Source organism: Engystomops pustulosus, chromosome 6, assembly GCF_040894005.1.
Source record: "Engystomops pustulosus chromosome 6, aEngPut4.maternal, whole genome shotgun sequence".
NCBI classification, from domain to species: domain Eukaryota; kingdom Metazoa; phylum Chordata; class Amphibia; order Anura; family Leptodactylidae; genus Engystomops; species Engystomops pustulosus.
In genome coordinates, this window is record NC_092416.1 from 176,137,827 (window position 1) to 176,282,005 (window position 144,179).

The 144,179-nt window shown below is 44.3% G+C and overlaps 1 long non-coding RNA gene across 2 annotated transcripts; it reads left to right on the forward strand.

The window, feature by feature from the left end:
- Positions 1–8,809: 8,809 nt before the first annotated feature.
- On the forward strand, positions 8,810–71,433 carry LOC140066186 (uncharacterized). 2 transcript variants are annotated; one of them, XR_011848149.1, is made up of 4 exons: positions 8,810–9,059; positions 67,224–67,308; positions 67,407–67,762; positions 69,717–71,433. It is a non-coding gene; the product is annotated as an uncharacterized lncRNA (long non-coding RNA). The 2 variants fall into 2 exon arrangements; XR_011848148.1 differs by lacking the exon at positions 8,810–9,059 and adding an exon at positions 21,759–21,966.
- Positions 71,434–144,179: the final 72,746 nt, after the last annotated feature.

Genomic DNA, 144,179 nt, shown 5'->3' on the forward strand with positions numbered 1-144,179 from the left:
GCTTTTCCCTGACCCAGAACTCAATCCCTCTCCTAGAACTCCATCTGCCCTGACCTTGACTTTTACCTGACCTAAAACTCCATTCCTCACCTAGAACTCCATCCCTCTCCTAGAACTCTGTTTGCCCTGACCATTGCCTTTCCCTGACCCAGAACTCAATCCCTCTCCTAGAAATCCATCTGCCCTGACCTAGAACTCAATCGCTCTCCTAGAACTCCAACTTCCCCCGATCTTGACTTTTCTCTGACCTAGAACTCCATTCCACCCCTCAATCTGCCATGACCATTGCTTTTCCCTGACCCAGATCTTCATCCATCTCCTAGAACTCCATCTTTCCTGGCCTAGAACTCCATCCCTCTCCTAGATCTCCATTTGCCCTGAACTTGGCTTTTCCCTAACCTAGAACTCCATCCCCCTCATAAAACTCCATCTTCCCTAACCTTGGCTGTTCCCTGACGTAGAACTCTACCCTGACCTTCCTGACCATTCTCTGCCTATTCCTCTAGTGCTTAACCCTGGTGTCTTGAGACCCACCTCAGTCATTGAAATTGGATCAGGAAGCTGTTCTATCATGTTGCCAACACTATGTCCACAGAACAGAAAATCTTTTTTGGGAAGAAGCTTCCACAGACGGAGCCTCAGTGCCCCATAGAATCTCCTCTCATCTTTTGTACGGAGATGACCTACACCCCCAATGGCATCATGGTGGCTGACGAGTGGCACCAGATGGACTGTTGTGTTGGGTTTTCCCATATGCAATATCCTTGAAATTCCAAGAAATTTATGAAGACTCCTTCTTCCTAATCACAATCGGGGGATTCGCATCTTCTGTTTACAACAAACTTTGTTTCATAAGTCAAGACGTCTCCAAGTGGCTGCAAGTCGGTGGCATTGGGTTCTGTGTAGCGGCAATTTTCGTAGGATTCTTTCGTGTAATTCTCCAGCTCCTGGGTTGTTTTAAAATGGAAATTTGCTCAAATCTATCCATGTGGTTAATTTTACTAGGGCTAAAAGCAATCCCAGGCCGCCCGCCCTCCTCTGTGTTTAGTCTCTCGGAGCGGGGAAGTCTGGAGGTGCCCGGCGCTGGGGATGTGGGGGTGAGGAAAATGGGACACTTGAGGTTTGTCTAAACAGCTAGGACCTTCCTAAATCACGGCAGACGAGCCCGACATGGAGAATTATTGTGTTTAGTGAAACCAAAGAGGATCAGCAAGACATGAAGGCCAAGGAGCACAGAACAACATGCGTTAACTCCTTAGCTGCTTACAGGAGCCACCTTGTAGGTGCTTTAGGTGCAAAATGTTTAGACAAAGGGGAAATAATGTTTATTCCTGAGTAAACCGCCCGAAGCGACACTCAAGAGGTTACAAAAATATTCCTTGTAAAAATAAATACAATACAAACCCTATGGCCAGGGCTGTCAGGTGACCCGGGTCTCATTACGGGGGTAATAGTGATATGATACTTCATTTTGGGATAACTTGCATTACCACCTTACATGACAGGATGCCAACTAGAACCATGCATCCCTGTACTGTGACATCACTGTGTGTATTATTCCTGTACTGTGACATCACTGTGTGTATTATCCCTGTACTGTGATATCACTGTGTGTATTATCCCTGTACTGTGACATCACTGTGTATTATCCCTGTACTGTGACATCACTGCGTGTATTATCCCTGTACTGTGACATCACTGTGTGTATTATCCCTAAACTGTGACATCACTGTGTGTATTATCCCTGTACTGTGACATCACTGTGTGTATTATTTCTGTACTGTGACATCACTGTGTGTATTATCTCTTTACTGTGACATCACTGTGTGTATTATCTCTGTACTGTGACATCACTGTGCGTATTATCTCTGTACTGTGACATCACTGTGCGTATTATCCCTGCACTGTGACATCACTGTGTGTATTATCCCTGTACTGTGGCATCACTGTGTGTATTATTTCTGTACTGTGACATCACTGTGTGTATTATCTCTGTACTGTGACATCACTGTGTGTATTATCTCTGTACTGTGACATCACTGTGTGTATTATCCCTGTACTGTGACATCACTGTGTGTATTATTCCTGTACTGTGACATCACTGTGTGTATTATCCCTGTACTGTGATATCACTGTGTGTATTATCCCTGTACTGTGACATCACTGTGTATTATCCCTGTACTGTGACATCACTGCGTGTATTATCCCTGTACTGTGACATCACTGTGTGTATTATCCCTAAACTGTGACATCACTGTGTGTATTATCCCTGTACTGTGACATCACTGTGTGTATTATTTCTGTACTGTGACATCACTGTGTGTATTATCTCTGTACTGTGACATCACTGTGTGTATTATCTCTGTACTGTGACATCACTGTGCGTATTATCTCTGTACTGTGACATCACTGTGCGTATTATCCCTGCACTGTGACATCACTGTGTGTATTATCCCTGTACTGTGGCATCACTGTGTGTATTATTTCTGTACTGTGACATCACTGTGTGTATTATCTCTGTACTGTGACATCACTGTGTGTATTATCTCTGTACTGTGACATCACTGTGCGTATTATCCCTGTACTGTGACATCACTGTGTGTATTATCCCTGTACTGTGACATCGCTGTGTGTGTTATCCCTGTACTGTGACATCGCTGTGTGTATTATCCCTGTACTGTGACATCGCTGTGTGTATTATCCCTGTACTGTGACATCACTGTGTGTATTATCTCTGTACTGTGACATCACTGTGTGTATTATCCCTGTACTGTGACATCACTGTGTGTATTATCTCTGTACTGGGACATCACTGTGTGTATTATCCCTGTACTGTGACATCACTGTGTGTATTATCCCTGTACTGTGACATCACTGTGTGTGTTATCCCTGTACTGTGACATCACTGTGTGTATTATCCCTGTACTGTGACATCACTGTGTGCATTATCCCTGTACTGTGACATCACTGTGTTTATTATCCCTGTACTGTGACATCACTGTGTGTATTATCCCTGTACTGTGACATCACTGTGTGTATTATCCCTGTACTGTGACATCACTGTGTGTATTATCTCTGTACTGTGACATCACTGTGTGTATTACCCCTGTACTGTGACATCACTGTGTGTATTATCTCTGTACTGTGACATCACTGTGTGTATTATCCCTGTACTGTGACATCACTGTGTGTATTCTCCCTGTACTGTGACATCACTGTGTGTATTATCCCTGTACTGTGACATCACTGTGTGTATTATCTCTGTACTGTGACATCACTGTGTGTATTATCCCTGTACTGTGACATCACTGTGTGTATTATCTCTGTACTGTGACATCACTGTGTGTATTATCCCTGTACTGTGACATCACTGTGTGTATTATCCCTGTACTGTGACATCACTGTGTGTATTATCCCTGTACTGTGACATCACTGTGTGTATTATCTCTGTACTGTGACATCACTGTGTGTATTATCCCTGTACTGTGACATCACTGTGTGTATTATCTCTGTACTGTGACATCACTGTGTGTATTATCCCTGTACTGTGACATCACTGTGTGTATTCTCCCTGTACTGTGACATCACTGTGTGTATTATCCCTGTACTGTGACATCACTGTGTGTATTATCTCTGTACTGTGACATCACTGTGTGTATTATCCCTGTACTGTGACATCACTGTGTGTATTATCCCTGTACTGTGACATCACTGTGTGTATTATCCCTGTACTGTGACATCACTGTGTATATTATCCCTGTACTGTGACATCACTGTGTGTATTATCCCTGTACTGTGACATCACTGTGTGTATTTTCCCTGTACTGTGACATCACTGTGTGTATTATCCCTGTACTGTGACATCACTGTGTGTATTATCTCTGTACTGTGACATCACTGTGTGTATTATCCCTGTACTGTGACATCACTGTGTGTATTATCCCTGTACTGTGACATCACTGTGTGTATTATCCCTGTACTGTGACATCACTGTGTGTATTATCTCTATACTGTGACATCACTGTGTGTATTATCCCTGTACTGTGACATCACTGTGTGTATTATCCCTGTACTGTGACATCACTGTGTGTATTTTCCCTGTACTGTGACATCACTGTGTGTATTATCCCTGTACTGTGACATCACTGTGTGTATTATCTCTGTACTGTGACATCACTGTGTGTATTATCCCTGTACTGTGACATCACTGTGTGTATTATCCCTGTACTGTGACATCACTGTGTGTATTATCCCTGTACTGTGACATCACTGTGTGTATTATCTCTATACTGTGACATCACTGTGTGTATTATCCCTGTACTGTGACATCACTGTGTGTATTATCCCTGTACTGTGACATCACTGTGTGTATTATCCCTGTACTGTGACATCACTGTATGTATTATCCCTGTACTGTGACATCACTGTGTGTATTATCCCTGTACTGTGACATCACTGTGTGTATTATCCCTGTACTGTGACATCACTGTGTGTATTATCTCTGTACTGTGACATTACTCTGTGTATTATCCCTGTACTGTGACATCACTGTGTGTATTATCCCTGTACTGTGACATCACTGTGTGTATTATCCCTCTTCTGCTCTGAACCTGCCCTGTAGGTGATCACAAAGAATTGGATCCCCATGGGAAGTTTTGGAATATCCCTTATAGTTACTTGTTTTGCTCCTTACAGGACTGAGTTGCATCTCTTTCTTTACAGACATTTTGTGGTATGACCCAGAATTTCGAGTTGATAACACATGAAGATCACTGACGTCACCGAGTCATTAAATACCTGACACCGGACTGGAATGACGAGGACTTGCAGATATTTATTGGATACATTCCTGACATTACAGGACTGGATACGTTATAGTATGGAGCCATTTAGGACACTTTGATACATTCTAAGCTTTTACTCCTCATTACTCGCTGGGATACATGTGCAGCGCGGTAGCAGCACTGCAGGGGTTAATAGCCTTGAGTCCTTGCGGGGCACAGGATGTCTGCTCCGCGTCTCCAAAGACCCAAAAACCAAAAGTGATTATGGAATCTAATCCTCAATGTCACTTCTCCTCCCGTGTAGCGTCCGTCCTATGAAACCAGGATCTGATTCCAGCAGAACATTGCGCCTGGTGTTTCCCATCAGCCGTGTTTACCTTGCGCGGCCGCAACTGCATCCAACGTATGCGTTACATTTCAAGACCACGTCAAGCCAATTAGCCGGGACTTGGCTGGACCACAATGATCGGGGAAGACGGCTCGGAGGGATCGGCTTTCACAAGGGTTCTGCACAATTGACAATAAGGCCCAAGGCTGCGCTTTTCCCAAACACAAGATTGCGGAAAAGTGCGAGCGTTTGGGACCCATCGTGGCGTCTCGTCTTACGGAGGAGAAATTAGGTGGTGCTAAAGTCCCTCTTCATACTGAGACATGACAAATAAGATGTGGCTAACTTGGCAACTGCCTAGGGCCACCAATTACCAGAGACATAGCAGAAAAGGAATTCATGGGGGTTTTATCAAAAAGTCGAGGGGGTGACCTAAGATATGTCCGGGGTGGGGGGGGGGGCATCCTAATGCACTGCCATGATGAAGGGATGGGTAGTCTTGGGGGGCAGGTAAGTAGTTACAAGTAAGAGAGTAGCCACCAGATTGATGTGCTGATATGATGGTAGTGAGCAGAAGTGCATGGACATGTTAGTGTTGGTGTGGACCCCCCTCATCTCTGTGACCCCCCACAATTGCATGGGTTGCACCGTAGGCACCAGAACCTTTTGACCCATCAAGCTAACGGATCACCCATCTTTGTTTGACATCTTACTTGTAGTCTAGTTGAAAGGGTCACCAAAAAGAAGCCATTGAGACGCCCTCACCCCTATGTTTTCATAATGTATGACTTGGTCTAACCTAGTTCTTGGGGTTTGGACCACAGATTCCGAAGGGGTGAACCTGAACTTTCTGCTCTGCGGGGCGAGCTATAGAACGGCGCCCATCTAGTAGTAATATATCAAGTTCTGCTTGCAGTGTCTTGCACCCATGGTTAGGTGTGAATTGTCACATTCTGCCCCTGATGCTGCCACCCTGATGCAAGAGGCTCAACTCCTCTAATAGCTGGTGCCCCACTGGGCATATGATGGGATAAAGATACTTCTATGACCACAACACATTCCTGGGACTCTTCTCCGATCCCCTCCACCTCCCCTATTAGACCTTTCCATCACTATTGTCACATCAGCCACTAAGGTGGAAGGTCCTGGCAGGGCTCTACAGAGATACAACTTATTGTTATCGCTATAAAAGTGATTGGATACAAGTACATGATCTCATATGGATTTTCTTCCCAATGCTATGTCCGGCAACCACCTATTGGTGTCCCTTGTCCCCTGTGATGGAACTATATGGCGGAACAATCCTAAAATTGAGATTCAGTGTATAATACTTTGGACACGTTCCCACACGGAGCAAGGATATATCCGCTGCAATAGGTAAACACCAGGACTCCGGGTTTCACACGGGTCGGAGGAATGTGAACTTGGAACCAGGATGGACTTGTGAGATCCTCTCTGTGTGGGTGAGAAGGGCACCGCACTGTTTTTAACCCTTTTTTGGAGACACCTCACCCTTCATTCGAATGTAATGAGATAAGTGTTTTTTGGATAAAGACTATTAATGAGTTAATGGGACGGCCTCAATTCTGCTCCGTTCCCCAGTGCACATATGGACTTTGTGTTTTCAACACATCAGGTCTGGATCCATTGGATCTAAATAAAGAACAATAATAAATGCCCCCCCCTCCGCATGTCATTATGTCACATGACGCTGATATCATTGTTTGCAGTAGGGTCTGGGGGCTGGCCTGGTACAGGGGCAAGGTCATGGGTGCAAAGTTGGCATCAGTATTGGCCTTGTATTGTCCACAGAGATCTGTGTAATCATACATTAGTGTATATTGTTATATATGGATTGCAGTAGCTTCACTCTTGCACTGGGGCTGTGTCCTCACACTGCTGTGCTCTGTGCAGCAAATGTTATGTATTAACCCTGGAGATCTGCAGTAATCAGACGTTTATGTATGTTCTTAGTAGAAGCAGGGCTGTGAGAAAATGGATATATATTTCTGGAATTTACCTTCTACACTTACATTGTGTCCTCACACTGCTGTGCTTTGTGCAGCAAATGCTAGATACTGACCCTGGAGATCTGTGTAATCATTGGGCTCATTTACTAAGGGTCCGTCGGACGCATTTTCATCGGGTTTCCAGACGATTTCCGCTTTGCGCCGAATTGCCCCGGGATTGCACGCGACAGAAATTGGGGGGCGGGCCGTCGGACAAACCGACGGATTCGGACAAACCGCAGAATTTAAAAAAGGAATTGTGTCGCAAGATCAGCACTCACATGCATCGGGAAGAAAAAGGTGAACTCCAGCGGACCTCAGCGCAGAAGCGACGGATGCAGGAACTCAGACGCACGATCTTAGTGAATCACGCCGGACCCGAATCCTCGTCGGACAACGCACCGCGGGATCGCGACAGGACCGGGTAAGTACATCTGCCCCTATGTGTATGTTGATAGTAGAAGCAGGGCTGTGAAATATGGATTTATATTCCAGAATTTTAGCTTCTACAATGCACTGGCGATGAGCCCTCACACTGCTGTGCTCTCTGCAGCAAGTGTTAGGCATTGACCCTGGAGATCTGTGTTATCATAACTATGTCTTCCTGGCGCATGTAAGTGCATTGTCTTGCGACACAATTTTAAAGTTAAATCCTGCGCTCAGTCTGAATCCGTTGGATCGTCTAATGGCCCTCCCCCCGATTTCTGTCGCATGAAAGCGCTATTGCGACAAAATCTGATCGTGTGCGACACAGTCCCCTTCTAAATACCCATCCCAGCACCCAATCCCCCCAAAATTTTGGAATATCCGAGGAAAGTGCGGGAACCTTAGTAAATAAGCCCCAATGTGTCTGCTGTTAGTAGCAGCAGGACTGTGGATTGTAGGTTCTACAATTCCTGCAGGGTTGTGCCCTCACAGTGCTGTGCTCTCTGCAGCCATTATTTGGTATTGTCCCTGGAAATCTGTGTAATCATAACAAAGTGCGTGTTTTTAGTAGCAGCAGGACTGTGAAATATGGATTTATATTCCAGGATTGTAGCTTCTACAATTCACTGGTGGTGAACCCTCACACTGCTGTGCTCTGTGCAGCCAATGTTAGGTTTTGATAGTGTAATCATATCTTTCCCTCTGCTCTGAGTGAAATCTGTGGAGGACTTCTAATAGGATACAATACAGTCACTCAGAGCAGAGGGGAGGTGCTGTACAGCTCATAGAGTTAAGAGCACAGCAGTGTGAGAACACACCCTCAGTGCGCTCCGAGAAACTACAATCCATATTTCACAGTCCTGCTGCTACTATTAACATGCTAGAAGGTACCTAATACCTAGAACTGACTGTAGTTCACTGCACAAAGCCCAGAGCACAGCAGTGTGAGGACACTTCTCTAGTATTATCCATGAATCCAGGGACACGGCTGACACATCCATTAAATTATGATACTTTCATGTGATCTACTACGGACAGAACATCTCTGCAGCAGAACAGAACCCGCTGCAGATTGTAACGCACATTGTTATGTTATTTTACATTGTGCCAAATGACAAACTCCACTCTGCTACATGTATTCATTTTATTTTTGTGGTCCAGAAAGCATCGATTTCCTCTCCTCTGGAAAGTAAAGGATTAACCGGACCGCCTGCTGGCCCACTCCTCCAGCGCCGGCCTCCGATTGCCAATCCAGGCTCCCGATCGGACAAACGCCAAACAAACACCTCATAACAAGGTCCTTGGAAAAGGGGCACGAAAACACTTGATAAGGAGTGTGGGAAAAATCCGGCGGCATTGATTATCAGAAAGTCTGCGGTTCTGGACGGGCCAGCGGCATGAGCTCACTCCTCTGAGAATGTCACCAACACTGTTTGAGCAGCGCGGGTTAAAGACCTTGTGAAATATGAGAGGAATTCCATAGGGTCTCCCATCCACTGAGATAAGTGACGGGTAGGTGGCAGGGGCTGGGGGCTGGGAGGACACTCCGCACACCTGTGCTGCACTTTCACTCACATACAGTGTTTGTATGGGGTCAATATCCCCTCATTACATGGGAAGGACAGGACCGCGAGAACCCAACAAAGGTCCAATCCTGGTCTATTACATTGTATTATTACATTGTAACATTGTAATCTTTAATAATAATAAGTCCTTTATTTATATAGCGCACACAGAGTACGCAGCGCTGCACGGAGCTTGTCAAATCAGTCCCTGTCCTTAATAGGGCTCACAATCTAAACAACCTACCAGTATGTTTTTGGAGTGTGGGAGGAAACTGGAGTCCCCAGAGGAAACCCACGCAAACACAGAGAGAACATAAAAACGCTTTGCAGATGTTGAACTGGATGGGATTCGAACCCAGGACCCCAGCGCTGCAAAGTGCTACTCACTTGCCGATTGTATTGTTACATTGTATTATTACATTGCAACATTGTATTATTACATTGTAATCTTTACATTGTATTGTAACATTGTATTGTTACATTGTATTGTTATATTGTAATATTGTAACATTGTATTATTACATTGTAATCTTTACATTGTATTGTTACATTGTATTATTACATTGTAATATTGTAACATTGTATTATTACACTGTATTATTACATTGTAACATTGTATTATTCTTTAATAATAGGAAGATCCATAGGTGATCCCCCATGTACATCATCTTTACAGTTTGGCAAAGACTACAATGGGAAATCTCTATCTAGTGCCCTGCCAGGACCTTCCACCTCATGATATCACCTTACTGTGTTTCTCTGCCTATGTACAGTTGGATACCCCACTAAACTCCCAGCCCCTCAGCAAGGGATGAAATGTCCTTTCTAGAATTCTCTCTTTTGGGTGAAATCTCTTCCGTTTACCTATATTAAACAAAATGAGATTGTTTTCTTTAATATGACACCAGCCCTATGTTCCTAGGTGCTATAGAACTGAAGATAGGGGGTCTAAAATGACACTCCCACCACAGGTTCTAAACTTGACTCATCGCAGGAAAATATGACTCTTCTCACCTGATTTTCACATCAGATGAGTCAAGTTTAGTAGTTGTAATGGGGGTGTCCCTTCAGAAGTCCCAATCTTCTGTTCTATAGCACCTAGAAACATGCTACTGGTGTCATATTAAAGATATTCCAGATCACACCAAGCTTATGGCTTAGTGAGCTACAGAACCAGAAATAAAAGCAGCTAAAAACATAAACTAATCTAGCAGCCCCCTCAGGTAGGAGATGCAATGTCCCTTCTAAAATGTCCTTTTTTATGTGAAATCTCATCCCATTTACCTTTAAAAAATTGCCACCAAAATAATGTGAAAATTAGCAGCGAAGAGTCATATTTTCCTGCGATGAGTCAAGTTTTGAACCTGTGGTGGGAGTGTTATTTTAGACCCCCTATCTTCAGTTCTATAGCACCTAGGAACATAGGGCTGGTGTCATATTAAAGAAAACAATCTCATCTTTCTCATTACTCTTGTGCTTCTTGGAACTGTCAAACTGGAGATACAGACAGTTAAATAAAGAAGCATAAACTGGATCTTTATCTGCATCTCACATTTCCAACTATGTGTTTAGCTGCTTGTATATCCAGTTCTGTAGCCTACACAACGAAGAGCCTTGTGTGGCCTGAAAGATGAAATTCTTATCTTTAATAATGTTGTTTCTTGGTGCTAAAGAACTGAAGATATGGTTTCCTGGAATTAAATTCCCCATTTCAGCATCTAAACTTGACTCATCTCAGGTAAAATATGACTCTTCTCTGCTCATTGTCACATGACTTTGAAGGAGATTTTTTTATAGGTAAATGGGTGACATGTCACGTAAAAGAGGGAATTCTAGAAAGGACATATTATACCTGACTTGAGGGGCTAGTAGCTTAATGGGGAAAAATCTGGTGACAGGTTCCCTTTATGTAATATATCATAATCCTATCAACCTTTCAGCAGAATACAGACTGCGGTTTGTGGTAGTCTGTATTCTGTAGTAGGCTGTGTTGGTACATAGAGAAGGTAACGCATCCACTATAGTCATGGGTAAGTATATAGTACAGACTAGTGACGTAACTAGGAGAGGCAGGGCCCCATAATTAGCTGCTGCATGGGGCCCCCCTTCCCACTGTATACTCACATATGCAAGTTACAATCACACATTTATCCACTAAGAGCATATACACACACATACAGTGCCATATACAAACATGGTCAGGTCAGATGACGGGGCCCTCTGACACTGCGGGCCCCATAGCAGCTGCTACCACTATAAGCCCTTGATACTATATGGGAGCAGGACTGACTCTGAAACGTGTATATAACGCAGACCCTTGTCTCTCTCTTTCTCATTAAAACTTTATGACACGTCTAATCTGAGAATTATTTACCATCCCTTTAATACAAACATCCTGCCTCCTGCCCGGGGAAAACACGTTATATGGCGGTAATAGACCTTATAATCGCGTCCAGATGGTGTTTTCTCTCTCAACCACAACAAAACATCGATACAGGATATTGGTCATTTCTCCTCCGCTGATATTAATATAAATCAGATCCAATAGTAAAACGAGGGGTAAGAATTGCGCTATTCAAACAGAACTCACTACTGCCCTCTGTGGTGAGCGCTGGTATTACATAAAGGCAGTCAGCAGAGCAGCAAATTGCAAAAAAAAGTTGCATTAAATGCACTGCATGTGTCCCCACACTGCTGTGCTCTGTGCTCTTGCAACCAGTGTTAGGGATTGTCCCTAGAAAGATGTGTCATCATATCTTTATCTATGTTGTTAGTAGCAGCTGGACTGTGAAATAGGGATTTATATTCCAGAATTGCAACTTCTTTAAATATACTAGGGGCATGTCCTCACACTGCTGTGCTCTGTGCTCTCTGCAGACAATATTAAGGATTATTCCTGGAAAAGAAAAATGTGTAATCAGACCTTTGTATATGTTGTTAATAGCAGCAGGACTGTGAAATTTGGATGTATATTCCAGGATTATAGCTCCTCCAAGTGTCCTCACACTGCTGTGCTCTGTGCTCTTGCAACCAGTGTTAGGGATTGTCCCTAGAAAGATGTGTAATCATATCTTTATGTATGTTGTTAGTAGCAGCTGGACTTTGAAATAGGGATTTATATTCCAGAATTGCAACTTCTTTAAATATACTAGGGGCATGTCCTCACACTGCTGTGCTCTGTGCTCTCTGCAGACAATATTAAGGATTGTTCCTGGAAAAGAAAAATGTGTAATCAGACCTTTGTATATGTTGTTAATAGCAGCAGGACTGTGAAATTTGGATTTATATTCCAGGATTATAGCTCCTCCAAGTGTCCTCACACTGCTGTGCTCTGTGCTCTTGCAACCAGTGTTAGGGATTGTCCCTAGAAAGATGTGTAATCATATCTTTATGTATGTTGTTAGTAGCAGCTGGACTTTGAAATAGGGATTTATATTCCAGAATTGCTACTTCTTTAAATACACTAGGGGCATGTCCTCACACTGCTGTGGTCTGTGCTCTCTGCAGCCATTATTAGGCATTGTCCGTGAAGAGACGTTTAATCATACCTTCATGTATGCTGTTAGTAGCAGCAGTACTGTGGAATAGGGATTTATATTCCAGAATTGCAGCTTCTTTAAATACACTGGGATAATGTCCTCACACTGCTGTGCTTTGGTCTTTCTGCAGCCAGTGTTAGGTATTGTCCTTGGAGACATGTGTAATCATTGCTTTGTGTTTATGTTAGTATCAGGACAGTGAAATATGGATTTATATTAAAGGATTGTGCTTTGGGGACAAGTCCTCACACTGCTGTGCTCTATGCTCTCTGCAGCCAATATTAGGAATTGTCCCTGGAAAAATGTCTAATCTTTATGTATGTTGTTAATAGCAGCAGGACTGTGAAATTTGGATTTATATTCCAGGATTATAGCTCCTCCAAGTGTCCTCACACTGCTGTGATCTGTGCTCTCTGCATTGAGCGAATTCACAGCTCACTCCCTTCTGTAACCAGTCTACTCTCATATCGAAGTAGAAACTTGATGAAGTATTAACTCAGAGCAGTGGGGAGGATCTGTGGAGCAGTGGAATGCAGAGCGTTCAGAGCACAGCAGTGTGAGGAGTAACTCCTAGCTGAGTTATTGCAGTTTTAGGAGAATTAAGGTGCCCCCATTCATACTCAAGTTTGTATTTTTGATCCTATTTAAAGGCAAAGTGCATCAGATATACATTTTCCTTTATTGACCTCTTGTTGCGGCCATTTTCGGCCATACCTGATAATATCCCTCTAAGGTGGCTTTTACCCCCCCCCCCCTATTTCCCCCGGATATGAAGGGTTAATGTGAGCCTGATCCTTCTCCCTGTTTCCCAGACATCCCAGTAGTAGTCCAGTTTTTATGATGCTTTGTGTTTGCCTTTCCAGGGAATGATACACGAGTGTTTGCTCAGTGTAATTGTCTTTCGCTACGTTGTTTCTAGTAAACCATCAGCCATTGTAGCAGGAAGCGCTGCTAATAATGAACGGCGAGGACTCATTAAAGGGGATGACAACATGTATCCAAAATAAAGGGAATTTCCAGCCTCTTACTCACCTGCTGCACCTCAAGGGCTCCGTTCCTGCACCATTGCCCCCGTCCCCTTAAATTCCACAAGTGCTGAAGCTTCACTGACCAATTACATGTGCCGGTAGTTTTAACCAGACAGTGTCAGGTACTGTCCTTGGACACATGTATAATTATATCCCTGTTTATGTTGTTAGTAGCAGCAGGACTGTGATATATGGATTAATATCCCAGGATTGTAGCTTCTACAATTCCCGCAGGGTTGTGCCCTCACACTGCTATGCCGCAAATGTTAGGTATTGACCCTGGAGATCTGTGTAATCATAACAAAGTGTATGTTTTAGTAGCAGCAGTACTGTGAAATATGGATTTCTATTCCAGGATTGTAGCTTCTACAATGCACTGATGGTGTGCCCTCACACTGCTGTTCTCTGTGCAGCAAATGTTAGGTATTGACCCTGGAGATCTGTGTAATCATAACAAAGTGTATGTTTTTAGTAGCAGCAGTACTGTGAAGTATAGATTTATATTCCAGGATTGTAGCTTCTACAATGCACTGATGGGGAGCCCTCACACTGCTGTGGTCTGTGCAGCCAATATTAGGTACTGACCCTGGAGACATGTGTAATCATACCTTTGTGCTTCTCCTACTGCTGTGTTCTGTGCTCTCAGCATTATGCACAGCCCCTTTCCTGCGCTCCAAGTGACAATGTAATGCCAGTGGCCATGGAAAAGCTCCATTTCCAGAATATGAATCCATATTTTACAGTCCTGCTGCTACTAACAACATACACAAATGCATGATTACATATCTCACCATGGACAATACCTAACACTGGCTGCAGAGAGCACGGAGCACAGCAGTGTAATAACACCCTCCCCCCAGTGCAGTTGAAGGAGCTACTATCCTAGGATATGAATCACTATTTCACAGTCCTGCTGCTACTATTAACAACAAACATAAAGATATGGATTGTCCCTGGAGAGATGTGTAATCATAACACTGTAAAACCAGGAGATGGAGTGAGTGTTTAGAATAGGTAATTCACGCTTGGAAATATTTTTGATAAGGATGTCTTTTTATTTGATTTTTTGCATTTTTGGAGGTGAACTACCTCTTTCATCAAATCTTAAGAATCTGAGTATGGGAGCACAGAGTACAGCAGTGTGAGGACATGCCCCCAATATAATTGTGAAATATAGATTCATATTTCACAGTCCTGCTGCTACTAACAACATACACAAAGGTATGATCGCAGATCTCTCCAGCGACAATACCTAATACTGGCTGCAGAGAGCACAGAACACAGCAGTGTAAGAACATGTCCCCAGTGCAATTAGAGCAGCTTCAATCCTGAAATATAAATTCATATATCACAGTCCTGCTGCTACTAACAGCATACACAGCGTTATGATTACACATCTCTCCAGGGACAATAACTGACACAGTCTACATGGTAATACCTACTGACTGTTTCCTCTAAGACTATTTCAAACAGCAACTTTCCACTATACTTTAGGGGTCATTAATCTTATCTCTGTTTGTTTTTCTCTCTCTTTTTTCCGTCTGCTACTTTGGTCATTTATCAATCTCTCTTTTTCCTTGTGTTAAATGTCTTTTTCAGATCTCTTTTTGTGGCATTTGTCTCAAAAATGTTGCACAAAATTCTCAAGTCACTGCTGTATATTTTCTAAGTTTTTCCTTGTTTGTATTATCAAAAGTTCTACAATTTTCCAATATACTTTCTGTATCAATTCCTTGCGGTTTTCTAGATCTCTGCTTGCTGTCCTGCTATAGAAAGCTTCTATGTTTACCTCCAGTGGATAGAAATCTGACCCTGGTCACACAGGTGCACGGCTCGTTATATCACACAGGTGCACGGCTCGTTATATCACACAGGTGCACGGCTCGTTATATCACACAGGTGCACGGCTCGTTATAACCCATAGCTCTGATTACTCTCTGTGATACTAACGAGCCATAGAATGACAGCAAGCAGAGATCTAGAAAGCCGTGAGCAATTGATATAGAAAGTATATTAGAAAATTTGTACAGGCAGTCCCCTACTAAAGAACACCCGACTTACAGACGACCCCTAGTTACAAACGGACCTCTGGATTTTGCTAATTTACTGTACTTTAGCCTTAGACACCTTTGATAACTGTTACAGCTGTTTATTGTAGCCTGTAGTTAAGATTTATTGTTAATTCTGGTTCTTATGACAACCCAACATTTTTAAAATCCAATTGTCACAGGGCGCGTTCACACGTTGCGTTTTGGTTGCGTTTTCATTGCGTTTGAAACGCATATACAACAGCTGATGAGAGGTAATTTGCCTAATTACATTACCGTTTACGTTCGTAAACGCAATGTTAACGCATGCCTTAACAAAACGAATGTGTTAACGCTTTGTTAACGTGTGCGTTAACATCGCGTTTACGATGCGTTTTGTAAACGGAAATGTTAACAGTGATGTAATTAGGCAAATCACCCCTCCTCAGCTGTTGTGTATGCGTTTCAAACGCAATGAAAACGCAGGTCAAAACGCAACGTGTGAACGCGCCCACAGAGACCCAAAATTTTTTTGCCTGGAGCTACAAATATAAAGTATACAGTTCCGACTTACATACAAATTCAACTTAAGAACAAACCTGCAGAACCTATCTTGTATGTAATCCTGTATAACTATTCATTATCAAAACATTAAAATTATTTTGCTGATATGGGACAACCCCTTTAAGTATGGTTACGTTCGGCGTTTGGCGCCAAAAAAGGTTAAATGACATTGAGCACATCTGGAATAGAAGATAAATGTGTCTCGCTGATGATAAACAAATGGGGGACTTCAGTGCTTTGGGGTTTTCAAAAAGTCCCCAAAAAAGGGCAAAAAAAAAAATTGCAGCAAGAAAAAAAAGGAAGAAAAATAAAGGTAAATGACCCCTTTTGTGTTTCATTTGTCTCCATTGTAAAGATCTCTGATTGCTGTCAGTGAGTGGAAGCTTTAAGGAGCTGCACGTAGTCTATATGTTGCTGGATACATAAGTTAATACCTTACTCATTGATTTTCTCTAAGCTGCTTCATCTGATTCGGGGAGATAACTAAACTCTTACTCATTTACTGTAGAGACTGGAATTCCGGATCATTAGCGCTGGGTCCAGCAGGTGATGTGTTCTGCTCTCAGAGCTGCGCCACAATGGAAAGTCTGGTTCTGCTACTATAATGTACTGATCCCTCTATATGGGGAAGGGGCAACTTATGGGCCCGTAAGGCTTCTATGATTAAACAGCTCTCCAGGGACAATACCTAACACTTGCTGCTCAGAGCTCAGAGAACAGCAGTGTGAGAACTATTTCCTAATCCTGGGATATACTGTAAATCCATATTTCATAGTTCTGCTGCTGCTGCTAGCAACATACATAGTGGTATGATTACACAGCTTTCTATAGATTATATCTAACACTTGCTCTAGAGAGCTCAGAGCACAGCAGTGTGAGAACACTTTCCCAGAACACTTCAATCCTGTAATATACAGTAAATCCATACATCACAGACCTGCTGCTACTAACACCACACACAATGGTATGATGACACATCTCTCCAGGGGCATCACAAAACACTGGCTGCAGAGAGCACAGAGCACAGCAGTGTGAGGACACTTTCCCAGAACACTTCAATCCTGTAATATACAGTAAATCCATATATCACAGACCTGCTGCTACTAACACCATGCACAATGGTATGATGACACATCTCTCCAGGGGCATTACATAACACTGGCTGCAGGGAGCTCAGAGCACAGCAGTGCGAGAACACTTTCCCAGAACACTTCAACCCTGTAATATACAGTAAATCCATGTATCTCAGTCCTGCTGCTACTAACACCACACACAATGGTATGATCACACATCTCTCCAGGGGCATTATATAACACTGGCTACAGAGAGCTCAGAGCACAGCAGTGTGAGAACACTTTCCCAGAACACTTGTAATACACAGTAAATCCATATATCACAGTCCCGCTGCTACTAACGACATACATAAAGGTATGATCCCACATCTCTCCAGGGGCATTACATAACAATAGCTGCAGAGAGCTCAGAGCACAGCAGTGTGAGAACGCTTTCCCAGAACACTTCTATCCTGTAATTTACAGTAAATCCATGTATAACAGTCCTGCTGCTACTAACAACATACACAAAGGTATGATCCCACATCTCTCCAGGGGACATACATAGAATTGGCTTCAGCCTACATGGTCACATCTGCTGACTGTCTCCCTATAATAGAAAGTTGACTTTTCTATTCTATTTTCTATTATGGAACTGTTGACAGTTACCTTTTTATAGTTTGTTACAATGTATCAGTGCAGGTAGAATGTACTGACCCGCAGTGCTGGATACAACTGTAACAATTCTCTACTGTACAGGTTTGGAGATCTTTTGGTTCCATTCAGTGACAGCAAACTAGAAGCACAGACTGTACTGTATGAGATATTCATCTGTTAGTGTCTGTGTACTGTGGATGACCCCCCTCACCCCTGGGCTCGGGGGGCTTCTATATTGGTCCAGGATACTGCTCTATTCCAAGTCTCGTCAAATATGAGTCATCCAACAGAACATGAGAAATGTAGCGAGCGCTCGCTAGCAGGGACGCGAGGGGTTAAGGCCGCCGGGAGCAGATTTGATTTATGTGTCTGATTGGGTGTTTGCCTTCGGCAGGCATCAGATTTGGGTCGGGCCCCTGTTGACACTTTCTATTTGTCTTTAGGTAAACTTTAAACAGGAGGCTTCACCTCTGGCTCCCTGGGAAGGCCATGGTGCCCGCAAAATGTGCCGCTTCCCACCTACGTCAGGAGGGTAGTGAGTACCTGCCAAGTGACCCGGGGTCAGCATGTGACTCTGGCCTCTTACATCTGGGGCAGGGACCAGCTGGAGGGGCTCAGGATTAACCCCTAATGAGCCGGCGCGCTACCTATGTGCTACGGTGCTATTCCATATAGATATCTATGACCTATCCATAGGACCAATCTCATGATCCAAAATCATTGGATAGTGCCAGAACCACCGGTGGCTGCTATGGGGCCCGCACAGTGGGGGTCCAGTCTGGCCACTGGACGCAGATAGAATTGAGGTCGATGATGAAGGGGATTTCACGACACTCCAGAAAGTTCAATATCATTTGGGGGCTTCAGAAAGGGAAACATAAGTGGGGGGGGGGCTACAGAAGCAAGAGTGTAAGTTGAGGGGCTACCTACAAAAATTTGTACCTATAGAAAGGGGGGCATAATAAGTGGAAATTAGAGGTATTACAATTGGTGGGAGTGTAATGCATGTCAGAGCTAAAGGAAAGGGGGTACTTTACTATGTGAAGGGTCTTGAGAATATTTTGTGTGCGAACTACGGGGCTGGGGTAAGGGCACTTAAAGGACATCTACTGCCAGGATGAAGGATTGTAAACCAAGTACACTGACATACTGCAGTGTGTCCCCTCTGGCAGGATCTGCTCTTCTTTAAGCTTCCTATGCTCTTGTCTTTAAGAAACAAAAGGCTTCAAATTATGCAAATGAGTCCGAGTGGCTCCAGGCTCCATTAACACCTATGGAGCCCAGAGCTCCTCATAATTTGCATAATTTTAGGCCTTTTTTTTTATAAAGATAAAAGCATAGGAAGCTTAAAAAAGAGCAGATCCTGCCAGAGGGGGCACACACCAGTATGTCTGTGTACTTGGTTTACAATCCTTCATCCTGGTGGTAGATGTCCTTTAATTCATGTTAATGGAGGGGCAACTCTATGTCATGGTGGCAGGTATATTAGGACACTGCAACACACTGTTGTGGGAGGAGGGGGCAGTCTGCTATAGGATTCAATTCTGCTTACATCCCTATAGATGGGTCATCATTACCTAAATGGTGGAAACCCCCTTTAATGTTACTGTTTGGATGGATTCACCTGCATTTACACCAAAGAAAGCCCAATAGGGCCTCTATTACATCCCCCTACAAGGTTCGTCCCAACTTTCCTAGATGACCCTCAAGAGAAATTTCACTTTCAACTTTTCTGTTCTGCATGAAGACAGTTTGTTACAATGTATCAGTGCAGGTAGAATGTATCAATCTGAGGTCCTGGATACAACTGTAACAAAGTCTCTGCTGTTCAGGGTTTTGAGGAAATTCATTGAAAGTCCTTTAGGAAGTGAAACACAGAAAATATGAGAAGTTTGTGTTTCCCATGGTTACTGTCTGTGTATTGTGGATGACCCCCCTCACACCTGGGGTTGGGGGCTCCTGTATTGGTCTAACATAATCCGGGCTCCAGGACACTTGTCTATTCTATGTATCCACAGAAACCTCAGCCAGTAATTGTTTTGTTACACACTGCAGAGAGCGACCGCCTATATGACCTCCATCACTGGGCCTAGAGGGGTCACCCAACTTTCCTACACAACTGAAAGCTAAATATTCCTTATAAAGTGATGCCCCCTTCTGCCTTACAGCAAAGAAAAATCAAGAACTGGGAGTCATATCACTTGTTTTATGGAGTCATTTAGTAACATTTAGTTGCCAAACCCATTTTCCATACCGCTACTCATGAAAATGGGGAGACCTTGTACCCCTGGGGATTACCAGGCACTATACACTGCTACTTCTCATCAGTCTCATAGAAATGAATGGCGCCTACATCACTGCCTATTAGCTTGGGGTACAAGGTACCTCATTTTCATAATCCAGGGGGTGCCCAACTCTGGGACCTCCACCGACCTGCAAGTTATCACCTATCCTGTGGTTATCTAGTACCTTGGATGCAGGGTGCATATTTTTTATCCATGGCCTCCTTCCTTCTAAATTTAATGTTTATGCTAATGAGTTAGAAGGGCTCTGGGGGTGTTCCCAGAGCCCCTCCATACTGTAGCTTCACAGACTGTTAAACTGTGCATGAGCACTTTCTCCTCCTACTGTTTTAGATTACATCAGGCAGAGGGAGGGAGAAGAGCTGAGAGAGCAGAGGGGGAGGGAAGACAGTGTAATAGCCTGAGAAGCTGCACCACAGAGGGGCTCTGGTAACACCCACGGAGCCCATCTGCCTCATTAGCATAATTGTAAAAGTTGATTTTAGAAGGAAGGAGGCCGTGGATAACAACTATAAGTAGATGACCACAGTCCTAATACCTGGATCTATAAGTAATGTCCCTGGTTTATCATGATGGATTTTGATGGTATGGGGCATCATGGGCTAAACGATTGGATAATCTGCAATCCCACATTTCAAATACAACTTCTTCTATCTTTGCAACTTTGATAACTAAAAAAAAAAACTACAAAACATTAAAAGTTTCATCCTGACTTCCAGAAAGCGGATCCCATCAGGGTCCATTAATCCCATCTATTGTGTGACCTCGGCAAGGGTTAAGTCCGTGCGCACCTGCAGCCGATGAAACCAGATAAAGCGACGACTTCAATATAAGAGCGAAACCGACAGATTAGTCAAAAAGAGACAGAAGGGGGGGAAGAAAAAAAAAGTTTAATTTACAAGTCAAGCGGCCTGGACATCTGTCATCAGACATCTAATACCTGAGTCCTGACATAAAGAGTGACCCTTTAATTATTCCCCTTGTTTTTCCGTCTCTTCCCACTTGTTATCAGCCTCTTTGAAGACGAGAGGGGAATATGAAGGGACGGCTCTATGTGTAGCCCCATTGTTCCCGGGAGCATTGATGACCTCTTACTAAATACTTAGTGTCTTCTTCTCTTAAAGGGAATGAATACAATAAGGGCCCCGGGAATTTTAGGTTTCATAGCCAAACCGAGCGCGCCATCCAGAACGGAGAAAAATAAAGCAGGTCTTGTAGGCACTTGACTGGAGACACTTGGAGAAGAGCGGAGTTATTCTTTCTAGGTTGTGAGATGAGATCAATGGCCTCCAGAGAGGTGAGAAGGCAGAGAACAATTGTCATGTTGTTTAGCTGCGTCTTATGAATGGAGCTTAAGAAAAGCTCTTCCTTGGCCACTTGTTAATAGTACACATCTCCTCCATATAATGTTGTCTTATGAAATAGCGGCACTTAAGACAAGGCACAATGCACTATATAAGATAGGTCCCTGGCTTCTTCTTCTTCTCACTCTCAGCTGCCACATCCAGGACAACAACCTCAATGGAAGACGCAATCCTTCTCCTTCGATTTGGAAGCTAAACATTGACTTTCTCAGTAGATATTTTTGGAAATTTCCATAGGAACCATCCCTTGTTTTGATGTATGGATGGTGTTTTGTTCTTCTTTGGACTCTCCTCCCTATGGTCAATGGTTGATCTATCAGGTAAGCCTCAACAGGGTAGGGTCAGCGTGGACCATTGTGAGGTCAATGTCTCCAGCTTCTACACCAGGGCCCTAAGCAATGTCATATCTAAGGGGGGTCATGAAGAATAATCTGGGAATTTTGGTCTTGGAGTCAGTGTGTGGCCCTCTGGATCTCTGGAGCTTGACAAATTTTGACAAATTGGTTACATTTGCCCCCGATTCTTAGTGAGGGCTGGACCTACCCAACTCTATGGTCACATGTGGATTTGGTAAGACTGCGCTCTACTCCAAGTCCATTGATACAGATTTGCACGGGTTCAATGTGACTTTTTGTAAAGTTTTTGCTCCTCCCTGGTGTATAATCCTTCATCATATCCGTCCTCGGTGTAGAAGTCTGCACTGTGCTCCGCAGCAGCCACGCTGTGTATCCATGCAGCAGGACACGTTCAGCAGATACAATGTTATACAAGATTTTTATTTTGGAAGACGTGATATTGCTGCCGCAGGGCCCTCAGTAGCTTGGAGCAGTGAAAGTTCGATGGCACAATGATAAAGCCCTCAGTTATCTGGTGATGTGACCTTTATGTTCAGGGGTGGACCTAGAATCTGCATAACCGGTGCAACTGTAGATAATATTATCCTAAACGCCATGGGAGCCTAATGTCTGACAGACCAGGGGCTCATTACTCCTCTGCCCCTGCAATATTACCACTACTAGTAATAGCCTACTAATGGCAGACGTGATTGGTTATATTATGGGTGCTCTCTATGGTGGGCAATGTTATGGGTGCAAAATCCAGTGGGTAATATGATGGGTGCTCTCAATAGTGGGTAATGTGATGTGTGCTCTCTCTGGTGGGTAATGTGATGTGTGCTCTCTCTGGTGGGTAATGTGATGTGTGCTCTCTCTGGTGGATAATGTTATGGGCGCTCTCTCTGGTGGATAATGTTATGGGTGCTCTCTCTGGTGGATAATGTTATGGGCGCTCTCTCTGGTGGATAATGTTATGGGCGCTCTCTCTGGTGGGTAATGTGATGTGTGCTCTCTCTGGTGGGTAATGTGATGTGTGCTCTCTCTGGTGGATAATGTTATGGGCGCTCTCTCTGGTGGATAATGTTATGGGCGCTCTCTCTGGTGGATAATGTTATGGGCGCTCTCTCTGGTGGATAATATTATGGGCGCTCTCTCTGGTGGATAATATTATGGGCGCTCTCTCTGGTGGGTAATGTGATGTGTGCTCTCTCTGGTGGGTAATGTGATGTGTGCTCTCTCTGGTGGATAATGTTATGGGCGCTCTCTCTGGTGGATAATGTTATGGGCGCTCTCTCTGGTGGATAATGTTATGGGCGCTCTCTCTGGTGGATAATATTATGGGTGCTCTCTCTGGTGGGTAATGTGATGTGTGCTCTCTCTGGTGGGTAATGTGATGTGTGCTCTCTCTGGTGGATAATGTTATGGGCGCTCTCTCTGGTGGATAATGTTATGGGCGCTCTCTCTGGTGGATAATATTATGGGTGCTCTCTCTGGTGGATAATGTGATGTGTGCTCTCTCTGGTGGGTAATGTGATGTGTGCTCTCTCTGGTGGGTAATGTGATGTGTGCTCTCTCTGGTGGGTAATGTGATGTGTGCTCTCTCTGGTGGGTAATGTGATGTGTGCTCTCTCTGGTGGATAATGTTATGGGCGCTCTCTCTGGTGGATAATGTTATGGGTGCTCTCTCTGGTGGATAATGTTATGGGTGCTCTCTCAGATTAGTAATGTTATGGGTCCGCTTAATGGTTAGTAATGTGATGGGTGCACTTCCTGGTGGGTAATGTTATGGGTGCTCTCTCAGATTGGTAATGTTTTGGGTCCGCTCAATGGTTAGTAATGTGATGGGTGCACTTCCTGGTGGGTAATGTTATGGGTGCTCTCTAATTGGTAAAGTTATTATTGCTCTCTCTCTGATTGGTAATGTTATGGGTACTCCCTCAGATTATTATTGTTATGTTATTTTTGTGCTCTCCGGTAGGTAATGTCATGGGTGCTCTTTCTGGCAGGTAGTTTTATGGTTGTGCTCTCTGATTAGTAATCTTATGGGTGCTCTCAATGGTTTGTAATGTCATGGGTGCACTTCCTGGTGGGTAATGTTATGGGTGCTCTCTAATTGGTAATGTTATTGTTGCTCGCTCTCTGATTGGTAATGTTATGGGTGCTCTTTCTGGCAGGTAGTTTTATGGTTGTGCTCTCTGATTAGTAATCTTATGGGTGCTCTCAATGGTTTGTAATGTCATGGGTGCACTTCCTGGTGGGTAATGTTATGGGTGCTCTCTAATTGGCAATGTTATTGTTGCTCGCTCTCTGATTGGTAATGTTATGGGTGCTCTCTCTGGTGGATAATGTTATGGGCGCTCTCTCTGGTGGATAATATTATGGGCGCTCTCTCTGGTGGATAATGTGATGTGTGCTCTCTCTGGTGGGTAATGTGATGTGTGCTCTCTCTGGTGGGTAATGTGATGTGTGCTCTCTCTGGTGGATAATGTTATGGGTGCTCTCTCTGGTGGATAATGTTATGGGTGCTCTCTCTGGTGGATAATGTTATGGGTGCTCTCTCAGATTAGTAATGTTATGGGTCCGCTTAATGGTTAGTAATGTTATGGGTGCTCTCTAATTGGTAAAGTTATTATTGCTCTCTCTCTGATTGGTAATGTTATGGGTACTCCCTCAGATTATTATTGTTATGTTATTTTTGTGCTCTCCGGTAGGTAATGTCATGGGTGCTCTTTCTGGCAGGTAGTTTTATGGTTGTGCTCTCTGATTAGTAATCTTATGGGTGCTCTCAATGGTTTGTAATGTCATGGGTGCACTTCCTGGTGGGTAATGTTATGTGTGCTCTCTCTCTGATTGGTAATGTTATGTGTGCTCTCTCAGATTATTAATGTTATGTTATTTTCGCGCTCTCCAGTGGGTTATGTTATGGGTGCTCTCTCTGATTGCTAATGTTATGGGTGCGCTTCCTGGTGGGTAATGTTATGGGTGCTCTCTCTGATTAGTAATGTTATTGTTGCTCTCTCTCTCTGGTGCATAATGTTATGAGTGCTCTCTCGGATTATTAATGTTATGTTATTTTTGCGCCCTCCAGTGGGTTATGCTATGGGTGCTCTCTCTGATGGGTAATGTTATGGGTGCTCTTTCTGGTAGGTAAAGTTATGTGTGCTCTCCGGTGCGTTATGTCATGGGTGCTCTTTCTGGCAGGTAGTTTTATGGTTGTGCTCTCTTTGGTCAGTGATATTATGGGTTCTTTCTCTGGTTGGTACTGTTATGGGTACACCTTCTGGTGGGTAATGTCATGGGTGCTCTCTCTGGTGGGTTATCTCTCTGATAGGTAATGTTCTGGGTGCTCTCTCCAGTTGGTAGTATTATGGGTGTCTTCTCTGATTTGTAATGTTATGAGTGATCTCTCCCATAGGTAATATTCTGGGTGATCTCTCAGGTGGGTAACGTAGGGTTTGGCTCTGGTTGGTAATATTAAAGTGTCACTACCAGTCTGTATGGGGGGGTCACTTAAAGGGAACCTGTCACCAGGGACCTAATTTTCACCAAAGACAGGTTGCAGGAGCCCATTAGAGCTGCATTGCACATAAATATTTCTGCTTTCTCTAAGCTTTTGCATTACAATATAATTGTGTGTTATAACTTACTTTGCCTCCTGACAGAATCCTCTGTGTAGTACTAGGGGTTGGGCTTTGGTTTGGATGCATTTAAAAAAAAATGTGACTTGTCTGTGCTGTAGACTCCTCAGCTCTCGGCCCCCACCTTTTTGCTCCTGTACAGCTCCTCCACTTATATTATCACCAGTTACAATGTTGCTTGTTTGGATTTTCTCAGGATAAGATTTTGCATCGAGCTTTTGTTCACCATAATATATATGTATATACTGTACATACGTGTATATATACATAATGTCAGTGTTGAGGACCAGGAGTCAGATCTGGACTGTGTTCTCCCAGTTTCGGCCCTGACACTGTACCCCTTCTGCCCTCGGCCTTAGTGGGACCCCATATTAATAAGACTGGCAAGTGCAGATATATGGGAAGTGATCCAGGGCAAAGTGATGTTCCTGTAGCGGAGCTGGAATAACATTGAGGCAGGAGACATGGCGCTGCCAGCTATGACACATCGTGATTCAGATTCCCTTCCGGGTTTGACTGGCAGGTGACCGTTAACCGCTTAATGTCTGCAGGGGAAAGTAAGGCAAAAAAAAAGTCCTGAGATCCGCTGCTGGACATCCTGCGGTACATGATTCATGATGAAGTTTAGGATTAATCTGACTCTTATTTTTAGGTTGTTTTTCTGTGCTGGCGATGACTTGGCCAGAGATTAGAGGGAAGTATTCCGCTTATGGCCAAGGTGTTTGTTAAGGGTTTACAGCCTCATTGCTACTGGCAAATTATTTATCTTTTATATTGCAGTTATGGATATGGAAGATTATTCCAAAATCCTTCCGTCCCAGAGCACACACATCCAGTGCACCTACCTAAATATATCCCCATTGCCTCAATCTGGAGAACATACCGAGCCGTGTGATCAAACATTTCTGTATTTTACTATTTGTAGCTTCTGGATTTGCATCCTCACACTGCTGTGCTCTTAGCTCTTTGTAGTAAACTGTTACACAGCCTCTCTCTTCTCCTGGGAGTATACACTGTTACACAGCCTCTCTCATCTGCTGGGAGTATACACTGTTACACAGCCTCTCTCATCTGCTGGGAGTATACACTGTTACACAGCCTCTCTCATCTGCTGGGAGTATACACTGTTACACAGCCTCTCTCATCTCCTGTGAGTATACACTGTTACACAGCCTCTCTCATCTCCTGGGAGTATACACTGTTACACAGCCTCTCTCATCTGCTGGGAGTATACACTGTTACACAGCCTCTCTCATCTGCTGGGAGTATACACTGTTACACAGCCTCTCTCATCTGCTGGGAGTATACACTGTTACACAGCCTGTCTCATCTCCTGGGAGTATACACTGTTACACAGCCTCTCTCATCTGCTGGGAGTATACACTATTACACAGCCTCTCTCATCTGCTGGGAGTATACACTGTTACACAGCCTCTCTCGTCTGCTGGGAGTATACACTGTTACACAGCCTCTCTCATCTGCTGGGAGTATACACTGTTACACAGCCTCTCTCATCTCCTGGGAGTATACACTGTTACACAGCCTCTCTCATCTGCTGGGAGTATACACTGTTACACGGCCTCTCTCATCTGCTGGGAGTATACACTGTTACACAGCCTCTCTCATCTGCTGGGAGTATACACTGTTACACAGCCTCTCTCATCTGCTGGGAGTATACACTGTTACACAGCCTTTCCCATCTCCTGGGAGTATACACTGTTACACAGCCTCTCTCATCTCCTGGGAGTATACACTGTTACACAGCCTCTCTCATCTCCTGAGAGTATACACTGTTACACAGCCTCTCTCATCTCCTGGGAGTATACACTGTTACACAGCCTCTCTCATCTGCTGGGAGTATACACTGTTACACAGCCTCTCTCATCTCCTGGGAGTATACACTGTTACACAGCCTCTCTCATCTCCTGGGAGTATACACTGTTACACAGCCTCTCTCATCTCCTGGGAGTATACACTGTTACATAGCCTCTCTCATCTCCTGGGAGTATACACTGTTACACAGCCTCTCTCATCTGCTGGGAGTATACACTGTTACACAGCCTCTCTCATCTCCTGGGAGTATACACTGTTACACAGCCTCTCTCATCTCCTGGGAGTATACACTGTTACACAGCCTCTCTCATCTCCTGGGAGTATACACTGTTACATAGCCTCTCTCATCTGCTGGGAGTATACACTGTTACACAGCCTCTCTCATCTCCTGGGAGTATACACTGTTACACAGCCTCTCTCATCTCCTGGGAGTATACACTATTACACAGCCTCTCTCATCTCCTGGGAGTATACACTGTTACATAGCCTCTCTCATCTGCTGGGAGTATACACTGTTACACAGCCTCTCTCATCTCCTGGGAGTATACACTGTTACACAGCCTCTCTCATCTCCTGGGAGTATACACTATTACACAGCCTCTCTCATCTCCTGGGAGTATACACTGTTATACAGCCTCGCTCATCTCTTGTGAGTATACACTGTTACACAGCCTCTCTCATCTCCTGGGAGTATACACTGTTACACAGCCTCTCTCATCTCCTGGGAGTATACACTGTTACACAGCCTCTCTCATCTCCTGGGAGTATACACTATTACACAGCCTCTCTCATCTCCTGGGAGTATACACTGTTATACAGCCTCGCTCATCTCTTGTGAGTATACACTGTTACACAGCCTCTCTCATCTCCTAGGAGTATACACTGTTACACAGCCTCTCTCATCTCCTGGGAGTATACACTGTTACACAGCCTCTCTCATCTCCTGGGTGTATACACTGTTACACAGCCTCTCGTATCTCCTGGGAGTATACACTGTTATACAGCCTCGCTCATCTCTTGTGAGTATACACTGTTACACAGCCTCTCTCATCTCCTAGGAGTATACACTGTTACACAGCCTCTCTCATCTCCTGGGAGTATACACTGTTACACAGCCTCTCTCATCTCCTGAGAGTATACACTGTTACACAGCCTCTCTCATCTCCTGGGTGTATACACTGTTACACAGCCTCTCTCATCTCCTGGGTGTATACACTGTTACACAGCCTCTCTCATCTCCTGTGAGTATACACTGTTACACAGCCTCTCTCATATGCTGGGAGTATACACTGTTACACAGCCTCTCTCATCTGCTGGGAGTATACACTGTTACACAGCCTCTCTCATCTGCTGTGAGTATACACTGTTACACAGCCTCTCTCATCTGCTGGGAGTATACACTGTTACACAGCCTCTCTCATCTCCTGGGAGTATACACTGTTACACAGCCTCTCTCATCTGCTGGGAGTATACACTGTTACACAGCCTCTCTCATCTGCTGGGAGTATACACTGTTACACAGCCTCTCTCATCACCTGGGAGTATACACTGTTACACAGCCTCTCTCATCTCCTGGGAGTATACACTGTTACACAGCCTCTCTCATCTCCTGTGAGTATACACTGTTACACAGCCTCTCTCATCTGCTGGGAGTATACACTGTTACACAGCCTCTCTCATCTGCTGGGAGTATACACTGTTACACAGCCTCTCTCATCTGCTGGGAGTATACACTGTTACACAGCCTCTCTCGTCTGCTGGGAGTATACACTGTTACACAGCCTCTCTCATCCCCTGGGAGTATACACTGTTACACAGCCTCTCTCATCTCCTGGGAGTATACACTGTTACACAGCCTCTCTCATCTCCTGGGAGTATACACTGTTACACAGCCTCTCTCATCTGCTGGGAGTATACACTGTTACACAGCCTCTCTCATCTCCTGGGAGTATACACTGTTACACAGCCTCTCTCATCTGCTGGGAGTATACACTGTTACACAGCCTCTCTCATCTCCTGGGAGTTTACACTGTTACACAGCCTCTCTCATCTGCTGGGAGTATACACTGTTACACAGCCTCTCTCATCTGCTGGGAGTATACACTGTTACACAGCCTCTCTCATCTGCTGGGAGTATACACTGTTACACAGCCTCTCTCATCTGCTGGGAGTATACACTGTTACACAGCCTCTCTCATCTCCTGGGAGTATACACTGTTACACAGCCTCTCTCATCTCCTGTGAGTATACACTGTTACACAGCCTCTCTCATCTCCTGGGAGAATACACTGTTACACAGCCTCTCTCATCTCCTGGGTGTATACACTGTTACACAGCCTCTCTCATCTCCTGTGAGTATACACTGTTACACAGCCTCTCTCATCTCCTGGGAGTATACACTGTTACACAGCCTCTCTCATCTCCTGAGAGTATACACTGTTACACAGCCTCTCTCATCTCCTGGGAGTATACACTGTTACACAGCCTCTCTCATCTGCTGTGAGTATACACTGTTACACAGCCTCTCTCATCTCCTGGGTGTATACACTGTTACACAGCCTCTCTCATCTCCTGGGTGTATACACTGTTACACAGCCTCTCTCATCTCCTGGGTGTATACACTGTTACACAGCCTCTCTCATCTCCTGTGAGTATACACTGTTACACAGCCTCTCTCATCTGCTGGGAGTATACACTGTTACACAGCCTCTCTCATCTGCTGGGAGTATACACTGTTACACAGCCTCTCTCATCTGCTGTGAGTATACACTGTTACACAGCCTCTCTCATCTGCTGGGAGTATACACTGTTACACAGCCTCTCTCATCTCCTGGGAGTATACACTGTTACACAGCCTCTCTCATCTGCTGGGAGTATACACTGTTACACAGCCTCTCTCATCTGCTGGGAGTATACACTGTTACACAGCCTCTCTCATCACCTGGGAGTATACACTGTTACACAGCCTCTCTCATCTGCTGGGAGTATACACTGTTACACAGCCTCTCTCATCTGCTGGGAGTATACACTGTTACACAGCCTCTCTCATCTGCTGGGAGTATACACTGTTACACAGCCTCTCTCGTCTGCTGGGAGTATACACTGTTACACAGCCTCTCTCATCCCCTGGGAGTATACACTGTTACACAGCCTCTCTCATCTCCTGGGAGTATACACTGTTACACAGCCTCTCTCATCTCCTGGGAGTATACACTGTTACACAGCCTCTCTCATCTGCTGGGAGTATACACTGTTACACAGCCTCTCTCATCTGCTGGGAGTATACACTGTTACACAGCCTCTCTCATCTGCTGGGAGTATACACTGTTACACAGCCTCTCTCATCTCCTGGGAGTATACACTGTTACACAGCCTCTCTCATCTCCTGGGTGTATACACTGTTACACAGCCTCTCTCATCTGCTGGGAGTATACACTGTTACACAGACTCTCTCATCTCCTGGGAGTATACACTGTTACACAGCCTCTCTCATCTCCTGGGAGTATACACTGTTACACAGCCTCTCTCATCTGCTGGGAGTATACACTGTTACACAGCCTCTCTCATCTCCTGGGAGTTTACACTGTTACACAGCCTCTCTCATCTGCTGGGAGTATACACTGTTACACAGCCTCTCTCATCTGCTGGGAGTATACACTGTTACACAGCCTCTCTCATCTCCTGGGAGTATACACTGTTACACAGCCTCTCTCATCTGCTGGGAGTATACACTGTTACACAGCCTCTCTCATCTCCTGGGAGTATACACTGTTACACAGCCTCTCTCATCTCCTGTGAGTATACACTGTTACACAGCCTCTCTCATCTCCTGGGAGAATACACTGTTACACAGCCTCTCTCATCTCCTGGGTGTATACACTGTTACACAGCCTCTCTCATCTCCTGTGAGTATACACTGTTACACAGCCTCTCTCATCTCCTGGGAGTATACACTGTTACACAGCCTCTCTCATCTCCTGAGAGTATACACTGTTACACAGCCTCTCTCATCTCCTGGGAGTATACACTGTTACACAGCCTCTCTCATCTCCTGGGAGTATACACTGTTACACAGCCTCTCTCATCTGCTGGGAGTATACACTGTTACACAGCCTCTCTCATCTGCTGGGAGTATACACTGTTACACAGCCTCTCTCATCTCCTGGGAGTATACACTGTTACACAGCCTCTCTCACCTGCTGGGAGTATACACTGTTACACAGCCTCTCTCATCTGCTGGGAGTATACACTGTTACACAGCCTCTCTCATCTGCTGGGAGTATACACTGTTACACAGCCTCTCTCATCTCCTGGGAGTATACACTGTTACACAGCCTCTCTCATCTCCTGGGAGTATACACTGTTACACAGCCTTTCTCATCTCCTGAGAGTATACACTGTTACACAGCCTCTCTCATCTCCTGGGAGTATACACTGTTACACAGCCTCTCTCATCTCCTGGGAGTATACACTGTTACACAGCCTCTCTCATCTCCTGGGAGTATACACTGTTACACAGCCTCTCTCATCTGCTGGGAGTATACACTGTTACACAGCCTCTCTCATCTGCTGGGAGTATACACTGTTACACAGCCTCTCTCATCTGCTGGGAGTATACACTGTTACACAGCCTCTCTCATCTGCTGGGAGTATACACTGTTACACAGCCTCTCTCATCTCCTGGGAGTATACTCTGTTACACAGCCTCTCTCATCTGCTGGGAGTATACACTGTTACACAGCCTCTCTCATCTGCTGGGAGTATACACTGTTACACAGCCTCTCTCATCTGCTGGGAGTATACACTGTTACACAGCCTCTCTCATCTCCTGGGAGTATACACTGTTACACAGCCTCTCTCATCTCCTGTGAGTATACACTGTTACACAGCCTGTCTCATCTCCTGGGAGTATACACTGTTACACAGCCTCTCTCGTCTGCTGGGAGTATACACTGTTACACAGCCTCTCTCATCTGCTGGGAGTATACACTGTTACACAGCCTCTCTCATCTCCTGGGAGTATGCACTGTTACACAGCCTCTCTCATCTGCTGTGAGTATACACTGTTACACAGCCTCTCTCATCTGCTGGGAGTATACACTGTTACACAGCCTCTCTCATCTCCTGGGAGTATACACTGTTACACAGCCTCTCTCATCTCCTGGGAGTATACACTGTTACACAGCCTCTCTCATCTCCTGGGAGTATACACTGTTACACAGCCTCTCTCATCTCCTGTGAGTATACACTGTTACACAGCCTCTCTCATCTCCTGTGAGTATACACTGTTACACAGCCTCTCTCATCTCCTGGGAGTATACACTGTTACACACCCTCTCTCATCTGCTGTGAGTATACACTGTTACACAGCCTCTCTCATCTCCTGGGAGTATACACTGTTACACAGCCTCTCTCATCTCCTGGGAGTATACACTGTTACACAGCCTCTCTCATCTGCTGGGAGTATACACTGTTACACAGCCTCTCTCATCTGCTGGGAGTATACACTGTTACACAGCCTCTCTCATCTGCTGGGAGTATACACTGTTACACAGCCTCTCTCATCTGCTGGGAGTATACACTGTTACACAGCCTCTCTCATCTCCTGTGAGTATACACTGTTACACAGCCTCTCTCATCTCCTGGGAGTATACACTGTTACACAGCCTCTCTCATCTCCTGGGACTATACACTGTTACACAGCCTCTCTCATCTGCTGGGAGTATACACTGTTACATGGCCTCTCTCATCTCCTGTGAGTATACACTGTTACACAGACTCTCTCATCTCCTGGGAGTATACACTGTTACACAGCCTCTCTCATCTGCTGGGAGTATACACTGTTACACAGCCTCTCTCATCTCCTGGGAGTATACACTGTTACACAGCCTCTCTCATCTCCTGGGACTATACACTGTTACACAGCCTCTCTCATCTCCTGGGAGTATACACTGTTACACAGCCTCTCTCATCTGCTGGGAGTATACACTGTTACACAGCCTCTCTCATCTCCTGGGAGTATACACTGTTACACAGCCTCTCTCATCTATACACTGTATACACTGTTACATGGCCTCTCTCATCTATACACTGTATACACTGTTACACACCCTCTCTCATCTGCTGGGAGTATACACTGTTACACAGCCTCTCTCATCTCCTGGGAGTATACACTGTTACACAGCCTCTCTCATCTCCTGTGAGTATACACTGTTACACAGCCTCTCTCATCTCCTGGGAGTATACACTGTTACACAGCCTCTCTCATCTATACACTGTATACACTGTTACATGGCCTCTCTCATCTATACACTGTATACACTGTTACACAGCCTCTCTCATCTATACACTGTATACACTGTTGCCATTCATTTTTGAGCAGAGGGGAGGGGCTGTGTAGCAGCTCAAAGCATAGAGCTAAGAGCACAGCAGTGTGAGGATGTAACCAAATCTATAGGATGTGAATATTCCCTTGTACTACTGTATATTCTGCAATATTATATAATGAGGTTCCATCCATGTGTACTGTGTTCTCGCCAATTCATCGATACATAGTTACGTTTTGAGGTCAGAGGCGGATTAAGATTGCGATGGACCCCGTCTGTATGGATATTATAGCCCCTACAAGTCTGGAGTCACTTCCTACATCTGGTTCTAGAATGGAGCATGTTCCTCTTCTGGCTGCTTTCAATTTTCAGTTTCAGGACTTTTGGAGGACCTTAGAAGGTCCTGAAAAGACTCTTGTGTACATGTGTATTGAGGGCAGGAACAGATGTACAAGGATTGCATGGGTGAAGGTCCTTCCCAATATAAAATTTGGTGAGTGCTTTGGGTGGCCATGGGCCCCCTAGAAGGCTTGGGTCCCTGGGCTACCTTCCAAACCGCCTGTAGTATAATCCTCTACTGTTTGGGGTAGACCGGAGAAAACTACCAGATTTATCTTATCTTCACAAGATCAAAAGAATTGGGCACTTGAAAGCCAGGTACCCGAACCTTACCTCCTATAATTCCTGCCAAGGTGGAAGAGTCAGGATTCAAGGGACTTGGAGTCATATGTTTTGGCTATTTTGAATTCAGAACATGGCAGAGAAAGCCCAATATGTATCCACCTATGGAACATTATGAGACCCGTAGAGCGCCCCCTATGGGACACATAGGGGCAGATTTATCAAGCTGTCTGGAAGTCAGAATATTCATAGTTACCCATGGCAACCACTTACAGCTCAGCTTTCATTTTACCAGTGCTCATGAATATTTTAAAGCTGAGCTGTGATTGGTTGCCATGGGTAACTAGAAATATTTTGACTTTCAGACAGCTTGATAAATCTGCTCCATAGAGTCCATAGTATGACCAAGCTAGGACTCCATACATAATCTGTGCATGTGGCCTTGACCTGCAAGTCTTCAGGGTTCTTCTTCTGTGCCAATATTTAGACTTAAGGGTGAATATTTGGTATCCTGACCCCATATGACTGCGTTCCCTCCTGCATGTAGGTGTTTATTCATATCTCTCCATTAGAAAACTGGAAAACATTTCTAGAAACTGCTTAGTAGCGAGCCAAATCATTTCCTTCCATCTCTGGAGAAGAAGAAGCCCTATATCCTTTGATGTCCGCCCAGGTTTCCTTCCTGCGCTGCTTGTTTTGCCAACGCTCTCACTTTTTTACCTTTGTTCCTGTTTATTTAGATAAGGTAAGTTACCGGCAGTGGCCGACCAACACACAGAAGTCAAGTGCGGTCTTGTCGAAACATCACTTGAAACTCATGAAATGCTGAAGAATCTCTTGGCTGTGAACATCTGGATAGAAGGGATGTGGTGGATCTATCACGCTTCATATCAGGGGATGGACCGTTCACTAACCAAGCCCCTTCCCCTCCACCTAATAGGCACCATAGTAGTAACTTGGCATAACTATGTCTTATAGGTGAGTGGCCACATGTAAAGCCACACTATAATCCCAGCTTGTGTTTGCAAGAACAAATTGTGGATTTACACAAGGTACCAATTGAAAATCTGGTTTGGCATCCAGTTTAGAGCCTTATTTTAGATCAGGACAACGCGTTTCGGGACCATATAAGCTTTCAACTATGGGGTCTTTTTGTGCATGGTGCTGAAAAGGAGGTTGGAATCCATAAGCATCTTTGTACATCGCATCTTGGGTGACATATTGGTGCCAAAAGGGGCTCCAACAAGCCTTTTGCCTTGCAACAATCATATATAGGGCAACAATTCTAGGGGCAAGAAAGTCCATCTCCAGACTGAATATCATTGGTTTCTTAGATCCTCTAGTGCCATCAATGGAAGCTAAGAAGTTCTTCCTCATCAGGTGACCCATCATGAGATCGGGCAATGTATCTGGTGGGTTATTTTTGCAGGTATAGATCTTAGGGTAACTGATGTTTGGTTCCTGTAAGGATGGTTTAATCACATACTATACCAGTGATGGCAAACCTTTTAGATACAGAGTGCCCAAACTATAACAAAAACCCACTTTTATGTTGCAAAGTGTCAACATAAAAATTTGAGCAGTAACCTATTGATCTCTGCTGTATCACAAGTTTCAAGTGTATTGGTGTCCTCAGTACACCAATACAATATAAAGCAGGAGATATTTGGATTGTAGCTTCCCTCCTGAGCCCCCTGAAGAGGAAGAATCAGGGGACCCAAAGCAGGAGCTCCAACGATAACCTATCTCTGTCCACACCTTCTTGCTCCTCCTGTAGTCTTGGCAGCCAAGTAGGTGCCACCTTAAAATAGCACTGAGCGTGGCGCATCCAAGGCTGTCTTGAGCTACAGGAGAAAGCCTTGAATCCTATCTGGTAAATTCTGTGCTGGGTGCCCACAGAAAGGGCTCCGAGTGCCACCTCTGGCACCCGTGCCATAGGTTCGCCACCACTGTACTATACCATATTAGTGGAAGAGGAGGGGCTGGGACAACCTTCAGCTCTTCTTACAGTAAACCCAGATGGATTTTGGAAGCAAAACAGAAACATTTCTTATCGTCCTCGATTTCGTGTCCACCAAGTCCATGATTAGAACCAATTAATAAAGCAGAATTACAGTATATGTTTCCATCAGTGTTACATTATACATTTCTGGAATCCCCTATAAAATCAAAGCAGAACAAATGGAAGGAGAAACCGTCATGAACTTTGAGAAGCAAATTGTGATGTTGAGTCTTTCCCCAGACAAATATCTATGTTCTTCTCCCACTGTGTCATTATAAAAATGACTAACTACTTGTTAGCAAAATATTTTCGGCGTTCCAGTCTGTAAGTACATCTCAAACCTGAAAAACAAGGAAGAAACACAACATGACGGAGCTCTGGAAGATCTCAGGAGAAAGTCATATCTAAATAGAGGACAGTCTGGTCTAGTGATCCTCAAGGGTTGGACATAAAACAAGAGGGCTTCCAACAAGAGGATTAAACAATGTGAAATATCTGACAGGTCAATTTCTTACTACTGACATTGGGTTGGGGTTGGTTTCCCTTGAGATGATGACCCCATCCTGGGCAAGATAGGTCCTGAAGGATATTGCAGCTAAAATGGTAAAATAGGTGAAGGACATGGTAAAAAAGTACAATAACGATGGATGTAGTCTTCTGATAACTATCACTTGCAGATGTTCCTCTTGACTCATCACACATGTACAGTTTGGCCAAATGTCTAATGGTTGTCTATGAGGGGAGATGATTACTCAGTCTCAAACTTTTCCCTGGAGGTAGAGCTGTATTGGACTGGCCCACCAGAGTACCAGAGGATCCCCGAGAAGCCCTGGCTCCAACTCAATGTAGGACCCAGAGGTCAAGAAGAAAACAACCTGAATTTGAGATTACTAGGGTCTATTTCCTAAGGGTTGATGGAGGTTTGGTCTCCAGAATATGTTTGATCTGCTGGAACCCTCAAGGAACCCCCCGCAGAAGGAGAGTCTGGAGCCCTTCATTCTCCTTGGATGGTCAGTAGAGATGGTCTACTTGTCCAACTTGGTCAGGATGGATAAAGGTGGCCATGCACATTCAATAGCTATACCTCCAGAATCTTTATACACATGGATTTTCAGATTGGTCAAATGTACATGTGGTCTGAATGGGAAGAAGAAGTGAGCTAATACTGAAGAAGGAAGACTGGACATGATAAAATCCAGCTGGCCGCCCCTTCCTACACCTTCCTACCTTACAACTTAGATGTTTGGTGGAGCCAAGTAAGAAAATTTAACAGAGCAAGTGGCTCTACAGTAGTTTAACAGGGTCGGGTTGAATAGAGAAGGCCATTTGTTTCTCAATAGCTATTGGCTGTCAGCAGGGCTGGATTAAGATAGGTGGAGGACCTGGGGTGCAAAATACGGTTTGGGCCCCCACTGAATGTAGCCCAGACCCAGGCCTAGCTGTCACAGTCTCAGTGGTGTTAGCCTAGCTGCTATCTTAGTTGGCACAGTGGCAGTAGTTCTGACTACTAGTCCTAGTCCCCAAGCCAGTCTCACGGTCCCTTGCTCCCCTGTAGGATCTCTTTCCTCCTCCACACAGACAGGGCAGAGTGATCTGTGAGGAAGTAAACCTAACACTGATTGGCTAGGACGTGGCTGGATACTAGTGTTTGGCATTAAGAGGGGGATGAGGTGCCAAGCGTGCGCATCACTCCAAGAAATAGTCAGTTCATAGCTGTGAGCTGTATGTCGGTCACTGTTGGTGGGGGCCCAGGGGTGTGCGCCCCTGGAGCCCTTACTATAATCTGGCCATTAGCTTTTCTTCCCATGTTTATATAGAGATGTATGAATAGCTTTTTTGAGGGTGCATGTGTTTTTGCTAAGCTATTCTTGCACTGGTGTGAACAAAACGATTGCCCCTTGATATTTGGACATTGGACCCCCCCAACATCTTCCCATTCCATCCCATTTCCTTATTGTCCTATAGCTGGTGATTTTCCATCATTTAAGGGTTAATTCTTCTATTTGCTTCCGTTTCTAGTAGATGAAATGCAGATAAGAACATAAGACGTGTTGACTGTGGATAAATTCACATGGAAAATTGGCTTCGGCTGTTGCTTCGGTCGACAGTAAACAGTTTGGGGTAAACAAGGTGGAAGCTGAACCTGGACACGAGACGACCTCGCTGCGCCTCCCACAATGTCGTCTCTCGCTGCCGGTTACTGGACCTGAGATTTATGGTGACATTGCGCCGTTTCAGGAGGATTAATGTGATTACAGAGCAAATATTGATAACGTGTCCGCCGTCTTTAATTCACTTCTACAAATGGATGGAAATAAGAACAGGACTGACATGACTGTAAATCAACAGGGCAAGGTTACAACACGGAGCAAAGGGTTAATGGCCTCCCCCATGAGATCACCTCCCCAAACCTACCCGATCTAATGTCTTGTTACCAACGTCTGTCAAAGGACTGACTGTATTATTTATTTAATAGTATGGCGGTAAAATGTGCACTGTATGGCGCTATTATGTAGGTACAGTAGTAGGTTAACAGTATATGTGCACTAGACATATTATATGGGAACAGTAGCAGTTATAAAGTATGTGTGCACTATATGGCGCTATTATGTAGATACAGTAGTAGTTTTACAGTATGTGTGCACTATAGGGCACTATAATATAGGTACAGTGGTAGTTTTACAGTATGTCTGCACTATAGGGCACTATTATATAGGTACTGTGGCAGTATTACAGTATGTGTGCACTATAGGGTGCTATTATATAAGTACCGTGGTAGTTTTACAGTATGTGTGCACTATAGGGCGCTATTATGTAGGTACAGTAGTAGTTTTACAGTATGTGTGCACTATAGGGCGCTATTATGTAGGTACAGTAGTAGTTTTACAGTATGTGTGCACTACAGGGCGCTATTATGTAGATACAGTAGTAGTTTTACATTATGTGTGCACTATAGGGCACTATAATATAGGTACAGTTGTAGTTTTACAGTATGTGTGCACTATAGGGCACTATAATATAGGTACAGTTGTAGTTTTACAGTATGTGTGCACTATAGGGCACTATTATGTAAGTAGCATAGTAGTTTTACAGTATGTCTGCACTATAGGGCACTATTATATAGGTACAGTTGTAGTTTTACGGTATGTGTGCACTATAGGGTGCTATTATGTAGTTACAGTTGTAGTTTTACATTATGTGTGCACTATAGGGCGCTATTATGTAGGTACAGTTGTGGTTTTACAGTATGTGTGCACTATAGGGCGCTATTATGTAGATACAGTAGTAGTTTTACAGTATGTGTGCACTATAGGGCGCTATTATGTAGGTACTGTCATAGTATTAAAGTATGTGTGCAATATAAGGCTGTATTATATAGGTACAGTAGTAGTTTTACAGTATCTGTGCACTATAGGGTGCTATTATGTAGGTACAGTAGTAGTTTTACAGTATGTGTGCACTATAGGGCGCTATTATTTAGGTACAGTAGTAGTTTTACAGTAAGTGTGCACTATAGGGCGCTATTATGTAGATACAGTTGTAGTGTTATGGTATGTGTGCACTATAGGGTGCTATTATATAAGTACCGTGATAGTTTTACAGTATGTGTGCACTATAGGGCGCTATTATGTAGGTACAGTTGTAGTTTTACAGTATGTGTGCACTATAGGGCACTATAATATAGGTACAGTGGTAGTTTTACATTATGCGTGCACTATAGAGCACTATTATGTAGGTACCGTGGTATTTTTACAGTATGTGTGCACTATAGGGCGCTATTATGTAGGTACAGTAGTAGTTTTACAGTAAGTGTGCACTATAGAGCGCTATTATGTAGGTACCGTGGTATTTTTACAGTATGTGTGCACTATAGGGCGCTATTATGTAGGTACAGTTGTAGTTTTACAGTATGTGTGCACTATAGGGCACTATAATATAGGTACAGTTGTAGTTTTACAGTATGTCTGCACTATAGGGCACTATTATATAGGTACAGTTGTATTTTTACGGTATGTGTGCACTATAGGGCACTATAATATAGGTACAGTTGTAGTTTTACAGTATGTGTGCACTATAGGGCACTATAATATAGGTACAGTTGTAGTTTTACAGTATGTCTGCACTATAGGGTGCTATTATGTAGTTACAGTTGTAGTTTTACAGTATGTCTGCACTATAGGGCACTATTATATAGGTACAGTTGTAGTTTTACGGTATGTGTGCACTATAGGGCACTATAATATAGGTACAGTTGTAGTTTTACAGTATGTGTGCACTATAGGGCACTATAATATAGGTACAGTTGTAGTTTTACAGTATGTGTGCACTATAGGGCACTATAATATAGGTACAGTTGTAGTTTTACAGTATGTCTGCACTATAGGGTGCTATTATGTAGTTACAGTTGTAGTTTTACAGTATGTCTGCACTATAGGGCACTATTATATAGGTACAGTGGTAGTTTTACATTATGTGTGCACTATAGGGCACTATAATATAGGTACAGTTGTAGTTTTACAGTATGTGTGCACTATAGGGCACTATAATATAGGTACAGTTGTAGTTTTACAGTATGTCTGCACTATAGGGCACTATTATATAGGTACAGTTGTAGTTTTACGGTATGTGTGCACTATAGGGTGCTATTATGTAGTTACAGTTGTAGTTTTACATTATGTGTGCACTATAGGGCGCTATTATGTAGGTACAGTTGTGGTTTTACAGTATGTGTGCACTATAGGGCGCTATTATGTAGATACAGTAGTAGTTTTACAGTATGTGTGCACTATAGGGCGCTATTATGTAGGTACTGTCATAGTATTAAAGTATGTGTGCAATATAAGGCTGTATTATATAGGTACAGTAGTAGTTTTACAGTATCTGTGCACTATAGGGTGCTATTATGTAGGTACAGTAGTAGTTTTACAGTATGTGTGCACTATAGGGCGCTATTATTTAGGTACAGTAGTAGTTTTACAGTAAGTGTGCACTATAGGGCGCTATTATGTAGATACAGTTGTAGTGTTATGGTATGTGTGCACTATAGGGTGCTATTATATAAGTACCGTGATAGTTTTACAGTATGTGTGCACTATAGGGCGCTATTATGTAGGTACAGTTGTAGTTTTACAGTATGTGTGCACTATAGGGCACTATAATATAGGTACAGTGGTAGTTTTACATTATGCGTGCACTATAGAGCACTATTATGTAGGTACCGTGGTATTTTTACAGTATGTGTGCACTATAGGGCGCTATTATGTAGGTACAGTAGTAGTTTTACAGTAAGTGTGCACTATAGAGCGCTATTATGTAGGTACCGTGGTATTTTTACAGTATGTGTGCACTATAGGGCGCTATTATGTAGGTACAGTAGTAGTTTTACAGTAAGTGTGCACTATAGGGCGTTATTATGTAGGTACAGTTGTGGTTTTACAGTATGTGTGCGCTATAGGGCGCTATTATGTAGGTACAGTTGTGGTTTTACAGTATGTGTGCACTATAGGGCGCTATTATGTAGGTACTGTCATAGTATTAAAGCATGTGTGCAATATAAGGCTGTATTATATAGGTACAGTAGTAGTTTTAGAGTATCTGTGCACTATAGGGTGCTATTATGCTATTATGTAGGTACACTAGTAGTATTACAGTATGTGTGCACTATAGGGCACTATTTAGGTACAGTGGTAGTTTTACAGTAAGTGTGCACTATAGGGCGCTATTATGTAGATACAGTTGTAGTGTTATGGTATGTGTGCACAGTAGGGCGCTATTATGTAGGTACTGTGGCAGTATTACATTATGCGTGCACTATAGGGTGCTATTATGTAGATAAAGTTGTAGTGTTATGGTATGTGTGCACAGTAGGGTGCTATTATGTAAGTACCGTAGTAGTTTTACAGTATGTCTGCACTATAGGGCACTATTATATAGGTACAGTGGTAGTTTTACAGTATGTGTGCACTATATGGCGCTATTATGTAGGTACAGTAGTAGTTTTACAGTAAGTGTGCACTATAGGGCGCTATTACGTAGGTTCTGTGGCAGGACAGCACTGTGGCTGAGTGGGTAGCACTTCTGCCTTGCAGCGCCGGAGTCCTGGGTTCTAGTCAGGTCAACATCTGCAAAGAGTTTGTATGTTCTCTCCGTGTTTGCGTGGGTTTCCTCCAGGTCCTCCGGTTTCCTCCCACACTCCAAAAAATACTGGTAGGTGATTGTGAGCCCCGTTGGGGACAGGGACCAATTTGACATTCTTTGTGCAGCGCTGCGTAATCTGTAGGCACTATATAAATAAAGAATTATTATTATTATTATAGTATGGGTGTACTATAGGGCACTATTCTGAAAGTACAGTAGTAGTTTTATAATATTTGTGCACTATAGGGCGCTATTATGTAGGTTTTAATTGCGAGTTTTTGTCATGTATCACACGTGTCAGTATTTTTGATGTTAGGATGTTGCTTCTGTTTGGCTGCAGCGCCGTGATGTTATTAGACGCTGGCAACGAATCCGTATTACAGAACGTGAGCGCCGCAGAGTCTCATAGACAATGTATCAGCGGGGGGGGGGGGGGGGGGGGAGGTTCGCTATCTCTGGATACAAATTATCTCACAATGTTCCAAGTTTAAGTTGTTACATTTCCTGTATATAACACGTCCTTACAAAACTGATGATAAAATATATGAATTGTGGAGATTTCCGCTAATTCCGCAGGGGTAACCTTGGCTATGGCAGGTGTCCGGGTTTCCTTATCTCCGGCCGTAGACTGTTGGGCGCATGGTAGGCATATTGCGCTATGTTTACCGTTGTCTTGTCATCGCCTCATTGTTCTTATGTTTGTGGGATATTTGGCAAGGACGAGGCATCACATAAGAGTCGGTAATACGAGGCTCATCTCTCAGCTAACAACGGCTCTACCTCCTCTACGTGAACCGTGACGCTACATAAACACATAACCGCTCTCCGAGGTCTGATGTTCCCGTACGATGGCAATATAATACCGCAATGCTGATCATACACAGTGGGGCCATTATCATCATAGGGAAGTGGTCCCCAACCTTTTGTGACCAGAGAACAGCTTATCCAGTACCTTACCCCAACGCCTTGTGCGCCCACAAAGTAAACAACCCCTCTTACTGGCTACACGCTATATAACCCCCCATTTTATGCAGCCCCCCCGTGCTTATTTTGCCGCCTTTTCCATCGGCAACCCATAATGCCTCTTTTTTCCTTTATCTGAGGAAAACCAAAATTCTGATACTTACCTTTCCCCTGTTCCCCCACAGCAATCCTCCTGTCTTATCTGCTGTGATTGTGCACGGCTCTGTGGCCGGCAGGCGTGATATGATGACATCATTACCCCTGCAGGCGTCACAGCCAAATGCAGTGAAGATAATAGGGGGAAAGTGGAATGGTGAATGTCACATTTTTTTTTTTTTACAACGTTCAGCTATGGCCCAGGGTACGGTGATCCAAGGCCTGGTCTTATGCCACAGCCCGGTGGTTGGGGATATTTGCCATAGGGCATAGGGTGCAGCTGCACCAGGCTCTATGACTGCAGGTAAAGTTATGTTGAAGTTTAACTTTAAATCTGCATTAAAAAGACACAAAGTTAAGTGCAGGAGCTATAACAGCATGGTAACATCACAGTACTACTACTCCTATCCTGTATATATGGGCACAGTACTACTACTCCTATCCTGTATAAATAGGCACAGCACAGTACTACTACTCCTATCCTGTATATATAGGCACAGCACAGTACTACTACTCCTATCCTGTTTATATAGGCACAGCACAGTACTACTACTCCTATCCTGTATATATGGACACAGCACAGTACTACTACTCCTATTATGTATATATGAGCACAGCACAGTACTACTACTCCTATCCTGTATACATGGGCACAGCACAGTGCTACTACTCCTATCCTGTATACATGGGCACAGCACAGTACTACTACTCCTATCCTGTATATATGGGCACAACACAGTACTACTACTCCTATCCTGTATATATGGGCACAGCACAGTACTACTACTCATATCCTGTATATATGGGCACAGCACAGTACTACTACTCCTATCTTGTATATATGAGCAAAGCACAGTACTACTACTCCTATCCTGTATATATGAGTACAGCACAGCACTACTACTGCTATTCTGTATATTTGGGCACAGCACAGTACTACTACTCCTATCCTGTATATATGGGCACAGCACAGTACTACTACTCCTATCCTTCATATATGGGTACAGAACAGTATTACTACTCCTATCCTTTATATATGGACACAGCACAGTACTACTACTCCTATCCTGTATATATGGGCATAGCACAGTACTACTACTCCTATGCTGTATATATGGGCACAGCACAGTACTACTACTCCTATCTTTCATATATGGGTACAGAACAGTATTACTACTCCTATCCTTTATATATGGACACAGCACAGTACAACTACTCCTATCCTGTATATATGTGTACAGCACAGTACTACTACTCCTATCCTGTATATATGAGTACAGCACAGCACTACTACTCCTATTCTGTATATTTGGGCACAGCACAGTACTACTACTCCTATCCTGTATATATGGGCACAGCACAGTACTTCTACTCCTATCCTGTATATATGTGTACAGCACAGTACTACTACTCCTATCCTGTATATATGGGCACAGCACAGTACTACTACTCCTATCCTGTATATATGGGCACATCACAGTACTACTACTCCTATCCTTTATATATGGGCACAGCACAGTACTAGTACTCCTATCCTGAATATATGGGCACAGCACAGTACTACTACTCCTATCCTTCATATATGGGTACAGAACAGTATTACTACTCCTATCCTTTATATATGGACACAGCACAGTACTACTACTCCTATCCTGTATATATGGGCATAGCACAGTACTACTACTCCTATGCTGTATATATGGGCACAGCACAGTACTACTACTCCTATCTTTCATATATGGGTACAGAACAGTATTACTACTCCTATCCTTTATATATGGACACAGCACAGTACAACTACTCCTATCCTGTATATATGAGCACAGCATTGTACTACGACTCCTATCCTGTATATATGAGCAAAGCACAGGTCTACTACTCATATCCTGTATATAAGGACACAGTACAGTACTACTACTCCTATCCTGTATATATGGGCACAGCACAGTACTACTACTCCTATCCTGTATATATGGGCACAGCACAGTACTACTACTCCTATCCTTTATATATGGGTACAGCACAGTACTAGTACTCCTATCCTGAATATATGGGCACAGCACAGTACTACTACTCCTATCCTTCATATATGGGTACAGAACAGTATTACTACTCCTATCCTTTATATATGGACACAGCACAGTACTACTACTCCTATCCTGTATATATGGGCATAGCACAGTACTACTACTCCTATGCTGTATATATGGGCACAGCACAGTACTACTACTCCTATCTTTCATATATGGGTACAGAACAGTATTACTACTCCTATCCTTTATATATGGACACAGCACAGTACAACTACTCCTATCCTGTATATATGAGCACAGCACAGTACTACTACTACTATCCTGTATATATGGGCACAGCAAAGTACTACTACTCTTATCCTGTATATATGAGCACAGCACAGTACTACTACTCATATCCTGTATATATGGGCACAGCGCAGTACTACTATTCCTATCCTGTATATATGGGCACAACCCAGTATTACTACAGCTATCCTATATATACGGGCACAGCACAGTACGACTACTCCTATGCTGAATATATGGGCAAAGCACAGTACTACTACTCCTATCCTGTATATATGGGTACAGCACAGTACTACTACTCCTATCCTTTATATATGGGTACAGCACAGTCCTACTACTCCTATCCTGTATATATGGGCACAGCACAGTACGACTACTCCTATGCTGAATATATGGGCAAAGCACAGTACTACTACTCCTATCCTGTATATATGGGTACAGCACAGTACTACTACTCCTATCCTTTATATATGGGTACAGCACAGTCCTACTACTCCTATCCTGTATATATGGGCACAGCACAGTACTACTACTCCTATCCTGTACATATGGGCACAGCAAAGTACTACTACTCTTATCCTGTATATATGAGCACAGCACAGTACTACTACTCATATCCTGTATATATGGGCACAGCGCAGTACTACTATTCCTATCCTGTATATATGGGCACAACCCAGTATTACTACAACTATCCTATATATACGGGCACAGCACAGTACTACTACTCCTATGCTGAATATATGGGCAAAGCACAGTACTACTACTCCTATCCTGTATATATGGGTACAGCACAGTACTACTACTCCTATCCTTTATATATGGGTACAGCACAGTCCTACTACTCCTATCCTGTATATATGGGCACAGCACAGTACTACTACTCCTATCCTGTACATATGGGCACAGCACAGTACTACTACTCCTATCCTGTTTATATAGGCACAGCACAGTACTACTACTCCTATCCTGTATATATGGACACAGCACAGTACTACTACTCCTATTATGTATATATGAGCACAGCACAGTACTACTACTCCTATCCTGTATACATGGGCACAGCACAGTGCTACTACTCCTATCCTGTATACATGGGCACAGCACAGTACTACTACTCCTATCCTGTATATATGGGCACAACACAGTACTACTACTCCTATCCTGTATATATGGGCACAGCACAGTACTACTACTCATATCCTGTATATATGGGCACAGCACAGTACTACTACTCCTATCTTGTATATATGAGCAAAGCACAGTACTACTACTCCTATCCTGTATATATGAGTACAGCACAGCACTACTACTGCTATTCTGTATATTTGGGCACAGCACAGTACTACTACTCCTATCCTGTATATATGGGCACAGCACAGTACTACTACTCCTATCCTTCATATATGGGTACAGAACAGTATTACTACTCCTATCCTTTATATATGGACACAGCACAGTACTACTACTCCTATCCTGTATATATGGGCATAGCACAGTACTACTACTCCTATCCTGTATATATGGGCATAGCACAGTACTACTACTCCTATGCTGTATATATGGGCACAGCACAGTACTACTACTCCTATCCTGTATATATGGGCACAGCACAGTACTACTACTCCTATCCTTCATATATGGGTACAGAACAGTATTACTACTCCTATCCTTTATATATGGACACAGCACAGTACTACTACTCCTATCCTGTATATATGGGCATAGCACAGTACTACTACTCCTATCCTGTATATATGGGCATAGCACAGTACTACTACTCCTATGCTGTATATATGGGCACAGCACAGTACTACTACTCCTATCTTTCATATATGGGTACAGAACAGTATTACTACTCCTATCCTTTATATATGGACACAGCACAGTACAACTACTCCTATCCTGTATATATGAGCACAGCATTGTACTACGACTCCTATCCTGTATATATGAGCAAAGCACAGGTCTACTACTCATATCCTGTATATAAGGACACAGTACAGTACTACTACTCCTATCCTGTATATATGGGCACAGCACAGTACTACTACTCCTATCCTGTATATATGGGCACAGCACAGTACTACTACTCCTATCCTTTATATATGGGTACAGCACAGTACTAGTACTCCTATCCTGAATATATGGGCACAGCACAGTACTACTACTCCTATCCTTCATATATGGGTACAGAACAGTATTACTACTCCTATCCTTTATATATGGACACAGCACAGTACTACTACTCCTATCCTGTATATATGGGCATAGCACAGTACTACTACTCCTATGCTGTATATATGGGCACAGCACAGTACTACTACTCCTATCTTTCATATATGGGTACAGAACAGTATTACTACTCCTATCCTTTATATATGGACACAGCACAGTACAACTACTCCTATCCTGTATATATGAGCACAGCACAGTACTACTACTACTATCCTGTATATATGGGCACAGCAAAGTACTACTACTCTTATCCTGTATATATGAGCACAGCACAGTACTACTACTCATATCCTGTATATATGGGCACAGCGCAGTACTACTATTCCTATCCTGTATATATGGGCACAACCCAGTATTACTACAGCTATCCTATATATACGGGCACAGCACAGTACGACTACTCCTATGCTGAATATATGGGCAAAGCACAGTACTACTACTCCTATCCTGTATATATGGGTACAGCACAGTACTACTACTCCTATCCTTTATATATGGGTACAGCACAGTCCTACTACTCCTATCCTGTATATATGGGCACAGCACAGTACGACTACTCCTATGCTGAATATATGGGCAAAGCACAGTACTACTACTCCTATCCTGTATATATGGGTACAGCACAGTACTACTACTCCTATCCTTTATATATGGGTACAGCACAGTCCTACTACTCCTATCCTGTATATATGGGCACAGCACAGTACTACTACTCCTATCCTGTACATATGGGCACAGCAAAGTACTACTACTCTTATCCTGTATATATGAGCACAGCACAGTACTACTACTCATATCCTGTATATATGGGCACAGCGCAGTACTACTATTCCTATCCTGTATATATGGGCACAACCCAGTATTACTACAACTATCCTATATATACGGGCACAGCACAGTACTACTACTCCTATGCTGAATATATGGGCAAAGCACAGTACTACTACTCCTATCCTGTATATATGGGTACAGCACAGTACTACTACTCCTATCCTTTATATATGGGTACAGCACAGTCCTACTACTCCTATCCTGTATATATGGGCACAGCACAGTACTACTACTCCTATCCTGTACATATGGGCACAGCACAGTACTACTACTCCTATCCTGTTTATATAGGCACAGCACAGTACTACTACTCCTATCCTGTATATATGGACACAGCACAGTACTACTACTCCTATTATGTATATATGAGCACAGCACAGTACTACTACTCCTATCCTGTATACATGGGCACAGCACAGTGCTACTACTCCTATCCTGTATACATGGGCACAGCACAGTACTACTACTCCTATCCTGTATATATGGGCACAACACAGTACTACTACTCCTATCCTGTATATATGGGCACAGCACAGTACTACTACTCATATCCTGTATATATGGGCACAGCACAGTACTACTACTCCTATCTTGTATATATGAGCAAAGCACAGTACTACTACTCCTATCCTGTATATATGAGTACAGCACAGCACTACTACTGCTATTCTGTATATTTGGGCACAGCACAGTACTACTACTCCTATCCTGTATATATGGGCACAGCACAGTACTACTACTCCTATCCTTCATATATGGGTACAGAACAGTATTACTACTCCTATCCTTTATATATGGACACAGCACAGTACTACTACTCCTATCCTGTATATATGGGCATAGCACAGTACTACTACTCCTATGCTGTATATATGGGCACAGCACAGTACTACTACTCCTATCTTTCATATATGGGTACAGAACAGTATTACTACTCCTATCCTTTATATATGGACACAGCACAGTACAACTACTCCTATCCTGTATATATGTGTACAGCACAGTACTACTACTCCTATCCTGTATATATGAGTACAGCACAGCACTACTACTCCTATTCTGTATATTTGGGCACAGCACAGTACTACTACTCCTATCCTGTATATATGGGCACAGCACAGTACTTCTACTCCTATCCTGTATATATGTGTACAGCACAGTACTACTACTCCTATCCTGTATATATGGGCACAGCACAGTACTACTACTCCTATCCTGTATATATGGGCACATCACAGTACTACTACTCCTATCCTTTATATATGGGCACAGCACAGTACTAGTACTCCTATCCTGAATATATGGGCACAGCACAGTACTACTACTCCTATCCTTCATATATGGGTACAGAACAGTATTACTACTCCTATCCTTTATATATGGACACAGCACAGTACTACTACTCCTATCCTGTATATATGGGCATAGCACAGTACTACTACTCCTATGCTGTATATATGGGCACAGCACAGTACTACTACTCCTATCTTTCATATATGGGTACAGAACAGTATTACTACTCCTATCCTTTATATATGGACACAGCACAGTACAACTACTCCTATCCTGTATATATGAGCACAGCATTGTACTACGACTCCTATCCTGTATATATGAGCAAAGCACAGGTCTACTACTCATATCCTGTATATAAGGACACAGTACAGTACTACTACTCCTATCCTGTATATATGGGCACAGCACAGTACTACTACTCCTATCCTGTATATATGGGCACAGCACAGTACTACTACTCCTATCCTTTATATATGGGTACAGCACAGTACTAGTACTCCTATCCTGAATATATGGGCACAGCACAGTACTACTACTCCTATCCTTCATATATGGGTACAGAACAGTATTACTACTCCTATCCTTTATATATGGACACAGCACAGTACTACTACTCCTATCCTGTATATATGGGCATAGCACAGTACTACTACTCCTATGCTGTATATATGGGCACAGCACAGTACTACTACTCCTATCTTTCATATATGGGTACAGAACAGTATTACTACTCCTATCCTTTATATATGGACACAGCACAGTACAACTACTCCTATCCTGTATATATGAGCACAGCACAGTACTACTACTACTATCCTGTATATATGGGCACAGCAAAGTACTACTACTCTTATCCTGTATATATGAGCACAGCACAGTACTACTACTCATATCCTGTATATATGGGCACAGCGCAGTACTACTATTCCTATCCTGTATATATGGGCACAACCCAGTATTACTACAGCTATCCTATATATACGGGCACAGCACAGTACGACTACTCCTATGCTGAATATATGGGCAAAGCACAGTACTACTACTCCTATCCTGTATATATGGGTACAGCACAGTACTACTACTCCTATCCTTTATATATGGGTACAGCACAGTCCTACTACTCCTATCCTGTATATATGGGCACAGCACAGTACGACTACTCCTATGCTGAATATATGGGCAAAGCACAGTACTACTACTCCTATCCTGTATATATGGGTACAGCACAGTACTACTACTCCTATCCTTTATATATGGGTACAGCACAGTCCTACTACTCCTATCCTGTATATATGGGCACAGCACAGTACTACTACTCCTATCCTGTACATATGGGCACAGCAAAGTACTACTACTCTTATCCTGTATATATGAGCACAGCACAGTACTACTACTCATATCCTGTATATATGGGCACAGCGCAGTACTACTATTCCTATCCTGTATATATGGGCACAACCCAGTATTACTACAACTATCCTATATATACGGGCACAGCACAGTACTACTACTCCTATGCTGAATATATGGGCAAAGCACAGTACTACTACTCCTATCCTGTATATATGGGTACAGCACAGTACTACTACTCCTATCCTTTATATATGGGTACAGCACAGTCCTACTACTCCTATCCTGTATATATGGGCACAGCACAGTACTACTACTCCTATCCTGTACATATGGGCACAGCACAGTACTACTACTCCTATCCTGTATATATGGATACAGCACAGTACTACTACTCCTATCCTGTATATATGGGCACAGCACAGTACTACTACTCCTATCCTGTATATATGGATACAGCATAGTACTACTACTCCTATCCTGTATATATAGGCACAGCGCAGTACTACTACTCCTATCCTGTATATATGGGCACAGCACAGTACTACTACTCCTATCCTGTATATATAGGCACAGCACAGTACTACTACTCCTATCCTGTATGTACATGCACAGCACATTACTACTACTCCTATCCTGTATATATGGGCACAGCACAGTACTACTACTCCTATCCTGTATATATGGATACAGCACAGTACTACTACTCCTATCCTGTATATATGGGCACAGCACAGTACTACTACCACTATCCTATATATATGGGCACAGCACAGTACTACTACTCCTATCCTGTATATATGGACACAGCACTGCACTACTACTCCTATCCTGTATATATGGGCACAGCACAGTACTACTACTCCTATCCTGTATATATGAGCACAGCACAGTACTACTTCTCCTATCCTGTATATATGGCCACAGTACTACTACAACTATCCTATATATATGGGCACAGCATAGTACGACTACTCCTATCCTGTATATATGGGCACAGCAAAGTACTACTACTCCTATCCTGTATATACAGGCACAGCACAGTACTACTACTCCTATCCTGTATATGGGAACAGCACAGTACTACTACTCCTATCCTGTATATTTGGGCACAGCACAGTACTACTACTACTCCTATCCTGTATATATGGGCACAGTACAGTACTACTACTCCTATCCTGTATATATGGCCACAGTACTACTACTCCTATCCTGTATATATGGGTACAGCACAGTACTACTACTCCTATCCTGTATATATGGCCACAGTACTACTAGTCCTATCCTGTATATATGGGCACAGCACAGTACTACTACTCCTATCCTGTATATATGGGCACAGTACTACTACTCCTATCCTGTATATATGGCCACAGTACTACTAGTCCTATCCTGTATATATGGGCACAGCACAGTACTACTACTCTTATTCTGTATACATGGGCACAGTACAGTACTACTACTCCTATCCTGTATATATGTCTGTCTCTGTCTGTCTCTCTTTCTCTCTGTCTGTCTGTCTCTCTATCTCTGTATCTCTTTCTCGCTGTCTGTCTGTCTCTGTCTGTCTCTCTTAGTCTCTGTCTTTCGCTCTCTGTCTGTCTCTCTCTGTCTGTCTCTCTTTGTCTCTGTCTGTTTCTGTCTGTCTCTCTTTCTTGCTGTCTGTCTGCCTGTCTCTGTCTGTCTCTCTTTCTCTCTGTCTGTCTCTGTCTGTTTCTCGCCCTTAGATGACATTCTGATTTGTATGGGGCTGTCCTGATTCTCCACAAACGTGATGTTAATTGCCTGGTATACATCAGATATGACAAGTGTGACTTTTTCTGACTACATGCTGAACTGATTTGTTGTCTGTAACTACGGAAACACATATATATATATATATACCTAGGTTCTGTCTATGCAAAGCAATGGGGCAGATTTACTTACCCGGTCCATTCGCGATCCAGCGGCACGTTCTCACGATCCATTGCTGGGTGAAGGTAAGCGCGTGACCACCAACACTTTTTTTTTTAAAAATGCGGCGGTTTTTCCGAATTCGCCGGGTTTTCGTTCTGCCACGCCCCCCCCCCGATTTCCGTTGCGTGCATGCCAGGGCTGATGCGCCACAATCCGATTGCGTGCACCAAAATCCCGGGGCAATTCAGGAAAAATCTGCGCAAATCGGAAATATTCGGGTAACACGTCGGTAAAACGCGAATCGGGCCCTTAGTAAATGACCCCCAATATGTATTTTCCATCATGATTTCTAGCTGAGTTTCTTCCTTTTTATTTTTCACATGTTATAGCTTAAATGATAGATTGCTAAATACTATACGCCCCTTTAGGGGGATGTCCAGGAGTAAAATATTGATAATTTAACCTCAGAACAGTCCATCAATATCTGGACAGATGAGAATATGATGCTGGGAATCCCTCTGCCTGCAGCTGACACAACCAGACAGCTCCATACACTGTTTAGTGGTCATGCCAGGGAAGTGCAGCTCAATTTCCTATGACCTTAATGGGCTCATGTAATGATTGATGTCTTAACATACATATACGTATGGGATCCTTTTATTTTATGTATTTCTTAACCTGAAACAAATTAAATCAATAAAAATGTTGGGCTGGAAATTTGCCAATTTTTCAATATCGACCGAATTCTCTGCAAAGTTTTCTGGATTCCTGGACATTCTGTGAACTAGGAATCTATTACATCCGTGTCCTGGGATCCACTGGACAAGATCCTGTTTATGTGATCCAGTACAGCCTGTACAATTCGTGTAGAACATTGGGGCACATTTACTTACCCGGTCCTGTCGTGATCCCGCGGTGCGTTGTCCTACAAGGATTCGGATCCGGCGTGATTCACTAAGGTCGTGCATCTAATTTCCTGCATGTGTCGCTGCTGCGCTGAGGTCCGCCGGGGTTCCCCTGCTTCTTCCTGGTGCCTGTGAGTGCTTGATCTTGCGACACATTTCGTTTTTTAAATTCCGCATTTTTTTCCGAATCCGACGGGTTGTCCGATGGCCACGCCCCCCAATTTCTGTCGCGTGCAAGCCGGCGCCGATGCACCACAATCCGATCGCCCCAAAAACCTGGGGCAATTTGGCGCAAAACGGCAATATTTAGGAAGACCCAACGGAATTGCGGTCCGTGGACCCTTAGTAATTGTGCCCCATTGTATTACATAATGGGGCACATTTACTCACCCGATCCTGTCACGATCCCGCGGTGCCGCAATTCACTAAGATCGTGTGTCCGATATCCTGCATGCGTCGCTTCCCTGCTCAGGTCCGCCGGAGTTCACCTGCCTCTTCCTGGTGCACGTGAGTGCTTGATCTTGCGACACAAATCGTTTTTTAAATTCCGCGGTTTGTCCGAATCCGTCGGGTTGTCCAACGGCTGGCCCCCCTGATTCTCAGGGGAATTCGGCGCAAAACGGAAATATTCGGGAAACCCGACGAAAGTGGGGCGTTCGGACCCTTAGTAAATGAGCCCCAATATCTGCAAATAGAAATCTGGTGATCTTTTAGGATCATTTCACCCTCCTCTTTATTGCATTGTGAGTACACACCTCAAATTCTTGGAAATATTTTATTATCCCTTTTCATGGGACCATAGTGAAGATGTGACATTGTGAAACAAAGTAGATTCATTGTTTGTCCTTTACCAATAATGTGAACGCCTCTTCGCTGTCATAGAGGAGGTGATGGAGTAGGAGGAGGGGGCGTGTGTTATGATCATTTTCATTGTCCTCCTCTGCTCCAGCGCCTCCTCTCTGACAGTGGAGAGGATGATAATGGTCAGATACTGAGGTTGATATCTCAGCAACTATAGGGGTTATAAAGATAATTGAAAGTGCTCCAGAATCCAGGCAACTGATCTGTTCATCTCAACATGGAGTTATTTTGGGAAAATGATATTGATAACCTATCCCCGCTTTGAAATTTAGCTCCAATATCTTTATAGTTGCCAGAACTGGGAACTGCACTTCATCTTCTAATAAAATGTATAAGAACTAAGCTGCATTTCCAGTCTCCAGCCACAGCACGGAGATTGGCGCTGCCCTACAAGTGCCAGGATAGGTCATGAATATAATTATTCAAGAAAATCCCTTTAAGACTTTGCTCATATCTTACATTCTATGTGTTGTGTGACTAGGTCTTCACTATCATTGTCCTGGAATATTTGGTTACATAACAACTTGGCTGCCATTCAATACGTATGCTCCGAAAAAACAGCTTTCATCTTGTAGAAACAGCGCCACGCGTGCCTACAGGTCACACGTAGTAGCGCAGCTCATGTAATTCATATAGAACCTTATGACAGGTGTGAAAACATAATAAAAAGTGAAGGAAACTTTTCTATTATATTGCCCAAAAAAATTTATTTTAAAAAATAAAAAAACTATTTTCTGTCCGTTTCTCCTTCCGAAAGTCCAGTATATGCGAGTACGATAAGCAGGTCTCTTTATCCTGGACACTGAATGAAACGCTCTCTCTGTCACGACTATTGATGGAAATGTCATGGAAACTTCTCCAAAGAGCAATTTTCTGGGGAATTTTTTTATTTTTGCTTTTCCTCTACGGACCAGGCTTTATTTTGACTCTCTACATGGCGTCTGCCTTTCCTGGTAGGAGCCATGGATTCTAGGAGGTTGGAAGGACTTGGGTGTAAGGACGTTCTTCAGTAAACGCATTTCCTGTTATTTTTTCCAGGGGAATGTAAGAGGCAATTAAATATTAAATGAATGCGGCATTTAGTAGATAGGGCTCGGCGCGGAGGTATCAGTAATAGGAGCTGACGGCTGCACGCAGATCCTCCCTCCCTAATAAATCACCCTCTCTGTCAGTGGCCGCGAGGCGACAGGTTCCAGGAGAGGTGGAGAGAGCAACAAGGACCCAAGACATAGAAGAAGTAGAAAAAACAAGAGGAAAACAAACAAAACAAAACTTGGAACCTGTAATTGCTACATAATTAAGGTCAATATTTGCTAAATTTTTAAGTTGTTTTTGAAAACAATTTATTAGCATTAGATGAAAGCTTCTGAGTATCGAGGCTTTGGGTTATATTAATCGTCCTAGAATCCAGGTCCAAAACTATTGAAAAAAGTTTGGACCGTGTTTCTGGTTAGACCGACCCCTCAGGAGATGTGAGACTACTCTAGTTCCCCTACTGGAGCCGTGGCAAGCTAAACATGTTGCCAAACTTTAAATTCTCCAAAAATGTTTGTTCCATGATGACCTCTACCAAAACTTACTACTAAAGCTGGCTCACCTACTAGGAGGCATCTAAGATTATGAATAGGGATGAACAGACCACAACCCGAATGGCGAAATTCTGAAGCTATGGTTTGGGCTCACACCTACCGGTAACACCTACTACTGGTTCCAACAATGATCACCGGTGTCAACCCTTTAAATGCCTTCCCATTAGATGAAAGCTTCTGAGTATCGAGGCTTTGGGTTATATTAATCGTCCTAGAATCCAGGTCCAAAACTATTGAAAAAAGTTTGGACCGTGTTTCTGGTTAGACCGACCCCTCAGGAGATGTGAGACTACTCTAGTTCCCCTACTGGAGCCGTGGCAAGCTAAACATGTTGCCAAACTTTAAATTCTCCAAAAATGTTTGTTCCATGATGACCTCTACCAAAACTTACTACTAAAGCTGGCTCACCTACTAGGAGGCATCTAAGATTATGAATAGGGATGAACAGACCACAACCCGAATGGCGAAATTCTGAAGCTATGGTTTGGGCTCACACCTACCGGTAACACCTACTTCTGGTTCCAACAGTGATCACCGGTGTCAACCCTTTAAATGCCTTCCCATTAGATGAATGCTTCCGAGCATTGAGGCTTTGGGTTGTATTAATTGTCCTAGAATCCAGGTCCAAAACTATTGAAAAAACTTTTGACCGTGTTTCTGGTTAGACCGACCCATCAGGAGATGTGAGACTACTCTAGTTCCCCTACTGGAGCCGTGGCAAGCTAAAAAGTTGCCGAACTTTAAATTCTCCAAAAATGTTTGTTCCATGATGACCTCTACCAAAACTTACTACTAAAGCTGGCTCACCTACTAGGAGGCATCTAAGATTATGAATAGGGATGAACAGACCACAACCCGAATGGCGAAATTCTGAAGCTATGGTTTGGGCTCACACCTACCGGTAACACCTACTTCTGGTTCCAACAGTGATCACCGGTGTCAACCCTTTAAATGCCTTCCCATTAGATGAATGCTTCCGAGCATTGAGGCTTTGGGTTGTATTAATTGTCCTAGAATCCAGGTCCAAAACTATTGAAAAAACTTTTGACCGTGTTTCTGGTTAGACCGACCCATCAGGAGATGTGAGACTACTCTAGTTCCCCTACTGGAGCCGTGGCAAGCTAAAAAGTTGCCGAACTTTAAATTCTCCAAAAATGTTTGTTCCATGATGACCTCTACCAAAACTTACTACTAAAGCTGGATCACCTACTAGGAGGCATCTAAGATTATGAATAGGGATGAACAGACCACAACCCAAATGGCGAACTTCTGAAGCTATGGTTTGGGCTCACACCTACCGATAACACCTACTACTGGTTCCAACAATGATCACCGGTGTCAACCCTTTAAATGCCTTCCCATTAGATGAAAGCTTCTGAGTATTGAGGCTTTGGGTTGTATTAATCGTCCTAGAATCCAGGTCCAAAACTATTGAAAAAAGTTTTGACCGTGTTTCTGGTTAGACTGGCCCATCAGGAGATGTGAGACTACTCTAGTTCCCCTACGGGAGCCGTGGCAAGCTAAAAAGTTGCCGAACTTAAAATTCTCCTAAAATTTTTGTTCCGTGATGACCTCTACCAAAACTTACTACTAAAGCTGGCTCACCTACTAGGAGGCATCTAAGATTATGAATAGGGATGAGCGGACCTCAAACCGAATGGCGAGCTTCTGAAGCTATGGTTTGGGCTCACACCTACCGATAACACCTACTACTGGTTCCAACAGCAATCACCGGTGTCAACCCATGCCAGCCAAGGCATTTAAATGGCGGTGGTGATCATGCCAACAATTTTCTCAAAGATCGACACTGCCTGATGATGTTACTCTGGTGACATTTAAAGGATTTACCTCTGTGATTGGTGGCAACATGGATTGTGGGTGTTAGCGGTGGGTATTTGGGATTGGGTCCCCTAATTGAACTTTTGGTTGAGGTTAGGGGGAACTCTACGATCCTCTCTCTCCTCAATAGTTATGAACTATTGTTCTACAGGGCACAGGTTCCTACCCAACTTTGAAATACACTTATGAGTTCTGTCCAACAGGTATCTCTGCTAACCCTTTCCACAAACATGCACACATAGTTCAGCTGGGTCTATAGTATAAGAAAATATCTACCTCACTCCAAATATGAAAATCAGAATTGTGATACTTCTCTTGGTGTAGTGTAGACACCCTCTTGTCATGGTTACAGGTCAAAGGAGCTTGTACATGTATCAGACATCACATCATCCTGAGCTTGTACATGTATCAGACATCACATCATCCTGAGCTTGTACATGTATCAGACATCACATCATCCTGAGCTTGTACATGTATCATGCATCACATCATCCTGAGCTTGTACATGTATCAGACATCACATCATCCTGAGCTTGTACATGTATCAGACATCACATCATCCTGAGCTTGTACATGTATCAGACATCACATCATCCTGAGCTTGTACATGTATCACCCATCACATTCCTCCTGAACTTGTACATGTATCAGACATCACATCATCCTGAGCTTGTACATGTATCAGACATCACATCATCCTGAGTTTGTACATGTATCAGGTATCACATCATCCTGAGCTTGTACATGTATTAGACATCACATCATCCTGAGCTTGTACATGTATCAAACATCACATCATTCTGAGCTTGTACATGTATTAGATATCACATCATCCTGAGCTTGTACATGTATCAGACATCACATCATCCTGAGCTTGTACATGTATCAGACATCACATCATCCTGAGCTTGTACATGTATCAGACATCACATCATCCTGAGCTTATACATGTATCAGATATCACATCATCCTGAGCTTGTACATGCATCAGACATCACATCATCCTGAGCTTGTACATGTATCAAACATCACATCATTCTGAGCTTGTACATGTATTAGATATCACATCATCCTGAGCTTGTACATGTATCAGACATCACATCATCCTGAGCTTATACATGTATCAGACATCACATCATCCTGAGCTTGTACATGTATCAGACATCACATCATCCTGAGCTTATACATGTATCAGATATCACATCATCCTGAGCTTGTACATGTATTAGACATCACATCATCCTGAGCTTGTACATGTATCAGACATCACATCATCCTGAGCTTGTACATGTATCAGGCATCACATCACCCTGAGCTTATACATGTATCAGATATCACATCATCCTGAGCTTGTACATGTATAATATATCAAATAATCCTGAGCTTGTACATGTATCAGACATCACATCATCCTGAGCTTGTACATGTATCAGATATCACATCATCCTGAGCTTGTACATGTATCAGACATCACATCATCCTGAGCTTGTACATGTATAATATATCAAATAATCCTGAGCTTGTACATGTATCAGGCATCACATCATCCTGAGCTTATACATGTATCAGGTATCACATCATCCTGAGCTTGTACATGTATTAGACATCACATCATCCTGAGCTTGTATATATACCAGGTATCACATCATCCTGTGGCAGCAAGGTCCAAATTGTCACTCTGACAGTAAAGAACCCTCTTTATGATGATGGTTATACATCTTTCTGCCAGATGTAGAGAATTTGCCTTGTCCTTGTAATAGGCCTAGGTATAAAAAGATCATTCATGTATTTTTACATTGTTTGTATTTCTAGGGTTTGTCAGAAGATTGAATAATGACGGCGCTCCACAGATTCGGGTCTCTGTGCTATGACTTTTATTGTGTTGCTTTTCCTTGCAGCTCATTCAGATGCGCGGCGCCACGCAGGAATAATATAAATAGTATGCACACAGCCTAACAGTGTCTGCGCGTGAATCATATACGCTGCATATGTAAAACTGTGCAACTCGAAGTCCACTCTGTGTGCCAAGAGCAACCGCAAGGTATACAGTATCCCAGCAAGGGCACACCGTATCCAGGATGGCTTTAACACGGGGAAACAGAGGCTGGAACCTTATTTCCTTTTATATTTTACTTAGATTAGTCTCCTCTCAGTGGGGTGGTTTCTTAATTGGTGGAGTGCGATGGTGTAAGCCGCGAGCCTCGAACCCCTGCTCTGCTTCTTAGGTTACACTGAGGAAGTACAACGAGAATATATCCTGCTCGCCAATATCTGTAACCATTTCAATGGGAGGAAAAGACATGAAACTTAATCAACTTTTCCCGAAATTTACAAGGGATTTGAGCCTTGTCTTTGGAAGTTGACTTATTTTTCTACCAGCGTCCTGAGATGATGAGATGCGAGAGCCGGGGCTCCTGGAAGTTGAGTTTATTTGAGTTTTTACTGCAAAGCTCCTTTGTTGGCGAAGATTGAGTGACAAGTCCATTCAGAATTATCCTGTAGGGGGGGTATGGCTTGTGGTGTGCAGACGTAGCAACAGGTTTTGGTGCCTAAGGAGGGGGCCCTCTGCCATATGAGAAAGACACCGGTGTTATAAATGGCCTGGTTACAGGTTTTACATTGGGGCCCAAGAACCTTAAGCTTCTCATATGACTCCTTTTGAAAGATTAGAATTAGAGATGAGCGAGCACTAAAATGCTCGAGTGCTCGTTATTCGAGACAAACTTTTCCAGATGCTCGAGTGCTCGTCTCGAATAACGAGCCCCATTGAAGTCAATGGGAGACTCGAGCATTTTTCAAAGGGACCATGGTTCGGGAATAAAATGTGTTATTTAATTGAAAAAGAATGTCTTCTGATAAGTGATCAGATGTATGCAAACATCTGCAATCTATTCTTCACTGTTCCGCGCGTATATTATCTCCCGACAAGTTAGCAGATGTGAAGAACAGTGAAGAATAGAATAAAAACAGTGAACACAGGATCATTTAAGTGAAAAACACAGTGAAGAATAGATTGCAGATGTTCGGCACATCTGCTTACTTGTCGGGAGATTTGATGTCCCGGGATCCGCTGCTCTTCTTTCACTGAAGTCTCCCCGATCTCCGTTCGGCACCCCTATGTCTCCGTTCTGCTGCTCCCCGATGTCTCCGTTCTGCTGCTCCCCTATGTCTCCGTTCTGCTGCTCCCCGATGTCTCCGTTCTGCTGCTCCCCGATGTCTCCGTTCTGCCGCCCCATGTCTCCGTTCTGCTGCTCCCCTATGTCTCCGTTCTGCTGCTCCCCTATGTCTCCGTTCTGCCGCCCCATGTCTCCGTTCTGCTGCTCCCCTATGTCTCTGTTCTGCTGCTCCCCAATGTCTCCGTTCTGCTGCTCCCCTATGTCTCCGTTCTACTGCTCCCCGATGTCTCCGTTCTGCTGCTCCCCTATGTCTCCGTACTGCCGCCCCATGTCTCCGTTCTGCTGCTCCCCGATGTCTCCGTTCTGCTGCTCCCCTATGTCTCCGTTCTGCTGCTCCCCGATGTCTCCGTTCTGCTGCTCCCCTATGTCTCCGTTCTGCCGCCCCATGTCTCCGTTCTGCTGCTCCCCTATGTCTCCGTTCTGCTGCTCCCCTATGTCTCCGTTCTGCCGCCCCATGTCTCCGTTCTGCTGCTCCCCTATGTCTCCGTTCTGCTGCTCCCCGATGTCTCCGTTCTGCTGCTCCCCTATGTCTCCGTTCTGCTGCTCCCCGATGTCTCCGTTCTGCCGCCCCATGTCTCCGTTCTGCTGCTCCCCGATGTCTCCGTTCTGCTGCTCCCCGATGTCTCCGTTCTGCTGCTCCCCAATGTCTCCGTTCTGCTGCTCCCCGATGTCTCCGTTCTGCTGCTCCCCGATGTCTCCGTTCTGCTGCTCCCCGATGTCTCCGTTCTGCTGCTCCCCGATGTCTCCGTTCTGCTGCTCCCCGATGTCTCTGTGCTGCTCACCGTGTTCTTCAATGTGTTCTTCATACATATGTATTGTTCTTCACATACTATTTTGTTCGCACCGTTCCGCGCGTATCTTCCGACAAGTAAGCAGATGTGCCGAACATCTGTAATCTATTCTTCACTGTGTTTTTCACTGTGTTTTTCACTTAAATGATCCTGTGTTCACTGTGTTCACTGTTTTTATTCTATTCTTCATTGTTCTTCACTGTGTTTTTTTAATTAAATGCTCGATCTCGAGCAGGAGAAATACTCGTCCGAGCAACAAGCCGTTTCGAGTACCTTAATACTCGAACGAGCATCAAGCTCGGACGAGTATACTCGCTCATCTCTAATTAGAATCCATCTGGGGAACTGTGTTGAAATCTTTACAAAACGTTGGGCTTTAGTAGAGTGGAGTTTATGACAATGGGGCACATTTACTTACCCGGTCCATTCGCGTTCCAGCGGCGGCTTCTCCGACGAGCGTTCGGGTCTTCCGGTGATTCATGAAGGTCCTGCGCCTGATGTCCACCAGGTGTCGCTGCTGCGCCGAGGTCCGCCGAGTTGTGTCGGAGTTCACTGATCTCTTCCTGGTGCATGTAAGTATGGCGCATGCGACCAATTTTTTTTTTAAATGCGGTGGTTTTTTCGAATCCGTTGGGTTTTCGTTCGGCCACGCCCCCCCATTTCTGTCGCGTGCATGCCAGCGCCGATGCGCCACAATCCGATCGCGTGCGCCAAAATCCCGGGGCAATACAGGGAAAATCGTCGCAAATCGGAAATATTCGGGTAACACGTCGGGAAAACGCGAATCGGGCCCTTAGTAAATGACCCCCAATGTTTTTGGGAAAGAAATCAAGGAAAAGATCCAAAAATATGCAAAACTTGTCCTTAAGTTGTGGCTGGTGCCTCATTCAGGTGAACGGAGCCACACGTGGAGAGGTATAGAGCAATTTTTGGAAGAGAATAGCCATTTTTTTGAAATTCACCATAAACCTTAGAGTTAAGGTAATTTCAAAACCCTTAAATTCACAATCGTTTGCCCCCAGTCAGTTTTTTATGGAGTTTCCATATGGCACCACTTTATTAAGAGATGGTGTCAAGACCACTAGGGCCTATCTGTATGGAGAATCAGAAAACAATGGGCGAGATCTATCACCACCTTGTCTGGTTTCTTGTATTGCTTTATAAGACTTTTTGGTCTCAGTTAACACGTTATGGTCTAAGTTGAGAAAAGTCCCAACTGTGACCAAAAAGTCTCAAACAGCAGTACAAGAAACCAGACAACGTAGTGATAGATGTCGCCCGATGACTTGAGAAGAGTGGACAAGACATCCCAGGGTGGCATACTTTTTTAAGTTGTCAATCTGGATTTTTTTTTTTTGATACAGTGGCCCTATGGAATTTTGTAAAAACATAGCGTTGGCTGTAAGGCAACTATTGGTGCTCGATATTCTATGAGGTCCGGGTTATTGGTAACTGAACCAGTATTTGGTAAAGGAGCCAAATTCACCATTAGCATTTCCAACATTAGACATGATTCATAAGAATGTACTACATCAGACAGGTGTGTGGCCTTTAAGGTTCAACAAGGACCAAGTTATAGGCAATGGAACATTAATTTGGAAAAGGGGCCCCGTGATGGGCATGTTCACTACTTGTATCTCCAACATTCGACCTAATCCATAAAGATGTGCTATCTCAGATAGTTGTGTGGTCTTCAAGTTTTATCAAGGACCAAGTTATGGATAATTGAACAATCATTTGGAAAAGGGGCCCTGTGATAGTCACGTTCACTACTTGTATCTCCAACATTGGACCTAATTCATAAGGATGTGCTATCTCAGACAGTTGTGTGGTCTTCAAGGTTCAATATATATATATATATATATATATATATATATAAGTTATGGGTAGTGGAACATTGATTTGAAAAAGGGGACCTGTAATGGTCATCTTTACCCCTTGCATCTCCAACATTGGACCTAATTCATAAGGATGTTGTCAGGAATCAGGGTATGGAACGAGTAGTCTGTGGACCCTCTGGACCACCACGGGGAATGATGGTACTAGCCGACACCCGGGACAGGAGTCTAAGTGGTGCCTGGTCTTCACCAGAGCCCGCAGCAAAGTGGGATGGTCTTGCTGCGGCGTGGTACCACCAGGTCATTCCACGGGTGTGACTAGGCCTGCCGTGGCAGCTAAGGTAGTACGGAGATGCAGGACACAGTCTGAACCTGGGGTGACAGCAGGAGAACAGCTTGAGAGGATACGCTGGAACTCACGGCACTAACACAGGACCTGGCACACGGTACAGGCAGGCAGGGAAGGACTGGCACACGGAACAGGAACATGGAGGAATACTGGTAACACAGGAACACAGAGGAACACTGGTAACGCAGCAACACTGGAGGGCAAGAAATGATGCTGAAGATCCGGCAAGGCAGGAAGGGAGGTGCCGGATTATAAAGCGGAGCCGGATTAGTCAGCACCAATCAGGAGGACGCTGGCCCTTTAAGACTCGAAGAGCCGGCGTGTGCGTGCCCTAGAGAGGGGAGACGCGCGTGGCCTGGTCGGATCCTGAGCAGGAGCGTGGAGAGGTGAGTCCCTGCAATGGTCATGTTAATCACTTGCATTTCCAATATTGGGTTAGATTCCCAATGACTTTCTAAAATACATTGATGTTTTATTGATCTGGAGAACTAGAACTTGAGAAATCATTCCATTACGGTTGTGATTTGGGTGACCACTGATTTGCCCATTTTATATGCACCGCTCTGCCCTGAACAAAGGATGACACTGATTTTTTGATGTTTTATGCTGTTCTTTTGGGAAGGGGTAATAAGATTTGCAGTATGTAAGCTTCCACTCTTTTGTCTGGTACAGCTGGAGGAAGTTGCTGCGTTGCAATGTACTGATCAAAGGCCAAACCATTCACTCATTCATCCCAATTAAGTAATATCAGAAGTAAACAGAAGTCGGTTGAGCGCGACCACGATATGTTCCAAAAGGGAACAATTTACAAGATAAAAGACAGCTTAATTCAATGTACCTTCACACGTGTATGTAGACGTCTATTTGTCCGGCCCCCGATACCCGCGCCTTGGCCAAGGACCTGTAATGCCATCTAGTATGTAGCCGGCCAGATCGGAGAGCGGAGAGATGCACAACAAACCTCTCGCCGCCTCCTCAAAAACCTGATTGTTCTCACTTACACAGCAAGAGACATAAGCAAGCGATTTGTCCAAGATCCAAATGCAACATTTGTACCCGGTCCAAGTGTAATAGGATCCAGAGAATTTTTTTTAGACTTGAGTGTGTTTTAAGATAATGGGATGTTGGTTGGCGATACCGAGAAGCTCCCAGAAATAACTGTATACTTTGTCTTCCCATATCCTGCATTAAGAGGAAATCTGCCATTTGATCTGATGCAGTATGAACCAAACATACCTTGAGAATGCTGTAGCTACACTGCTGCAGAAACATATCTTGTTTAATCCCTTAATTGAGTGGTTTTGCTGGAAAAACAATGATAAAATTATGATAATGAGGCTCTGTCACTCCTGGGCTGGCTCAGCATTTCTCCTCTTACCCTAATTATGCACTGCTTGAGAAAATGGTGTAATCACTGTGTTATCCCTGACAGGCAGAAGTAATCAATCGCTGCACCATCCCCCAGCTGTTTTGTATGAGTCATCCAGCTCGAGTTGATTAGTCCTGTCTGGACAGTTCAGGAAGGTCCTTGTAATGTGTTAATGTACGGTAACCAGCAGCACCCAGCTTTCCCAAGATCATGAATTTTATAATTGTTTTTTGAGCATAACCCCTCGGATCAGGGATTAAACAAGATATGTTTCTGCATCAGTGTTGCTACAGCATTCTCCAGGCATGATTGGTTCACAATGCATAAAAATAAATGATAGAAAATCAATCATCAAAATCCATCATAATAAACCAGGGACATTACTCGTAGATCCAGGCACCGGGACTGCGGTAATTTTCTTTTATGTGTTATCCATGTCCATCTTTTATAATGATGCTATTGAGCTATGGGTCTATGGGCAGGTTACCAGAGCCCTTCTATGCTGTAGATTCACAGGCTGTTACACTTTGTAGGATCACTGCCAATATTAGAGGAAATGCAGGTGGGATGGTGAGATATGTTGCTGCACAGTGTAACAACACATCGTGAAGCCAGAGCGCAGAGGGCTTCTGTAACACACCCACAGCCCTTCTGAGTCATTAGCATAATTTCTAAAGTTGATTTTAGAAGGAAGGAGGCCATGGATAACACATATAAGAAGATACCACAGTCCCGGTGCCTGGATCTAAGAGTAATGTCCCTGGTTTATCAGGATGGATTTTGATGGCAGATTCTAATGGGTGCCAGGTCGGGGTGTACGTAGCTGCTGTGGAATGTCACCTAATGAAGTATAAGCCGGGACTACGAGCAGTTGCTAATAACACACATCCTGATCCTCCTTTGATATCCGTTGCAGAGTTACGTGCGGGAGTCCTGAGACTATGGGCAAGGAGGGAGATTGATATTCACACCTAAATCCTATCCAAACAGAGGAACTGAAGGTAAAGGTGTCGCCCCTGTCTCCTGTTTCTTGCACTTTTGTCTTACGTTACCCCAGAGAATGACTTCTATTATGTAAGGAATTTGATTTTCTTTAAAGTAACAGGACCCCCAGCTGGAGGACCCCCAGTGGGCAGCCGTGGACGGGAAGGAAGTGAGAGAGAGCGCAATTCTCTGGTGTCAACGTGTAGCAAGAGCCTCAAATACGAAAAGGGGAAAAAATGAAGTCACAGGTCAACGTCTCCAGAGTCATTATCACTCCGACTGCGAAAAGCTGGAAGCCGCGCGCTAAATCTTTACTGTTAATTAATGACAAATGTGAGGAGGAAGGATGTGCCAGCACAGAAGGAAGGAAAACCCAAAGTTTTCCCCTCTGCACCACGGACCATCAGGTATTACAGAAATAACAGGAACACATGACTGAAACCAAAGGACCACCAAAAGCAGAAATGGCAAGTTCTTGTTTTACTACAAAAATGTTAATTTACTAAATAAAAAGAGGAATTTTTTCCTGAACTTAAAGTCAACGTGTCACCGGAGCTGTCAGAAAGTAGAATATATAGAGGGAGAGAGGATGCGCTATGTTATATACAGCTTCATAGGATTCACATGAGAAGTTCTCAGTGAAGAGAAGAGAATAACTCCTAGTAGAGACTCTCTACTAGAGACCTGATCCTTATTACTCCGCCCACACACAGGGATTGGCAGTGAGAGTCCTGATTACTCCGCCCACACACAGTGATTGACAGTGAGAGTTCTGATTACTCCTCCCACACACAGTGATTGACAGTGAGAGTCCTAATTACCCCGCCCACACACAGTGAGTGACAGTGAGAGTCCTGATAGCTCCGCCCACACATAGTGATTGGCAGTGAGAGTCCTGATTACTCCACCCTCATATAGTGATTGACAGTAAGAGTCCTGATTACTCCTCCCACACACACAGATTGACAGTGAGAATCCTGATTACCCTGCCCACACACAGTGATTGACAGTGATAGTCCTGATTACGCCGCCCTCATATAGTGACTTACAGTGAGAGTTCTGATTACCCCACCCACACAAAGTGATTGACAGTGATAGTTCTGATTACTCCTCCCACACACAGTGATTGACAGTGAGAGTCCTGATTACACCACCCACACACAGTGATTGACAGTGAGAATCCTGATTACCCCGCCCACACACAGTGATTGACAGTGATAGTCCTGATTACTCCTCCCACATACAGTGACTGACAGTGATAGTCCTGATTACCCCGCCCACACACAGTGATTGACAGTGAGAATCCTGATTACCCCGCCCACACACAGTGATTGACAGTGAGAATCCTGATTACCCCGCCCACACACAGTGATTGACAGTGATAGTTCTGATTACTCCACCTACACACAGTGATAGACAGTGATAGTCCTGATTACACCACCCACACACAGTGATTGACAGTGAGAGTCCTGATTACTCCTCCCATACACAGTGATTGACAATGATAGTCCTGATTACACCACCCACACACAGTGATTGACAGTGATAGTCCTGATTACCCCGCCTACACACAGTGATTGACAGTGAGAGTCCTGATTACCCCGCCTACACGCAGTGATTGGCAGTGAGAGTCCTGATTACTCCACCCACACACAGTGATTGACAGTGATAGTCCTGATTACTCCTCCCACATACAGTGACTGACAGTGATAGTCCTGATTACTCCACCCACACTTAGTGATTGACAGTGAGAGTCCTGATTACTCCTCCCACACACAGTGATTGGCAGTGAGAGTCCTGATTACTCCACCCACACACAGTGATTGACAGTGATAGTCCTGATTACTCCTCCCACATACAGTGACTGACAGTGATAGCCCTGATTACTCCACCCACACTTAGTGATTGACAGTGAGAGTCCTGATTACTCCACCCACGCAAAGTGATTGACAGTGAGAGTCCTGATTACTCCACCCACACACAGTGATTGACAGTGCGAGTCCTGATAACTCCTCCCACACACAGTGACTGACATTGAGAGTCCTGATTACTCCTCCCACACACAGTGATTGACAGTGAGAGTCCTGATTACTCCAAATCTACCTATAATATTCTTGGGTAGAGAAATTTTAACTTCAGACATAACAAGACGAGATCTTAAAGTGGAAGAAATTGTGACCGATCGAGGGTATGTTAGAGGTGATCGGGGCAGGTACAACATTCCGAAACATAACTTTGCATATTATTCCATATTCTCCTTTGTACTTCACGGTAAAGTATAGGATGTAACATGAGACAGAACCGTCTGTGCGCACATCCCTGCGTCTTACACAAAGGATCTATTATAATACGTTGTGCCCAGACAATTAATTGGCAAGATAATGGTTTAACCCCTTGTTCCTCTCCTCTCCCTCCTCGCAGGCAGGCACTGAGGTTCCAGGTTACAAGGATTTCTCAAGACAAAATGTTTTAATTTGACCCGTTTAAAGAAGGAAATTAATGGCGAGCCTCCGGGCAGAACTGATTCATCTCATCTTCTTTCAGAATTTTCTAATTTTTCCAAATAGTTCTGGGTTTATTAATTTGAAATGTGGTACGCCGGGATTCCTTTAAGATGACTCTAATTTTGGTCTGCGACTGCCAAGGGCTTCTTCGTAATGCACAGTAGAATAATAGGCCTTGTGAGAAGTCGGAAGGAGGAGATGGCTGGTGGTTTGAGCATTTCTTCATGGTTCTCAGGTGGTTGCTTCTTCTCGTTGTGTGGCTTTGTATTATACGTTGGTGGTTAATCTATAGAAACAGATGCAGATTTTCTCTACAGGAAGTCAATAGATGCCCCTTACAGTCAACTGGATTCCTGTTGTCCAACAATTCCAGGGATACAATTGGATTTAATTGGCTGTAGTCTTATCGTCCTCTGCCATAGTTGCGATCAATATTCCCAAATGGCACTCCTCTATTTTGGTCTTCCCTAGATGTCCTAGGTTGGTGATTGTTGTTTAATTTCTACCTAACCTACCCTGCATCTCCAGTGGTGTACTCTACTGCCCCAATGGTCCAGAGAAACTAAGGCAGTGCCCATGGTTCCAGCAATGCTCTCTATGCTATATTAGTGACTCCGCTTTGCTTATTCTCTGTATGACCACAGCTTTATCTCAGGATGTTCACAGTTCTACTTTATCACTGAGCATTTATTTGGTTGCTGCACTTCCACAGCTTTGCTTCCATATAAACTACCAATAAAGTTCATCTACATTCATATTTGTCCAGCTGCAGCCATACTTCCTCCGACAAACCCCAGAAGACCTGTAGCCAAGCTGAACTACACACATTTAAAATAGTGGCTCAGCTATACATCTTTATTGCTTGAACACAGCCTTACTTTATCTTAGCATGGCCTGAGTTGTGCTTCATCACTGCATTTCCACAGTTTTGCAACTGAACAAGGAACCACTACAATTCTACTAGTATCCTTGTACCATGCTAACTATACTTCACTATACCAATGAGCTAACTGAACTATGCAGCATTAGTTTCTTGGATATGCTTTATTACTGCATTATCACTTTATCCCTTTATTATGTCAGTTCCATCGATTCTACACTGCACTTCTACAGCTATGCTATAAACTACCACTTCAGTTCAGCTACATTCATAATTCTCCAGCTGCAGCCAAGCTGAACTACACACTTCTAAAATTAGTAGCTCAGCTATGCTTCATCACTGCATAACCACAGCTCTACTTTATCTTAGGATGGTCTGAACTGTACTTCACCATTGCATTTCCACAGCTTTGCAACTGAATGAGCAACCACTACAGTTAAGCCAACTTTAACTTCCTTGTACCATGCTACCTTTACTATAACAGTTAGCTGAACTACACAGCATTCATTTCTTCGTTATGCTTCTTTACTGCATTGTCACAGCTTTACTTTATCTCTTCATGATCTCAGTTCTGCTTCATCGCTCAGCTCTGTTTCTTCACTGTACCTCCACATCATAAGAGCCGCCATTACAGTTTATCTAATTTTAGCTACCAAATACATTTGCAAACACTGTTAAATAAATATAATTAGATACCGTATATACTCGGGTATAAGCCGACCCGAGTATAAGCCGAGGCCCCTAATTTTACCACAAAAACTGTGAAAACCCATTGACTCGAGTATAAGCCGAGGGTGGGAAATGCATTGGTCCCAGCCTCTCCAGTATGTAGCCAGCCAGCCCTTGCCCCAGTGTATATAGCCTGCCAGACCCTGCCCCAGTGTATATAGCTTGCCAGCCCCTGCCCCAGTGTATATAGCTTGCCAGCCCCTGCCCCAGTGTATATAGCTTGCCAGCCCCTGCCCCAGTGTATATAGCTTGCCAGCCCCTGCCCCAGTGTATATAGCTTGCCAGCCCCTGCCCCAGTGTATATAGCTTGCCAGCCCCTGCCCCAGTGTATATGGCTTGCCAGCCGCTGCCCCAGTGTATATAACTTGCCAGCCCCTGCCCCAGTGTATATAGCCTGCCAGCCCCTGCCCCAGTGTATATAGCCTCCCCCTTCCCCGTTGTGCAGCACAACAATACCGGATGGATCGCACAGAAGATCTACGGGTGCCGCCAGAAAGGCGAGTTTTGATTTATTTATTTTTTTGACTCGAGTATAAGCCGAGTTTGGGTTTTTCAGCACATTTTTTGTGCTGAAAAACTAGGCTTATACTCGAGTATATAAGGTACTTGCTGTTTGTACTGATAGTTTTTTTTTCTATCAGTAGAAAACCTAAGTAAAAGGAGACAGGTCTGGAGGAATGTTGGTGTGGAGTGAAGGGTTAAACCACTTATTAGCATTTGAGTTTCTTTTTCTTCCCCAAATTCAAGTGGAAAACAAAGTTTGAGCGAAGTTTCCAAGTGATCTTTATCTGTATGGATTTTAAAAAAAAATGTGTTTCCTGAAAAACTCCAAGCTCCTGGCGCCCAGGTATCCAGATCAGAAGATGCGGTAATGAGATGCCTCAGTACAAATCAACTCAGTCTGCAAAGGTGCTCCATAGGAAGGCAGGCGGGGGCAGCACTGGGGAAGTATTTAATAAGAACTATCCCAGCTGGGGACTCATAGAACATATGGAGAAAAGTGACCCCGAACATTGCAGGGGAAGGGGGTCTGGACACAACGGCTGCAGCTACGGAAAACTAATGAGCCCGTGTATCACATCACCAGAATAGTAAATCCTGGGAATGCAGCAAACATTGGTGGATATACAAAGGGGGTCATTTATCTTTATTTTTCTTCCTTTTTTGGGACTTTTTATGGCGGATTGCAATTTTTGCGCCTTTTTGGGGACTTTTTGAAATGCCCGCTGAAGACGGTCAGACATTAGTGTATTTATCTTTTCAAAGATACATTTTTTGGCTCAAAAAGCTCCAGACGAAACCCTACTTATAGGAAACCTACCACTACGGTTGTACCTATTAAGGTAGATCCGGTGGTAGGTGCATCTAACGTACGTAAGTATGGCCCTTATTAGGGCTAATCCTTTATTCCCCTTTATGTTTTCTAATCTTTAATCAGGGTAATATGCAAATTTTCTGAAGAGGCTTCTGGGGCGTGGAGTAGCCGGAGCTGAGGCTACACGGCGCTGCTACTCCACGCCCCAGTAGAGTCTATGATCATCCTACCAGACATCTTCAGCGCTCAGCTACAGGGAGCTGCACACACTCTGGGGCAGATTTACTTACCCGGTCCGTTCGCGATCCAGCTGCGCGTTCTCTGCGCTGGATTCGGGTCCGGCCGGGATTTATTAAGGTAGTTCCTCCGCCGTCCACCAGGTGGCGCTGCTGCGCTGAAAAGCATCGGAACGCACTGGAGTTCACCGAGCCGGGCTGAGTGAAGTTAAGTGCAAGCTCCGCGACAGAATTTTTTTTAAATGCGAAGGTTCTTCCGAATCCGTTGGGTTTTCATTCGGCCACGCCCCCCGATTTCCATCGCGTGCATGCCAGCGCCGATGCGCCACAATCCGATCGCGTGCGCCAAAATCCCGGGGCAATTCAGGGGAAATCGGCACAAATCGGAAATATTCGGGTAACACATCGGGAAAACGCGAATCGGGCCCTTAGTAAATGACCCCCTTCTGTATCTGTAAAGCCGGAGTTCTGTGCATGCGCACAACTCAGGTCAGTGGCTGCGCAATCTCTGCTCCAAAGCTGGAGCTACTGCGCATGCGCAAAACTCGCGGATGAGTGAACTCAGCTCCTTGTAGCGGCACACTGAAGATGTCTGGGTAAGAGGATCAAAGAGGCTTCTGGGGTGTGGAGTAGCCGCACCATGTAGCCTCAGCTCCGGCTACTCCATGCCCCAGTAGCCTCTTTAAAAAAATTTGCATATTACCCTGATGAAAGATTAGAAAAGTTAGAGGGGAGTAAAGGATTATCCCTAAAAAAAGGGCTATCCTTACATACTTTAGATGCACTAAATAGGTAGATCTGTAGTGGTAGGTTTCCTTTAAGAAAATTTAGAAAATGAAAAGAAGTGATTTGAGACATTTGTGAGACATTTTTGAGACAAATCTGAAAAAAAAACAAACATTTAACACAAGGAAAAAGTGAGAATGATAAATGACCGAAGTAGCAGATGGAAAAACAAAAAAACAAAAACAAGCCAAAACTAACAGAGATAAGATTAAAGGACCCCACAAAGACTCTTATACATCAGGACATCAACACAGGATGATCAGAAGACCCAGAGTCTGTGATCCGGCATTGGGATATGTGGCAAAATTACAACATGACAAACTGTAGTACCCCTTACTAATATAATGTGCACCCCTAGAAGTGTGAGTGCATTGTTATTGCAAATTGTATAAAAATTGTGTTGTTATGGTTTCTAATGTTGCAGTTATTGTTGCATTCGTTCAGCTCACAAAATTGTATCGATTAAAACTTCATCTCCTCCGGCAAAAAACAAAACCTTACACCTCTGTGCTCCGAATTGTAAATGGAGAATGAGGAAAAAAAAAATATTTATTTTTATTTTTTAAATGTATTAGAACAAAAGAGAATCAGCATCAATTTGGTATCTCTGTGATTGTACTGACCCAAAAAATGAAGAGGATTAGGATGCGTTTTCATGTTTTCCAAAATAGATGATATGTTCTTTCAGGAATCCGCTCTTATTGTATAAAAAATTGCCTCCAAAGCCAATGTGACAAAGAGCAAAGAAGAGTCATATTTAGCTGAGACGAGTCAAGTTTTGAGGCTGCAGGGGGAAGGTCTCTTCAGACTCCTCTATCTTTGGTTCTATTGCACCTAGAAACATGCAGCTGGTGTCATATTAAAGATAAGAATTTCATCCTTCAGAATCAATCATGCTTGTGAGCTACAGAACCAAAGAAACAGTCAATAGTTGAAAATGTACACTGATGATTAAAATTTGATTCCCACTTTTCAATTTAATTGACTGTATCTCCGCTTCTATAGATCAAAGAACCACAATATCTAAAAAGAAGAGATTCTTATAAATAATTTGACCCCAGTAACATGTTTCTTGGTGCTATAGAAATGAAGATAGGGGCATCTGAAATGACACTATGGGGCACATTCACTTATCCGGTACCTGCGCGATACCGATCCGGACGGTCCAATTAAGATGAAGTTTGGCGCGATTCACGAAGATTGTGCGTCCGATATCCTGCATGTGTTGCTTCCCCGCACAGGTCCGCCGGAGTTCACCTTCTTCTTCCCGGTGCATGTTAGTGCACTGTCTTGCGACACAATTTGCGATGTTAAATCCCACGCTTTTGTCCGAATCCGTCGGATCGTCCAACGGCCCGCCCCCCAATTTGTGTCACGTGAAAGCCGGGGGCGATGCGCCAAAATCCGATTGCGTGCGCCAAAAGCCCCTGTTAAATGTGGCGCGACAAGGAAATCGCCGGGAAACCTGACGAAAATGCGGTCCGCGGACCCTTATAAATGAGCCCCTGTGTCTGACCGCCACAGCCTCATTTCAGGCAAAATATGACTCTTCTCTGCTCATTTTCACATGACTTTTGTGGTGATTTTTTAAATAGGTTAATGCTTGAAATTTCACATAAAAGAATGAATTCTCCCAAGGAAATTTCATCCCCCGACCTGAGGGCAGCTGGTAGTTTAGTGGGTTAAATTCTGGTGAAAATGGGTATAAATGGGGTTCATGCATTTATTCTAATTCAGACATAAACCACGTAAATTTCTTATATTATTCTGTAATACATGCAACTCCCAAACATGTATTCACAGAACAATATGACAAAAGATACTGATATCTAAGCTGCAATACCAGACAAGGCCAATAGACAAGAATGGCGCTGTCCACGAAAAAAAAAAAAGTACGATTTATAATAGTGAATTATTTGTAAATTTTATAAGGTTTTTATCAGGCATTTCATGTGTAATAATAACCCTCTAATTCAATCTGAGCCGCGCACGACACGCGATTCCCGCAGGGGGCTCATTCTTGCCTCCACGTTACATTAAAAATACTTAAATTAGAAAAAAAATAAAATTCCCGTGGCCGGTCTGTGCCAGTTATAAATTATTCAGCAACAGTGGATTTTATTCAGAGACATTAAAAATCGTTTTAAATTCCCTGCGAGCGAAATTAAAATAACAAACCCGGTGCGTATCGCTTACTAATGTGTGAGCCAGGATTCTACCTTCTATAAATAAGGAAGAAAAATATATATAAACATATTGTGGCGCGCGCAGCCTGACAGGCGGCTTCTCACTCACACGCGGAGGGGGAGATAAGTCTGAGGCGGCCGCTATGGAGTGTGACAGCCCATCACTTACCACCGCCGACTAGTGGATTAGGCAACTTTTTTGAAACTTTTTGGAACCATTTTGGATATTTTAGTGTGGAAAAACTATTATATTCACCCTACAAGGAAATCCATCCTCATAGACTGTAAGCTCTTGTGTCACCCCCTCATCCTCATAGACTGTAAGCTCTTGTGTCACCCCCTCATCCTCATAGACTGTAAGCTCTTGTGTCACCCCCTCATCCTCATAGACTGTAAGCTCTTGTGTCACCCCCTCATCCTCATAGACTGTAAGCTCTTGTGTCACCCCCTCATCCTCATAGAGTGTAAGCTCTTGTGTCACCCCCTCATCCTCATAGACTGTAAGCTCTTGTGTCACCCCCTTATCCTCATAGACTGCAAGCTCTTGTGTCACCCCCTCATCCTCATAGACTGTAAGCTCTCTTGTCACCCCTTCATCCTCATAGACTGTAAGCTCTTGTGTCACCCCCTCACCCTCATAGACTGTAAGCTCTTGTGTCAACCCATCATCCTCATAGATTGTAAGCTCTTGTGTCACCCCCTCATCCTCATAGACTGTAAGCTCTTGTGTCACCCCCTCATCCTCATAGACTGTAAGCTCTTGTATCACCCCTCATCCTCATAGACTGTAAGCTCTTGTGTCACCCCCTCATCCTCATAGACTGTAAGCTCTTGTGTCACCCCCTCATCCTCATAGACTGTAAGCTCTTATATCACCCCCTCATCCTCATAGACTGTAAGCTCTTGTGTCACCCCCTCATCCTCATAGACTGTAAGCTCTTGTATCACCCCTCATCCTCATAGACTGTAATCTCTTGTGTCACCCCCTCATCCTCATAGACTGTAAGCTCTCTTGTCACCCCTTCATCCTCATAGACTGTAAGCTCTTGTGTCACCCCTCATCCCCATAGACTGTAAGCTCTTGTGTCACCCCTTCATCCTCATAGACTGTAAGCTCTTGTGTCACCCCTCATCCTCATAGACTGTAAGTTCTTGTGTCACCCCTTCATCCTCATAGACTGTAAGCTCTTGTGTCACCCCTCATCCTCATAGACTGTAAGCTCTTGTGTCACCCCTCATCCTCATAGACTGTAAGCTCTTGTGTCACCCCTTCATCCCCATAGACTGTAAGCTCTTGTGTCACCCCTCATCCTCATAGACTGTAAGCTCTTGTGTCACCCCTTCATCCTCATAGACTGTAAGCTCTTGTGTCACCCCTTCATCCTCATAGACTGTAAGCTCTTGTGTCACCCCTTCATCCTCATAGACTGTAAGCTCTTGTGTCACCCCTCATCCTCATAGACTGTAAGCTCTTGTGTCACCCCTTCATCCTCATAGACTGTAAGCTCTTGTGTCACCTCCTCATCCTCATAGACTGTAAGCTCTTGTGTCACCCCCCTCATCCTCATAGACTGTAAGCTCTTGTGCCCCCCCTCATCCTCATAGACTGTAAGCTCTTGTGTCACTCCCTCATCCTCATAGACTGTAAGCTCTTGTGTCACCCCCTCATCCTCATAGACTGTAAGCTCTTGTGTCACCCGCTCATCCTCATAGATTATAAGCTCTTGTGTCACCCCCTCATCCTCATAGACTGTAAGCTCTTGTGTCACCCCCTCATCCTCATAGACTGTAAGCTCTTGTGTCACCCCCTCATCTTCATAGACTGTAAGCTCTTGTGTCACCTCCTCATCCTCATAGACTGTAAGCTCTTGTGTCACCCCCTCATCCTCATACACTGTAAGCTCTTGTGTCACCTCCTCATCCTCATAGACTGTAAGCTCTTGTGTCACCTCCTCATCCTCATAGACTGTAAGCTCTTGTGTCACCCCCTCATCCTCATACACTGTAAGCTCTTGTGTCACCTCCTCATCCTCATAGACTGTAAGCTCTTGTGTCACTCCTCATCCTCATAGACTGTAAGCTCTTGTGTCACCTCCTCATCCTCATAGACTGTAAGCTCTTGTGTCACCCTCTCATCCTCATAGACTGTAAGCTCTTGTGTCACCCCCTCATCCTCATAGACTGTAAGCTCTTGTGTCACCCCCTCATCCTCATAGACTGTAAGCTCTTGTGTCACCCCCTCATCGGCACAGACTGTAAGCTCTTGTGTCACCCCCTCATCCTCATAGACTGTAAGCTCTTGTGTCACCTCCTCATCCTCATAGACTGTAAGCTCTTGTGTCACCCTCTCATCCTCATAGACTGTAAGCTCTTGTGTCACCCCCTCATCCTCATAGACTGTAAGCTCTTGTGTCACCCCCTCATCCTCATAGACTGTAAGCTCTTGTGTCACCTTCTCATCCTCATAGACTGTAAGCTCTTGTGTCACCCCCTCATCCTTATAGACTGTAAGCTCTTGTGTCACCCTTGGTGAGTCCCTATAAGAGGGGAGCAAATTCTAGTAAGTTTGTGAGTCTGTAATATTGAGTATTATTAATGGACTTGGATGGTGACAAGGGCAGCAATTATACAAAATTCCTGGTGGTCTAGGGCAGTATAAAGGTTAGCATAAAAGTTTTTTGGTGGTCTAGGAATGTGGTATAGACCAATAAATGAATCATTGGTGGTCTAGGGAAGTAAAGAGGTAAGTACACACAAGGGCTATTTAGAAGTTAGATGGAATATCCAAGTTGTCTAGTATCTAGTGGTCTGAGTTGAAACCAACTAAGAAGTTAAGACCAGCAGTGAAAGCTCACGAAACCAAGTGGTGATGGATGAAGGATGGACTGTTTTTGGTTAGGATTTTTGGATAACATTTTTAATTATACTTTCCTTAATCTGTAAAATCCTTGCATCGGTAACCATCTTCCTTATCTGCCAAGATAAGTCCATCATGTTAAGGTTCAGATTCTGGATGATCCAGAATCTAGGTGGATGGGTAGAACCAATATAAAAACCAAACTGCAGATCCCCCAAAAATTACTCATTATTTCCAAACAGATGTCTCAAGTCTATAACCATTGATTGTGGACCATAAGTGGTCCTGAGAAAGAGTATTTTTAGGCTTTAGTAACTTGGACCATGTCCTGCTGAGAACATGAGGTCTTTGGTCTTCGATGGTCATATTTGCATCTCTAATAATTGTCAAACAACAGGGAATCTTGGATATATCCCAAATTGCCTGAAGAATGAAAATAATAGAGGTTTGAACACGGCCAAGAAGCACGTAGACTTCGAAGTTCTAAGTAGGGCATGGACTTAGTTATAATCAAGTTGGTCAAGTTGTCTTCATCAACATCAAAATACTATGAAATGAAGTAGGACATTGAAAATAATAGAGGTTTGAACACGGCCAATGAAGAGAGGAGACTTCGAAGTTCTCAGTAGGACATGGACCAAGCTATGATCAAGTTGGTTAAGTTGTCTTCATCAACATCAAAATAGTATGAAACGAAGTAGGAAATTGAAAATTGAAAATAATAGAGGTTTGACCACGCCCAACGAAGAACGTAGATTTGGAAGTTCTGAGTTGGACATGGACCAAGTCATAATCAAGTTGCTCAAGTTCTCAAGTTGTCTTCATCAACATCAAAATACTATGAAATTAAGTAGGAAATTGAAAGTAATAGAGGATTGAACATGGCCAACGAAGAACGTGGACTTCAAAGTTCTCAGTAGGACATGGACCAAGTTATAATCAAGTTGGTCAAGTTGTCTTCATCAACATCAAAATAGTGTGAAATGAAGTAGGACATTGAAAATAATAGAGGATTGAACACGGCCAACAATGAACGTAGACTTTGAAGTTCTCAGTAGGACATGGACCAAGTTCTAATCAAGTTGCTCAAGTTCTCAAGTTGTCTTCATCAACATCAAAATACTATGAAATGAAGTAGGAAATTGAAAATAATAGAGGATTGAACACGGCCAACGAAGAATGTGGACTTCGAAGTTCTCAGTAGGACATGGACCAAGCTATGATCAAGTTGGTTAAGTTGTCTTCATCAACATCAAAATAGTATGAAACAAAGTAGGAAATTGAAAATAATAGAGGTTTGACCACGCCCAACGAAGAACGTAGATTTGGAAGTTCTCAGTTGGACATGGACCAAGTCATAATCAAGTTGCTCAAGTTCTAAAGTTGTCCTCATCAACATCAAAATATTATGAAATTAAGTAGGAAATTGAAAGTAATAGAGGTTTGACCACGGCCAACGAAGAACGTGGACTTCGAAGTTCTCAGTAGGACATGGACCAAGTTATAATCAAGTTGGTCAAGTTGTCTTCATCAACATCAAAATAGTGTGAAATGAAGTAGGACATTGAAAATAATAGAGGTTTGACCACGGCCAACAATGAACGTAGACTTTGAAGTTCTCAGTAGGACATGGACCAAGTTATAATCAAGTTGCTCAAGTTCTCAAGTTGTCTTCATCAACATCAAAATAGTAGGAAACAAAGTAGGAAAATGTAATCCAAGCACAAGGTCCACGGAACAAGATGGAATTTTTTGACTCCAGTGCAAAGACAAGTCCCGAGACTCGATAAAGAAAGGTGGCAACTCGTGTCCTTTCCAGGCCAACAATTCTCTTCACGTGAAGCTCCAGTGATTTTTACTTTGGAGCAAGTTGGGCTCAGCAGCAGAAGGGATGTCTAGCCAAAATGCAAAAATTGACCACAGTATACACAAGTGTACAGTGTTCCTCAGAGCTCGGAGCAGTCGTAGAGCTTTCAACGCCTATATCTCCACTTGTTGGAGAATGATTTAAATTGGAGCCAATAACTCTGAAGGTTTAACATCTGACAACAAGACTTAATGAGTCGTACGCTTAAATAGCATCAATTTTCTACGACCGCTCCTCTTTGGAGCCAGCGAGTGTGTATTTTTCCAAAAACACATGTACCTCAGGCAACTTCATGTAAAGAACGGGGATCTTTCTCTCCGTCAGGGAACTGGTTCAGATTATAGAACAGTTAGGGCTTCCTTCAGCATTCCGGATTAAGATCTTACTCCATGTGTTAGAGACTTGTGTTTCCTGAGGAGACTTGGGCAGATGGAATTTTGTCTCTAGGACCAGAGAAACACATTCTTGAAATTAACCCCAAACCTGAGTCTACGGTAAAACATGAGGTTGAGATACGGGAAAACGTGAGACAACAATAAGGAGATAAGAATTAAATGTTACTTCATATCCATTACAATAATTGAGTTGTCTTTGAAGATTACAGACACCAGTCAGTGTTACCACCCACAGGGACCCTCAGATCTGCTTTGGCTCAGGTTTTTGTCATTTGCATAATTTGGACTTTATGGACTGGCTGAAACATCAGTCTTAGTCAATCTTTCCAAAATATTTCTAATACTCAACACAGAACAATTACACAGTACAGGATAAGTAATGTCATGTATGTACACAGTGACTGCACCAGCAGCAGAATAGTGAGTGCAGCTCTGGAGTATAATACAGGATGTAACTCAGGATCAGTACAGGATAAGTAATGTCATGTATGTACACAGTGACTGCACCAGCAGCAGAATAGTGAGTGCAGCTCTGGGGTATAATACAGGATGCAACTCAGGATCAGTACAGGATAGGTATTGTCATGTATGTACACAGTGACTGCACCAGTAGCAGAATAGTGAGTGCAGCTCTGGGGTATAATACAGGATGTAACTCAGGATCAGTACAGGATAAGTAATGTCATGTATGTACACAGTGACTGCACCAGCAGCAGAATAGTGAGTGCAGCTCTGGGGTATAATACAGGATGTAACTCAGGATCAGTACAGGATAAGTAATGTCATGTATGTACACAGTGACTGCACCAGCAGCAGAATAGTGAGTGCAGCTCTGGAGTATAATACAGGATGTAACTCAGGATCAGTACAGGATAAGTAATGTCATGTATGTACACAGTGACTGCACCAGCAGCAGAATAGTGAGTGCAGCTCTGGGGTATAATACAGGATGCAACTCAGGATCAGTACAGGATAGGTATTGTCATGTATGTACACAGTGACTGCACCAGTAGCAGAATAGTGAGTGCAGCTCTGGGGTATAATACAGGATGTAACTCAGGATCAGTACAGGATAAGTAATGTCATGTATGTACACAGTGACTGCACCAGCAGCAGAATAGTGAGTGCAGCTCTGGGGTATAATACAGGATGTAACTCAGGATCAGTACAGGATAAGTAATGTCATGTATGTACACAGTGACTGCACCAGCAGCAGAATAGTGAGTGCAGCTCTGGAGTATAATACAGGATGTAACTCAGGATCAGTACAGGATAAGTAATGTCATGTATGTACACAGTGACTGCACCAGCAGCAGAATTGTGAGTGCATCTCTGGGGTATAATACAGCATGTAACTCAGGATCAGTACAGGATAAGTAATGTCATGTATGTACACAGTGACTGCACCAGCAGCAGAATAGTGAGTGCAGCTCTGGGGTATAATACAGGATGTAACTCAGGATCAGTACAGGATAAGTAATGTCATGTATGTACACAGTGACTGCACCAGCAGCAGAATAGTGAGTGCAGCTCTGTGGTATAATACAGGATGTAACTCAGGATCAGTACAGGATAAGTAATGTCATGTATGTACACAGTGACTGCACCAGCAGCAGAATAGTGAGTGCAGCTTTGGAGTATAATACAGGATGTAACTCAGGATCAGTACAGGATAAGTAATGTCATGTATGTACACAGTGAAAGCACCAGCAGCAGAATAGTGAGTGCAGCTCTGGAGTATAAGATATGACTTATAATTAGTATGTATAAAGACAAGTTATGTAGTGCACATAGTTGCTATTCTGTATATCTATCTATATGTTATCTGTATAGGGGGTCGCACATTTACCAGGTTACACTGGACACTACATTGCAGACTGCACATAGAAGCGTCCGGAAGCTCGGCCTTATCATAACTTTGGTGGGAATTTTGGATCAATCTGGAGGAAGCCAAGTTCCCATTTTCCTGTCAGTACATCATAACCATGAGATGGTTTAAAGGCTCAATTTATCCCTGGTTTGTGGTTGAGAAAACATGGAAACCCAAAATGATCTGAAATTGGAAGCTGTAACAAGTGCCTGATGCCAGAGCTCGCGTCTGCCTCCTGCACATGTGAGAAATGGAGTCAAAATGTCAGATCTTTGCGCCCCCGGATGCGGGTGTGAGGTTTTCTGGATAATGTGCGGTAACACCAACGGATTCTAATCACATGTAATGATTTCACACTGTGCGGGAGACATTATGGAGAGCATCGGGTCTCGTGTTACTTAGTAAACGCGAATTGCTGCATCTCTGTGTCTCCTTTATTTCGGAGAGTTCCCACAGGGTGCGATTTAAGAATCTAAAAAGGTCTGCAGGTGGCAGATATATAATCTCTTAGTCAAAGGAGGAAAACTGGGAAGACCACTTAGACAGCATCCTTTAGTATGGATGAGCGGACCCATTTAAAGGGAACCTGTCACCAGGAGAGCCATTTTTAGCACTCCCCCAGTCCCCACAGAGCATAGTACATACACTGCCAAAGTGTTTTTGTATTAAAAATTGGTTTTACAGAAAAAAAGATATGTTATATTGTCCCTTTCATTAGCATCTGCTGTGTGACTAGGCAGTTGCCAATTGGGAGGGTCTGGAAAAGAGCAATCCCCCCCCCACCCTTGGGAAACAGCTACTCCATGTGACCTTTTCAATTATATGAAAACACCCATCACTGGGCTTAGCAACGCCCCCTGCTCCTCTACAGCCAATCCTGAGTGTTGGGAGTGATTCATATATTTGAAAAGGTCACATGGAGGAGCTGTTTCGGAAGGGTGGGTGGGGGGAACTGCTCCTTTCCAGCCCCTCCCAATTGGCAACTGCCTAGTCACACAGCAGATGCTAATGAAAGGTACAATATAACATATCTTTTTTTCTGTAAAACCAATTTTTAATACAAAAACACTTTGGCAGTGTATGTACTATGCTCTGTGGGAACTGGGGGAGTGCTAAAAAATGGGTCTCCTGGTAACAGGTTCCCTTTAAGTTCATGTTTGGTCAAGTTTGGCCGAAACCTGAAAGTTTGGTCCTGGTTTGGGTCCGGGTACCAAACCTGAACCCTCACCCCCACTAGTAACAAACTTAATTGGTGTTGCCATCAATCGTGGATGTTACTCTTGACACCTTGCCACTACCCATGTCTACTTTCCCCCTTATCTAAATTATGAAGGAGGGGCAGATCATGTACATCTACCCATCATCAGGGAGGGGAGATCATGTACATCTACCCATCATCAGGGAAGGAAGATCATGTACATCTACCCATCATCAGGCAGGGGAGATCATGTACATCTACCCATCATCAGGGAGGGGAGATCATGTACATCTACCCATCATCAGGGAGGGGAGATCATGTACATCTACCCATCATCAGGTAGGGCAGATCACGCACGTCTACCCGTCATCAGGGAGGGCAGATCACGTACATCTACCCATCATCAGGGAGGGCAGATCATGTACATCTACCCATCATCAGGGAGGGAAGATCATGTACATCTACCCATCATCAGGGAGGGCAGATCACGCACGTCTACCTATCATCAGGGTGGGAAGATCATGTACATCTACCCATCATCAGGGAGGGGAGATCATGTACATCTACCCATCATCAGGGAGGGGAGATCATGTACATCTACCCATCATCAGGTAGGGCAGATCACGCACGTCTACCCGTCATCAGGGAGGGCAGATCACGTACATCTACCCATCATCAGGGAGGGCAGATCATGTACATCTACCCATCATCAGGGAGGGAAGATCATGTACATCTACCCATCATCAGGGAGGGCAGATCACGCACGTCTACCTATCATCAGGGTGGGAAGATCATGCACATCTACACATCATCAGGGAGGGGAGATCATGTACATCTACCCATCATCAGGGAGGGAAGATCATGTACATCTACCCATCATCAGGGAGGGCAGATCATGTACATCTACCCATCATCAGGGAGGGGAGATCATGTACAGCTACCCATCATCATGGAGGGAAGATCATACACATCTACACATCATCAGGGAGGGAAGATCATGTACATCTACCCATCATCAGGGAGGGGAGATCATGTACATCTACCCATCATCAGGGAGGGGAGATCATGTACATCTACCCATCTTCAGGGAGGGCAGATCATGTACATCTACCCATCATCAGGGAGGGAAGATCATGCACATCTACCCATCATCAGGGAGGGAAGATCAGGCACATCTACCCATCATCAGGGAGGGGAGATCACGTACATCTACCCATCATCAGGGAGGGGAGATCACGTACATCTACCCATCATCAGGGAGGGAAGATCTTGTACATCTACCCATCATCAGGGAGGGAAGATCAGGCACACCTACCCATCATCAGGGAGGGGAGATCACGTACATCTACCCATCATCAGGGAGGGAAGATCATGTACATCTACCCATCATCAGGGAGGGAAGATCATGTACATCTACCCATCATCAGGGAGGGCAGATCAGGCACATCTACCCATCATCAGGGAGGGGAGATCACGTACATCTACCCATCATCAGGGAGGGGAGATCACGTACATCTACCCATCATCAGGTAGGGCAGATCACGCACGTCTACCCGTCATCAGGGAGTGCAGATCACGCACGTCTACCCGTCATCAGGGAGGGCAGATCACGCACGTCTACCCGTCATCAGGGAGGGCAGATCACGCACGTCTACCCGTCATCAGGGAGGGCAGATCATGTACATCTACCCGTCATCAGGAATTTGCAAATGTACTTGTGCGATCTGTCCTCCTCAATGACTTGGATTTATTCTTTCTTCCTCATAGTCTCAACTCTGTAAGGTACAAAATTCTCCCCAGGGCAGGAGAGCAGATAAACCCAACATGACCAGATCATAAACGAAGCAGCAGCACAGCCAGCTATGTGAAGCAGTTACACAGACTCACCAGAAATTGTCAGAAATTGTAAATTAGTAAGTTGCTACATTTTGCATTTTGGAACCAAAAAGGAGTAAAAGTTGTCCAGAACTGGTGAATTAGTAGTTGTGGTGTTGGTGTGGGGGGAGGGGGGACCAGTTTATAAGCTGTAGCTATTGCTTACCTGGGGAATCCCCCTGCAATGTGATTGGCAATTAACCTATAATACAACTCAGCTTGTACATTAAGTAATCTCATTCACTGTGAGAGTAAATAAGCGTTGAGAACCACCACTAATGTATTCCCCCCTGGCCTATGGGAAGACGTCTCTCATAATGGGACCCCTGGTAGGTTTCTACTCTCCATAGCCAACAGATAATCATTTCCATATTCTCCTCCTGGAAGCGCGGAGCTCTGATTAATAAGTTATTTAGATGCTCCAGGTCTCCTCATCTCTGGTGATATCAGGATGAGGCTGACCTGCTGGTGGCCTGGGGACCTTTGTACATGGAGACATTGATTAGATTGTGAGGAAAACATCTACATTAATCATGGAGATGTGAAGTTAGTAAACACTCGGGACGTCCAAGACATGGAAACTTCCCATTGCGTAAACGAGAGAGTGACATCACCGCAGCTTCTTAAATTCTGACTCGTAAGAAGAGGAAAATACTGGAAATAGTCTGTGCATGGAAAGCAGTCTCAGCACGAGGACTATGTACAAGGACCCTGTAATATAACACACAACATAATGGGTCACCAAGATTCATTGTCAGACGTACGTAGAAGACAACCCTTAGACCACTCCCACTCGGACATGAAAACTAAGCAAGTGTTTCTAATGTATACACATGAGGTCACCAAATGGGGCAACTCAACTCTGGAGGATTGGATTGGACAATGTGTAATACTCAATTTCACCTGTGGAGGCAGCGCAGAGAAATGTTCCACCTACTGCCAGGTTTTACTACAGATCACAGAAGATCTCTGGGGTTCCAGCAGGAGGGTGTGTATTGTTACATAACAGGAACGTCTCAAAACTGAAAATTTGTCTTGAACTTCTTACTTACCAAAGTATTTTAGACCTTTATGCTCAATCCCTTTGTGTTTTTAATTTTTGCAATTTTTTGTTATGTTCTTGTAAAAAGACGGACATAGACTGGGAATCCTACAACTTAACCCGCCACCTTTCCCCACCTACTTACCCGCAACCACTTTAGATGGTGACCAGTAACTGGGCGACAGTCCCTGCTTAATTCTAAGTGATAGCAGCAGTCGTGGACAAGGTAATAAATAAGAAAAGTCGCCAGAGCCGAGTCAGAAACTGAGATGACAACGATTTATCAACTAGACAATAACTAGGTAGACAAGTGGAGGGGTCAGAAGAAGCCAAATATAAGCAGACAGGATAAATGCAAGCCACAATGCAAACTGTTAGTTAACCAGAAAGGAGGCTTCTGGGTGTGGTACATAATTAATCAATGCTGCTAAGAAAAAATAGACCAGTATTCAGACAGAATAATGTTTATTAGCTCAACCATGTTGAGGAAGACGTTGGAACAGATATTACCGCATTAGGACTTGTTTTTTGTGAGACAGGCTGTATTTTGTAATGGCTCTATTTTGGGATGCATATAATGTATTGATTGAAACTTGTAAATAATTTAAAAATTATTTTTCTGACTTACTCCTTTAAGAAAATTTACCGCAAAGCATACATAACAAGTTTATTTGTGGGTCAGTTAAATTTTGGGGATATCTTAAACCTATACTTTCAGATCTGTGCTGTAGGTTTTCATTATGCTGCTCAATTATAGTAAATTATAGAAGATACTAAATATTGAGTTTATCTCTCCTTATGGTGACAGATATTGAGAGGACCCTTCCACCACATCTCAGTAAGGTGGGATGAAATTAAAGGGTTGTTCCAAGATTTCAGACGGGCCAGGTGCTCTGGTTCCTGCATAGTGCCGGTAGGGTCGGAGGTCACTTCCTCCGAAGTGTTGGAGTGGCATCTCATGCTTCTTCGAGGCTACTGATTGGGCAAAGAGGGTCGTGTGACCCCCAGCACTTTCGGGTGAACCTTCAGTGTCGAAGATTGGAAATAATAGCGTAGAGTGGGAACCAGGAATAAGGGCAGGGATGGCATTTTTTTTTTACGGCGGCTATGAGATCATGCCGCCAACTTTGCCACTTGCATTTAAATAGTTAATATCCCCAATCAAAGCCAATTGCCAAACCAAAACTTCTGGCTGATGTTCTGGTTTTGGTTCCCTGGTGTTATCTCTTGAAAATTGTGGTTCAGGTCCACTCATCACTATTTATAAGCCATTGGCAATGATAAGGGGGGGTGACTGTAGATCCATCAAACCTCTTCTAAGCTTATTTACTAAGGGTCCCGCGGCCGCACTTGCCTTGGATATTCCAATGTTTACAGGGAATATGGGGCATAGGTACTTAGAAGAGGAGTGTGGCGCACACCATCTGATTTTGCCATAATCGCACCGACTTTCATACGACAGAAATGGGGGGGGGGCTGTTGGACGATCTGACAGATTCGGAATGAGCGCAGGATTTAACTTTAAAATTGTGTTGCAAGACAATGCACTTACATGCACCAGGAAGAAGAAAGGAAATCGTGCGCACTATCTTTGTGAATCGCACCTGAGTTCATGATCGTCGAATACTCCGTATTTCGGGAACTCTGTCGGCCGGGTAAGTAAATGTGCCCCAATTCCATTGTCTTTTTTCTTGTCCTACTCTCCGCATCTGTGCATGTCGTTATTGTCAGGAGACACAATGTGATGCACGCTGGTAATAGCGAAGTGCATTAACGTGGAAATTAAGTAAAGGAAGAGAAGACTGCTGCAGGGGAATGGGGAAGGTGAGTATCGTTTTTTTTTTTTTTTTTTTTTTAGAGAGGTTGGCCACAGCCTGGAACCAGGTGTTCCACGGCCCAGTCTTGGTCCAGTGGTTGGGGAACATTACTGTACATGTTGCAGATAGTGAGGCAGGTGAGATAGATAGAGCCCTATAAGCAGGGGAGATTTACACATATCACAACCAATCCAATTGCTTTGCTGTATTCAGGGGCGGGACTGAAGGAACACTGCCACCTTGGCTTTGGAGCCTTGGGGTGCTTAAAAGGAAGAAGATTATTTCTTGTCCTCTCTCCCAGCTACTTCTGTACATGTTGCAGGTAGTGAGGCCAGCAATACATAAAGCCTCATACCCAGGGGCGGATTTGCCCGTATCCCATCCAATCCAAGTGCTCAGCTGTATTCAGGGGCGGGACTAAAGGTGCAACAGCACCAGGACCAAGGTGCTTCTTTAAAAGAAGAAGACACCAGTACTATACATTATATTTTATAGTTTGGGGGCCCGATGCACATTATCCATTGGAAGTAGTAGCTTTAAGTTGCGTCGCATTCATCCTGTAAGACGCACACGGCGTTACACAACATACAGACGCCGAGCCCCCAGCGACATGTGTGCCATAGGATACATGTGTCTATAAATAGCCCTACATGTTAGTGGGATAGAGGGATGTAAGCTGGAAGGGTTCCCGATATTCCAGCAGCCACCCATCAAGGTACACCAGGGCCAGACACTGCGCTCAGACACTGCAACTCTCCACCGCCGGGGAAAAAAACTCGTGTGACGCCAAACTTTTTCCACCTGGCAGAACCCGTAGCCATGAGTGTATATTTATAAACCCATTACACAGGGAGTGTGACTGGCTTTACATTTCTCACTGGGTGGGAACTGCCTTTGCAATGTTATTCTTGTTACCTAGCCCATTATGTTGCGAATGACGTCTTTATTGCCTCGTCTGGTAGGAGAAGGGGGGGGGGGACGCAGGCGATCCGGACAGTACAGGAGGGGGGGGGATCATGGCCTTACCTGTACCGTACATACAGCGAGATGTCAGCTCACATGTACCATCACAGACACGGAAAAATGTGTTTCATTCAGGGAACTTGAAAACTTGTTAAATAAATAATTTAACTGCTCGAAAAACATATTTTTTACTGGAAAAAGACACAATGACGCTGGGGTGACCTTTGGTTTACACGTAGGAGCCCGAGATGTTTGGGAGATGGTTGTGTCATTAAAAAGGGACTTTACAATTCTATCAAAAAATGGGGCAGAAAAAGTGATGAGTTACATGGCCACTGAGTAGATGGTACACAGTATCCTATAAGCAGGCTGCATGTTATAGAGCAGGAGGAGCTGAGCAGAGTGTACATAGTGTTCTATCTGCAGGCAGCATGTTATAGAGCAGGAGGAGCTGAGCAGAGTGTACATAGTGTTCTATCTGCAGGCAGCATGTTATAGAGCAAGAGGAGCTGAGCAGAGTGTACATAGTGTCCTATCTGCAGGCAGCATGTTACAGAGCAGGAGGAGCTGAGCAGAGTGTACGTAGTGTCCTATCTGCAGGCAGCATGTTATAGAGCAGGAGAAGCTGAGCAGAGTGTACGTAGTGTCCTATCTGCAGGCAGCATGTTATAGAGCAAGAGGAGCTGAGCAGAGTGTACATAGTGTCCTATCTGCAGGCAGCATGTTATAGAGCAAGAGGAGCTGAGCAGGTTGTACATAGTGTCCTATCTGCAGGCAGCATGTTACAGAGCAAGAGGAGCTGAGCAGAGTGTACATAGTGTCCTATCTGCAGGCAGCATGTTATAGAGCAAGAGGAGCTGAGTAGATTGTACATAGTGTCCTATCTGCAGGCAGCATGTTATAGAGTAGGAGGAGCTGAGCAGATTGCACATAGTGTCCTATCTGCAGGCAGCATGTTATAGAGCAGGAGGAGCTGAGCAGATTGTATATAGTGTCCTATCTGCAAGCAGCATGTTATAGAGCAAGAGGAGCTGAGCAGGTTGTACATAGTGTCCTATCTGCAGGCAGCATGTTACAGAGCAAGAGGAGCTGAGCAGAGTGTACATAGTGTCCTATCTGCAGGCAGCATGTTATAGAGCAAGAGGAGCTGAGTAGATTGTACATAGTGTCCTATCTGCAGGCAGCATGTTATAGAGCAGGAGGAGCTGAGCAGATTGTATATAGTGTCCTATCTGCAAGCAGCATGTTATAGAGCAAGAGGAGCTGAGCAGATTGTACATAGTGTCCTATCTGCAGGCAGCATATTATAGAGCAAGAGGAGCTGAGTAGATTGTACATAGTGTCCTATCTGCAGGCAGCATATTATAGAGCAAGAGGAGCTGAGCAGATTGTACATAGTGTCCTATCAACAGACAGCATGTTATAGAGCAGATTGCACATATCATCCCATTTTTAAGCAGCATATTATAGAAAAGGAGGGGCTGAGCAGATTCTACATGGTGCCCTATCTGCATGCAGAATTTTATAGAGCAGAAGGAGCTGGATAGAGCAAAAATAAGTCAACATAATGACACAGGTAGAAATTGAAAGGTAATAGGAATTTAAAAGTAAAAGTCAAAAACAACCAGAAGTCAATGTAACAGAAAAATGCAAGAAGACATCATAACAGGGTGTTACAGGAAGTAATTGTAATATGAAGTCACAGGAAGTAATTGAAACAAGAAGCTGTAGGAACTCAATGTAACAGTAAGTCAGTGTAACAGGAAGCCACAGGAAGACAATGTAACAGGAAGTCCTTGTAACAGGAAGCCACAGGAAGACAATGTAATAGGAAGTCAATGTAACAGGAAGCCACAGGAAGACAATGTAACAGGAAGTCAATGTAACAGGAAGCCACAGGAAGACAATGTTACTGGAAGACAATGTAACAGGAAGCCACCGTTAGACAATGTATCAGGAAGCCACAGGAAGACAATGATACTGGAAGACAATGTAACGGGAAGCCACCGGAAGACAATGTAACAGGAAGCCACAGGAAGACAATGTAACAGGAAGCCACCGGAAGACAATGTAACAGGAAGCCACAGGAAGACAATGTAACAGGAAGTTTTTGTAACAGGAAACCACAGGAAGACAATGTAACAGGAAGTTCTTGTAACAGGAAGCCACAGGAAGACAATGTAACAGGAAGTCCTTGTAACAGGAAGCCACAGGAAGACAATGTAACAGAAAGTCAATGTAACAGGAAGCCACAGGAAGACAATGTTACTGGAAGACAATGTAACGGGAAGCCACCGGAAGACAATGTAACAGGAAGCCACAGGAAGACAATGTAACAGGAAGTTCTTGTAACAGGAAACCACAGGAAGACAATGTAACAGGAAGTTCTTGTAACAGGAAGCCACAGGAAGACAATGTAACAGGAAGTCCTTGTAACAGGAAGCCACAGGAAGACAATGTAACAGGAAGTCCTTGTAACAGGAAGCCACAGGAAGACAATGTAACAGGAAGTCCTTGTAACAGGAAGCCACAGGAAGACAATGTAACAGGAAGTCAATGTAACAGGAAGTCAATGTAACAGGAAGCCACAGGAAGACAATGTTACTGGAAGACAATGTAACAGGAAGCCACCGGAAGACAATGTAACAGGAAGCCACAGGAAGACAATGTAACAGGAAGCCACAGGAAGACAATGTAACAGGAAGCCACTGGAAGACAATGTAACAGGAAGCCACCGGAAGACAATGTAACAGGAAGCCACAGGAAGACAATGTAACAGGAAGCCACTGGAAGACAATGTAACAGGAAGCCACAGGAAGACAATGTAACAGGAAGCCACAGGAAGACAATGGTACTGAAAGACAATGTAACAGGAAGCCACAAGAAGACAATGTAACAGGAAGCCACAGGAAATAATTGTAACAGGATGTAAATATCACAAAAAGTTATAACTTTGTAGTAGTATAATAACATGTCATAGCGATTTGAACATGGCCGCCTTTCTCCATACATCTTCTCTTCGCAGGCTCAATTTAAAGGATCATCAATAACCCTAAATCTCGGATTCTTTATTCCATAAGTGTCCTCCATCATTATATGAGGATACATGAAGAATATCAGAACATTTACAAGTTCTGGAACTTTTATGACACCGGGCACTTTCTCCACATTTTATGGAGTAAAGCGGCTGAACCAAGAACCTGTTTTAGCACTTTGGAGCAAACAGGGTGGAGTGGATTTTAAGCTTCGAGTCTCTGGACCTTGCAGCACTTGTATGAGATCATGTGAGATTTGGGATTCCCCATGAGTGAGTGCGACTGTAGGAGGGAGGGGATACTGCCTTGCACTGGCTCAAGAAACAATTACCAGCAAGGACACAACAAATCCCGAGAAGGTTAAATTTAGCCAAGACTCCAGACTAAGAGCAATTTCAGAATAAGACCAAGTCAAATGTTTGAGTTCTAATTCAGAACAGGGCGGGTATCGGGCTCCATCACCAAAGCCTTGAAGACAGAGGCGTCTGGTTCACTATTTCCAGGTGTGTTGTCCATGGGGTACAGAAGGGTTTTACATCTATATTCAAGGGGGGGGGGGGGGGACAAGGTCACATGGAGCGGATCATATAACGGTGAGAGTAGAAGATGTGCAAAGGACCTTTCAGTAACACTTTACGAAGATTTAACCTCTTCATTGTTTTCCAAAGCACATTTAGAGGATGGTTCCTTATCTCTAGAGACACTTGGCAATTTAACAATGGGGGATGACCCCTTAACTAGTTGATGGTCAGGGGTCCGGCAGTGGTTGTAATTTGTAAAAACTTACCAATTTCATGATACCCATTTATTGAATTTAACACGTCCTGCAGTTGTTCCGCAAAGTTCAGGTCCGTGCCGGAGATTGCTGATTTGGATCGCCAACCCGTACCCAGACTTCAGCCAGTAGTTCGATTTTGGCTCAACCCTCTCCCATCTCCACTAACTCTCGAATTTTCGCTACTTGATGATGTCATGATGAGTGATGATTCTTGTAAAAGTGCTGGTGAGCCCTGCCGGCATTTAACCCTTTCTGACATTTGGCGTAATAATCGTACACAAGTGGCATTAACTTGCCGACCCGTGCCGTACTATTATGTCCAGCTTCTGGCACCGGCTCACAAGCTGGCACCCACCTGTATCACCCGCAATTGGAGATTTCTTAAATCACAGGTGTTAATCCCTTCTGACATGGTTTGGACTCCACCTGACGCTTACCGGGGGGTCCGAACCTCTGACAGGAGTATTGCACTGTCTTCTGAAGGCATGCTCAGTGGGGCCCAATTACTAAGGACCTTGCTCCAGTTTTTTGTTGGATTTAGCTTGTTCTTTCTTGCACAAACTTTTTGCAAACACAATTACACGTACTCATGTGTGTCGCAGCTACAATAACCACCATGCAACACAAAATTCTGCACATAAAGTGGCATCCCGGTGCACTTTTGACAGAATTCTGTCGCATGCCCCATGCTAAAAAAAAAATTGGTGCATTCTGCCGGAGCAGTGCAGGGTGCGCCAGATTCATGAAGAACGTGCACCATAAATCCTGAATCTGATGCCCCCTGCATACTACACAGGACACTGCACATAGTACACACTGCACCTGATACACACTGCACATGGTACACACTGCACCTGGTACACACTACACATAGTACACACTGCACCTGGTACACACTGCACATGGTACACACTGCACCTGGTACACACTGCACCTGGTACACACTACACATAGTACATACTACATAGGATACTGCACATACTAGACATAGTACACACTGCACCTGGTACACACAGCACATAGTCCACACTACACATAGTACACACTGCACCTGGTACACACAGCACATAGTCCACACTACACATAGTACACACTGCACCTGGTACACACTACACATAGTACACACTGCACATAGTACATACTACACAGGATACTGCACATACTACACACTACACATAGTACACACTGCACCTGGTACGCACAGCACATAGTCCACACTACACATAGTACACATTGCACCTGGTACACACATAGTCCACACTGCACTGTTTTTGATGTGCCCTAGTAGGTTTCATTCCACTATTGGGGGCACTATTGTATTCCACTGTTAGATCAAGGAGCACTTGAACAAGCGAGAAGGGGATCGATTATTTAAGCCAACCTACAAGAAAAAAAAGTTTTAAAACATTTATTAAAGTTTTTTTTTAATAAAAATAAATTGAAAGTCCCCAAAACGACCACCATTTTCCAAACACATCTAATAAATAGTCCTAACTATAGTGTCACAATTAATCCATATACTAAGGTTGGTTGTTTGTGCAGCCACTGAAACAGAGAGTGGAGAGAGCAGGAATCAGATGGCTCCATGCACTGCTTAGTGGTCATGCTTAGGAATTGCAACTCAATCCCAACTCAGTAAACTGGACCTTATCTGCCGCACTTTGGAGCAACAACTACATTTTGTATAAAACTATCTATTTTTGGAACAGGAAGCTGCTGCAGATCATTCTGATATTAATGACCACTCCCAAAGTTAAGCCATCAATACCAAAAAGTTGGACAACTCCTTTAATTGAGTCTCCATGTTTATGAGGCTTCATTATGTTTACACTTGAAAGAAGATAGAAGAAGACATTGGGGCTCATTTACTAAGAGTCCGCGGAGCGCATTTTTGTCGGGTTTCCCACTGATTTCCGAGTTGTGCCGCATTTATCAGGGGTTTTTGGCACACGCGATCGGATTTTGGTGCATCGGCGCCGGCTTTCACGCAACACATATCGGGGGGTGGACTGTGGGACAATGCGATGGATTCGGACAACGCGCGGGATTTAACATTGCAAGTTGTGTCGCAAGACATGCACTCACATGCACCGGGAACAAGAAGGTGAACTCCGGTGGACCTCAGCGGGGAAGCGACACATGCAGGATTTCGGGTGCACAGTCTTGGTGAATCCGTCGGACCGTCCGGATCGGGGAACGTGAATGTGCCCCATTGTTGGGTCCGTCATAGGCTGGACACCAACTTTTATCTTCACTTGTAGAATAGGAGATCGGAAAGGAGAAGAAAAGTGAAGGGCTGTGACCAAGAGCCTCATCTGTTCCAAGATGTTCCCCTTGTGTTTGCAGGGTTACTTCAGTGTCCTCTCCAAAAAATACACCGATAGGCGACCTCAGAACTTAGCTTGTGGCTGCAGAAGTCTTCACCTGTCGTCACGGATAAGATCAGCTTTGGCAGTCACCGTCCACGATGATCTCTATCACCGACAATGACATGTTTGTACTTCTCCCTCGTGTATCATGTGTACACACACTGCAAAATAAGGAGCTGAAAAGGTGTCTTTAAGAAGAAGAAGATGATGGCTGCCAGGGTCCTGCCCTCCTTAATAATGGCTTTGTTGGCACAATACACAGGCGTCTGCATGACTGCTCCGTACCCTGTAATAGGACCAGGTCACATGCAACGTCTGATGGACTCTATGACCTTGACTCAAGGACATCAAGTGTATCTAATTGTGACCCCAGAAGATGAGGTGTGACTCAGTGTGGGCTTCTGAAACAGGCGAGAGGGGTTCACCTTAAAATACATCTACCCCCAGGATGAAAGATTGTATGCAAATGAATCTGAGTGGCTCCAGGATCCATTAACACCTATGGAGCCTGGAGCCCCTCAGGCTCATTTGCATACAGTCCTTAATCCTGGTGGTAGATGCCCTTAAGGCATCAAACACTGAGTCCCAGAATTGTAATGTTATCTGCCCTTGTCCCACAACTCTAAAATTGCATGTTTGCAAAGAATCACCCCTTATTTCAGTACTTGCAGGGAGGTAAGAGCACAGCAGTGTGAGGACACACACCCAGAAGCTATAAAACCTTAAATATCAATGCATATTTCACAGTCCTGCTGCTACTAACAATATACACAAATATATGATTACACATCTCTCTGAGGACAGTGCCTAACACTGGCTGCAGAGAGAACAGAGCACAGCAGTGTCAGGACTGGAATATAAATCTATATGTCACAGTCCTGTTGTTACTAGCAATATACACAAAGATATGACTACACATCTCTCTGGGGACAATACCTAACGCTAGCTGCAAACAGCACAGAGCACAGAAGTGTCAGGACAATCCTGGAATATAATTCTATATTTAACAGTCCTGCTGCTACTAGCAATATACACAAAATTAGGATTACACATCTCTCCAGGAACAATCCTTAAATCTGCAGAGAACTTAAAGCACAGCAGTGTGAGGGCACACCTTAAGTGCGCTTGGTAGAGCAACAATCCTGGACACATCACTCCAGGGACAATACCTAACATTGGCTGCAGAGAGCACAGAGCACAGCAGTGTGAGGAGACATGGAGAAGATACAATCCTGGAATATAAATCCATATTTCAAAGTCCTGCTCCAACACACACAATGATCTGATTGCACAGATCTCCAGGGGAATATACATCACACTGGCCAGAGTCTGTAGGGTCACACCTGCCGCGGTCAGTAATGAAGCCACCATGATGTCCTATAAATCTATAGCTAAGTGATTTCCCTCTGCCGCTCCAGGCACGTCTATTATTAAAGCATTTTTAATATTTTCCCCTCAAAGGAATTCACAGAGAATGAAGATCTGGGGATCGCTAGTTATTTGGCATGAAGAATAGGCAAATATTGGCTGCTGCTCCCCGGCTGCCGGCCCCTTCCCTGCATCTGTGCACAACAAGGAGAAAGGCCTCTTGTCTTCTGTCCCTAATTATCTTGTTTTACATTGTGTTAATGGAATAGTAATTACCCCCTCGCTCCAAGTGCGCAAACACAGCGCGAGACAGCGGCCAGACTGACACTAAAAGCCGGAGATTCCTGCCGCACGGTGCAAGGTATTTACTGAATCTCTCTGAGGCCATGCCAAGCGGCAAACAGCAAGTCCAGGCGCATCCTGGAACGCTGGCCAGAAGTCACTGTGTACATACATGACATTACTTATCCTGTACTGATCCTGAGTTACATCCTGTATTATACTCCAGAGCTGCACTCACTATTCTGCTGCTGGTGCAGTCACTGTGTACATACATGACATTACTTATCCTGTACTGATCCTGAGTTACATCCTGTATTATACCCCAGAGCTGCACTCACTATTCTGCTGCTGGTGCAGTCACTGTGTACATACATGACATTACTTATCCTGTACTGATCCTGAGTTACATCCTGTATTATACCCCAGAGCTGCACTCACTATTCTGCTGCTGGTGCAGTCACTGTGTACATACATGATATTACTTATCCTGTACTGATCCTGAGTTACATCCTGTATTATACACCAGAGCTGCACTCACTATTCTGCTGCTGGTGCAGTCACTGTGTACATACATGACATTACTTATCCTGTACTGATCCTGAGTTACATCCTGTATTATACCCCAGAGCTGCACTCACTATTCTGCTGCTGGAGCAGTCACTGTGTACATACATTACATTACTTATCCTGTACTGATCCTGAGTTACATCCTGTATTATACCCAGAGCTGCACTCACTATTCCACTGCTGGTGCAGTCACTGTGTACATACATGACATTACTTATCATGTACTGATCCTGAGTTATATCCTGTATTATACCCCAGAGCTGCACTCACTATTCTGCTGCTGGTGCAGTCACTGTGTACATACATGACATTACTTATCCTGTACTGATCCTGAGTTACATCCTGTATTATGCCCCAGAGCTGCACTCACTATTCTGCTGCTGGTGCAGTCACTGTGTACATACATGACATTACTTATCCTGTACTGATCCTGAGTTACATCCTGTATTATACTCCAGAGCTGCACTCACTATTCTGCTGCTGGTGCAGTCACTGTGTACATACATGACATTACTTATCCTGTACTGATCCTGAGTTACATCCTGTATTATACTCCAGAGCTGCACTCACTATTCTGCTGCTGGTGCAGTCACTGTGTACATACATGACATTACTTATCCTGTACTGATCCTGAGTTACATCATGTATTATACTCCAGAGCTGCACTCACTATTCTGCTGCTGGTGCAGTCACTGTGTACATACATGACATTACTTATCCTGTACTGATCCTGAGTTACATCCTGTATTATACCCCAGAGCTGCACTCACTATTCTGCTGCTGGTGCAGTCACTGTGTACATACATGACATTACTTATCCTGTACTGATCCTGAGTTACATCCTGTAAATCTTTTATTTTATATAAAAGTGAAAAACATAACAATAATAAACATAAATGAAGCCATAACTTCTGGCAAAAGAATTACAAAAGAACAAATATAAACGAAAATAAACTTACAAAACCTCCTGGCCCAGCCACACACACACCACACACTCAGCATGAAAACAGACAAAACCTTCACCCAGTCCCACCACCTAAATTTTTTTTATTTTTTTTATATCAAAATACACAGCAAAATACACATAAATAAATAAACAATAAATAAACACAGAAATAACAATGAATATAACGGAAATAACATTAAATATAACTAACTAAATCCCACGCCCATCACCCTCCCCCCAGACACTGGTCTAACGTCCAAAGTTCGCGCTATATAGTCCAGACCAGTGCCCAGGATCGTACAGTCCAAGTCCCGTCCACCCCCCTCCCAACCTAACACCCTAACACCAACACCCCAAAATCAACCAACCTATATACACACAAGAACTATAACTACATATAACTATATCACACTGTACACAAGATACAAACACATTAAACATATCAACATATATCAAAACCACATAAAGCCCCGGTTCGGCGCCTGCAAGCCCAACATCACTATAACCTCAGATACAAAACAAAAATCTACAGTGTCAGCTTCAGCCCAACACCAGGAGAGGAGATGACAGACTAAGGGACACTAAAGGAGAACCCCCTCCAAAGGAGAGAGGCCCTCCCCGTGCCCAGCCTCTCATACTCCAGAGAGCGCACCTTCACCAGGTCACCCAGAATGTTCCTAACCACCTCATCCACCGGGAGGATTTTACGCTGCGTCGATACTAAACACTGTGCGTTCCACGTGTGGTACCTGACCACTAGACTGACTAAGAATAACGTGCAGCGGTCCCGGCCACCCAGGCCTCTGAATGCTCCATAGGCCCACTCCGCATAGGAGAGACCGGCCAACCCGGGCCAATGGATGGAAGCGCCCACCCGGTTGTACACCTCTGTGTTAAAGGGGCACTGAAGCAGGAAGTGGTCCATGCTCTCCAGCAGGCCACCGCACTCCTCCCGGGGACAACCCCTTTCTTCAGAGCTCCTACACTTCAGATTGTCCCTCACACACAGCTTTCCATGGAAGCAGCGCCAAGTCACGTCCCAAAACTTCAAGGGGATCCTGATGGAATTCAATAAACTCAAACCCACCCCCAGATCCCGACTTGGGCAATCCCTGAGGGCCAGAGGCTTCTGGAAACGGGCAAACAGAACCCTCTTGTCAAGGACTTTCCTCGACATGGTCCTGATCTCCCACATTCCCAGACCCCACCGGCGAATCACCTTCAGAACCGGGGTAGCGTAAGCCGGAAGATGCCCATGCGGTGTACGGAGATCCTTCACTTGCCCTCCTGTCTCCCATTCCTGGAAGAAAGGCCGAAACCATCCCCTGCAGGAGTATACCCACGGAGGAGCCCTCTCTTTCCAGAGGTTGGCGATATTGATCTTAAGAAAGGTATTCACTAGGAACACCACAGGGTTGACCATACACAACCCTCCTTGTCTCCTCGTGCGGTAAGTAACCTCCCTCTTGATTAGGTTCAGCCTATTCCCCCATAACAGCTGGAAGAACAGACTGTAGACCCGAGTCCAGAGGGGTTCTGGCAACATGCACACACTGCCCAGATATATCAGCAATGGGAGCAGGTAGGTTTTGATCAGATTAACCCTTTCTCTGAGGGTCAAAGACCAACCCTTCCACTGGTCCACCCTCTGAGCGGCGATCTTAAGCCTGCCGTCCCAGTTTTGCATGGGGTAATCCCCCTGGCCAAATTCGATGCCTAGAACTTTGGCAGAGTCTTGGGGCCCTGGAAGAGTGTCCGGGAGATCAAAGCCTGGATCCCCCTCTCCCAGCCAGAGACTCTCACACTTATCCCGGTTGATCTTGGACCCAGAAGCCTCTGAGTAGCGGTCGACCTCTGACATCACCCATTGCGCCTCCCCTCTCGAGGACACAAAAACGGTGACATCATCGGCATACGCTACCACCCTTAGAGTGGCTTCCGGTGCCGCCTGGTCCATCCCGACTCCCACCAACGGCCCACGATCAACCCTCCTAAGGAATGGGTCAATCGCGAACACGTATAAAAGTGGGCTCAGAGGACAACCCTGGCGAACACCAGACCCAACCTCAAAAGAGCGGCCAATCCAACCGTTCACAAGCGAGGAAACTCTCTGCCCCTGCATACAAAACCTTTAGCCAATTGACAAACTCCCCCGGCAGGCCATACCTCAGAAGGACAGACCAGAGGTACTCGTGGTTGACCCGATCAAACGCTTTTGCCTGATCCAAGGACAGCAAGTACCCCTTCCAGTTACCAGCCCTGCCCTGCTCCACAGCCTCCCGGACACAAAGCACAGCACTAAATGTACTGCGGCCTGGAACAGAGCAGTGCTGGGTCCCCGAAAGGAGCCGGGGCGCAAACTGCACCAGCCGATTAAACAGCACCTTTGCCAAAACCTTTCTGTCCGTATTGAGAAGCGCTATGGGACGCCAGTTCTCAATACGAGATCGGTCCTTACCCTTTGACAGGATGATCAGGGCAGACCTCCTCATTGACTTCGGCAGAGCGCCCGAGGAAAGACACTCATTATATACCTCGGTCAAGAGGGGAACCAAGGCGTCCTTAAAGGTCTTATAAAACTCAGATGTTAAGCCATCCGGACCTGGCGATTTCTTGAGGGCGAGCCCTTCAATCGCCCGGCTGACTTCCTCTTCCCTGATCATCTCTGTCAAAACATCAAGAGAGGGGTCTACTCCTGGCTCAGGGACAGTTTCAGCCAGGAAAGCCGACATCACATCCCGATCTAGATCCTTCCTGCCCAAGAGGTGTGAGTAGAAGGATCTGACGACCTCCAGAATCCCTGATCTGGACCTTTTCAGGGATCCCGTACTGTCAACCAGTCCTGTGACAACTTTACCATTCACTGACATCTTGCAGTTTCTGTAAGGGTCGGGCGAGCGGTATTTCCCGTAATCCCTCTCAAAAACCAAAGATGCGTGTCTATCGTACTGACACCTCTTCAGCAAGGATTTCACTCTGGAGATGTCCTCACGACTACCTCCAGTCGAGATGAGATGCTCGAGTTTCCTCCTCAGGCCCTGATACAGGCGGTACCTGTCCAGGCTCCTGAGGCTCGAGAGCTGGCGGAAGAATCTCGCCACCCTTTTCTTGAGCATCTCCCACCACTCTGACTTACTGCTACAAAGGCCCAGCAATGGTACCTGGCTCTGAAGAAAGTCCTCAAAGGATTGTCTTATCTCTGCTTCTTCCAGGAGAGACGAATTGAGCTTCCAGTAGCCTCTTCCCATCCGGGGGGTCTCTGTAACATTCAGAGAAAACAAAATTAAACAGTGGTCGGAGAACTCCACCTCAACAACGGACACTGCTGAAGAAATGGCTTCCTCCTTTAAATAAAACCTGTCTATTCTAGACCTGCAGCTACCCCTATAATAGGTGAACCCCGCGTGGCCTGGGGTGTGCCGGATGTGGACATCCACCAGGCGAGCCTCACTAGCTATGCTATTAAGAGCGACGCTATCATAAGTCAGCTTGTCTCTGGAACCTCCCCTATCCTGGGACCTCGTGACAGCATTGAAGTCCCCTCCAAAGACCACCTGCCGACTTGTAAAAAGGTAGGGCTTGATCCTCATAAAGAGACACTTCCTGTCCCACTTGGACTGGGGACCATAGATGTTAATTAGGCGAAGTTCTTGTCCCTTCATGAGGATATCCAGGATCAGGCACCTCCCCATTTCTAACTCAATAACTCGTCGGCATTCTACCGGTGCGGTAAAAAGGACCGCCACTCCGCTATACGGCTCGGCCGCAAGAGACCAGTAGGAAGGCCCGTGTCTCCATTCCCTCTTAGCTTTAAACACGGCCGCCAAATCTGGCAGCCTGGTCTCCTGCAAAAATAAAATGTCAGCTTCAACACGGCCGAGAAAATCAAAGGCCGCAAATCTAGCCGCATCAGACTTAATGCTGGCGACATTAATGGACGCCAGCGTCAACGGAGTGGGTGCCGCCATCATGAGTGATTGAGTTAGACGGCTTTTTTCTTTCCATTTCCCTTCCCCCGACTCTCCTCTGAAGATGATGCCTTTTCCCTTTTACTATCAGAATTGGGGCAACTTCTTTTTAACGAAATTGAGGTGTCCATGTTATTACTGGCCCCCAAGGACCTACCCGGACCACCCTCTCCCTCGTCCTTGTCTCCTGACTCTGAGTCAGTCTCCCACTCTGAGGACCCAGCATCCCCAGAGGATAGAGACTCGGCGCCCCCTGCAGGCTGCTCCGCCGCCACCTCCAGAACCCCACCCTCAGCCCCTCCTTCCGAGGAGGCGATCTCATCGAGGGTGAGGAACCGGTTGGAAAGCTCAACCAGAGGGGAGGAAGTTTTCCCTTCCTTAGGTACCTTAGATACGCCGCGCTTTTTCTTTTTCTGCTTGCGCTTATTTTCTAGCCAAATCCTGTTATCCTCATCCATACTCTCATAATGGGAGGACGTGGAGGACATGGCACCTTTCTCGCGCTCCATCCTCCTGACCTCCTCATCCAACTCATCATCCCTCAGGGCCTCAGTAGCATGACCAGCCTCTGAGGAAGGACCCAGGGTCACCCCAGCACCCTGAGGCTTCCCCAGTTCTCTCCCTTTTTGTCTGGCTTCAAGCCACCTCAACTGAGAAGGTGACTTATTCTTACTTTTCTTCACAGGCCCCTCAGCTCCTCCACCTCTGCTGGTACCTTCCCCAGCAGAAGCAACCTCATGGCTCTCCTCCACTGGGGTCACAACCGCATTGGCAAAGGAGCGAGGACAACGGCTGAAAGGGTGACCGAGCTCACCACACAGGTTACACCTAAAGTCCTTACAGGATGCAGCGAGATGACCTAGCCCACCACACAAAGCGCACTTCTGCACTTGGCAGCTGGCGCTAAAGTGTGTGGGGTCACCGCACCTGTGACAGACCTTCGGCTGCCCCTGGTAGAAAATCAGGATTCTGTCCCGCCCAAGAAAGGCTGAAGAAGGAATGTGGGCGACTGTGCCGCCTGAACACTTCAACTTCATCATGAAGGTCCAGGCCCCAGACCAAATGCCAAATTCATCGCGGTTTTTCTGAGGTACCTGTACAACCTCACCATAACGACTGAGCCAAGTCATGATGTCCATGCAAGAAAGTGACTCGTTACGGGTCAAAACGGTCACTGTCTTGACTGCGTTTTGGCGAGACACTGCTTGCACAGCAAAGTCTCGCCATGCGGGCTCGTTCTTTGCCAGCTCATAATTCGACCAGAAGAGCTCTAAGCCCTCCGGCCGAACAAAGCTGACATCGAACTCCGGAGTACCATAAGGATGTATCAGGGCAAAGATGTCACTAGCCCTGAAGTTCATCTTCAGGAGGAGCTCCACCACCCTTGACCTGGGTGGGCATGCGTCACTGCCCCTCCAGCGAAGACGAACCACATTCCTACGGGAAGCTCCGGGCCCAGTTGTGGGTAAAGACCATACAGTCTCTCCCCCCCTTTTCTCTTGGAAGGCTGCCAGGCCATGCCTGTCTGTCCAGAAGGACAGATCAACCTCTCTCCCCTCTACAGTGATTGACTTTTCCCCCCTCCTGAGAGCCTCCAGAAGACGCCTTTGCAAAACGCTGTTCCCAGAGCCAGGAGACAAGGAGTTAACCCCACTTGCCCCAGCGGTGACACTCGCATAGCTCCTTATAGGAGCGGCCACCACTGGGGGTGCAGAAGGTCCAGCACTCACACCAGGATCCCCCTCAGCACCATTCACCACCCCAACATTCACCACACTATGTACAATACTGCCTCGCTTCCTTGCATCACTCACACCAGCTGGGCCAGGAGGACCTGGGGTTGCCTCGGCGTCACTGGGCACTGGGGATAGAGCCACCTCCATAGCTGATACAGCCTGAGAAGAGGCAGCTCCAACCCCGATCTTACTTGTGCCCTCTGCCTCATTGGCATTAACCCCTTGTTGTCCAGTAGTTTTTTTAATATTTCTGCTCTGCTGCTCGCTGGATGCAAGAGGCCGCTTGCCCTTGCAGACTCCGGACAGTCTTTTTGTGCCCTCTCCAGGGTCTGTTGATCCAATGCAAAACAACACTTTTCCTGCGCCTTTCTCTTCAGGCTGCTCGGGATGCTTGGGAGGCGCCGCACCACAAGCCCCTGCAGCCCCATCACACTGCCGCTGCTCACCGGAGCTAGATGCAGCCACAGTGCTAGGGGCCACAGGAGCAACCGCCACTGCCCCTGGCACCGGGCCACCCCCCCCTCCCACTGGGGGGCAGTGCACAGTACCAGGACCTGCTGGATCGCCCTCACTGTCCGGCCTTTCGGCCGATGCCTTCCCTGCACCATCCTTGCTACTACAAACAAGGCTGGTGCTCTGCGCCATGATGGAACGTGGCTTTGTACTCTCCCCGCACCCTGGCACCGAGTCCACTGCAGGATTCGTGCTGGGCTGGGTAACGGGGCCTACACGACAGGCTGACACTGCTGCCTGCCCGGAGGGAACAGGGAGGGGACGAAACACCAGATTCACCTCCTGAGACGCCTTGATCTTCTTGGGTCTCGTCTTCTTTCTCTTTAGGTCGTCATCTGGCAAATCATTGCCAAAGGAAAAGTTCTGGAGGTGAACTGGGGACTCAAGCTGACGGATCTGAGCCATTAGCGCCCCCCCCTGGCCGCTGTCATCACTTTCCTCCTCCAGGTTGGCAGAGCCGCAGCCTGATGGTAATGGCGCTTGCTCCGCAGGCAGCCTGTCGTGCGAGGCCTGCTGGTGTAGGTGCAGGCCACCAGACGGACACGGCAGGTCTTCCTCATCCTCCTCATCATCGCCATCATCCGCCTGGATCTCAAGCCCCTTCAGTTTTCTTAACTGCTCCTGGCGCATGTCATCAAACCTCGCATCATTCTCCAACTTTTCACGGAACGGACCACTGTGCTCGCGGATAAGATGTCGCTTCTCCTGCAGAGCGGTGACCTCGGCTTTTAGTCTGTCTATGGTGGTAAGAAAATCAGACTTTTTCTTTCTCTGTGTAGCCACCCCCGCTAGGGCCACGGTCTCCCGTATCTCCTCCTGGAGCCTCCTCAGCGCTTTTCCAGCTTCCTCGTACTCACGGAGGTGCTCAGCAATCCGGGAGCCATAGATGGAAGCAGACTCCCGGGCCTTAAGATCACCCCATGCTTTTTGCACACCTCCGTGAGCACCCAGCTTTCCAGCTGAACCACCCAGCTTTCCCGCACATACATCCAGCTTTCCAGGAGGAGCACTCAGGCTGATGTCACTTGCCTTGATCTTCTGTGTTCCGGAGACCTTGCGGCTTCCCTGGGTCTTGGGGGTGGCAGCTGAGGTCACATCGCTGCGTCCTTGGCTCCGGGCAGATCTTCTTATACCCTCCGATTTGGCCGGTAACTGGCTTCTCCTGCCCCCCGCCGGCCTGGTCCGGGAGACAGGAGCCTGGGACTTTCCTGCTTCACTCATCCCAGAAACCCACTCCCTCCCTGGAGAGGAGAGAGCAGGCCTGGGTGGATGGAGATTGCTCCAGGTGGTGCAGGAGCTCAGCAGAACACAACCACACCCGTCAGCAGTTCACAGCAAAATGAGTCAGCACGAACTATTCTGCTGCTGGTGCAGTCACTGTGTACATACATGACATTACTTATCCTGTACTGATCCTGAGTTACATCCTGTATTATACTCCAGAGCTGCACTCACTATTCTGCTGCTGGTGCAGTCACTGTGTACATACATGACATTACTTATCCTGTACTGATCCTGAGTTACATCCTGTGTTATACCCCAGAGCTGCACTCACTATTCTGCTGCTGGTGCCATCACTGTGTACATACATGACATTACTTATCCTGTACTGATCCTGAGTTACATCCTGTATTATACCCCAGAGCTGCACTCACTATTCTGCTGCTGGTGCAGTCACTGTGTACATACATGACATTACTTATCCTGTACTGATCCTGAGTTACATCCTGTATTATACTCCAGAGCTGCACTCACTATTCTGCTGCTGGTGCAGTCACTGTGTACATACATGACATTACTTATCCTGTACTGATCCTGAGTTACATCCTGTATTATACCCCAGAGCTGCACTCACTATTCTGCTGCTGGTGCAATCACTGTGTATATACATAACTTTTCTGCAATTCATAGGGCACCAGATTGGAGACCCCGCTATTAGGATATGTTCTCCTATGAGAACTGTAATTACTCCTTCAGCACGTGGCGTATTTATTTTTGAAAGAAGAGCGATTCTTTCCACAATTTACCTCCTTGAAGACAATTGTTTTCTTGTCCTTTCATATAATCTTGTCTATGCATCAGGGTAAAGCTAGTGAGACCCCAGGCCCTAATTAAATTAAGTTTTCCATCAAATCAATGGCTGCAGCGAGTCATAACATTAGTAAAGTGTGGCTCCCCATTAGGAGAATATAAGCCTTCATTCACCAGTGCAGGGAGCACTTCCCATACCCGGCCGGTGCCAAGCAATGCAGCGCTCATATGATTCAGCTCCTCGAATCTCATGTGGAAATCTCGCCTCTCGTATTTGTTTAGTATTATTTTATTTTAGCTTTTGCCAATAGCATGGGCAACACTATACAAGGTAAGCACACATAGCACAACATTGTGTGTAACCACCCCGGTCATATAGGTGTCCTCGGCACGCAGACGGCTCCTGTGCTCCGCACAATGGCCAGTTATTACTGAAGTTACCTTCCCATGGAAAAGTTTATTTTCCTCTTATCTGGCATGAATTATTTTTGTTTTTTGTTACCCTGTAAGTTAAATTCCATTTACAATTAATGTCTTTACCTAGAAGAGATGGGAGCTCTAATAACCATCATCAGTGTGTTATCTAGGGGACCTCTGAAGAAAACCATCTGAACTCAATATTCATCGGGAATGGATTTTATGGCCTGTTCCAGAGAAGTTGTTTGTGCCAACTCTATCATCTGGTTGACTGCAATGGTAAAGTAGGGAGCTACCAGCTTCCCCCTCCACCGTGAATGGCTTCTTCCACTGTCCAGTTCGAGAGAAGTCGTTTGTGCCAACTCTATTGCCTTCCTCTGGTTGACTGCAATGGTAAAGGAGGGAGCTTCCAGCTTCTCCCTCCACCGTGAATGGCTTCTTCCTCTGTGCCGTTCAAGAGAAGTCGTTTGTGCCAACTCTATCACCTTCCTCTGGTTGACTGCAATGGTAAAGCAGGGAACTACCAGCTTCTCCCTCCACCGTGAATGGCTTCTTCCACTGTCCAGTTCGAGAGAAGTTGTTTGCGCCAACTCTATTGCCTTCTTCTGGTTGACTGCACCAGCTTCTCCCTCCACCGTGCATGGCTTCTTCCACTGTCCAGTTCGAGAGAAGTCGTTTGTGCCAACTCTATCGCCTTCCTCTGGTTGACTGCAATGGTAAAGCAGGGAGCTACCAGCTTCTCCCTCCAACGTAAATGGCTTCTTCCACTGTCCAGTTCGAGAAAAGTTGCTTGTGCCAACTCTATCACCTTCCTCTGGTTGACTGCAATGGTAAAGCAGGGAGCTACCAGCTTCTCACTCCACCATGCGTGGCTGAGGCAGGTAGACCCATGAGAGGACTACTGCTGAGGAACAGCCCTTTGGCGCCTTCTGTCCCAGATAGTCAAAGTACGCAGCGGTGGGAAACCCATTTAGTAAAGAAGTTAAACATTTTTGTAAAATTCTTTCATCTGATAATGATATCCAACACATCTGATATCCAAAAATATTAGGTTAATAGTAGATACATTCTACTCCCACTAAATAGTCAAGAATATCCTTCCAGAAAATACAAAAAGTTCTCAAAACCAAGGTCGCAGGATGGCCAGTGACCACAGGGCTACATGTAAGTCGGAGTCGCAGCCTTCCTAAAAGTCAACATACCCTTGTTCTGCTATGGTCATAACTATTTTTCTGAGTATTGCATAGATTCCTGCATCAGAACTCCCGTCACCTTGGGGTTCCTCAGGGCTCAGTCATAGGTCCTCTTCTATTTGCCCCCATTGGATAAACCATTAGCAGTTTTGGTTTTCAGAACCATCTTTATGCTGATGATACCCAGTTATATATCATCCCTACCCTACCTACAGAACACCACTGATCCCTCACATAATCACTTGCATGCTTGCAATCTGGCTGCTTGAAAGTCAAAAACATTTCTAGAATCCGTCCATGCTTGACCATGAAAACCTTTTTAAAACCCTAATAATCGCACTGATTCCCTCTCATCTCGACTACTGTAACTCCCTACTAATGGTCCTTCAACTTACTAAACTAATTTCTCTACAATTTATTCTTGATGCAACCAAAATGGTTTATCCTGACGCAACACGGATGTGACTTCTCTGTGTGTCAGTTACTGCACTGCCTTCCCATCACCTTCTGCATTCAATGCAAATTATCATCATCCACAAAGCTCTGCATAATGCTGCACCTCCCTATCTCTAATTTCTCATCCCACCACCCAACCTGTGCTCTCCGATCCTCCCGTGATCTATCATCACTTTATTCCTTAATTTGAACCTCAGACTCACATCTTTAGCACTTCTCCCGAGCTGCACCTATTCTCTGGAATGCACTACCTCAGGCTAATATCTTAATATCATATCCTAAAAACCAAGGCAGGTCTATCAAATTCTCTAACTGCATGTAACTTTCACTTTTTTTTCTCTTAACCTCCACTAATTTCTCCTCCTGTCCATGTAATTCCTTATCACTTGATGCCATTAAACAGGTTTCTCTGCAGACTGATGCACCAGATGGTATCGATACGTTCACATTGCTCTGCCTAGGTAAGGCTGATGCCTTTAGGCACCATCTATCTTTTTGATTCTGGACATACAGTGGAATTTTTTTGCAAAACCTTCTCTATCATAAGATCTTAACCTCCCCAATATTAGCAGAGTTCGGATATCTCCAGCCTCGCTTCTACCAATAGGGGCCAGTGATCGGGGCACTACATGGCAGGTCAACAGGATAAAGTAATTTCCTTAATATGGAACATGATCGCTGCTCAGTACCGGGAAAAACATTGCAAAAGCATATTGATTTGTTGATAGAACAGAAGAAACGCCGGAGACTGGCGAGTCACCTAGCGGGATGTCGGCACTGCCAGACCAGAAGTGAGAGTAGTTGATGGCTGGGGCACAGGTACAGTGCTTCGGGCTTAATTAGACCAGGATATATGGGTGGTGCACGGCTTGTTCAACCAGGTGGATGCAACCAAAAATAAGGACAAAAGATAGCGGCACTCACCCGGAAATCTTCTTTATTCAGCTTAATGCATAAGACAGGGAGGTGCAGCACAAGAAAGACTTCGGCGACGGGCCGTTTCGCGCACTCCTGCGCTTCGTCTAGCCATAGTGCGCGAAACGGCCCGTCGCCGAAGTCTTTCTTGTGCTGCACCTTGTCCTTATTTTTGGTTGCATATTGATTTGTTGTTTTCCAACTGCTGAGCTCCGAGTTACCCTGCTGATCCATGGAGAGCCCCTTATAGACCTGTTATTTCAGGCAGAGCTGAGATGAAAGAAAACATCGCCGGCAACTTCATTTACATTCACAGTGAAGATTGGTGGTGAGATGAATATTATATCAGCAGGACAGTGCGGTAAAGGTACATATAGATCTCATATTGTCTACAGCATCCTCCGAAAGTATTACAACTTTTTGTCTTTTGGTCATAAGGTCGATGACCATCGTTGAATGAGAACTTACACAAAAATCTGCCATAAAGTCAAAGCCACCAACCTACTAATTCTATAAAGACCATATGTGCTACATAGTCATCAAACTAATGGACCTGAACACCACAAAACCCTGATGGTGGCCTGAAACCAAGGTTGCAGGAAACTCCATCTTTCAGTTCTTGTAAAATGAGAATTGGGAATCTTCATGTGTCTCTATCACATCCTGCAGTAAAGTAAATACAACATCATTTGGAGGTAGGCGAGGCAATCAGATGATACTAGGGGTTAATTTTTTAGGGTGGTTCACAAATATGATGGTTTATTGGATTTTTATGGATGATACATTCAAGATGGAGATGCTTAAGTCTTGTAGAGTTGGACAATGGTTCTCCAGCGTCATCACGGCTGGTAGGCCCATGGTTCCACTGTGCAGTAGCTTAAGTTTTCGGTCTTTGGAATAGAAGTTTAAGTTGGTGGTGCAAGTCACAGTATCATCCATATGGTTCTAGGATTCCAAGGTTTCCAAGAAGAACATTGTCCAGAGCCTCAGATTACCTCGAACAATTCTTTGACACCACACCACAGTATCATCTGTTCCCCAGGTGACAGACATACAGCTGTCCACATAACATCAAACACGATTCATCAGAAGAGGCTTCCTTCAACAATTGCTCCTTGGTTCAGTTCTGGTGTCCATTGAAGGCTGTTTTTTTTGGAAATGGACCATAGTCAGCATGGACTCTCTGACCAGTCTACACCTACACGGACCCACTGATAACAATTTATGGTTTTTATGGATGGTATATCCTACATGGAGATGGTCATATCTTGAATAGATGGACAATGAGCCATCAGCATCATCATCTGTGCAATAACTTGAACTTTTTGCTGTTTTTCTTGGACTGTTTCTTCACTGCAATGAAGGAGTGGACCTTTACAAAGTTTATGTTGATGGTCATATCACAGTATCATCTTGGGGATGCAAGAAAATCAAGATTTCCCAAAAGAGACCAGGGTCTTAGGGCGCTTCCACCAGCTAACTCTTCCCCTGTATAATCTGTTCCCAAGGGAAGTGATAGACAGCCATCCAGATTAGACATGGTTCAGTCAAGGGTGAAGGAATTTTTGGAATTGGATTGAGGTCAGCTTGGTCTTCTTGGTCAGCTTGACCATTCTTCACCTACGCAGCCTTACTGACAAAAAGCTCTGGTGTCCTGTCTATGATACGGAGGTGAACTTGTGAGAACATGCGGTGGTCATGAAGGTGTGTCCACTGAAGGATTTGGTAATAGTGTTTTATATTCTACAAATGTTCTGCATCCATGAATCCTGACATTGGATATTCTATACCTGTAGACACAGAGCGGTAAGAGTGTTGCTGGAGCTCCTACATGTGCCCCTCAGAAGTGTTAGGGTCATGATCACGGTTGACAAGTTGGTGGTTGCTCCTCAGCGCACAGGTCATATGTGTTTTTCGGCCGAGTGTTTTAGTCAGAAACGAGGTGGAAATCAGATGCACATGTTCTACAACTCACAAGGTGGACTAGAGAGGATAAGGCCACTCAAGAAAGAATTAGTGATCCATCTGAGTCTCCACTTGCCGCCATGCGTAAATCAAGGCGTACAGGAAAAAGCGTCAGGGATTTGGTTTTGAATTAGATCCACGTGTTGTGAGGAAAGGACAATCTATCAGCGGGATTGGGGAAATCACAAAAAATGTGAAATATGACTTATTTTAAGTCTGACTTTTAATTTCCAGGACTTTAGCCGCTGTCAGTTCCATTTTCCTGCTGATCCCCATGTGGTGATTATTAACCATACAGAACCCTCTGACACCCAAGGATATATAAGCCAGTGCCTGAGAGCTTCCACCCTGGGGGTCTGGAGGTGGCTTAGAAAATCTCCATTTTCTCCAAGGGAAGGGGCAGATGCAGGGGTCAAACACTTCTCTTTTGATTCTTTAGACATATTTAGCTATTATTGGCAATGGCTAGATACAGCCTTCTATGTACAAGGATATAACTACTATAATACTGCCCCTTATGTACAAGAATATAACTACTATAATACTGCCCCCTTTGTACAAGAATATAACTACTATAATACTGCCCCTTATGTACAAGAATATAACTACTATAATACTGCCCCCTAGGTACAAGGATATAACTACTATAATACTGCCCCTTATGTACAAGAATATAACTACTATAATACTGCCCCCTAGGTACAAGAATATAACTACTATAATACTGCCCCTATGTACAAGAATATAACTACTATAATACTGCCCCCTATGTACAAGAATATAACTACTATAATACTGCCCCTTATGTACAAGAATATAACTACTATAATACTGCCCCCTATGTACAGGAATATAACTACTATAATACTGCCCCCTATGTACAAGAATATAACTACTATAATACTGCCCTCTATGTACAGGAATATAACTACTATAATACTGCCCCCTATGTACAGGAATATAACTACTATAATACTACCACCTATGTACAGGAATATAACTACTATAATACTGCCCCCTATGTACAGGAATATAACTACTATAATACTGCCCCCTATGTACAGGAATATAACTACTATAATACTGCCCCCTATGTACAAGAATATAACTACTATAATACTGCCCCCTATGTACAGGAATATAACTACTATAACACAGCCCCCTATGTACAAGGATATAACTACTATAATACTGCCCCCTATGTACAGGAATATAACTACTATAATACTGCCCCCTATGTACAGGAATATAACTACTATAATACTGCCCCCTATGTACAAGAATATAACTACTATAATACTGCTCACTATGTACAGGAATATAACTACTATAATACTGCCCCCTATGTACAAGAATATAACTACTATAATACTGCCCCCTATGTACAGGAATATAACTACTATAATACTGCCCCCTATGTACAAGAATATAACTACTATAATACTGCCCCCTATGTACAGGAATATAACTACTATAATACTGCCCCCTGTGTACAAGAATATAACTACTAAAATACTGGCTTCATTTTATATATAGACCACAATATGGTTTTCATCCATTTCCTTGTACATTAGGTGACTACTATAAGGATCTGCTCCCAGCACTTCCGGGAACATGAGGATTTCTTGCTCTTGCATTTATCTGCTTACAATGCACAGCTCTATCAATATTACAGACTGGTGACCAAAGGGTTAATATGGGCCCCGCCCCCTTCCACCTACTGTCCAGCTGAGTCCGATTTTTTCCCCCCTTGTCTTCACCCCTCCTCTGCGGTTTGGAGCTAAAATATCCCTCTCGCCTACACTGAAATAATAAGTCTTTGCTTTTCCAGGCCCCGGGGAGCACAGAGTTTCCCCCTCGTGCCAAAGTTTTCTTCATAAATGAAGGCGGTTTTCTAACAAACCCGAGCGTGTAATTCATAGACAGGGAGCTGGACGCTGCAGGTAAATTTTTGTTGAAAGCAGCTAAAGACTTACATGACTTTTTTTCTGGTTCGCTAAACAGCAGCCACGTAATGGAGCATCTCCTTTAATGAGAGGCCGTAGCGGATTGTGTACGTGGACGGTATGGATATTCTGTCCTGTAGTTGTACCCCAGTGCCCATTCCCAAAAACATCCTGCCAAGCACAGACTAGATCTTGGTTTAGGTGATAGATTGGCACCAAATACGACTGGTGTTAGGTTGGACGGTGCCATATTTGGACCCCCTTTTGGTGCTATTCAAAAAATAGCAAATTTGGGTTTTACTTATGTGGTAAAGTTCCCATATGGGGACTAATTTTTGGGGGGTTAAAGGTGCAAAGTCAATATTTTAATTTTTTCTATCAAAGAATTCAAAAAATTGCAAATTTTGGTTTTACTAATCTGGTAAAGTTTCCATAGTGCAAAGTCCATATTGGAAATTTTCCTATCAAAGAATTCAAAAAATTGCAAATTTTGGTTTAACTTATCTGGTAAAGTTTCTATATGGGGACAGATTTATGGGGTGTTAAAGGTGCAAATTTTGGTTTTACTCTTCTGGTAGAATTTTTCTATTGGCAATGGAGAAGTTTTGGGTTTGGGTTGTGGAGCATAGTCAGTTTTCACACAACGCGATGTCACAGCACAAAGATAACTCAACGTCAAGGGAAAAGATTTGTAACCCTCCATTCCGTAGACTTTGGTTGTGTAGATTTGTTCCTCTATTGGAGTTGAAGCGAGAAGTTTCCGCCTACAGGTTGACCTTACCGCAGGGTGTCTGTCACTTGAGTGATATCACGGTTCTCATCCCTGAGTTGAATTCTTCATGTAGGATTGAAAAAAAAAGAGAAAGGACGGCCGGTCTGGAGAGCTTCCTGTCTGACCCAACGACTAAAATACCCTCTAAAAATAGAGCCGAACAGATCATCAGTCACAGTTCTTGTGGCTGGAGGCCATTGGAGCACGAGTCAGCCGCACAGCAAGACCAATGCGATCAGTTATCAGTCATCGGTCCCTGATGGATCACTTGTCAACAACCGGCCAATTACAAGTCCCGATAAGCTCCATTGATCACTAATGGTGGTCTGCAGAATAATTCTGGAATAAATCTCTCCGCATTAACCGAGAGGTTAATAACCGTATCACCTACGCGGCCCTTTGTGCTTGTTTAGCCATCGCCCGGGGAATCGACTTGTACCAGTCAATTACCGGCTGAATGGCTCGCCAGTGTGCAGGGTAATCAGGGTGTAGTTTGGTAAGAAAACACCATCCCCGCTGGTGATTTATCACGGGAGTAAACCAGCTTTTGAAGTGTTTAGATTGTAATTAGATTGTGAGGACGTCAGGGGAAAGATCTCACTGTAACTTATTCTATATTTCACCCTGGCCCACAATGCCGTCTGTGTGACAAAGAGAAGGAGAGGGATTGCTGTATTTACTTGTAGGCGTCAGGGTAGAAAATCTGGTTGATTAGTCGGAGAACTGACAAACACAAACCATTGGATAAATCTTCGAGCAATGGATCAACTCTTTTGTAAATGGGTGGCAAGATGACGCCTCGTTGTGGCGTTCAACTTGGTGGATCTTGTCTTCTTCTGTCACCCCAATATTCAATCTCTTTTGTAGCCTTTATAAGGGTTTTCTAAATGAAGACCAACTGTGTTTTGGGCTGTAACTTGAAGGGGCCCCAGTTGGGGCCCAAGAGCCTTAGAAAGCCCATAAGGCAGTGATGGAGAACCTTTTGGAGACAGAGTGCCCAAACTACAACCAAAATCCACTTATTTACCGGGAAGTGCCAACATGGCATTTTAAGCAGTAACTTATTGCTACCTGTTCCTCCACACCTTTCAATTGTATCGCCCCCCTGAGGCAACCAATACAGTTGAAAGAAGGAAAGCAAATTCAGACTATCATTGTAGCTTCTCTCCAGGGTCTCTATGTAGAGGAAAAATGGTTGGTCCAGCAGGAGGACCTCCAAAGATATTGCAGTTCTGTCAACACCTTCTCACAGCCAATGAAATGTTGCTTTAAAATAGCGTCGAGAACAGCATCTCTTAAGTTGCCCAGGACTTGGTGGATTTGGTCCTTTTTGGTGAACTCTGAGCTGGGGTGATGGTCTGAGTGCCCACAGAAATGGCTACGAGTGCCAGCTCTCGCACCCATGCCATAGGTTCGCCACCACTGCTATAAGGTATCGCTTCCGTATAAGTTATAGTTCGGGGTTTGATGCAGATTTTAGATCTTTAGGTGATCTTTAGATCCTTTAGATCTTTAGGTGTTATAAAAAAGCTTCAAGTTAGGGATCAAACAGTTATTATAACCATGAGTAACCTATAGATAATTCCTAGTGCAACAGATCTCACATAAATAAAGAACAAAAAAGCAGCTACAACAGCCAACAAACCCTGAGGCAACTAAATCTTGAGGGCTACCTTCCAGTGCCACCATGGTCCAAACAGCAGCCATGGGTCCATGGGCTCCAGGCACAGGGTGTATCCAGGCCTGGTCACAGTAGTCATAAAGAGAGGCTCCTGTAGTCAGAGGATCCAAACCAAACCACGGCTTGGAGCACAAAAAGTAATTAGCTGGAGAAAGGAAACTCCAAAGCACCGTAGGACAGCAACGCTTGAAGAAGACATTCTGGGTAGTTTTCAGGTACAGGCAAAGGCTTTAGAGGGAAGTAAAAGTTTTATGGTCTAGACCGGTTTTTGCAAGGAGTTGAAGGTAGTTGCTGCTCCAACTTGTGGCCACAGAGAAGGACTGATAGAAGGATTTCGGCACAACATGAATGAAGTTGGCCATCTTTAGAGGCGGCAAATGTCACCATTACCATCTCCATAATGCACCTCTAACACGTAAAAGATGTTAGTGAGATGCCTTTGGTGCCCATCATTTGATCATTCCTGCTCTAACAAGCCTGTGATATTGCTGAGGACTGAGGATCTACAGATAAAATTCTACTATCTACATATCATAGATATTTCAGGACAGATTCCAGTTATTCCTTGGTGAAGTCTTGATGAAACATGTAGAATGAAGGAATTTGTCTAATAGTTTTAGGGAAAGGATGTTGTTCCTCCTGACCTTCCTTCATGTCTGTGATATGGTGATTCTAGTGCCAGGTTCCTGTCCTGAGGGCATCTGCCTATGTGAGTTCTCAGCTCTTCATAATGGTCTGTTGGCAGATGCCTCATTTAAGATGTATTCATAAGTTTTAACCTTTTTGTCTTGTCGTCTACTGAAAGGTTTCCAGTGCCTTACAAATGCAAATGAGGGTTAAGCCTTAAAGGTTATGGTTTCTTTTTCCAAAAAAAAAAAACAATGCCGCCATTGTTTATAGGTTGGTTTTCGAATTAAAAGGAACCTGTTGCCTCAAACCTATCTAATAAACCCCAATTAGTATCTTATAGAAGACTATAAAGGCGTTTCATTGTTTCTCGAATGGTTCCACTCTGTTGCTGCTGTGATCTAAAAACAACTTTTATTTCACCTCATTTCTTTCATGGATCCAGCCTCCAGGTGGGAGGGCTCTTGGATGTTGTCGAGCTCCTATTCCACCTTGCTGCCGCTCTGCCATGTAAACCCCGTCCCTCCACAGTACCCAGCTGTTTGAAATACTGGTGCGTCTGCACTGCGTCTGTAAGACTTGCACCGGCCTTTTCATCCCCAGTTGACTCCAAAGGTGCACCATGTACACAAGTTGACGTCAGAGCACAGCTTGCTAGCTCTCACACCAACATACTGGCGCATGCGGCGGTGCGACTCTGGAGCCAACTATGAACGATGGAGGCTGAATGTATAGGTGTACTGCACAGGGGTGGAAATTTTTAACAGCCAGGCGGTGAGTAGGGGGTGCGAAGGGGCGGGTTTACAAGGCAGAGCAACTGATAGGAGGCGGATGACTGCATCTAAGAGCTCTCCTGCCTCCTTGACTGGATCAATGAAAGAAATGAGAGGGAATAAAAATCAGTTTTAGAGCACAGCAGCAACAGAGGGGAACCATACTAAAACATTGAGACACCTTCACAGTCTTCTACAAAGTACTGTTTAGGGTTTATTAGGTAGGTTTGATGTAACAGGTTCCCTTTAAGATTTAGCCTTATGAGACCTTAAAAAGCCCATAAACATCCCTGGTTCTGAAAACAAGGGCAAGGCTCTTAGGCTCCTCCCCTTCCCACCAAGCTCTGGAGCCACCAAACTCCAGGAGTGCAGTAATACAGTAAGTGATGGTCCTTAGATAGGACCTGTGGCATTACAAGTAGGAGTGACAACACTCTGCCCTCTCATTCTTTGAAAACCAGAGGCTTCATGGTTTAAGTAGGTTGAATCAGTGAAAACATTTTCTTTTCTTATCTCGAATTCCAAAAATTGGTGAATCCACAGTAATTTATAAGGTCCAGGTGAAATTGACTAAGTTTTTCAATGTTGATCATAAAGTTAGACCTTGACTGAATCAGTTTTTAAGACTTTTCCAGAGTATCCTCGTAGACATAAAACTGATCTGATTGTGGAAATCAGCGATTTGAGGACTAGCACTAAAACTTTCAAGATAGCCAGAGGCAACCACGGAGAAGCAGTTAAAGATCTTGGAAAAAATTTGTAAGATTGGCTTTTTCTTGGCATTGGGATTGGGTGGAACCATTCGGGTTGTTGACAAGGGTCCCAACACAGATCCATTCATGGTGCTAAAGATAGACATTGTCATCAACATCTCCATCTCATCTAACGTTCTCCTCTTGGTCTATAAGTTTGTGGTTTACCCTATTAGCATTAGTTGATATTCTAAAATTTAAACCCCCAAGTTGGATTTCTAATGACAAACTTCGTAATACAAAGAAAGTGTTCTCTGAAAATCAGAGAGTGGTGCAATGGAAGGAACCTCGCAAAAGGATTTTCAATTAAGCGCCTTAATTTAATCCACTGCATAATTCAGCAGAATGAACATCCTATCCAATTCGGTCAAGAAGTCGTCTTATTCCATGAAGGTGACAACCTGGACCACAACGCGAGAGCAACTAGATACAGTACAGGGGAATGTGCCATTAGCATAATTCTATTAAGACAAGTTTTCCCCCCATGTGTTTAGTCTGTATTCATGGTGCTTGATACAGTGTCCAGGTTGTGATCATCTTAACCATTACACCATAGAGTACACTGCCAGCACCAATTTCATTCAAGCCACTAGCTCTAACTCGCAAGGCAACAAAACTTAACACTTGACAGTGCTGATTTCTGGAGCCGTCTGCAAACTAGAAACATGTGGTGCTGCAGGAAAAAGCCATGCACTCCCATAACGTAACCTGCTCATACATGGGTAGAGTAAGAGCAGTACTTGAAGGGAAAGTATTGCATGGCCACATGGGGAAAACAGAATTGGGGCCACTTTGTCACATGGGCAGATTATTATAATTTCTTTTTTGGTGAGAATTTCTTCTCTTGTTTTGCCTCTCGACGCTCTCTACAATGGATATTTTGTATCGTATAACACCTTGTTTTCCAAGCGTAATTTCTCACATTCCCTTTGGGAAGTTCGATGCCTTCATTTGGAAGGTCTATCTGTATCTTCCACTCTCTCAAACTCAACTGAGGAAGGACAAGGGGTAGACACATTCATTAGCCATATAGCAGAGGTCGGACGAGCACTTGAATGGATACAGAACGTGCCCAGACTACATCCTGAACTTCAATATGACTTAACTATGAAGTTGTTTCCGGGAGTGGGATTCAACTTTGTAACAACAGGTTCCCTACTTTGGGATGCATGATGACATCGGACGTCCGTCTGAGCCACTACATTTTAAGCCTTATCTCTGGGGCCTTTGACCCAGTGTAGGCGGATGTATCATCACATGTCGCGGCCTGTGCAATGGAGAGCAGCAGAGTGCAAGAGCTTCTAGTTGCAGCAAGCCAGGGGAGGGAGCTGGTGCTCTGCCCTGCTTCTCCCTGGCTCAAAAAGCAGGTGGCAATTTTAACAACCGGCTCCTCCAAGCAAGAATGACCCGGTCAGATCCCACTCCTTATTGTCCTCTTCCTAAACAGAGCGCTAATTCTGCTTCGAGCAGACCACCATCACAGCTTCTTCTGGACACATCTGATCTCTACCCATTATGTTTCCTTTCTTTTGCTGCTACTTCTTCAACAATTGTACACTACGTTACCTACTGCAGCTAGTTCCACATTGTTCCCCAGACAATATTCATAAAGCCCCACTTAAAAATAATACATAAATAGTGTTTCATACAGTAGTATTGTCCTTTTAGGCTTCGCCAATTGGTGCCCTCTTGGTACCTGTTACTTATGATTAGGGTTGAGTGAACCCAAATCACAACTTCAAAGCCAATGAGGTCATGAGAAAATGCTTTGGCAATTGGTGCCAGCAATGAACGTAGGTGTAACTGGCGAGTGTTGATGTTCGGATAGCCAAACCAAAGTTTATATCAAAGTTCTGCCAAATGGGTCAGTTCATCACTACTTATAATCAGGATGAAGCTCAGTTGAGTTGCTCTCCAGCCTACTTGGTTCCTCGGGGCTTCACTAGCTGTGCCCCATCGCACAGTTTGATCATCTGCCAATAGTGTGGTGGGACTGTGGTTGTCTAAATGCTCCAGCGTGCATATGAAGAGTTTTTCTTGTAGCCCAAGTGATCTGCTGCCACTTCAACTCTCTACGGTGGTTGCCATTAACTCAGGATGACTCAGGTTGAGTAATTTCTCATCTATACCCCCCAGGTCTATACTGTTCCAGCTTTGCCCTCATCTGTTGGTGTTCTCCGGTGCTTCCTCTCTGCACTTTAGCATTTGTTTTTATCTTGAGTTCCTTTAATTGCTCCCCAAGGTCCCTCCTCTTCAGCTTCTTCTTTCTCTTGTCATGGACCCAAGGACATTTCCATCTTGGATTCCTACTCTCTTCTGCTCGCCAGTTATCCCAACTGTACTAAAGGGGTAAGTTTGGAAGTACATTTTTTGAAGGATGCCTTGTGGATCCTGTATGTCAACTTAAAGAACATAGTTTCCATATTTTCGGGTTAATGGTGCCTTCTAAATACATCTGATTTGGATACTGGGTTCTTGCTAAATCCAGGAAATAAATCACTCTCTCCTTTATGATGAGGTTTTAAGACAATATTGCACATTACGAAATAAAACTTTGCATCTGTGGGCCCTACTTGTAACAACCCCATAACCTCTACAATAATATTTGCTTACAAACGAGCCACGGTTTCTCCAAAAGTCGCAGCAGGCTCATGTCGTAACGCCAGTAAATTATTGTGATTAATTAAAAAGGCTTATTTTCCATCTTGTTTTTCATAAAAGATCAGGAAGACAAAGGGACGCCATTGTTCTCGGGAAACCTATTGCGTGTATTCAAATACCTTGTTGGAAAACAGCTTGGGGAGAAGTTTGTGGTATGGAAACATGTCATACATAATTTTACGGGACAGCCTGTGTGTGTTGGTGGAGATGTAGCTACGCCCAATAGGTTTAATCTTAGTGCGATTTATAGGTGGGGACGGGTGCAACTGGACTAGAGCAAACAATGTAAGGAAATTGGGGACAAGTAGGTCATCAACCTAATCAAGTGTCTAGAACCCATCGTAGGGTCTAGTTTCCTTAGAATTTTGACTTTAAGTATCATAACAGGGAGCTCCAGGTTCTTCCACTTCAATCTTGTCTGTCCTACCAAAACCTCATATTTCTATTATGTGGGAGTCCTATAATATCTACTAGGCAGAATCCCCTATCTTAGACCTTTTCTTATCCCCCTACTAGAAGAAGTTGGGCAGAAAGTTGAGCATGACTAATGCATTTAGCGTAGATTGTGGGTGGAAATGTTTAGTAGGTGAAATACAGATTAATCACAAACCTTAGTCCCATAAGTGTCTGTCTCTCTTCCATAGATTTCCATCGATACCATCACCTATAAATCTTTCCCAGCACATTTTTACCCTGCATCTCCCCCTTCATTTCTATCAATCACCCTATGAAGGCTTTACAGTGCGCCTATAATCTTAGACTATCATCTTCTGCAATCTGAAACTCCCACCATTGATCTCTAAGACTTTTCTTGTGCTGCACTATTTCTCTGGAATGCGCTACCCTGGAAAATCCGACTATTTCCTAATATCCACAGTATTATGTAGTAACACATTTTTTGAGCAGAATCAGAACACCCTAATTTCCTATACCCTCTTCTTCTACATCAAAACGTGATCCTTTATTCAGCACTACCCCGGACTCCCAGTGGCCAAATACCTGTGTATAGACTAGACAGACGCTGGCTGATTGTTTCTGTGACTTAATATATCCATCCCATTTTATTTTTACCTAATGGCTGGATCGTAATTCCCATTGTTTAAATTTTTTTTTTTTTTTTGTTACTGATTTTGTATTCACGAAGTCTATGTTTGAGGCTACATAAATACATTATGCTATTATTATATTCATTAGTATAATTATTAATATTATTATTAGTATTATTATGCTGGTCACAATATACACTTTATACATACATGTCATACATGTCATACATGCCAACCCCAAATGGACCTATCCTATGGCACAATGCCCCATACCTGGTTTAAACAGAGGTAGGAACCAACGCCCAAAGTGGTGGATGTTAGTAAGTGAAGGTGGGGATGAACTTTTCGAGTCATCTTTTTCATGTGGAGGAAGGGAGGAGCTGAAAACATGGATCTTGAATATGGAAAACCACTCAAAGCTGAAGGCAAGGCTACACATGGCCGAAAGCCGAAAGGTAACGCCAATAACGTCTCGTACAAGTCCTAAAAATATCACAGTTACATTTGACATCAAGATTCTAAAATAAGTTTTGAAAGTAAGTGCAAAAGTTATTTTGGTAACAGAAAATCTCCCCCTGGTTCCTCATAAGGCGCAGTCCAGAAAATCTTCATTATGATACTTATACAAGCACATAAAATTTCTAAATTAGGCTTTCTGGGAGAAAGTGTTACTGCTCGAAAATTATAGTCCGACACCGTAACTGTCCCCCCCCCCCCACACCTAATTCCAATCACAACCTATAAGAAAGTTTTATAGAAAACATAGAAAACGTTCCACTGCCTTGGTGCCAACTTGGCTCAGGGCGCAGGCTGAAGAGATATGTTAAGTTCACTTAAGACTTGGCCATGTTTGTCATTTATTGTCTACTTTTTTTTTTTTCCATGCCCGAGCTGGCGACGCTTCGACTTTCTCTTGCCAACTCTCTCTCTCTCTCCCTGCTGTTGTATTAATTCCGTGCGTTGTGTGTCAGTAAATCCTTTACGACTGGTTCTCAACCTCCTTGACAAATTGAAAGTTTAGGGAGGTTAATTTTGAGCAAAAGAACAAAAGGAAAAAATTTACAAAAATTTTCTGCAAAGACTACAAGACAATGGGTATATGGAATCATGGGTTGGTCTGTGTGGAAGTGGTGAAAATTTTTGAGAAAGTTGTCTGTGATCTTTATACAATGGGATATTGAGTTCTGAGTAATCCCATATCTAGTGCTTAATATTGCAGGTTCGGGTTCCCGAATTCAAAATTCAGCATCACATTTGGGTAAGTCTTTAAATGCCGGCAGCACGTATGCACCATCTTCTAAATAGTGGTGGCATGAGTGATCGTCACTTCTTGATGACGTCATAGGAAGCAGCAATCCTCATAAGAATGGGGACAAATGCGGCCAGCGGCACATAAAGGGTAACACCAACAATCGGTGCGGGTAAGCATCACCAATGGAGGGGAGCATTCCTCTACCCAAACAGGGGCTCAACCTCCAGTCGAATCCAGACTTGAACGGGTCCGATATGCACGAGTGTAGCCATAAGTAGTGTACAAGTGGCTCACAGCAAGGACAGGATCCAGAAAGTTTTTGTGACTTTGGCCGTTTTGCAAGTATTGAAATACCTTGTTGGAAAACAGCTTGGGGAGAAGTTTGTGGTATGGAAACATGTCATACGTAATTTTACGAGACAGCCTGTGTGTGTTGGTGGAGATGTCGCTACGCCCAATTGGTTTAATCGTAGTGCGATTTTATAGGTGAGGACTGGTGCAATTGGACTAGAGCAACCAATGTACTGAAAATGGGGTCAAGTAGGTCATCAACCAAATCAAGTGTCTGAAATCCAATATAGGGTCTTGTTTCTCAAGAGCGTTCCTTGTCGTGAGGGTTTTTACACAGAAGGCATCAGAGGTGGCAATGCTCATATCACAGGGAACAGGGAACTCTAGGTTCTTCCATTTCAAGCTCATGGGTCCTACCGAAACCTCATATTTCCATTGTGTGGGATCCTAGACTCCCTACTCCAGCAGTAAAAAACATTTCCACAAATTACACTTTCTTCTCTGTTATTGTTGCTCTGAGTCATTCTCACCTTGTCTATTGTAACTTCTGACTAATTTGTCTTTTACATACTAAACTCGTCCAACCACAATCCGTGCTAAGTGCCGCAGTCAGACTCAACTTTATGCCCAACCTCAGCCATTTTGAAAAAAAAAACATACTACAGGAAGTGCCGCCATATTGTTTCCTGTTGACTTTGTGTTGTGAGTCATTCTCACCTTGTCTATTGTAACTTCTGACTAATCCATCTTTTACCTACTAAACTCGTCCAACCACAATCCATGCTAAGTGCCGCAGTCAGGCTCAACTTTATCACCAACCTCAGCCATTTTGAAAAAAAAAACATACTACAGGAAGTGCCGCCATATTGTTTCCTGTTGACTTTGTGTTGCAGTACCTCACAGACGGACAAGCTGATGCCAAAAGTCCAGAATAGTTAAGGGATATTTGGAGTCACCTATTCTGTTACCTACTGGTCCCCTCCCACGATCAGTAGTGGATTATAGTATAGACAGTTTGGGCGGTATCCCGAGGGCCAAGCCTTCTAGGGGGCCCATGGCCACCTAAACCACCTACCAACTTTTATACTCAGAAGACACTAGAGCCATTTCAGGACTTTTGAGGGTCCTCCAAAGGCCCTGAAACCACAGATTTAAAGCAGACAGAAGGGACACATCCCCCACTCCATAGGTAAATGATTCTAGTACCAGATATAGGAAGTGATTCCAGACTTGTAGCGGCCATAATATTCATACAGTCCAGGACCCCGTTCAGTCTTATCCGCCCCTGCCCACCATTCTAAGCACCACAAATCTTCTTCCTGCAACACAATAATATTCAACCAACGTAATATACAAAGGAGAAGGACCTGGACCTGCATAACCACCATCGGCTACAAGTAATACATGAGAATGTTGCAATTCACTCCCAGCAAGCAGATCTATAATGTATATCGGAAAAAGTTTTAGAGCTTGACATAAAAACTAAATACATAGGCGCTGCCTGCAATAAACTTTTCTCGGCCAGACCCCTGAGTACTAAGTACGTGGTGTATCGTGTCTATATACATTCAGCTACTTACAGATCCATCACATAAAGCCACATGTATCCGCATTTCACGGCAGAAGCCGGCACCAACCAGTCTGCTCGCCCGCTATATTAAAAGATGGCCGACGCGGAAAGCAATAAATAGACAAAATGAACGTAAATAAGTTTGAAAAAGTTTTAAAAGTCACCAAAAAAATTTTTTTTTAGCCAAATAAGAAACCCAAAGCAAACAACATAAAAGGTTTCGTAAAAAAAAAAAAAAAATCTATAAACGTATCGAACAGTAGCAGAGAGTCATTGGATTAGGGGCCTCTGGGAAATCTTAAAATCCATTTTAATAGCCGGGGACGCTTAATAATTTGGTCCGGCAACTTTTTAACAATACTCTTTAGGGCTTTCAAACGTGCTGCGAGTAGTGAACCCAGGACTTCCCATCCAATCCCCCCCCCCTCCCGAAACAGGGGCTGAAAACAATAAACGGAGCGCTGGGATTTACAAGGCCGTGGCGGAGCGGCCAGAGTCGGCATGGAGGCATCCTGATAATGAAACACATGGAACGTGTAGAACATAGGAATATGGGAACGACATGAATGCAATCAGCTCGCAACGAGGCCGGACTCGTAATGATTTGTTTTTATGGTAACATAAAACTTTGCTGTTCCCACCTCCTGGAAAAAAAAAAAAAAACGGTGCCGGCTTTAACAAGGTGCGCGGCTGTAACTCCAGTCCTTTATGAGGGTGTAATGCTCAGCAATATTTCAATATTCCCCCTCGTTTTGCATCTCGGGGGCGGAGAGGAGGGTGAAGTCTCGCTTTGGCATTAATTAAGAACTGGAGTTTAATTGGAAAAATGTTGCGAGCGCGGCAGAGTCTAGACGGACAGCGTCACATGATGGCAAAGGTGATTAAGATATTAGGAACGGCTTTAACCCTTGTTATGCCTCCGGCGTCCACCACCTACTACAAGATTCCACCGAAAATTCAGAATAATAACGGGAAGATTTTGAAGGGGAATTTATCCACTGCGTATAATGTTCTTATATGGACTATTAATACATTATTTCTTGTCATACGCCCCTGAGCTGCTGCAGAACATCACACTACACATCCACACTGCTGCATAAACTCACAAAAATATCTAAGCTGATGCAGAACATCATCAAAATAAACTCCTCAGCTGCTGCAGAACATCAAAACACATACATCAACTACAGCAGAACCACACAATACACACCTCAGCTGCTGCAGAACATCATAATACACAACTCATCTACAGCAGACCCTCACAATACACACCTCAGCTCCAGCAGAACATCATAATACACCCCTCCGCTGCTGCAGAACATCATAATATACACCTCAGCTGCTGCAGAACATCATCAAACTAAACCTTTGAGCTGCTGCAGAACATTAGAATACAAACGAGCTTCTGCAGAACATCAAAACACATACATCAACTACAGCAGAACCACACAATACACACCTCAGCTGCTGCAGAACATCATAATACACATCTCAACTACAGCAGAACCTCACAATACACACCTCAGCTCCTGCAGAACATCATAATACACCCCTCCGCTGCTGCAGAACATCATAATATACACCTCAGCTGCTGCAGAACATCATCAAGCTAAACCTTTGAGCTGCTGCAGAACATTAGAATACAAACAAGCTTCTGCAGAACATCAAAACACATACATCAACTACAGCAGAACCACACAATACACACCTCAGCTGCTGCAGAACATCATAATACACTCCTCAGCTTCTGTAGAACCTCATCATACACACCTCAGCTGCTGCAGAACATCATAATATACTCCTTAGCTGCTGCAGAACATCATAATGCACACCTCAGCTGCTGCAGAACATCATAATATACATCTCAGCTGCTGCAGAACATCATAATACACATCTCAACTACAGCAGAACCTCACAATACACACCTCAGCTCCTGCAGAACATCACAATACACACCTCAGCTGCTGCAGAACATCATAATACACACCTCAGCTATTCTGAACTGGTACTGTATTCATATACAGCACCAGCACTGTCCAATTCATTTACAGTATTGACACCACTCATTAATTCATGAACAGCACCAGCAATCCCCTCAATATTTTATATTCCACACTGGCACTACTCTATTAATTTATATACATCCTTCATTAATCCATATACAGCACCCCCAATTAATTTATACACAGCACCAACAACCCCCCACTCCCATTATTATTTTATATTCAACACTGGCACCACTCCATTAATTCAGATACAGCACCAGCACCCCCCTTAATTCATAAACAGTATTGAGACCACTCATTCATTCATGAACAGCATCAGCAACCCCCATAAATGTATATACAGTACTGGCACCCTCTCATATGCAGCACTGGCACCACTCTATTCATTTATATACAGCAACAGCGACCCCCCATTAATCCATGTAGAGCAACCCCATTAATTAATAAACAGCACCAGCACACACACCCCTCCCCCCTCCCCCATTATTATTTTATATTCAACACTGGCACCACTCCATTAATTCATATACAGCATCAGCAACACCCTTAATTCATATGCAGTATTGTTGCCCCTCATTACTTCATATACAATGCCAACACCAGTCATTAGTTCATGAACAGCACCAGCACCCCCATTAATGTATATACAGCACAAGCACCCCCTCATTATTTTATATTCAGCACTAGTACCACTCTATTAATTTATATACAGCACCAGAACCCCTGATGAATCCATATACAGTACCCCCATGAATTCATACACAGCACCAACACCCTCCCCATTAATGTATATACAGCACAAGCACCCCCTTAATTCATATACAGTACCAATACCCCTCATTATTGTATATACAGTGCGAATACCAGTCATTGATTTAAATACAGCACCAGCACCCCTGATTAATCCATATGCAGCACTCCCATTAATTCATACAAAGCACCAGCACCCCCAATAATGTATATACAGAACCAGCACCCCCCAAAAATGTATATACAGAACCAGCAGCCCCCAAAAATGTATATACAGAACCAGCAGCCCCCATTAATGAATACACAGCACCAGCACCCCCTCATTAATAGGATATAAATTAGCCGATGTGTGTATAATGATGTTCTGCAGCAGCTGGGGTGTGTATGATGATATTCCGCAGTAGCAGTATTGAAATCCATGAAGAATTATCATCCTATATAATACAGATAACACACATGCAGCTGGTTATGGCACCGCACACTCAAGGAGCAGAGAATGAAATCTGTTTCAGATGTGAGTAAGTACTGGAGACGCGGAGACCTGAGCGCAGACAGTCGTTACTGAGTGCACAACGCAGGAGGGGCACCAAGGACATTGTAAAGCCGGGATATTAATGTTCTCCACAGCTGTAATCTCCTTTAGACGTTGCGACTCAATTCACAGCTTGCATCTGAACGTGTCACCACTCAACCGCGTCCTTTTAAACTGTACAAACCCCCCTCCATATAACGTGGGATGATCCATCGTCAATTAACTGCTGGAACCAGACAGACTTTACTATCGCTGCCAATGGGGGTGTCATGGCATTGTGTGTGTATTATATGGAAGGAGACCTGATAAAGGAGTGCAGGATAACACAAAGCACTACAGAACGGCATGTACACGCACCGCAGCCATGAACTGTCGCTGGAGGTCAGAGGAGTACCAGACCCCCCCATCCGAAAAATATGCTATATAGACCTAATCTATGGGAAGAATATGACTCATGGCACCCCTATGGTTCCTGACCTCAACCCTGCTGGAGGTGCAGACCATATAGGGGGCGGGAACTTGGCTAAAGAAGACAGGAGGGGCGATTTTACTTACTAATAATTACTTTACTAATAATAATAATCCTTTATTTATATAGTGACACAGATTACGCAGCGCTGCACAGTGTTTGCCAAATCAGTCCCTGTCCCCAATGGGGCTCACAATCTAATCAACCTACCAGTATGTTTTGGAGTGTGGGAGGAAACAGGAGGACCCAGAGGAAACCCACGCAAACATGGAGAGAACATACAAATTCTTTGCAGATGTTGACCCTGGGACTTACTTAGAGACCTATGTAATTGCTTAGGGTCCTTGCGTGATTCCCAGCCACTGATGGGTTCCATTGGATCTTCCTGGGTTAGTAGTTAAAAAGCAGCTGGTATCAGCAAGGGATCAATACCCACTTCTTCCATTTCACATAATGGGGCTTATTTACTAAGGGTCAGCGGAGCGCATTTTTGTTGGGTTTCCCGATTTCGTTTTTTTTCCGGCGGATCGCGCCGGGGATTGTGTCGCACGCGATCGGATTTTGGCACATTGGCGCCAGATTGCATGGGGCGGGTCGTCGGACAACCCAACGGATTCGGACAACGCGCACGATTTAACATTTAGAATTTTGGCGCAAGACACGCACTTACATGCACCGGGAAGAAGAATGTGAACTCCGGTGGACCTCAGCGGGGGAAGCGACGGATGCAGGAAATCGGGCGCACGAGCTTCGTGAATCGCGCCGTACTTCATCTTCGTCAGACCCTCCGGATCGGGGATCGTGACAGGACCAGGTAAGTAAATGTGCCCCATTGTATGAGCGTCCACAGGATGCCAATACATTTTCTAAACTTTTTTTTAGGGTCGTAAGTCGGACAAATCCCTCCCCAGAATAGGAGGCAGTGATCTTTTTCCAATAGCTAATTACATTGCACGGCTACTTACATCATCACAATCTGAGATAAGAACAGGAGAAAATTTTGGGGGTAAGTTTTTAGAGTATGTGTGAAAACTCAAGGAAGGTAAGGAGAAAATTCTAAATCAATGCACTCCTGGCAGATATTGTCCTGTGTCAGCAGGGTAGCATGCCATGAGATACAGGTGATTTTGGCGTTAGCCCGGGGTCCATGCTTTTTGGAGGGCCACCCACCAAATTTTAGACTGAGAAGGGTTTTCACGCAAGAGATCTTCGTACATCTGTTCCTGCTCTCAATACATATCTATACATGAGCCATTTCAGGACCTTTGAAGGTCCTCCAAAGGTTCTGAAACTGCAGATATAAAGCAGGATCCTCCATTCCCCAAGAAGCTGATTCTAGCACCACATGTAGGACGCTAAAGTTGTTAAAAAAGTTTAAATATCCTCCTAAAGAAGATTTTCATATCTATAGAAAGTGAATAGGTGTCATGGTGGAGGGAAGGAAGCCATAACTGCCTGAGACATGTTACCAATGGAGTACTGTAAGGGAACCTGTCACCAGGAATATAATATCTAGCTGCTGACAGGTTCCAATAGCCTATGCTATGCTTATTTGTCAGCATTCTGAATACTGTCACTACTTTATAAAGCCTGTGTGTGCCTGTGTGTCAGTCTCCTCTCCTCCAAACTCATCCAGCTCCCTCCCCACTTCCTGTCATGTGCATTGAGCAGGTAGAGGAGAGGATGAATGCATGGAGGAGACTGAGACACAAGCACACAGGCTGCTGCCCCCTCACCTATTTCACATTACCTGGCTCCCTGCCAGCAGTGTGTAGCGAGTCCTGGGGGAAGGGGCAGCTGCATCCTGTGTGCCTGTGTCTCAGCCTCCGTATATTCTTCCTCTCCTCTGCCTCGAGTTATGTTCTGTCGTATGTTGCAAACACCCCTCCCCACATCCCTGTTGCGATGGATACATGAAGAGGCTTAGACTTCCTGATGTATTTGTTGGGTGGCTGCACTGTCAGGCAAAACTACCAAAGGCAGGAACACCCCATGACAGCCCACTCCATCGCTCCAGCTGTGCCCCTTTCACACCCCCTACTTGCAGTGTGCAAGAAGTTGTGGCTATCAGTGTTTCTATGGCAAAAAACTGTCAGAGGAGCATTGATACCTCTCCACCTAAGTCTCAGTGATGGGAAGCTCAACTCTGAGATCAATGATTTCCTTCTGATGTCAGTGATTCCCCTGATCACAGTGATGCCTTCTGCCTGTAAATTCTTGCGCATGCGCCGTGTGTGCCGGTCTGATTGAGGTATATGGCATCAGGCTTCTCGGGTGCAGTACACAAGCAGCTGTGCATCAATGTTCAACTTGAGTGTAAATGCATGCGGTGGAAAACAACGGACATGGAGCACATGTAAAGGTTTGGAAGTCGGAAGGGAGATACATTGTTGCGATCAGGGGTCCCACTCATGATAGAGGTGAGCAGAGGTGGGGTGAGCCTGGCTTCACTCCATTGTGAGTGAATCCAACCCATAAGTGTATAATTGGATGGCGCTATATAAAGATTATTATTATTATTATTAGGACATATGGCATCTGGAATGCCACCTATTACACAACCTGAGCATATATGTATGTGCTGGATTCAAATATACACTACATATATGCTATAAATTGGCAGAAGGGAACATGTTACTACAGTCTGGGAAGATCACTTATATTAGGAAGTGAAAGTGAGCTTGACTTCAGAATTGAGCTTCCATCTCCGCTCACTCCTCCATTCCGAGTGATGCCCCTACACTGTGATGTCACCCCCTTCTGCCAGCTTATTCTTGAAAACACAACTCGGAAGTCTAGCTCACCTCCACTTGCCTCCTCCATGGTGTATGATGCTTTGATCGCCGTGGCATCACTCTCTTCTGGGTGCAAATCTTTGCGCATGCGTCATGTTGACCATAATTCGGTACATGCGTGCTCAGGGTATACAGCTGCTGCCCATACACTTCTGCCATTCTTGTGAGAATCCAGAAGCCAAATTCACACATTGGGGCTCATTTACTTACCCGGTCCTGTCGCGATCCCGCGGCGCGTTGTCCGACGTGGATTTGGGTTCTGCCGAGATTCACTAAGGTTGTGCGTCCGATATCCAGTCGATGTTGCTGCTGCGCTGAGGTCCGCCGGAGTTCACCATCTTCTTCTCAGTGGATGTAAGTGCTTGATCTTGTGACACATTTAGTTTTTTAAATTCCGCTGTTTTTCCAAATCCGTCGGGTTGTCCGAAGGCAACGGCCCCCTGATTTCTGTCGCATGAAAGCCGCCGCAATTGCGGCAAAATCCGATCACATAAAAACGGAAAAATTCGGGAAACCCGACAAAGTGCGGCTGCGGAGCCCTTAGTAAATGAGCCCCATTATGCACGCATGCGCTGGGTTTCACATTGCACATGTATGTGAATTTGCAAGCAGAAGGGAGTGTAATGCCATAAGGAGAGTGATGTCACTGGAGTCCAGGGCATAACTCCCAATGGCAAGCGCTGTTGGGTGAGCTTGACTTCAGAGCTGAACTCACTACCTCCACGACTTTTTCCGGAGTCTGAACATAGGTAAGTTTTCTTTACACCAACACATAACAAGTGAGTGTCCTTGGAAGGTTCCCTTTAAGACTTTTTTTTTTCCCATTCAAGGTTCAACCCGGAATTCTCTGGCGAGGAGGCGATCCGTGGCGCAGAGGTGCTGAGTGCTGAGAATGGCAGGATGTTTAGATGTTGTGTGGCGCACACTATTAATCGGTTTGTAGCAAATGCAGTGACGGGAGCCAAGTGCATTACAAAAGCCATTAGTCTGACCCCCTCATGAGCACGTCGTACAGCCTGCGGAGAACGCGAGACTGGTGGAAGGGTGACATCATACTCTCACATTAAGGCTTCTCCCCGGGGACACCCAAAGTTCTGCATGAGATCAGCCGTGAAGTGAATTTAGTGCCCTATAATGTGCAATTTCGCTCTTACACTTTACGTCTTGCTTTAATTACTATCATTTATTCAGGTAGCGCCGCCATCTATAACCGCATTGTCACGTAAACAAAGGGGGGCGCCGCCCGCTGAGACTGAAATACGAGGCGGCGGCCCCTATAGGGAATCAGAAATTTTAGGGGGGAAAATTGTATGTAGCCACTGGTTTTCCTATACACAATGCGGCATAAGAGGAAGGTGGGATTTGTATTCATCATTAACATTGGGATTATTTTTGGCTCAATTTTCCAGACTTGTCTAGTGATGTCATAGATGGCATATAATAAATCTAGAATTACCCATATAGCAATGCAAGCAATGGCCTGGAGCCTCAGAAGTCAGGAGACCACTACTGGGGTCCACAGGATAACAATATAGTTTTACTGACATAGTATGGCGCCACCTGGAGGTCAAAATGTATAGTTATGTGCGTGTCCACCTAATTAGATGAATATTGGTGGACACACATGCTCAGTTATGTCAGATTACTGCACAATGACCCGCTACTCATCACAGGGTAGCCAATAGAAAAAGGAGCAGAACAGTAAGGCGTGAGGGCACAAGGGTGACAGTCTTATAAAATAAGTCAATGAAATATTACGTAAAACCAATGATTAAACTATTAGGTAGTTAATTGTAACATCACCTGATGACACGTGTGGGGCTCGCCCTTCCTCATGTTGTGTCATATTGTATAGCAAATTGCTGCTTGAGTCTGACTGATGCAACATGCGCAGCTTTTGCTTAAAAAGAACCTTTGGGGTTCGAGACACTATAAAACCTCCATTACAATCATGCCACGTTGTAGGTGCTGAAATCTGAAGTTATAATGGTTTTCTTTATAGGCATGAGAACTATGTGCCACAGGGCAGTGAGCTTTGTGGCTGGAGCCTGTACTTCCTGCTGTCGAGTAGATGCGCGCATTCGCCCAAGTCTTAACACCAGAAGTTTGTGCTCCAGAAGACAGTGAGTTTTAGGGGTGGCTAAGACTGCCATTGGCCCTGGGTTGTATGGATATTATAGCCCCTACCAGTCTGGAATCACTTCCTACATCTGGTATTAGAATCAGGTTCTTGGGGAATGGAGGATGCGTCCCTTCTACTGCTTTCAATCTGCACATCTGGAGCTTTGGAGGACCTTGAGAGGTCCTGAAATGGCTCTTGTGTACATGTGTACTGAGAGCAGGAACAGATGTATGAGGATTTCATTAGTGAAGGTCATTTTCTTGGTGGGTGGTTTTGGTGGTTATGGGCCCCCTAGAAGGCTTGGGCCCCGGGCTTCTGCCCAAACTGCCTCTTTTGTTATCCACTACTGCACCTATGGAACATACTTCTGGCTGCAGGTGTGCTTATGTGGATGTGCTGGCTGGTATTACACAGGGCATTGAGCTTTGTGACTGGATTGTGTACTTCCGCGCATGTACCCAAGTCTTAACACCTGAAGTTTGCGCTCACTGGACAGTTAGCCAGAGCACTTGTGTATATGCGTCAAATTTCTGAAATCAGAATTTTGTGTTCACTAGTATTCCACAGGGCAGTGATCTTTAGCAGCCATAGTGCATAGAGGAGCTGGGCGCATGCGCACAACCGATGCTACAGATTTCAGTAGGGAGGACAGATGCAAAATTTTTGATAATTTGGAGGAACCACTAGGCGAGGGGAAGATGAATCAGCTGCCGGAGCTATCATAGTTAGGTGTGTTAGTAGCTCCTGACAGGTTCCCTATATTCAATGAGATACATGTCCTAAAGAATCCACGGAATATCTCAGCTACCTCTGCATTCTATAGTGAATCATTTGACCTCCTGGCCGGTGCCTTTCAGGTGTGTCACCCTAATTCGAGTCATGCCATACTAGTAATTGTACTTTTCCAGCCTGATTGGTTGGCATCCCCTCCTGCGTGCCAGCACCGGCTGCCAGAATGCTCCAGGATAAAATTGCATCCTCCTGTCTGCAATGTTTTTTTTTTTTTATCCCAGTGAATTGCTGCGGGGAACACAGTCTGAGGAATTCGCTGGGAGACCGTGTAACTGTTTTCCAAGGCAGTTCATTGCGACCACAGGCACACCGCAATTTAATAGGGTTTGTATTCGACAATTAACACAATAACACATTCACAAAAACTTCAGGGCTGGGTCGTCCCTGCTACAAACTGGTAACACAGCCAGAGTATATAGCAAGGGGGGCAGCAACACGTATATATGTATATTTATAGTCTATAGAACTATAGTGGTTGTGGAGTTAGCAGATGGATATAGTATTACTGCCCCTTTAAATTCCTAAAGGCATTGTGCTTTATAGTCCCCAGGTAGGAGTGCCATACAATGCAATGAGCTGCTTAAAAACCAGCATATACAGGCAATCCCCGGGTTACATACAAGATAGGGTCTGGCGGTTTGTTCTCAAGTTGAATTTGTATGTAAGTCGAAACTGTATATTTTATAATTGTAGATCCAGACAAAAAAAAATTTTGGTCCCAGTGACAATTGGAATTTTAAAATTTTTTGCTGTAATGGGACCAAGGATTATCAATAAACCTTCATTACAGACACCTTACAGCTGATCATTGCAGTCTGGGACTATAGGAAAGCATTCAGAAAGCTTCATCAGAGACCAGAGAGGTCTGTCTGTAACTATGGGTTGTCTGTAAGTCGGGTGTCCTTAAGTAGGGGACTGCCTGTAGTTACCTGTTAATACCTTCATAATACATGTACTAAAATGGGCACTAAGTTCTACAAGCAAACTGGGTGCAAGACACAGACACGTCTTTCCAATTGCCCTTAACTTTGATAATTAAAGTGCCATATTTTTGACTTACTGGCAGCTTTCTGCAGAAGTCAGCAGTAAGTTTATTTCAGCAATGGGATCCCATCATAGAGCTTTGATGTACAAGAGGAGCCTAGAAGCAAATGTTCAATGTCTCTGCAGTGCCCCCGCAGGAGAAATGATGCATTACAGTGTACCCTATCATTTGTGGATGATGGGTTCTCCTAAAAGTGAAACAATCTTCATTACATAAACTACTATTTAATGGATCCTTACAGAAAACCTCAAAAAGAACGAAGATGCTATTGCCCTGCTCATGTTCCCGATTCCTGCATCGGATCATTGCTTCCAGTTTTGGACTGCTGTGTCCGGATAGTTCTGGGGGGGTCAAAGGGTGCGGTTTAGCCAATTTTCAGCCTCTGCAGACCATGGGGCGTCACTTGTGAGGATAGAGTAAGTGACATCCCATGGTCCGAAGAGACAAGGGATTGGGGAAACCGGCCCTTCTCCGCCTAATTTAGCCAAACGATAGATTTATGGGAAATTATGATATTGAATATTCGGAAGGCATCCTTAGCCAATACCGGGTAGTTTTTGTCTCAACCTGTCAATCTTAATTGGACCAATCTAATTGGCTCTTTGGCTGTCAGGTTTTTTTTTGTCTAATTACATTTCCTAATCATTTTCATCATTTATGACAGACAGTGACTAATGTCATTTACATTACAAATAAGATATCAAATTAATTGAACCCTCCTAAAAGAAAACAAGGGCCACATATAATCTGGATGCTAATGACATAGGAGGACATGTGAAGATATCACCGCACACACCCACCATGGTATGAGGTCATGGATGCTTCCAGAACAGGATATTCCCAGCACAGGGATTCAGATGTACAGGCAGTCCCCGGGTTACGTACAAGATAGGGTCTGGAGGTTTGTTCTTAAGTTGAATTTGTATGTAAGTTGAAACTGTATATTTTATAATTGTAGATCCAGACAAAAAATTTTTTGTCCCCAGTCACAATTGGAGTTTAAACATTTTTTGCTGTAATGGGACCAAGGATTATCAATAAAGCTTCATTACAGACACCTTACAGCTGATTATTGCAGTCTGGGGCTATAGTAAAGCATTCAGGAAACTTCACCAGAGGTCAGAGGGGTCTGTCTGTAACTATGGGTTGTCTGTAAGTCGGGTGTCCTTAAGTAGGGGACTGCCTGTATTCAATAGAACCGGTCACTTTTTGGATAACTAAGAAGCAAAGTCTCAAAAAACATTTTATAATTTCCCTAAAATACCATAAATAGTTTCTCTTATAGACCCCTGGGGCAACAGGATACATCGATCTGGTTCTATAAATGTCTAAAATTTGATACAAACTTTCCCTGTAGGAGAGATTGCCAAGAGTTACATAAAAATACTGTATATACATTTATGTAACAAAATTCCACCAATGATGTGGCGTTATTTTCTGCCACCCAGGACTTAGCTCATGACCTCAGGCTAGTTTCTCATTCCGTTGCTTGCTAACAATTACGGAAGGGAATGGGGTTTTCCACCAATTCTGGAAATTAGGGATGGGACAAGGGTAAACAAAAATAAAGTGTGCTTATCCTGTTCGGACATCACTTCCACCATATGTTCACAGATCATCTTAGTGTAGGCAGCCACCAGACTTGTTGCAGTCTTAGGGCGCCCCATTCACATAGAAGAAGCAATGTCACCGTGGCTCGTTGAGGCCACTGATTTGCCATAGCATGTCCAGCACCACCAAATGTGTTGATAATCAGGCAACATAAGCTGGAACTGGTAGAACCCCCCCCCCCCCCATTGGGGCACATTTACTTACCCGTCCCGACGCGATCCCCAAGGTGCGTTGTCTGACGAGGATTCGGAGCTGCCGCGATTCACTAAGATCGTGCGTCCAATTTCCTGTACGTGTCGCTTCCCCGCTGAGGTCGGTCGGAGTTCACCTTCTTCTTCCCGCTGCATGTAAGTGCATGGCTTGCGGCACAATTTTGAATGTTAAATCCCACGCGTTGTCGGAATCCGTCTGATCGTCCGACGGCCCGCCCCCAATTTGTGCTGCCAAAAGCTGGTGCCGATGCGCCGAAATCCGATCGGGTGGGACAAAAAGCCCTTCTAAAAGCGGTACACATCGGAAATCGTCGGATATTCTGACGATCGTCGACCCTTAGTAAATGAGCCCCATTGGGTTTTTCCGAAAGTCCTGGAAAGTCGTTGACAGTTTTCAAGATGCTACGGGGATTGAACTATGGGTCTCCTCTCTTCGAAGTAAACAACTGCATAGTCTACCCTATAATATATGTACATATAGATGAGGCTCTGGGAAATTGCTATCTACCGATGATCACTGCCGACAGATGAGTAACCAATTATAAAACAAAACCACATGGTCATCTCCGCATGGACTATATGGACATACCATGAATCCCAAACAATTAACCCCTCTTGTAATGCACCCTTCCCCCATTAACAACGCATCTCTCCATGTCCATTACCAAAGGGTTCCAACAAGACATTCTCAGATGGTTCCAACTATGCAAATATGTGGTCTGCAAAAAAACATTGATGACCAGCGTGATCCTGTATAGTGACATTATGACCTCACAGCTGGATAATAAGGGATGGACTGATGCGATACCAAAACACTAAAGCACAAGACAAATTCTTACAGGGTCTGTAAACTGAAGGTGCATGGTCTAAAACCAAGTACAATATGTGTGTAGCCATTATGAGTTCATTTCCATGGTTTTTTCACCATGGAGCATTGCCATGAAAACCAAACCCAGAATATCTTAGGCAAACATTAAAAAAAATTAACAAAATGATTAAATTAATTGCAACTTTTCCTAAAAATGATTCAAAATGAGAAAAGTCATTTCGATACGGAACGGATGCGATATGACTGTCCAAATTTTTTTATTTCATAGAGCCCAGATTTTTTGAGCCCAAGTTGCAATGAAATGGGAAAAGTCACAAACCCCAAGCAGGTAAAAAGTTTCAGGACCTGGAGATAAGGTGACCAGGAACCCAGAGGAATGGGTGGATGGCTTTAAGAAGTCATCCTGATGACCTAATATAATGGATTGTTCCAGGAAATACCTTTGAAAAGAGGTCCACCTACCCATCCAAGGTCCCTGACCTCAGCCTGTAGCACTCAGTCCTGGTTTGCCATCCTCGGTCTTGGAACTAAACAAGGGTTGTGGCCTTTTATGGTTTTTAGAGGGTTTAGTTTATGGGGGGCCTTTGCTAACCCCTCCAAGGTTCATGGCCAAGACCAATGAGAAATGGAGAATTCTTCCGGCAACATGTTAGAAGTTCAACTACAAGTCCATGTGCATCATCCAATACATGTTTATTTGCTACAACTAAGGGTCAGTTTTGGGCTTGAACTTTTGGTGATCCTCTTCTTTCTTATAGGTATTGGCCAGGAACCGGGGAGTGGTAGGCAAAGGACCCCCAAAGTCATTGTATGTTCTTGGACTTGCTATCTCCAGGCAGTGGCAGCCATCGCTATACGTGACAAGACGAGGTTCACCGTAGCGAGGAAGGGTGAGCTGTAGCGGTGTTACTCTTGCCATACTCCAAAGCCAATGATACCAGGTCTTGGTCCATCAATCTAGAGATCGGAAACAGTGTCCCGGCCAAGGGCATCTGCTTTACGTGATGTGACAAGAGGATGACCTGTCTCCAGGCAGGTTCTGGCGGTTCTCCAGGCCTTGGTCTGGCGGATCGGGTCCTTGTCTCCATACCTAAGGTTTCTGGAAAAAAAAGATTGGATGCATCTCTGAAAGAGAAGAACAATCAGAACTTATGATCTGGACCAAATTTATGCAAATTTTGGGAAATTTGCTCATTTCAAATAGTTACCTCTGTCCCTATACGTGTCAGCTTTCTATATAGACTATGAGATAGTAGCAATACAATAATGTTCAACCATCTCCATCTTCAGAAGCATTGGAGAACCTCTCAGATAGTCAAGTGACCCCCGTGGACAATGATGTGGCCATCTTTGTGTTGATAACCTTGCTCTAATATTACTGATTACACAGGAAGTGATAGTCAAAATATTCTGGGGCGTAAGGTCACCCTTTCATTATCCCTAAATGCCTGCAACCTATTTCCCCCCTGGTGAACAAATACTTGGCAGCTATAATTATGGGGCACTTTAATGCAGGAGCAATTTAGCAGTTTACCCTTCGAGCGCTGGCGTTGGCTGCAGTCACATTTGTTTTCCAGGTGAGATGTGGAGGATGCAATAGTCTTTATATCATTGTATAAAATAGCGGTAACTACTAAATCTATCGGGTAGGTGGTCACTCATGGGATCTGAGTAAGCTTGAAGACCCCTCCATTGCATTGGGGGACAGCAGTACCATACATTTCCAGATTATTGGGGGAAAGGCAGTGTATGGATTTTGCCAGGGGGGGCGGGGGGAGAGGGCGTGCACATTTGGCTGAAATTCTTAACAATCAGATACAAGCAGGGATATAAGTTTGCACCAGGTTTCTGCTTTTTGAATTCCCCAGAAAGTAAAAAATTGCTTTTACCCCTACTTTTTTGGTTGATAATATTATCCCTTTAAGGAAATCTATCACCAGGATGAAGGATTGTAAACCAAGCACACTGACATACTGGTGTGTGCCCCCTCTAGCAGAAGCTGCTCTTCTTGTAGCTTCATATGCCTTTGATTTTAACCCCTTAAGGACGCAGCCATTTTGTAGCTTAAGGCTCAGCCCGATTTTTTGGATTCTGACCTGCGTCTCTTTATACGGTTATAACTTTTGAACACTGTTACTTATCAAAGCGATTCTGAGATTGTTTTTTCCCCACATGTTGTACTTAATTTTAGTGGTAAATTTTGGCAGATAAGTTTTGCGTTTATTTACAAAAAAAAGAAAATATGATAAATTTTTGGAAAAATTTGCCATTTTCGAAATTCAAAATCATTGCGTTTTCAGGCAGATCGATTTACCACCTAAATAAGTTGCTGAATAACATTTCCCATTTGTCTACTTTACATTTTCATAATTTCTGAAATATCTGGATAATTTATTTTGATGTCACGCGGCTTGCAAATAGAATATCGCTTTTCCGGATTTTCAGAATTGACTATTTTGGGGATAAATACAGTTTTGAATGAAATTTTACATATTTAGCATCAAAACCCCCTATATAACCAACCCATTTTCAAATCTGCACCCCTCAAACTATCAGAAACAGCTTTTACGAAGATTGTTAACCCCTTGAGATCTTCATAGTAATTGAATCAAAATGGAGGTGAAATTTAGAATGGTCATATTGTTCCCTTATACGTTCATTTAGCCCTAAAATTTACACATTTCCAAAAGATAAAAAGAGAAAACCCACCATACAATTTGTTCTGCAATTTCTCCTGAGTACAAAGACCCCCCACATGTGGCTGTGACTTGTGTTATGGGGGCACAGCGAGGTGCAGAAGGGAAGGAGGGCGCTGCAGCTGCCAGGATTTTAGTTTCCTCATTGGCCCCTTTTGAAGGCTATAAAATTTTCGCTTTTTCGTTATTGGGGCCATGTGACGGCATTTTTTTTGCGGGATGAGATGCTTTTTCCAATGTTACCATTTTGGGGTTTGTATCACCTATTGTTGAAAATTTAGGAACTTTTTTTGAGGACAGGAGTAGAAAAGCATCAATTCTGTACTGGATTTTTTACTTCTTTTTTTTTTGGTGTTCACCGTATAGACTAATAATCATGTTATCTTTATTCTATGGGTTGATACGATTACGGGGATACCAGACATGAATATATTTTCTTACGTTTTACTAAATTTGTCAAACAAAACCCTAATGTGGGAAAAAATCTATCATTTATGTATTGCCGTCTTCCAAGTGGCATAACATTGTTACTTTTTTGGCTACGGAGCTGGTTGATGGCTTGTTTTTTGCGGGACATGTTGTTCTTTGCACCAGTATCATGTTGCAGTACATATGGTTTTTTGATCACATTTTATAGCATTTTTTGTGGGATTGAAAAGGTAAAAATCATAATTTTTGGAGGGTTTATAACAGTTTTTTTTTTACGGCGTTTATCGTGCGGGTTCAATAATGATTTACTTTTATTCTACGGGTTGTTACGGACGCGGTGATACTATATATGTGGGGTTTGTCTTATGATTTAGACTTTTTTTTTGAGTTATATGTCTCTTTATATGTTTTGGGGGTTTGGGGCATTTTTAGTGATTTATGACTTTATTTTTTTATTGAATAACTTTTTTTTTTACTTTTTCACTTTTTCCACCATGGGACATGAAGAAGCAATCATCTGATTGCTTCTTCATGCTAATATTCTGCAATACTGATGTATTGCAGAGTATTATCAGTGTCAGCCTATACACTTGCATAGGCTGGCACTGTGCCAGTAAGATGACGTCACAGACGCCATCTTACTGGCAGTTCTTGCAGGTAACTCTGGGGTCCAGATCGGACCCCAGAGTTACTATAGCAACGATCGTCGCACCCCGAAAACGGTTCGGGGGGGCCGATCGTGGGGGAAAGGCCCCCCAGATACATGTTAGATGCCGCGGTCGCGCTGACCGCGGCATTTAACGGGTTAAGCACCCGCGATCGGAGACAACTCCGATCGCGGGTGTTACACTGGGGTGCCGGCTATCAGTCACAGCCGGCACCCCGTCTTTCCCGATGCCGGTTCGGCTCAGATCTTGAGCTGAACCGGCATCAGCTCAGCGTCCGATATATCGGACGCTGAGCGCTAAGTCACTGCGCTCAGCGTCCGATATATCGGACGCTGAGCGTTAAGAGGTTAAGAAAACAAGGTTTTAAAAATGATGCAGATGAGCCTTCGGGGCTCCAAGCTCCATTGACATCTATAGAGTCTGGAGACCCGGGGGCTCATTTGCATAATTTGTGAAACCTTTTTATTGTAAAAACAAGGGCATAAGAAGCTAAAAGAAAAGGTGAACCTGTCAGAGGGGGCACTCACCAGTATGTCAGTGTGCCTGGTTTACAATTCTTTATCCTGGTGATAGATTTCCTTTAATAATATAGTAAATACAAAATGTCCTCCTGATGGGATCTTTATTGATCAACTGTGATCTATCTGGAAACCTCGCAGTAGTTGATTCTTTGGGGGTCATTTACTAAGGGCCCGATTTGCGTTTTCCCGACGTGTTACCCGAATATTTCCGATTTGCGGCGATTTTACCTGAATTGCCCCGGGATTTTGGCGCAGGCGATCGGATTGTGGCGCATCGGCGCTGGCATGCACGCGATGGAAATCGGGGGGCGTGGCCGAGCGAAAACCCAACGGATTCGGAAAAACCGCCGCATTTAAAAAAAAAAATGTGTCGCGAAAATAGCGCTTACCTTCATCCAGGATAGGCCGGTGAATTTCAGGGCATTTCGGCGCGCCTCCGGGAACTTCAGCGCAGCAGCGCCACCTGGTGGACGGCGGAGGAACTACCTTCATAAATCCCGTCCGGACCCGAATCCACCGCAGAGAACGCACCGCTGGATCGCGAATGGGCCGGGTAAGTAAATATGCCCCTTTATCTTTCTTACGGCACCCCCATAGGGGGACTTAAGTATTACACAATTTTCATCCATCCCAACGAGTGGTCTACATAATGCACAATGGGTTAGGTCCTCCAGATCTACAGATTTGCTACTACACATTGTTACCATATATAAAAAAAACACACTAGGGACTTGTCCAACAGGGGAAGTTAAAGGTCCAGTCTAGTCCAGTTAGATATTCTTTCACCTTATTTTTTGGAATACATAATAAAAGTTAATGCAATAATGTTGCAAATATTGTAGCAAAAACTTTAAAAAATGTCTCAAAAATGTAACTCGCTGAAAACATGTTTCAATGGAAAAGTAGAAAATCTACAACATAAAAATGTGTCATTCGTATCTAAAGAAAGAAAACTCCCCTTTAATTGTTAAACAATTTATC